Raw genomic sequence first — 144179 nt, forward strand, 5'->3', positions numbered from 1 at the left:
TGCTGTACGTGGGCCTCTCACTGCTGTGGCCTCTCCCGTTGCGGAGCACAGGCTCCGGATGCGCAGGCTCAGCGGCCATGGCTCACCGGCCCAGCCGCTCCGCGGCATGTGGGATCTTCCCAGACCAGAGCACAAACCCGTGTCCCCTGCATCAGCAGGCAGACTCTCAACCACTGCGCCACCAGGGAAGCCCCCAAAGATTTTTAAATGCTTCTTTCTGACCCAGACCATCCTGGCAAAAATCAAACTCATGGTCAACCAGCCCACAGCTAAGCAAAAGAACAAACAGGCGACGGAACTGCACTGGCATTTACACTGATGCAACATGAAAACACTTGGGCATTTCATGACTTCCCAAAATCCCCGCTTCACATTAGGCTGGGTCTAATATGATGTGAGCTAACACATCTCATTCAACTCTGCATGAGTTCTCTTAATAGCCTAGAAGCTTTAAAGTTCTAATTCTGAAAAAGGGTCTTACCACAGCAACTCCGGGACACACACCATTATAATAAACACTATTACACTAAAAACCAGATTTCCAGTTCCCAGGTACCTGTAACAAGCCTCATCTGCCACCATAGAATCCCAATGTGGATTAAAACAAAAGCAGCCCCCACAAAATTCGTCCTAACGAGACTTCTCTCTGTCCCCAATGAAACAAGTTTAAGAGGTGACTATCTAAAAGCACCTCCTTAAGATACTTCCTTAAAAGAAAAATCCCCACTCTCCACCCTCTCAGGTGGCCATCACAACAAAAAATTCAACATAAAATCCTCTACAGAAAACAACTTTCTCCCCACAAGGATGAGGAAGTTTAAGGTGATCTGATTTAGAAGCAGCTCTTTGGTATTCAAATGTTTTGATATGGAGAATGCCAAGGCTGTCTAACTTCAGCTAATCAAAGCAAAGGGTTAAAGGGCAGGAGAGGGATATGGTTTGTTCAGCACTGGAACAGATCATTAAGAGTTATGAAATCACTTTCCTTGTGACATGCACCTGGCCTTTACAGGTTGGATTCTTTTCTTCTTAGGCCCTATTTTCAATCTGTTAATTGACAAAATACCAGTCTTAACAGTTTTAGACATATTACCCAAGGCTCACAGGTTTATGCGTACACAGACAGCCACGAGGAAATCAGAGACGGCAATTTAAGAGCAAGCCCAGCCCGCACAGGGGTCACAGCAGACTCTGGTCTACGACACTGCTCCCCACTTGTCTTGACGTGGTTCTGACCCCTGAGTTTCCCAGGTGACAGCCCTCACACAGTCCAACAATGCTAGAGCAGGTTCTGAAACATGGGTATGATGAACTGAACTGTGTCCTCCCCTGTCCTAAAACTCATATGTTTAAACCCTGACTCCCAGTACCTCAGAATGTGACAGTATGTGGAGAGCAGGCCTTTACAGAGATAATTATGTTAAAAATGGGGGTCACTGGAGTGGGCCCTAGTCCAATATGGCTGGTGTCCTTTTAAGAAGAGATCAGGGCTTCCCTGGTGGTGCAGTGGTTGAGAGTCCGCCTGCCGATGCAGGGGACACAGGTTCGTGCCCCGGTCCGGGAAGATCCCACATGCCATGGAGCACCTGGGCCCGTGAGCCATGGTGGCTGAGCCTGCGCGTCTGGAGCCTGTGCTCCGCAACGGGAGAGGCCACAGCAGGGAGAGGCCCGCGTACCGCAAAAAAAAAAAAAGAAGAGATCAGGACACAGACAACACAGAGAAAAGACCACGTGAGGACATAGTGAGAAGGAGGACTGCAAGCGAAAGAGAGAGGCTTCAGAAGAGACCAAACCAGCCACCCTGATCTTGGTCTTCTAGCCTCCAGAACTGTGAGAAAATAAATTTCTGTGTAAGCCACCCAGTCGGTGGTATTTTGTTATGGTAGCCTCAGCAAACTGATAGAAGGGGGAGCACACTTTGCTACAAAACCCCACAATTAAGGAGAGATGCTGCATCAAAATCCACCCTTAGGAAATTTTCGATGGCTTAACGGGACATCTCAAGTCATCTCAATTATTGAAAAAAATACCACATTCATTATAAGCATCTCTGTAGTTTTATCTAACCTCATAGAAGTCTTCCACAACATCAACAATAAAGCACTGCGGGGAGTTTTTCCTTGGCTACAGCAATCACCAAATTTGACTTCCATTCTCTGCCTTCTCCATAATGATGCATTTACAACCGCTCACTAGAGTGGTCATCTCCCACAGCTCCACCTAAAACAGAAGCCGAACTTGCACACCAAGGTTTCCCTCAAAATTTCTTCCCAAAGTGATATCTTTGGCATTCTTACACATCTTAATCAATCTAAAATCAAAGCATCACTAATGCAGGTCTCTGAAGATACCATGCTGCTTCACATCTCCACACTTGTACTTGACCACCTGGAAAAATTTTAATCCTCTGACAATCAGAAGACATTTCACCTCCTCTAGAAAATCTTTCAAAAACCATTTTCATCCATAAAAGTTGACCAATTCTTCACTTTAATTATGTGTATTATGTCTAATTATGTATGTGTCTATCTCCTTCATTAGACTGAAAGTCCTTGATGGCAGGAACTTCTTCATCTTTAATCCCAAGCCCTTGCAAAGCTCCTGGTGTATGGCACTTGTAAATGGGTACTGAATAAACAAATGCCACCAATAAATTCATACCAACTCTCAGTGGCATAAATCACATTCTGGGTGTCTTCCTAACAGTCTGACAGGTTATCAGTGCTCTCCAGCAATTTGTATGAATCTCACAATTACAAAGCTGAGTAAGAGAAACCAGATATAAAACAGTACATTCTGTATGATTCCATTTAAATAAAGTTCATGAACAGGCAAAGCTAATTTTTGGTGACAAAGTCAGAATAGTGCTCAGGGGAGATTGTGGGGGAGCAATGGGCATTACCAGAGAAGGGGCACAAGAGAACCTCCTGGGGTGCTGGAAATGTTCTCCATCTTGATTTGAATGTGGGTGGTTACAAAGGTATACACACATGTAAAAACCCATCGAGCAGTATATTTGAGATCTGTACACTTCACTGAATGCATGTTATACTTCAAAAACCCAATTTCTGTGTATGGCTCTCACCTACCCTCCATACAAAAAAGTCAGTGCTCAACAAACTTTCGTGGCTGAATGCTTAATACCTTCTCAGTAACAGCAATCAATCAACTATTTACATATAAGAGAAGAAAAATCTCACCGAGCAATTGCAATCAGTCTTGGGTTGGAGCTAGGCTGCAGGGAATACCATCATCTTCTCACACAAGTAGAAAACTCTGCTCAGAGTTGCAGTGTACCTGTAGGTGCTACATGGGTAGCAATTTTGTCCCTCCTATAACCGGCCCAAAGTATAATCCCTAGCTGTCCAACCCTACCATTGAGGCATAGGATCCCAATGGCATTTCAGGACATTAGTGAAAAGGGGGAGATTTTACAACTGGAAACTCCTTCTACTCCATCATTAAGAATCTAAACACACTGGCAATAATATCAGAAGGAAGCCTCTGTTCATCTCTCTAGCAATTTTCACTTAATTATTCTGCAACTACTTACCTACCAGGCAAACTCCTATTCATCCTTCAAAACAGAACTCAAATGTTAACTCTTCTGGGAAGTTCTTCCTAATCTCCCATACTCCTTAATGTTCCTTTTACTGTTCTACTTATATTGTTTCACTGCAATTTAAACATTGGTTGTGTCTATTTCCCCTACCAGATTGTGATAACATTTGTCACCCTGGCACCGGGTACATCACAGGGCACTTAGGAAGCATGCAAATGTCTGTAGAACTAACTTGAAATATGACTACCACTTAACAAGTCCTACCATTTAAGTGTCCAACTCTAGAGTCCTAAAATAAGTGGTTATTTCCCAGATAGGCACAGTCTGTACTCAAGAAGAGGGAGTGAAAAAACTATAAATATTCTCTAGGACAATGTTATTTTTAGTATTGTGGTCACCAGCCTCTAAGAGTGAACTTCAGGGTAGCAACCTGGAGACTAAGCAACTTAAATGAAGACCATAGGATCTGCCAGGTAGGCTATACTCCTCAGAAGTCTGGTGCAGCAGACATGGTCCCAGAGGCAGTGGGTTTACCACTTCAAGGCAGGGTCTCCAGTGCCCTGCATTTACATTACATGTAAGAACAAGTAACTGTGTGACTCTGAACAAGTTTCTTTACCTCCCTGTATCTCAGTTTCTTCAACATGAAATGGGGTGTTGGGGAGCACTAACATAACCTACAGCCTCACAGTTTTAAAAGATTAAATCTGAGAATATAAAATGTTTAGTTTCTAGCATGCAGTAAACACTCAATGAATATTTGCTCTTATCATTCCGCTGCTCTGGGATGGGATGCCTCAGTTTTATTTGGTCCTACCATATTCCTGCCCTGCCTGGCACTGGGGTCAAAAGTAAGCAGAGGCAGGGACTTCCCTGGTGGTCCAATGGTTAAGACTCCACACTCCACTGCAGGGGGAACAGGTTTGATTCCTGGTCGGGGAACTAAGATCCTGCATGCCTCAAGGCGCGACCAAAAAAAAAAAATAGTAAGCAGGGGCAAAATCTCCTCTCTGGACCTTTCGACCACTCACTTCCATGTCTTCACTGCTGATTCCCTCTAGCTATAGGCAAGGCCTCCCTTTGACCATGTATAGACCCCAACAAAGCACAGCTACATCTCATTCTTTAGACCCTCTCTTCTTCCATTCTCCTAATGAAAACTTAGTAGTTTCCTACTTCACTTCCTCAGTGCTCTATCCCATTTTAACAGATTAATGACAGCAAATTAATCAAATATACAGATCCCACTCTCTCCAATATTCTTATGGATAAACCCAATCTTCCCTCCCTCCATCTCCCCACTCACCTTCTTTCGGTGGGGAGAGGGTTATGTGTGCTGGCATCACAAAACACAGAATGAAGATGCCCATTTCACCTTCCTTGGGAGGCAAGCCCTTTGGCTGCCACCAAAGCAGTTTTTACCTGTGGGCTTAAAACGCTCACTGCAGCCCTCCCCTGCCATGAGCTCTCCAGCCTTCACCCCTACCAAGGAGTAAAACAGCCAGTTTGTTCAAGTTCAAGGGCATTTATTAAAACAAAATCCAATGACTACAGGGCTTCAAAGGTTAGGACTCTGCCACATCTTCCTTCTCACCTCTCTGGTAGACTGTGGGTAGTCTCTAGACCAGCTATGCCTTGGCATTGCTCTGCTGGCTGGCTGTCATGCTTTTGCAAGTCAGTGGGTCACAACCAGCATTTCGTTTTACAACAAAAAATATATAAAATAAAAACAGCTGAATTTTACAGTATGCAAATTATCTCAATAAAACTACTTTTTAAAGAATACAGAATAAAAATAGAGTACATCACAAGCAGTACGAATAAATATTGAGTATTAAAACACTTGAATTACATATACGAGTATATACTGTGCACAATATTATGTTGTTATTGCTGTGAGTAAAAATCACAACCAGACGACAAAACCCTGGCTTCAGCACTCAGATGTGAGCCTAAGGTAAATTTTCTGTGGGTAGGCAAGACAGCAAGCAGACGTTTTGGTCTCGGTTGTTTCTAGACTTTAGACTGCCTCCAGCTTAGCTTAAAACATGCATTCTCAATGGGGCAATATCGCCCCAAGGGGGCAAAAACTGGTTCTCAGGGGTTAAAATACCTTACTTGTTCTTAAGCAAACATATATGCAGTACATAAACAGATACACTGTGTATTTGTGGTATTAAACCTTCATGGGTAGGAGGGTGACAATACTAAAAAAAAAAAAGTCTAAAAAGCCTCCTTAAAGAAGATGTACAGATTGCCAACAAACACATGAAAGGATGCTCAACATCACAATTCATTAGAGAAATGCAAATCAAAACTACAATGAGGTATCACCTCACACCGGTCAGAATGGCTATCATCAAAAAAATCTAGGGCTTTCCTGGTGGTGCACTGGTTAAGAATCTGCCTGCTGGGAGACTGGTTCAAGACGGCGGAGTAGAAGGACATGCTCTCACTCCATCTTGCGAGAGCACCAGAATCACAACTAACCACTGAACAATCATCGACAGGAAGACACTGGAACTCACCAAAAAACACACCCCATGTCTAAACACAAAGGAGAAGCCACAATGAGACGGCAGGAGGGGCGCAATCACAATAAAATCAAATCCCGTAACTGCTGGGTGGGTGACTCACAAACTGGAGAACACTTATACCACCGAAGTCCATCCAGTGGAGTGAAGGTTCTGAGCCCCACGTCAGGCTTCCCAACCTGGGGGTCTGGCAATGGGAGGAGGAATTCCTAGAGAATCAGACTTTGAAGGCTAGCGGGATTTGACTGCAGGACTTCAACAGGGCTGGGGGAAACAGACTCCACTCTTGGAGGGCACACACAAAGTAATGTGTGCATCGGGACCCAGGGGAAGGAGCAGTGACCCCATAGGAGACTGAACCAGATCTACCTGCTAGTGTTGGAGGGTCTCCTGCAGAGGAGGGGGGTGGCTGTGTCTCACCGTGAGGACAAGGACACTGGCAGCAGAAGTTCCGGGAAGTACTCCTTGGCGTGAGCCCTCCCAGAGTCTCCCATTAGCCCCACCAAGGGGCCCCCGGGGAAGGCGCCACTGCTGGGTTGCCTCAGGCTAAACAACCAACAGGGAGGGAACCCAGCCCCACCCATCAGCAAACAAGCTGATTAAAGTTTTACTGAGCTCTGCCCACCACCAGTCCCTCCCATCAGGAAACCTGCAAAAGCCTCTTACATAGCCTCATCCACCAGACGGCAGACAGCAGAAGCAAGAAGAACTACAATCCTGCAGCCTGTGGAACAAAAACCACATTCACAGAAAGAGAGACAAGATGAAAAGGCAGAGGGCTATGTACCAGATGAAGGAACAAGATAAAACCCCAGAAAAACAACTAAATGAAGAGGAGATAGGCAACCTTCCAGAAAAAGAATTCAGAATAATGATAGTGAAGATTATCCAGGACCTCGGAAAAGCAATGGAGACAAAGATGGAGAAGATGCAAGAAATGTTTAACAAAGACCTAGAAGAATTAAGGAACAAACAGAGATGAACAATACAATAACTGAAATGAACAATACACTAGAAGGAATCAATAGCAGAATAACTGAGGCAGAAGAACAGATAAGTGACCTGGAAGACAGAATAGTGGAATTCACTGCTGCAGAACAGATTAAAGAAAAAAGAATGAAAAGGAATGAAGACAGCCTAAGAGACCTCTGGGAAAACATTAATCACAACAACATTCGCATTATAGGGGTCCCAGAAGGAGAAGAGAGAGAGAAAGGATCCAAGAAAACATTTGAAGAGACTATAGACAAAAACTTCCCTAACATGGAAAAGGAAATAGCCACCCAAGCCCAGGAAGTGCAGAGAGTCCCATACAGGATAAACCCAAGGAGAAACACGCCGAGACACATAGTAATCAAATTGGCAAAAATTAAAGACAAAAAAAAAATTATTGAAAGCAGCAAGGGAAAAATGAAAAATAACATATAAGGGAACTCCCATAAGGTTAACAGCTGATTTCTCAGCAGAAACTCTACAAGCCAGAAGGGAATGGCACAATATATTTAAAGTGATGCAAGGGAAGAACCTACAACCAAGATTACTCTACCCAGCAAGGATCTCATTCAGACTTGATGGAGAAGTCAAAAGCTTTACAGACAAGCAAAAGCTAAGAGAATTCAGCACCACCAAACCAGCTCTACAACAAATGCTAAAAGAACTTCTCTAAGTGGGAAACACAAGAGAAGAAAAGGACCTACAAAAACAAATCCAAAACAATTAAGAAAATGGTCATAGGAACATACATATCAATAATTACCTTAAACGTGAATGAATTAAATGCTCCAACCAAAAGACACAGGCTTGCTGAATGGATACAAAAACAAGACCCATATATATGCTGTCTACAAGAGACCCACTTCAGACCTAGGGACACATACAGACTGAAAGTGAGGGAATGGAAAAAGATATTCCATGCAAATGGAAATCAAAAGTAAGCTGGAGTAGCAATACTCACATCAGATAAAATAGACTTTAAAATAAAGAATGTTACAAGAGACAAGGAAGGACACCACATAATGATCAAGGAAGCAATCCAAGAAGAAGATATAACAATTATAAATATATATGCACCCAACATAGGAGCACCTCAATACATAAGGCAACTGCTAACAGCTATAAAAGAGGAAATCGACAGTAACACAATAATAGTGGGGGACTTCAACACTTCACTTACACCAATGGACAGATCATCCAGACAGAAAATTAATAAGGAAACACAAGCTTCAAATGACACAACAGACCAGATAGATTTAATTGATATTTAAGGACATTCCATCCAAAAACAGCAGATTACACTTTCTTCTCAAGTGCACACGGAACATTCTCCAAGATAGATCACATCTTGGGTTGCAAATCAAGCCTCAGTAAATTTAAGAAAATTGAAATCATATCAAGCATCTTTTCTGACCACAACGCTATGAGATTAGAAATCAATTACAGGGAAAAACACGTAAAAAACACAAACACATGGAGGCTAAACAATATGATACTACATAACCAAGAGATCACTGAAGAAATCAAACAGGAAATCAAAAAATACCTAGAGACAAATGACAACGAAAACAAGACAATCCAAAACCTACGGGATGCAGCAAAAGTGGTTCTAAGAGGCAAGTTTATAGCAATACAAGCCTACCTCAAGAAACAAGAAAAATCTCAAATAAACTATCTAACTTTACAAGTAAAGGAACTAGAGAAAGAAGAACAAACAAAACCCAGAATTAGTACGAGGAAAGAAATCATAAAGATCAGAACAGAAATAAATGAAATAGAAACAAATAAAACAATAGCAAAGATCAGTAAAACTAAAAGCTGGTTCTTTGAGAAGATAAACAAAATTGATAAACCATTAGCCAGGCTCATCAAGAAAAGGGGGAGAGGACTCAAATCAATAAAATTATAAAAGAAAAAGGAGAAGTTACAACAGACACCACAGAAATACAAAGCATCCTAAGAGACTACTACAAGCAACTCTATGCCAACCTGGAAGAAATGGACAAATTCTTAGAAAGGTATAACCTTCCAAGACTGAACCAGGAAGAAATAGAAAATATGAACAGACCACTCACAAGTAATGAAATTGAAACTGTGATTTAAAATCTTCCAACAAACAGAAGTCCAGAACCAGATGGCTTCACAGGTGAATTCTATCAAACACTTAGGGAAGAGCTAACACCCTTCCTTCTCAAACTCTTCCAAAAAATTGCAGAGGAACACTCCCAAACTCATTCTATGAGTCCACCATCACCCTGATACCAAAACCAGACAAAGATACTACAAATAAAGAAAATTACAGACCAATGTCACTCATGAATATAGATGTAAAAATCCTCAACAAAATACTAGCAAACAGAATCCAAGAACACATTAAAAGGATCATACAACATGATCAAGTGAGATTTATCCCAGGGATGCAAGGATTCTTCAATATACGCAAATCAATCAATGTGACACACCATATTAACAAATTGAAGAAGAAAAACCACACGATCATCTCAATAGATGCAGAAAAAGCTTCTGACAACATTCAACACCCATTTTTGATAAAAATTCTCCAGAAAGTGGGCATAGAGGGAACCTACCTCAACACATAATAAAGGCCATATATGACAAACCCACAGCAAACATCATTCTCAATGGTGAAAAACTGAAAGCATTTCCTCTAAGATCAGGAACAAGACAAGAATGTCCACTCTCACCACTATTATTCAACAGAGTTTTGGAAGTCCTAGCCATGGCAATCAGAAAAGAAAAAGAAATAAAAGGAATACAAATTGGAAAAGAAGTAAAACTGTCACTGTTTGCAGATGACATGATACTATACATAGAGAATCCTAAAGATGCCACCAGAAAACTACTAGAGCTAATCAATGAATGTGGTAAAGTTGCAGGATACAAAACTAATGCACAGAAATCTCTTGCGTTCCTATACACTAATGATGAAAAATGTGAAAGAGAAATTAAGGAAACACTCCCATTTACCATTGCAACAAAAAGAATAAAATACCTAGGAATAAACCTACCTAGGGAGACAAAAGACCTGTATGCAGAAAACTGTAAGCCACTGATGAAAAAAATTAAAGATGATACAAACAGATGGAGAGATATACCATGTTCTTGGATTGGAAAAATCAATACTGTGAAAATGACTCTACTACCCAAAGCAATCTACAGATTCAATGCAAACCCTATCAAATTACCAATGCCATTTTTTACAGAACTAGAACAAAAAAATCTTAAAATTTGTATGGAGACACAAAAGACCCCGCATAGCCAAAGAGGTCTTGAGGGAAAAAAAACGGAGCTGGAGGAATCAGACTCCCTGACTTCAGACTATACCACAAAGCTACAGTAATCAAGTCAATATGGTACTGGCACAAAAACATAAATATAGATCAATGGAACAGGACAGAAAGCCCAGAGATAAACCCATGCACCTATGGTCAACTAATCTGTGACAAAGGAGGCAAGGATATACAATGGAGAAAAGACAGTCTCTTCAATGAGTGGTGCTGGGAAAACTGGACAGCTACATGTAAAAGAATGAAATTAGAACACTCCCTAACACCATACACAAAAATAAACTCAAAATGGATTAGAGGGCTTCCCTGGTGGCGCAGGGGTTGAGAGTCCGACTGCCGATGCAGGGGACATGGGTTCGTTCCCCGGTCCGGGAAGATCCCACATGCCGTGGAGCGGCTAGGCCCGTGAGCCATGGCCGCTGAGCCTGCGCGTCCGGAGCCTGTGCTCCGCAGCAGGAGAGGCCACAACAGTGAGAGGCCCGCGTACCACAAAAAAAAAAAAAAAAAAAGGATTAGAGACCTAAATGGAAGTCCGGACACTATAAAACTCTTAGAGGAAAACATAGGAAGAACGCTCTTTGACATAAATCACAGCAAGATTAAAACAAAATTACCATATGACCCAGCAATATCACTACTGGGCATATACCCAGACAAAACCATAATTCAAAAAGAGTCATGTACCACAATGTTCACTGCAGCACTATTTACAATAGCCAGGACATGGAATCCACCTAAGTGTCTATCGACAGATGAATGGATAGAGAAGATGTGGCACATATATACAATGGAATATTACTCAGCCATAAAAAGACATGAAATTTCTTATTTGTAGTTATTTGTAGTGATGTGGATGGACCTATATAGTTTGTCATACAGAGTGACCTAAGTCAGAAAGAGAAAAACAAATACGGTATGCTAACACATATATATGGAATCTTAAAAAAAAAAAGATTCTAATGAACCTAGAGGCAGGACAGGAATAAAGAGGCAGATGTAAAGAATGGACCTGAGGACACGGGGAGGGGGAAGGGTAAGCTGGGACGAAGTGAGAGAGTGGCATGGACATATACACACTACCAAATGTAAAATAGATAGCTAGTGGGAAGCAGCCACATAGCCCAGGGAGATCAGCTCAGTACTCTGTGACCACCTAGAGGGGTGGGATAGGGAGGGTGGGAGGGAGAGGCAAGAGGGAGGGGATACGGGGATATATATAGCTGATTCATTTTGTTATATAGCAGATACTAACACAACATTGTAAAGCAACTATACTCCAATAAATGTTAAAAAAAATGGACATAAAAAATTTTTTTATAAAAAGGCTCCTTAAAGGGAGTGATAATGAAAAAAACCATGTTGAGAAACATTTCATAAAACCTAACTTCCAAGACTCCACATTCAGACGGAAATGGTCTTGTTAGCAAAGCCTTGCCTTTGGTTGGCCTATTTCCCAGTAAGTGTGGGGGGGGGGTGGGGGGGGGAGGAGGGAGGGGTAAGCGTTACGGAGGGCAGGAGCTGGTAAAGGACATGAGCCTAGTGTTTCTAGTCCCTTGGTCAAATACCATCTCATTCTCACCCCCCACCCAATTATTCAAACCAGGGCTCAGGTTTACACAGAAAGATACCGAGTTCAGTTCTGCATGTGGAACAGAAAGGTGAAGCTGCAAAGTATGTGGTCTGAAATGAGGGTTTGGAGCTCAGAAGAGAATGGGGGCGGAAACAAAAGATCTTAGGGTCATCAAGAGCTGAAGCAAGAAAAAAGTCTGCCCAGGACGGAGTGTAAAGCAAGAAGGGTAAAGGAGCAAAAGGACACGACCAGTAGATTATTTAAAGGTGGGGTGGGGTAGGGAAGTTCTTAATAGTTAAAAAAAAATTAAAGCCCCATGAAATATGCAGAGACAATATCATAACGATCAGTGGTCCTCAAGAAATGTCCTCAGAAGACAATTCCTAACTCCTAATGTTTCAGGTGATTTAGAGATAACTATGAAAATCTTTTCCCAAAGTCTCATCAACGCTACCACATTCTCTTTATTTTCTTAACCATTTTTTAAATTGAAGTATAATTTACAATTTTGTGTTAGTTTCAGGTGTACAGCAAAGTGATTCAGTTATGTATATGTGTGTGTGTGTGTATATATATATTCTTTTTCAGATTCTTTTCCATTATAGGTTATTCCAAGATACTGAATATTGTTCCCTGTGCTACACAGTAGGTCAAACGCTACCACATTCTCTTAATCAGGTACCTAGGCAACCTGAATGGCTTTAATCCTAAAATGGACAGTAACTCTTTGCTTAGGACAAAGCCTCTCCAAGCATCAGGAAGATGTGTACAAGCAGGTCTGCACTGGGTGCTAGGTTCTACTTTAGAACTTTGCTATCAGTCTAAGAAGGCCAACTCCCAGACAGTGGTGGGGGGCATGGAAGGAGATAAACATGGAAGCTGGGCCACAGCATGCTTTAAAGGGGGTTTTCATTCCTATTCCTGAAACCCTGTGACTACCAGAGCACACTAATCCATACTGAAAGGAAAGGACACATGACAACTTAATACAACGCACGATCCTTGACTGAATACTAGATCAGGAAAAATAAAAAAGCTAGAGAACAAGTGAATGGTAAGATTTAAACATGCACTACACGTTGGTTTTATGTCAAGTATCCCGAGTGACGCGACTTTATTATAGTTATGTACCCTTTCTCTCAGAATAAAGAAGCAAAAGTATTTAGGGGTGAAGTGTCACAGTGTCTGCAAGGAACTCTCAAAGGATATGGCTTTAAAAAGAACTATATATATAAACAGGAAAAAAGACATAAAGCAAATTTGGCAAAACATTAATCGTTGGTGAATCTAGGTAAAGGCGAGATGGTGTTATGGTACAATTCTCAGTAACTTTCTGTAGATTTGACATTTTTAAAAATACAAAATGGCAGGGGGGTATAAATGCTGTCAAATATTTTAAAAGTTCTTAATTTCTGTTACGTTCTAACTCCCCTCCATTAGAATACAGAATGAAAAGTTGACACAAAAATGCTTCACAGCATTTTAAAATACTATCCCCATGCATAAAGAAATTTGGCAAAAAGAAATTATTTCAAGTGCACAAACCAAGTCAGTTTCTATACCACATCCTGAGTTACTACATAGATTAACAGAATCTGGGTATTATTTTTGAGGTTTACCTTTCACATGTTGTGGAAGGTAAACCTTAAGAATACTTTAAGAATCTAGGTACTCTATCTAGATTCTTTATTTTAAAGGGTATATTAACACTACTGGGTTTTACACAAATGTCAAGAGTTAAAGGCCAACTTAATTATCTGGGCTAATGAGAGACAGTACAGATAAACCAAGTCCATATGAAGACACTGTTTTAGTCACTGGATTTTAACTTCCTAAATCTTTAATCAGAATTACAAGGAAGTAAAACTGACCAAAAAGTCTCATCTCCATCCACTCTCATCCCTAAAGGACTTTCTATTTAATAGCAAAAAGGAAAGAAACAAATGAAATAAAAATGCCCTAAGAGCTCAACTATGGGTACTTGAACAAAAGAAAACTGACTTTAATCAAGGCAAATATTTATTGAGAACTTACTACCCACAGATCTCTATGAAGAATTCAAAGTACAAAGACTGGACCTTGCACCCAAGGGGCCACCACTTTATTGGAGAAGACATACAGCAAACTGAAGAACAATAATAATGGTTGACTCTGTCTTCCCTTATCCCTGCTCCCAATGCTTCAATTCAAAAACTTATCTCCTAGTCAGGCCACTGCAATGGCCTCCTCATTCATTAACTGGCTGTCAAGCCTCTCCAAACCACTGGTACTTAAACTTGGATGCACACTGGAATCACCTGAGAAGTTAATAAAAATCCAATGCCTGGGTGTCTCTTCTAGAGAATCTGATTTTCCTGTATGCAGCCTGGGCACTGGCATTTACTTCAAGCTTTCCAAGTGATTCTAATATGCAGCAAAGTTTGAGCACCACTGTTCTAAACCAATCGCTGCTACGAAGGGTAGAATACAACCTACTCTCCTGTATTAAAACCTCTGACGATTCCTCATTGCCAACACAAATCTAAACTGCTTACCACGATCTCCAAAGTCTTTCGACATCTCCAACCTGCTCCTCCAGTCCTACTACCCACCCAACTCCACCCACAGTGAACTAACCATTTGCCTCTGTTCCCTTGCAGGACACTTCCTATGCATAAAGGGCTTTTCACATCAGACACCAATCCCAGTCTCTGATCATTCAACTCCAAATCAATTTTCAAGAACCAATTTAAAAGTTCCTTCCTTTCAAAAGCCTTCATCAACTCCCCTGGGTAGACGGTTGCTTCCTCTTCTTGCCTTCTAACAAAACTTTGGACATGGCTCTAACTTGACATTTATTATGATGTTTGTAGTAGCAGTTTACATTTCTTTTTTTTTTTTTTTTTTAATTTTTGGCCACGTTGGGTCTTCGTTGTGGTGTGGGGCTTTCCCTAGTTGTAGAGAGCGGGAGCTACTCTTCATTGCGGTGCGCAGGCTTCTAATTTCAGTGGCTTCTCTTGTTGAGGAGCACAGGCTCTAGGTGCACAGGCAGCACGCAGGCTCAATAGTTGCAGCACACAGGCTTTAGAGCGTGTGGGCTTCAGTAGTTGCAGCGCATGGGCTCTAGGGCAGTGGTCCCCAACATTTTTGGCACCAGGGACCGGTTTCATGGAAGACAAAACTGGTGGGGGGGTGCAGGGGGATGGTTCAGGCAGTAATGCGAGTGATGGGGAGCAGCAGATGAAACTTCGCTTGCTTGCCCGTCGCTCACCTCCTGCTGTGCGGCCCAGTTCCTAACAGGCCTTGAGGACCCCTGCTCTAGGGCACGCAGGCTTCAATAGTTGTGGCACACGGGCTCAGCAATTATGGCTGTGGGCTCTAAAGCACAGGCTCTCAGTAGTTGCGGCACACGGGCTTAGTTGCTCTGCGACATGTGGGATCTTCTGGGACCAGGGCTTGAACCCGTGTCCCCTGCATTGGCAGGTGGATTCTTAACCACTGCGCCACCAGGGAAGTCCCTGTCTCTTCTAATAGACTGTGCATTCCTCGAGGGCAGAGACCAAGTGCATTTATCTTCAAGTTCTAGTGCCCAGTAATGGCTGAAACAAAATGAAAGTTCAATAATTGTTTCCTAAATGAATGGGCATCACATACTTGTGGAATAAACGAGTAACAGTATGAGAAAAGACAAAGGCAGTTCAATATGAAATGCCAAGTCAGTTACATAGGCAAAACCTGACTCCAGAAGTGTAGAGGGGAAAGAGGGTGCTTCTGGCACATACCGAGGGGGAAGGCCCCATGAAGACACTGGGACTTATTCTCAATCTCAAAGGAAGGAAAGTATTTAGACAGGCCAGAAAACAAGGGGCAGAGAACTAGGAGCATGGGAAACCGCAGAGATATGGCCCATTGCACAAGAAAAGCCATTCGGCTCTGCCTTGGGTTTCTTCAAGAGATAACGTTAAAAAAAATTTTTTTTAATTTAAAAAAGTTTTAGAAATTAATCATGCTTTTCTTAGTTATTTAAATCTATTTTCTGTCTTCTTATCCTGCTTTATTTTTGTTCCGAGTCCTTACCACCACTTGATACATTACAGTTCGGCATATTCAAATAACCACTAGAACATAAGGTCCCTAAGAGCAGGAACTTGGTTTTGTTTACTGCTGCATCCCCAGGGTTTACACCAGCGCTGGGCACAAAGTAAATGTTCAACACATATTTGCTGAATGGATGAAAGAACATATTTATTATGGCCTCTGATCTGATCTTTCCTTTCACGCAGAGATTGGCTCCCTACCTCACCCAGTCTGCACATATCCAAATCCTGTGTATCCTTCCGACCCAAATAAATGCCCAGTCTGACTCAAAGCCTTCTCTGACTCCCCATCCCTCCCCTTTCTGAACTTCCAAAGGCCTTTATCTTTCTCATCTTGGACACTTTTTATGGGCTACCTCATAATGGCACAATTCTCTGTGCACAGGTATTTATTTATATATATCTTATCGCCCCTGTAAATTCTTCAAGGGTAAGCTCTAGGTCATTTCCCCCCCAAGAGCATCGTGCCTTATAGAGCTGCTCAGTAATTCCTACTGAATAAAATGAAAAATTAAAGGTGGTATTAAACCTCTGATATCTTTTTTATTTTTTCAGTTGCCCCAGGTCTTAGTTGCGGCTCACGGACTCCTTAGTTGCGGCTCGCCGGCTCCTCAGCTGCAGCAGGTGGGCTCCTTAGTTGCGGCAGGTGGGCTCCTTAGTTGTGGCATGCAAACTCTTAGTTGCGGCATGCATGTGGGATCTAGCTTCCTGACCAGGGAGCCTGCAGGGAACCCGGGCCCCCTGCATTGGGAGCACAGAGTCTTAACCACTGCGCCACCAGGGAAGTCCCAAACCTTTGACATCTTAATATTAACCTCAGAAAGATTAAAATCAGTAATGATTTACCTCCATTCATCTTGGCCCAGTGATGCCCGATTCTTTAAAATTGTAGTATCTAACACTTAAATCATGCTTTCAATGTGTGAGGTATTGTTCCAAGGCATAACATAAATTAACTCATTTAATCCTCAACAAAACCATATGGGACAGGTATAATCTCCATTTTACAAATGAGGAAACTGAGGCATGGAGAGGGTCACACAGCCAGTGAGTGGCAGAGCTAGGATTCAAACCCAGTGGTCTGGTTAGAGAATCCATGCACTTAACCACTATGCTGGAGTGTCTTACGACTGCTGGGCAGCCTCCTATTCATAAAGCTAAATGTGACCTTCTGAGAAATTTACTTTGAAAATATTAGAGATGCGAGGATATTGATGGCAAGGAACTGTCCTCATCACGTGAAAGATGGTATTCCAGAAGGCAGTAAAAGTAGAGAACAGATGACAGAAGAGGAATGGAGGATGTGCAGCACAACACTGGGAAGGATAAATGCTGTTAAGAGATAGACAGCCTTGGACCTAAAACTGCAGGAGCATCTGTAAGAAGGAATGGAACAGAGAGGTAAACAGAAGCTCTGGCATGAAGTTATCATGGACAGAGCCCATATTCTAGATACAGTTGGTACTAAGATGGCACAACATAGAGAACGGCAGCAAACCGTACTGCTTAAGAATGTAGGGCTCAAACTGCCTAGGTTACTAGCTCTGAAATTACAGACAAGTAACTCCTTTGCCTGTTTCCTCAACTGTAAAATGGGCTAATATCAGCACTTAGCCACGAGGATCAAGGAGAATAATCCATGTATATTCATCAGGATGGGATTGGTTATGCTGCAGTTAAAATTCCTGTTTAAAAAACTCAGTGGTTTACACCGCCCCTCCCGGGAGCCTGTGCAGCCCGCCACTGCCAGGGTCCCATGATCCAGGGACAACTTCCCCGGGAGAACACAAGGCGCGCCTCAGGCTGCTGCAACGTCACGCTGGCCTCTGCCGCCACCGGCTCGCCCCGCATCCGTACCCCTCCCACCCCCATCCCCCAGCCTGAGTGAGCCAGAGCCCCCAAAGCAGCTGCTCCTTTAACCCCGTCCTGTCTGAGTGAAGAACAGACGCCCTCAGGAGACCTACACGCAGAGGCGGGGCCAAATCCAAAGCTGAACCCCCGGGAGCTGTGCGAACAAAGAAGAGAAAGGGAAATTTCTCCCAGCAGCCTCAGGAGCAGCGGATTAAATCTCCACAATCAACTTGATGTACCCTGCATCTGTGGAATACCTGAATAGACAAGGAATCATCCCAAATGGAGGAGGTGGACGTTGGGAGCAAGATATATTATTTTTTCCCCTCTTCCTCTTTTTGTGAGTGTGTATGTGTATGCTTCTGTGTGAGATTTTGTCTGTATAGCTTTGCTTTCACCATTTGTCCTAGGGTTCTGTCCGTCCATTTTTTTGTTTGTTTGTTTTGCTTAAAAAATTTTTTTTCTTAATAATTTTTTATTTTAATAACTTTATTTTATTTTATCCTCTTTCTTTCTATTTTTTTCTCCCTTTTATTCTGAGCCGTGTGGATGAAAGGCTCTTGGTGCTCCAGCCAGGAGTCAGTGCTGTGCCTCTGAGGTGGGAGAGCCAACTTCAGGACACTGGTCCACAAGAGACCTCCCAGCTCCACGTAATATCAAATGGCGAAAATCTCCCAGAGATTTCCATCTCAACGCCAAGACCCAGCTTCACTCAACGACCAGCAAGCTACAGTGCTAGACACCCTATGCCAAACAACTAGCAAGACAGGAACACAGCCCCATCCATTAGCAGAGAGGCTGCCTAAAATCATAATAAGGCCACAGACACCCCAAAACACACCACCAGACGTGGACCTGCCCACCAGAAAGACAAGATCCAGCCTCATCCACCAGAACACAGGCACTAGTCTCCTCCAACAGGAAGCCTACACAACCCACTGAACCAACCTTAGCCACTGGGGACAGACACCAAAAACAACAGGAACCACGAACCTGCAGCCTGCAAAAAGGAGACTCCAAACACAGTAAGATAAGCAAAATGAGAAGACAGAAAAACACACAGCAGATGAAGGAGCAAGATAAAAACCCACCAGACCTAACAAATGAAGAGGAAATAGGCAGTCTACCTGAAAAAGAATTCAGAATACCGATAGTAAAGATAATCCAAAATCTCGGAAATAGAATAGAGAAAATGCAAGAAACATTTAACAAAAACCTAGAAGAACTAAAGAGGAAACAAGCAATGATGAACAACACAATAAATGAAATTAAAAATACTCTAGAAGGGATCAATAGCAGAATAACTGAGGCAGAAGAACGGATAAGTGACCTGGAAGATAAAATAGTGGAAATAACTACTGCAGAGCAGAATAAAGAAAAAAGAATGAAAAGAACTGAGGACAGGGCTTCCCTGGTGGCGCAGTGGTTGAGAGTCCACCTGCCGATGCAGGGGACACGGGTTCGTGCCCCGGTCCGGGAAGATCCCACAGGCCACGGAGCAGCTGGGCCCGTGAGCCATGGCTGCTGAGCCTGTGTGTCCGGAGCCTGTGCTCCACAACGGGAGAGGCCACAACAGTGAGAGGCCCACGTACCACAAAAAAAAAAAAAAAAAAAAACTAAAAATAGAACTACCATACTACCCAGCAATCCCACTACTGGGCATATACCCTGAGAAAACCATAATTCAAAAAGTCATGTACCAAAATGTTCACTGCAGCTCTATTTACAATAGCCAGGACATGTAAGCTACCTAAGTGTCCATCATTGGATGAATGGATAAAGAAGATGTGGCACATATATACAATGGAATATTACTCAGCCATAAAAGGAAACGAAACTGAGATATTTGTAGTGAGGTGGATGGACCTAGAGTCTGTCATACAGAGTGAAGTAAGTCAGAAAGAGAAAAACAAATACCGTATGCTAACACATATATATGGAATCTAAGAAAAAAAAAAAAGATCATGAAGAACCTAGGGGTAAGACAGGAATAAAGACACAGACCTACTAGAGAATGGACTTGAGGACACGGGGAGGGGGAAGGGTAAGCTGTGACAAAGTGAGAAAGTGGCATGGACATATATACACTACCAAACGTAAAATACATAGCTAGTGGGAAGCAGCCGCATAGCACAGGGAGATCAGCTCGGTGGTTTGTGACCACCTAGAGGGGTGGGATAGGGAGGGTGGGAGGGAGGGAGACGCAAGAGGGAAGAGATATGGGAACATATGTATATGTATAACTGATTTACTTTGTTATAAAGCAGAAACTAACACACCATTGTAAAGCAATTATATTCCAATAAAGATGTTAAAAAAAAAAAAAGCTCAGTGGTTTAAAGCATGGGCTTGCTTACAACATGTAACTACCGCAGATTTTTTTCAGGAAAAAAAAAAGGTATCTGCCTAGAAGTGTCTCACATGACTTCCAGTCAAATTTCAGTATCCAAAGCAAGTCACAGAGCCATGCTCAACTTCAAGGCAATGGAGAAGTGCAAGCCTACCATGTACCCAAAAGAAAGAGAATATCGACGCACATCCCTAACCACCACCACACCACAAAAGAAGCTCAGACCACACGTGGCACACAGTAAGCACCCAATGACTGGTAGCTACTGTTATTATTATCATGACTATTGAGGGCTCTGGGAAAAACTTATTCTAATAACCCTAAGGCATAAAGCTGAATGAACATGCAGATGTGAAAACATCCTCTCATGCACGTTATTTGCAATAAAGCAAAGGTGAATTTCTAAGTATCTCACCGTGATATGATGGAGGGACATGCCAAAAAGTTTCTAGTAAGCAAAAAGTAGTAAACAAGAGTTACCAAAATAGTACCACTTATTCTGACTCCTTTAAGACATGTAAAATTTCAGTGACAATGTATTTCATTTTGCAGAATATATGAAAAAATTATGCAGCCTTTCACAAATTCACTTCTAATCTCAGAGCACTGCTTCCCCTACTCTCCCTGTAAGTTCTTAAGTGAAATCCTCCTGTGTGGGTTTTTAGGGCCCTAAGCATCAGAGTTAGGGAAAGAGTCTTATTTAGTGAAATGAGAGTTGAATTCTAATCCTAACTTGACCATAAACCAGTTCTATGACCTACCAAAATTTTTGGCTAGGACACAACTAGTTACTCTGTTCCATCATCCATAAGATGACAATATTGACTAGATGGCCTCTGAAACCCCTTCCAACTCTACTCTTTTGCAATCCTGAGAAACCAAAAAGAAGCTCTGCTTTAGCAGAATCTAGTTAAGACACTGAATCATGTAAGACTTGACAACACTTAAATCTTAAACTAGAAGTAACTGCCACAACCACAGCTATGATGGTAGCAACAGAGCTTAGTTCAAGAGTGAACAACGGAAGAAAAGTCAGGAGCACCCGGGGAGAGCCCTGATAGCATGAAATGTTGCAGGGAGAGCAGATAAGGGTGGACAGAGCATGACTATATGTGTAAATAAGGAGTCTGGTATTTGAGCATGGTTTATGAAATCAGTCTTTTAGTAACATCTCATACCACATTCCAGCCGTAGCTCTGCAAATCAGTGAAGGTGATAGGAACAAACCTGAAGCAAAGAGCCTCCAAAACTTCAAGACTTGGGATCTGTCAACTACCAGATCTCAATTCCAACAGACTGGGTTTTCCAATTCCTTAAGACGCCAAAGCAGTAGTCCAAATATGTGCCTAGGGATCAAGAACTTGAAATCCTTCGGAGAAAGTCAAACAAAAGAGCTCAAAGCTGCATGTTACAAAATGTTAAGCTCTCCCAATCAGTGATACTTGTGTCTCAGTTAAACAGTAGCCCCTGCCCATACAACCTACCATATACATTAACTCACTCTGAGAGTATAAGACTGTCCCCTACAACAGAATTTAAGGGAAAACAGTGCTGCTTTTTAATGAACACCAATGGAAAACAATACAACATTAATTCATGCCATAAACAAGAGACACTGCTGCATCAGTAATTTGCTCTTCCTGCAGCCCTATTTATGATCTTTAAGAAGCCTTCTGATTCTAACATCTGTGAGTGTATAAAGCATATGGGAACCCTCCTCACTGTCTCTCATGCTTCAAGAGTCACTGCTAAATGACTAAAAATCTCCTGCTTGAAAACTTAAAACCTGGCAAATAAATTTAATAAAATTACAATATGTTTAGAAAGATCCATTTTATTATGTCTAGACAGCATTCTAAAAAGCTATAATTCTACATGTGGATCTTCATTTACTTCTATAGCCATACTTCCTTCCACTTGTCAATCACAAAATAATTTCCAGTTCTACAATGAATATTAATCAATATATTAGAATCAATGCTATTCTTGATTTTAATGAGTTTAAAATCTGAAGTACAAGTAGATGGGGCTGGAGGCAGGGAAGCATATACAGCCCTGAATGAGTAAAAGAAATCCTTTCTTTTAACAAATCAATTTTTAAGTATATTGGAAGAGGACAGAGGATAAGGCTCAATCCTTCAAGGAAGCTTTGATGAAAATTATTTAAAAAAAAGATTATACCTTTATAAACTGAAAAACCAACCTCTAAGTAAGCTGGTAAACCAAAAATACTTTACATAGGAAAAATCTCCATTAACTAGTCTAAAGTAATGAGAACCCTCAATAACCAGCGTTTTATATTGAGAATTGAGTATTACACTTAAAAGCTGCCTGTGTTAAATCTTTATATGAAAGAAAAAAGCTTCAGCAGTCATGCTGAAAGACATGCATGTTAGTCACAGCCATGAAGGGTCATAAGGCCTCGCTGGAACAGCTACCTTGGTATTTGCAAAACCTTACAGGACACAGATCTAAATTTATTTTCTGATCCTATTATTTTCTTAACATCAAATCAACTTTTAGATAAAAATAAATAGGTAAGCACAAATGGAAAAAATAGTGCTAAACTTTATTATATGATTTGTTTAGTCTCATTTTAGCCTAAAGGACAGTCTTGTCCCATATTGTATTTTCCTTTCTAAGTGAAAAGAAAAAAAAAGTCCTCTATTTTCCCCAAAAAGCGGGGGGTGGGTGGGTGGCAGGGGTGTTAAAGGGTCTAGAGTTGTGCTGTCAAATGCCAGAGCCACTAGCCATATGTGGCTATTTAAACTAAAATTCACGGATATTAAATAAAAATTTAAATTCTGTTCCTCAGTCATACCAGCTACCTTTTAGGAGCTTCAAAAGCCACATGTGACTTGAAGTCCTGCATAGATATAGGACATGTTACATCGTAGTACAGAGTTCTACTGGACAATGATGATCTAGAACAATGTTTCTCAAATTTAAAGGTACACAAAGTCATCAGGATAGTTTGTTATAACACATACTACTGGGTCTCCACCCCGGGTAGTTTATTTCAGTTGTCTGGAACGGAGCCTAAAACCTGCATTTCTAACAAGCTCCAAGATGATACTGATACTGCCTATCATCTTGAGTAGTACTCTCTATGGTAAAGGACTAGCTTTTGTTTTTTCCTAATCCACCACTAACCAATACTTTTATAAAATACTAGAAAAGTTAATTATCAGGAAAAAATACTTTAAACAAGGACTATACCATAAACTTATACTCTTTAAATGATCAGATTCAACAGACAAATCGTTTTTCTAAAAAATGTAGTAAAAGCAGCTAAATACCTTCTCTCAAGTTCTGAACTTACCTCCTCACAGACAGGTAACAAACAGTTCACAGACCTGCACAGATCCAGACTAAGTGTGAGTAGCCCTTAGATCTAGAAGAACTTTTTTTTTACGATTATCTTTTTGGAGCTGATCATTAATGATCTCTTTCATATCCTCTACCATTTCCTCAAGGTATTTTTACAACTCCAGGCAAAAATGTTATTTCCATTAAGCAGAAACCTCCCCCCTGCCCAGTCCCTTAAAACAATAATACACAGGGTCTGCTCAAAGAAACAACCTGACAGGTCATCATTTATGTGATCCAAATCTGTCACATGATCAACAAAGATGATGGCTTGACTTTTTCATGCTAACCCAAGGTTGAATTTAGACCGCTAACACTGCAAAAGTTGGTAAGCCAAGATACACAATGATCATTAATAGAGTCTCTGCGTTAAATCACAGAAAATTTCTTTCGGTAAATAAAATCAACGATCTGGACCTACCTTTCCAGACACAATCCTTAAAAGGATTTCTTATGAATACTGATGATTTCCCCAAACCCAAAATGAACAGTCCAGGTACGTTTCTTTACTCTTGTATACTTAGAGAAGGAACATATCAAACAGAATCCCCTTTTAGGACTCAATGCCCTTCAGCAAACTACCTAAAGCTTAGGTGTTTTCCTCAATCCATATACCAAACCAAATAAACTGATTTTTCTTCTACTCAACTTCTGGTCTGGCCCAACAGATGGACTTCTATGAGAAAATCTCCAGGATAACTTCAGGTCGGCCACTTGCTAGAGACTACTCTTAAGAATTTTCTTATTGCTCTATAATTTTGTTTTACCAGTTTGTTTGACTATTACTTAAATAAATTATAAAATATGGCTCTGAGAACTTTAATATGTGATCCTTTTTCCTATAACAATATCTGGTTTAACAGAACTTCACATATATGCATGTTCTATATAAAATAAGGTTACATGCTCAATTAGACATTATTTTAAGAAAAATACCACTTAAAATTAACAACATTAACAGGAAAGTTACAAGGTATATATCTCATATAACATCTGAGGAATATAAAAACGGGGGGAGATTTTTTTTAAATGTACCATTTTAACCATTTTTTAAAATAAATTTATTTATTTATTTATTTTTGGCTGCGTTGGGTCCTCGCCGCTGCACAGCTGGCCCTCCCCAGCTGTAGCGAGTGGGGGCCACTCCTCATTCCGGTGGTGAGGCGTGGGCTTCTCATTGCAGTGGCCTCTCCTGCTGCGGAGCACGGGCGCGCGGGCTTCAGTAGCTGTGGCTCACAGGCTCCAGAGCACAGGCTTAGACCCACGTCCCCCGCACTGGCAGGCGGATTCCCAACCCCTGTGCCACCAGGGAAGCCCCATCTTTTTAATTGTTCTGCTTACAGTGTCAGAAAGAAAACCCTTTTCCTCCTAACATATCGAATGAAGCACTAACAGAATGAGTAAGAAGTAGAATCCAAAGCAAGATAACATCAGGAGCTTCTGCCACGGCCACCCCCTCCAGTCCCATCTGCAGAGGCAGATGGCTGGGATCGAGAGGCCCAGGACCCTCTAACACTGTCTTGTCACCTGCTCCAACCTTCACTCTATCAGGCTGCATGGGCAAAGGCATGGAACAGCTTCCTATGTATAACAATAAGGTAGGGAAGAATTTGGGGGTAACCCTTGCCTGGATGTCACCCTGAAGGATGCAGAAGGACTTCCCCAAGCCTAGGACAACTGATCCAGACTGAGACTGCAGGAACTGCTATAGGGCAAAAAAGATCCAAAGAAGTCAGCCTCTGGGCAAAAAACTTTTGCTCAAACAAAACAACTGTTTTGTAAGGACCTAAATCAATGACCCTTAATATTATTTTTGCATGCAGGTGGGAAGAGATGGGGGAGAGGAGAAGGTGGGAGCGGGGCGGCGGGGGGGGGGGGGGACCACAAATCCCTTTAAGAATCATAAGAAACGATGGATTGGCTTCCCATAAACATGCACACACAAACAATATTTTGCATACTATTTTGGGCAGTTCACAGATGAGCTAAAGACTCCCTTTGTGTCCATGAATCCCAAGATAAAAAGCATCAACCTAAATAGGTAGGAACCAAAGGTCAGTGCTACAATAGCTAGACCTTCATTTAACCTGAAGCTTGACCTTTTACAGAAAGACAATTTTAGAATTTAAAAATATAGATATTCCAAAAATAAAATGCCTTGATCACATAGCTGTACAAGAAAATCCAAAATATATTAAAAATTTTACTGATAATATATTTGATCCATAAAATTACATCAGTGAAAACGCCCTACAAGAATCTTTAATAGAGGAGTAAAAAAGTAGACAAACAGAAATCTCCCTTGGGAATTCCCTGGTGGTCCAGTTGTTAAGACTCCACGCTTCTGCTGCAGGGGGCACGGGTTCGATTCCTGGTGGGGAATAAGCACCAGCATGCCGCCCCACCAAAAAAAAAAAAAAGAGAGAAAAAGAAATCTCCCTTTACTCTTTCACAAAATTCAAACATGCACCCATCACTTTGTAAGTGTTGGGATTCATGTCCTGAAGTTATCTTAAAATTCTGCTTCCCAATTTTCCTGAAATTTTCAAACACTGTCTCAATATGTTGTTCTTCTGAAATAGCTAGTGGATAAAAGCACCATGGAAGTCTATTGAAAAATCAGGTTTTTTTCTTTGCTAAAAATTGTTAAGTCCTTCATTATTACTATAAAGAAAAAGGTTCATCAACTTTTAAAAACTCCTCAAAATATGAGCTATTTATGTCATATATTATCAAAGATCCTAACAGTCTCGATGGCAAATGACACAAAGAATAAAAGTAGGAGAATGTAACGAATCACTATTACAAACTAGAAAAACCAACTAATACAGGTAGCACAAGCAAAACTAAACATTTTTCTCTGGATTTTATGCAAATAATCTGGTTCAGAAATTGGAAAAGAGGTGGATATTTTAAAGTAACTCCGGTTTACTACCTTCAAGACTTTTATGGAAGTAACAGAATTTCTCATGAGCCTCCACAAAAGCCTCCACAAAATGAACTAAAGAGAAGAACATTTTGGCAAGGAAAAACTGACTGCATTCTCTCTCTGCACTTCATGGTTATTACTGTACTAGGCTAACTGTGAACTCCTAAGTGCCCTAGAAAGACCTCTCCTACACCATGGAGACAAGGGGGGGCCGGGTGCCCTCACTGTATTCCAACTTGCCTCTTCAGTGACAAATTCTCGAAATGGAGAAGTAAAAATGGACGGCTGTAGAGAACTCACGCAAAGTGTGCTAGTTAATCTACTACCATACCACGAAAGCATGACAGCACACCCCAGCTTTTTAAGAAATCTTTAGAGAGTGCTGGTGGTGAAAAGAATATGTGCTTTGGATCGAGATGATGTGGGTTCAAATTCTGACTCTAACCTGAACCAGCTTTGTGGCCTTGAACAAGTTATTTCGTTTCTTTGAGCTGCAGACCATGGAGCTCACGGAGTGGCTAAGAAAACGGGGATATTTTTTCTCATCTCTGTAGTCCCAGCACCTGGCTAAGTGCTGGACACAGACCAGGTATTCATTCATTCAATGCTAGTTTTTTTGCTTCCCTCACAAGTGTGTTATATTCTACTGCAAACAAAAATGTTCTCTAGGGAACAGAAATCTAAGCTGTAGCTATTTTCTATGTATTTTGAAGAGTTTTCAATATAGTAATAACCTGGTACAGGGGAATGCAGGCAGTCCCGTGGAATCCACTGTAGCTTTTCGCCTGAATTAGACTAAAGCTTTGTATGAGAGATGGAAGTATAAAGAGAAATACTAAATAATTTTTAAAAATAAAACGATTTCGGGGGAGAGGGATAAATTAGGAGTTTGGGATTAACAGACACACACTACTATATATAAAATAAACAAGGACCTACTGCATAGCACATGGAACGATATTCAATATCTTGTAATAACCTATAATGAATAAGAATCTCAAATATATGTATATATAACTGAATAATTTTGCTGTACACCTGAAACTAACACATCATAGCAAATCAACTATACTTCAATTAAAAGAAAATTTTCAAGAAACTCACTAATGGAGGTATGTTTTCTCTTAAAGGTAGTTGTTATCAGTTATTACCCAAAGTTTTATTTATTTATTTTTTCATCCTGCTGGCACCTGAGCTTATGTACATGAAATAAAATGGTATTGTTGGACAACTTAAAAAAAAAAATTTCAGGGCTTCCCTGGTGGCACAGTGGTTGAGAGTCCGACTGCTGATGCAGGGGACACGGGTTCGCGCCCCGGTACGGGAAGATCCCACATGCCGCGGAGCGGCTGGGCCTGTGAGCCATGGCCCCTGAGCCTGCGCGTCCAGAGGCTGTGCTCCGCAACGGGAGAGGCCACAACAGTGAGAGGCCCGCGTACCGCAAAAAAAAAAAAAAAAAATTCAAACCTTTCTATACTGGAGGGACAGAGAATAGGGTGAGAACATACTCTCCTCAGTTGATTTAGATACTGTCATTGTCCTAGATACTGTCATTGTCATATACCAAAGATATTTATGCAGGTAGAATCCTTAAATCCTAAAACCGGTTGAAAAGGGTTCAGAACATGAATCCACGTATGACTCCACTTGGTTATTACAAAGTCTTCCCATGAAAGTTGAAAAACATAGGCACCTGCAGTGAGAATCAAGCCTGAGATTGTGGAACCCTTTTTCCTCATGGTTTAACACAGGAAGACAGAACCACAAACTCTGCTTGGGGCATTTTCCTGACCCCCAGGGCAGCATTTAGGAGAACTGGAAGAAAAGCTGGTGAGGTCAGGGAAGGCCAAGGTCAAGAAGGGGGGACAGTGGTCACAGGGCTGGATGAGGAAGGGGGGGCGGTCGTCACAGGGCTGGATGAGGGGCAGACAGGGCTGGGGTCTCAGAAGGAAGAGGAGGAGGAGGCCAGAGCTCTGATTCTGAGGAGTTTAAGCTACACTCTTCCCCCACTGGTCACCACGTGGCCGCCTCTGGGGACAGTAACTTGGGAGGCAGCATTTGTGGTGATGTCCCATCAGCACCTCACACACAGCACGTCCTTCTGCCGGCCCTGCTCCTCTCCAGGGCCCCCCAAGCCAGGACACCCCCAGTCTGCCCATTTCTCCCCACTGCGGCCCCTCCCGTCCTGGCCACCAACATCTTGCCCGACCACTGGTCACTCTCCCTCGGCTCCCTCCTGCCCTCTGGCCACCATAGTCCACCCCTCCCCAGCAGCCAAAGGATCTTTCTAGAAAGCCAGTTGGACAAGCCCTTCCTTGCTTGGCCTCTGCAGCACTCTGAATGAAGTCCCGGCCTCTTATCACATCTCCAGCTGCTCTCTGGCTCCACCCTCTCGACACCCGCCCTGCCCTGCCCCCGCTGGACTCAGAGTCTCTGCCCCCAGCCATACATCCATCCAAGAAAACTGAAAAACGTCTTCGAAACTTCTCTAAATCAGAGATCCCCAAGACACAGTAGCCCAAGGGCCTGTTGTTTCTGATAGATTTTCTGTAATATAATAGCAAAACTCACAAATGAGATGTAGTTTCTAAAGAGGTCGGATTCTGCTTCAGATTTTCTTTGGTATTTGAAATAGTTATGAGAAAAGTAAATCAATAAATACAAAAAACGAACTGCCAAAGGATCTTCCAGAAATGTAGTAACGTCACTTGTGGCCTCCCACTTCACTTTCAACTGGCCATTCAATTTCTCCCGTGATTTGCCTGAAGTAATATACTGATGAGTTCAGAGAACTTCGGACTATACTAACAATAAATTATAAAAATATTTAGAAAGCTATAGAACATTAAAAAGTTGTGGGGAAAGTGATCATATTCCAAGACTTTGCAGTGCTATAACAGAAGAGCTAAATGTAAAAAGCAAAAATATAACTGCAGTATAAAAGATGAGACTCCAGGCAGACTGTAATACTGCGATGAGACACAGCTAATTTCACAACAGATCTAGATTTACTTTGCCCATGGCCACACTACAGCAAGAACAGTATCATAGTCTGGTTACTATATGGGAGAGTCCAAAGTTAGCAAAAAAAAAAAAAAAAAAAAAAAAAAAGGGCAGGGGGGGATTGTAAAGGTTAGCTTTTAATAGTCCATTAATCAAGAAAAAAACTTAAATAATTCATCTAGGAAATCTGCCCTGGGACAGAAAAGAAATCCAAAATTAACCTTTTTACAACTCCACATTTTCCCAGGCCTTTTGTTACAGTCATGCATTGCTTATATGAAACCACCTGTTCTGGTCGGCATAAACCCTTTTACTTGACATTTCATGCCTAATCATTTTATCACACATGGATCTCAAACCTTCTCTCTATTCCCAGAGAGCCACAAAGTTTAGAAAAACTATCTCCCTGAGGTTGCCAACCTGATCTTCCAATTTGGAATAGCAACAGATTCTCCTGTGCCATGCACAGTCGACGGGTACAAATCCCCAATAAGAAAGAGAGCTCATAATTAGCCCTGGGAACACAACACTGTGGCCCTTGTCTGGACTCTTCTAGGGGTCACAAGCATATCCCCTTAAAGTACGTCGAAATTTGGAGCCTACTGGGATGGTATTCCTACAAGCCATTTGCGAAACAATAGTCGAATCTCAGGCAATACTGCAGACACTCTAAAAATTGTAAAAAATGTTAAATGGGTATTTTCTCCGTTCATGGATCTGCTACACCAGAAATGAGCAGTGTGGAGAATAACGTGCACACACAGTCCCAAAGATGCCTGGAGATGCCAAGGATTCACTAGAAACCTTGGCCGGACTACTAATGGTCCATAAACCCTAATTTGGAGATCACGGGCCTACAGGTTCAAAATTGAATTATACTGCCTTATTAGATCACACACTACCGAAACCACAGTCACATCAATCATAACTGGAACTAGGAACACTTTAGGTACACAAATATGAGTCTGCTTATGCATTTTTAATTGGATCAAATAAAACAAGCTGCAAACAAACTCAAATTTCAATTATCTCACTAGTGAGGGGATTTCCTAACAGCGTCTTTTTAAAAACCAAGTAGCTGCCAACCCTCTACACATCTGACAGGCATAGCTCTGGAAATTTGGGAACAGTCTCCGTTACTTCTCAACAGCGAAGGAAATAAATACCCTGAAGGGGACAGATTCCGTTTTTGTTTTTGTTTTTTAAAGCTCAAACATGCAATCTAATAATGCACAAAACTTGGCTGCGGGGTTGCTGGACATCTCCAGGGTTCCAATTCTCGGGGCGAGTGCGCGCTAGTGCGTAAGAAGGGGGCGGAGGGGGTGCGCGCTCGGAGGACGCGCCGGGGCCCCCGCCCCCTCCCGGAGCAGCAGCCTGGCACCAGCCCACCCTCCTCCACCCCTGCAAAGAGACGCAGGACGCCAATAGAGCAACTTCTCCGCGGGGGCGGCGGCGCGAATAGCGGTCACCCCCGCCCCGCCGCTGCACGGCCGGGGGTCTCTCCTCGGCCGGGCCCCGGGGAGGCGGGAGGGAAGGGGGAGCCCTCCGCACGCCCCGCCCCCGCACGCCTGGCCCGGGGCCGGGGGCTGCCCGGACCCCCAACCCTCCGCGCGGCCCGCAGCGGCGCACTCCCAAGGACGGCCGCCTGGCCTGAGCGCGAGGCGGAGCGGAGCGCGGCGGAGGCCGGCCCCTCGCTTCAGGCCTCAGGCCGCCGCCTGCCCTCCGCCAGGCCGCCCGCCGCCGGCCCCGCTCGGACCCCGGCCCGGCCGGGCCTCGGCACCGCCGCATCCCCTCATCCTGGCTTCATTCATAGGGGCATCGCAGCCCGGCCGGCGGTGCGGGACCGGAGACCCGCGGACAAGACCGACCCGCCGAGGCCGGGAAGGAAAATAAAAAGTTAAGAGAAGAACTTACCTAAAATGGCTCCTGCAGCAGCCAAAATACAAACAGCTATTATTTGGTGAAGTTTAGCTCAGACACCCTGCAAGGACACCCTAACCCGTCTCGGGCCCGCCTTCCCTGCCATGCTATTGGGCTTCGCCGGCCCAAAACACAGAGTCATTGGTCAGCCTGGCTGCCGCTCAGACAGAAGCCCATTTCAAGCTTGCTTGCAGGGGCGAGTGATGGGCTCGCTCCATTGTGCTCGTATTTGCATGGATGTGATAGCGGCGCTGATTGGCCGGCGCCGGGGCCGCCCCGCCCCCTGCCTCGCGCCCCCCGCCTTAGAGACGCCGCTGCGCGCGGCCCCGCCCCCCGGGACAGAGCGGCGGGGCCACGGGGGCGGGGCGGGGCCGGGGTCCTGCGGGCCGAGGGGGCGGGGCGGGGTCCTGCAGCTGCAGACAGCGGGCAGGGGGCGGGGACCTGGAGCACGCGCGCGCGGGGCGGGGCGGGGGTTCAGCCAGCAGGTGGAGGTCTCGTAGGTAGCGGGCTAGCCATATGGAACACCCTGGGCTGGCGTCTCCGGGGCTGGGAGAGGTTGTGACTGGGGTGCCGCGACAGACAGATTCCGCTGGGGCCGAGGTCCCGTTGGTCAGGAAAAGAAGATTCCGAGAAGCCAGGCGAAGAGCCAAGGAGCCCCGAGCTCTGTCTCCAGCCGCATCCCTGCCGCTCCTCCTGGCTCCCGGGCACTCCTGGCACACGGGCTTCTTCCCAAGGACCCCCCGCACACCCGGGGAGTTTTTAGCCCCGGGGGTCTTGCGGCGCCTTGGATATACCTCCGTAAAATCAGGTGTCGAGCTATGGTGTGTTTATGTTCAGGCCTGTCTCCCTCACCATCCTTGTAGCATCCTCAAGGACAGGGCCCAGCATATGGCAGTGATTCAACTAATTGTTTAATATTCTTTAATTCGTTCGTTAGTAGCTAATTTTTGAATACCCACTAAATGCCAGGCATTGATCTAAGACAGGAGATACAGCGGTCAATAAGACAAAGACCTTGCTCTCGTGGAATGGACCTGCTAAGGAGAAAGAAAGACAATAAACAAATACAGGGGGAGAGGTAGTGATAAATGTTATAAAGAAAATAGATGCAGGCAGAAATGAATGGGGAGTTGGGCCTGTCTGGCTGAATACTCTGTATGGCATCCATTACTGCCCCCCTCCCAGATGTGGCAGTCACCTCACCACCTTACCCCCTGCTTGCCTCCATCACAGGTGTTTCCTTAACACCCACAAAAAATAAAATGGTTGGCTTCTGACTGTGGAGGCTCATTTTACCTTAATTAAAGTAGGAATGATCTGAGTCCTGATGATTCCAAGAGCTGTTTGTCTGATACTTTTAAGATGAACATGGTTTGACTTTGTCAGAGGTAGCTGTAATGATTTAGCAGAGCCTTACTGCACCCCCAGAGAGAGGATATTTTTAGTGTCTTTGAAACCCCAGCATTCCTATGATTTTCATCCCATGGCCCAACTCTCTTCCGAGGACCACTTCTTCACTTCTAGGCAGACACCAGAGATTTCTCCAGTTTGAAAATACAAAGATAGCAGCCCCCGCCCCCTGCCACCTGTCTACCTCACCTGTGCACATTTCTTTCATTTGACTCAAGATTGGCCAAGATGTATCACGGTCCTTCCCTCCTCCCTCCTCTTTCTTCCTTCCTTACACTAATATTTATTAAGCACCACCTATGTTCCAGGTCTGTTCTAGATATTAAACAAGGCAGACGACATCTCTGACCTCAGGGAGCTTATAGTCTAGCTGAGGACAAGGCAGAGTTTGACACATGGATCCTGAAGAACTCCAGTCCTGCCGAGCTGCTGGTGAGTGAGTATGCAGAGAGCTGCTTGTCCCCGCTGACTCTCCCAATGCAGAGCGGACTTGCTCTCCTGAACCAGCGGCTGCAGGAGCTGAAGCAGGACCAGACAGCTGGTAGCTACAGCCTCCTCAGTCTGACACCAGGATCAAGGGTCTAAAACTGCTCATGGGACTTGGGTTTGTGAACATTAGCTTCTGGAAAGGGGCTGGGAGCTGAGTTATATCAGAGGCAGACTTGGTGAGTCCAACATGGGAGTCGAGTGGCCCTCCTTTCACACAATCAAATCCTGTGCCCACAAAAGATGACATAGCACAAATGAGGTGGGGGAGGAATGGGACTCCAGGCAGAGGGAGGAGAGTGTGCGTGCCAAAGCATAAAAGCAAGGACACTGTTGTGAGGTGTGGGAGGGGGAGGGGGGAGGGAGGTAGATTTGTCAGTAATTCCTGTTCTTAAACTTGAGAAAAGTCAGTAGCACATAAGAAATTAAACACACGCAAAGACACAAATGTTATATCACTAAACAAGAAATCAATAGGAATGCATGATTGATTCACAAATGAATGGTACAGGTACAAGCAAAGGAAAGATTTGGTAGCTATACTCAGGAGAGGTAGCAGGCTTGACCTTCAAAGAGGTCGGTCTGTAGAACCGACCAAGGTTAGTGGAATCTGACCCTTAAAACACTTCCGTGGTATCCAGGGGCTGGAGGGGAAACACAGACAGCTAAGTGTCTTTTAGCTGTACCCATCCATGGAGACGTATTAGCCTGGGTTCTCCACAATGCAGAGGCTGATTCTGTAGGGCAGGAGTGAGAGGCAAAAGGAGTAAGGTAGGGGACTTTCTCCTTCTGCCAGTCCAGTGGGTAAGACTCTGTGCTCCCAATGCAGGAGCCTGGGTTTGATCCCTGGTCAGGGAACTAGATCCCACATGCTGCAACTAAAAAGAGCCCTATGCCACAACATAGATCTCATACATGGCAACGAAGATCCCACGTGCCACAACTAAGACCTGGTGCAGCCAAATAAATAAATAATTTTTTTTTTAAAGGAGTAAAGTAGGGAAGAGGGAAGAGCCATTACCAGGATGATTATTCATGTGGCCTCCACTAAGTGTGGCTGATTGCTCCCACTCAAGGGATTATCCTCTGAGAAGCCACATAAAATGAGTCTCAGTACAGCCTGTGGGAGAGGGAAGGGAAGGAAATTTATCCACCAGCTCATCTTGACTGAATTCTTATTCATTCCAGTTTTTCACGCATAGACGCCAAGTGGGGTTCTGTGGTGTCCCAAACTACAGTGTTAAGGAGTGTGCAGCAGGGCCATGGGGCAAAGGATTATCAGGATGCAGCTTTGTGGAACTGGAGCCCATGCAGAGCTGGATGCCACAGCAGCGGCTGGGACAGAGATGGCTGACACTAAGAGGCCCTGAAGTTCTGACGTGGGGGTGACATCAGTGATGCATGACTTTCTGTACCACATAGTACATCCATGTTTACAAAGGGCCCCAGAAGAGTAATCCTTAGGCGCTCTGAAGGGGAGACATGAGAGGGCTGCCAACAGTTCTGGAACTTTGTGACAGTAACTCTAAAAACACAAGTTGCATCCTGCCTGACCATGTTCTCTCTTGCCTTCCTGCCTCTGTTCACTTGTCTGTTTCCTCCATTTGACTGTGAGCTTCTATATTGTTCTTGTTTATATATCTCTGGCAGAGGAAAGGCTACTTTCCCCCGCCTATTTCATTTTCCTCCTAGGCTCATAGCAAAACTACATTTCTCAGTAATCAGATAGGTCCTTGTGACTGAACTCTAACGGAATCTGGACAGAAGTGACACAAATATATCCCATGTCTAAGCATCCCCTAAAACTTCCTGTGTGATCCTCCAAACTCTTCTCCTACCCTCATCTGCTGGCCAGATGCAGAACTATCCAGTGGAGGAATCAAGAGGCCCCAGAAAATGGCAATGGCATGAGTCTGCGTCACTAACTGACCGCATGGAGCAGAACCCGTGTGCTTCCCTGCACTGGGCTGTGCTATGAGGGAGAAATAAACTGTCAAAATGTCAAGTCACTGAAGTGTGAAGGTTGTTTGTTACGGCCATTAGTACACTCTGACTAATGCAGTTCTTATCTACATTCATTTGATTCTTTGTCCCTCCAGGGCAAGGACTATTTATTTGGCTTTGTAACTCAAGTACTAGTACAATGTCTGGCTACATAGTAGGAATTGCTCAAAGTATGAATGGATATGAATGAGCTGATACCTGAGCCTGGTCTAAAGCATCAAAGGTAGAATGGCAGGTAAGGTGGCAGGTGGAAAGTGTTCCACTCAGGAGACACAGCATGTGCTGCAGAGGCAGAGAGACTGGGGTGAACATATGCAATTCTCAGCAGTACAAATAGTTCATGATTTGAGAGTAAGATGGCTAGGGTGAGGCTAGAGAGAAGACAGGGGCCAGATTACAAAAGGTCTTATTCATTACATGAAGGGGTCTGAACTTTTTCCTACAAGAATCATTCAAACAGGGATGTGATACCATCAAGTTTATGTTTTAGAAAGATCTCTAAAGCAGCCTAGAAGAAGGATGGATTAGAAAGGAAGAGGCCAAAATGTGGATTTCTTTAAAGTAACATTTCCCTTTGCTCTAAATCATTCTTCTCATGAGATGCTCCACTAAAAAGAGTTTGGGGGTCAGGTTGGTTTGGACATTGTGTATACTTGAGCCCCTCTTGGAAGCTCCCATTGTTCATTAAAAACTCTGAGAAGTCCTGCATTAACGAAATCTGTTAAACTTTAACATAATATTTCTCAAAATTATTTGGCCCTTTTCATTTAATACCTATTTAAACTAGTATTAGGATTAGATTTGCCTACATATCACACACACACAAAAGGACAAAGGGCATTAGTAACACTGAAGTTTATTTTTGTCTTGCATAAAAGAAATCTGGGAAGCAGGCAGTGCAAGGGAGGCATGGAGCTCTGTGGTATTGCCAGTAACCCAGGCTTCAGTATTTTTGCTCCACCATCATTGACTTTCATTCCCAAGGTCACTTCATGGTCCAAAGTGGCTGCTGGAACACCAGTCCCTATTTTTTTGGATGGAAAAAAGGAAAGACAGGAAAAAGTGGAGTTGAGTCATGTCCCTTAAACAGCCTTCCTGGAAATACTACACATCACTTCTGCTTACATCTCATTGGCCAGAACTCGGTCACATGGCCACACCAAGCTGCAGAGGAGGCTGGGAAATATGGTACTTTAAAAAAGTTTTGCTTGGCTATGTGTCAAGTTAAAAATTGAGGTTCTTGGGACTTCCCTGGTGGTCCAGTGGTTAAGACTCTGCGCTCCCAATGCAGAGTGCCCAGGTTTGATCCCTGGTCAGGGAACTAGATCCTGCCTGCCACAACTAAGATCCGGCGCAGCCAAATAAATAAATAAATAAATATTTTAAAAAATTGATGTTCTTAAGTTTCCATCAACAGATGAATGGATAAAGAAGATGTGCTCTCTCTCTCTCTCTCTCTCTCTCTCTCTATATATATATATATATATATGATGGAATATTACTCAGTCATAAAAAAGAATGAAATATTGTCATTTGTAACAACATGGATGGACCTAGAGATTATCACGCTAAGTGAAGTCAGTCAGACAAAGACAATTATATATTACTTATATGTGTAATCTAAAAAATAATACAAATGAACTTATTTACAAAATAGAAACAGATTCACAGACATAGAAAACAAACTTATGGTTACCAAAGGGGGGAGCAGGGGAAGGGATAAATTAGGAGTACGGGACTAACAGATACACACTACTATCTATAAAATAGATAAACAGCAAGGACCTACTGTATAGCCCAAGGAACTATATTCAATATCTTGTAATAACCTATAATGGAAAAGAATCTGAAAAAGTATATATAGATCTACCTACATCTATCTATATATATATCTGAATCACTTTGCTGTGCACCTGAAACCAGCACAATATTGTAAATCAACTATACTTCAATTTTAAAAATTGAGATTCTGTCACTAAAGAGTTGAGAGACTCACTTAGCAGTCTCTGGCACAATGTCCCACAGAAATAGTATTCCCAGAACGTAAGATGGGATAAAATGACTAAGTAAGGAGACTGATTCTTTTAAACATTTTTAACAGCTTTATCGAAGACCGTTTGCATACCGTACCCCACACCTACCGCAAGTGCACAGTTTAATGATTTTTAGTAAATTTATACAGTGGTGCGACCTTTACCACAATCCAGTTTTAGAAAATTTCCACCTCCCCCAGGAGCTCCCTTCTTCCTGTCTGCAGTCACTCCCCACTCCCACTCCCAGGCCCAGGCAACCATTGATCTGCTTTCTTCTCTATAGTTTTGCCTTTTCTAGAAATTTCATCCTTACAGAACAGTGCAATATGCAGTCATTTGTGTCTGGCTTATTTCACTTAATGCAACATCTTTGTGGTTCATCCGCGTTGTAGAATATATTATCTGTTTATTCCTTTTTATCACTGCGGAGTCCTCCACTGTATGGATAATGCCGTCTTTTACAATACTTATCCACTCGCCAACTAATGGACATTTGGATTGTTTCCACTTTGGGGCTATTATGAATAACGGTGCTATGAACATTTACATGCAAGTCTTTGTGTGGACATATGTTTTCATTTATCTTGGGTGGATACCTAAGGAGATTGATGCTTACAATCGAACACATACGTTGAAAGGACATTCACTGATTACCTGCAACTGGCAAGCACTGTACTGGGTGCTGGGGATACAACGGTGAATAAAATGCAGCACAAACTCAGCCTTCCTGGAGCTTGCAATCTGTGAAGAAGACAGACGTTTAGTCAAATAATCGTGCAAACAAATGTAAAACATAACAGCAGTGGTAAGTGCCATAAAGGAAGGTCACTTGGTGCCATGAGAGCCTGTGCTGAAAGGATCTGCCTTGATCAAGGAGGTCAAGGAAAGCTCCCCATTAGCTGAGATCTGAAGTATACCAGGATGATCACCCCAATGAATTTTGTCCTTCAAAGTAGTATCTTATGAGGCCATACACTTATTTCCAATAATGCTGCCCTTGCAAACAATTCTGAGCCAATTTATAAGCATGTTGGTCCCAGACCTCTTTGTCCTCAGATAAAGTCCTCGTTTTTTAACCTCTCAGAATGTTTTGTTTTCTGATTAGATCGTGACGAATCCAACAAACCACATAAGGAAATCAACTGCATCCCTTTAGAGTCACTCTCACCAATTGCCAAAAATGGAATTCCCTGCTATATCATGGACCTTATCCTCCAAGAGCTGGTGGAGAGGGGTTCATGGCAGTTTGCAAAAATAAACTCACAGAGGGACTTCCCTGGTGGTCCAGAGGCTAAGACGCTGTGTTCCCAATGCAGGGGGCCTGGGTTCGATCCCTGCTCAGGGAACTAGATCCCACATGCCGCAACTAAAAGATCATGCACGTGGCAATGAAGATCCCAGGTGCCGTAACTAAGACCCGGTGCAGCCAAATAAATAAATGTATAAATATTTTTTAAAATAAAAATAAAAAATGAACTCACAGATATCATCTGTAACAGGAGGGTGGGCAGTATCAGCTCTATTCTCCCTTCCAGCTCGAAATCATGTGCCTGTGAATTTGCCACTGAGAAAACGCCAGTGACCCATGGTGTGTGGAGGTAACTCCCAAAAAAGAAATAAAAAAAATATGTATAGCCAGTGGCACTGCCCTGACCTGCCAAAAGCACTTTCCCCAGGACAAAACTGGATAAGAATAGTTAAGCCCACAGGCTTTGGAGACAAAGAGATCTGGTTTCAATTCCAGCTCTACCGCTGGTGACTTTAGGAAAGTCACTTAACTTAAAGTTTTTTGATTTCGATAATAGGGTTGTTGTGTGGATTAAATTATTTGTACAAATTTAGCACATGGTAACTGCTGAACAAATTGTTAATTACATCCTTTCCTCTGGCCCCTATTTTCCCAAGTTCTGTGTAGACCTTCCCCCTTCTGTTGACTGGCTTTTTGTTTTTGTTTTTGTTTTTTGCGGTACGCGGGCCTCTCACTGTTGTGGCCTCTCCCGTCGCGGAGCACAGGCTCCGGATGCGCAGGCCCAGCAGCCACGGCCCATGGGCCCAGCCTCTCCGCGGCATGTGGGATCTTCCCGGACCGGGGCACGAACCCGTGTCCCCTGCATCGGCAGGTGGACTCTCAACCACTGCGCCACCAGGGAAGCCCCTGGCTTTTTTTTTGAAACATATTAATTCCATTGATTCGACCCAAGTCCATCTCTGTCCTTCTTGCCTTTGGCCTGAGGGACCTTCTGTCTTTTCAAGTGCCTTCTGCTGATATGTGACCTCCATCCCTTGTGTATTAATTGGGCTGATTTAACTCTTAAAGTGCTGTAGGGCTCTCTCAGCCATGTATGGCACAAGCACTATTCTGATTTTTTAAATGAGTTTATATGTATAAATGACTGTGCTCACTTTTGGTAACTATGATTCATGGAAAGTCACACCTCAAATGTTCTTGGACAGGATTTTTTGAAAACACTGGTCACCCTACCCTGAAATAGCTCCATAAATCCTTCATTCTCACTCAGAAGTGTACTTTCCTGCAGCCACAGGCCATTTTAGCCATAACAACTTGCTGAAGCTGAAGCTTTTTACCAAGCCTCAAGTTGCTGTGGAATTCTTTTCCTTATGTACACAATTCTGCCATCAACATTACTGACCAATTTAGACACATGATTATCTGCAAATTGACTATTAAAAAAAAAAAGCAATGCTGTTTTCACTGTAGGAATAAAGCACTACAGTTTCTTTTTAATTAATTAATTAGTTTCCATGTTTTTGCCAGGGCAAAGTGTGGTAGCCATCCTCCAGGATGGCCCTCAATGGTCTCCACATGCTGGGATTCAAACTCTTATACTGTCCCCACCTATATGGGGTAAGACCAACTAGGAAGGGCTTGCAGTGTAAAACCTATTTGCCATCTCCAGACATTAACTTTGACAGTGACCACAATGATGTAGCCATTTCACCTGTAAAATGGGGATAATGCCGTCTAGGCAACTTATTAGGGTGCCATCAGGGTCAAATGAGATGCAGCATGTAAAAGAGCTTTGGCATAAACCCAAGAATTATTATTGAGGATTTCAGGTGTAGTATTTTATACATGAGACATCAGAGTATAAACCCATTCTGTATAATTTGCATGTGTCTTAGTGATGACCAGAGGCCATATTCATAAACCAGTGTCCTCACATGGTTGAAATGTCAGTGCCTCCAAAATCTTTTGACTCAGGGCTGTAGAATCTTCCAACTGCTAAGGTGTGACATCTTTCCAGACCAGACTACTGATCGGTCATAGAGAATTGCCAGGGCACTGTCCCTCTTCATGCATTTCTGAAATATTCTTTTGGATAACAGCACACTTTTCATTAAATTTTTCTTGAATGGTTTTGAAGAAGTGTAAACAACGCCCTCAAAGGACTGGCCAGTGTTGAGCTCCATGAAGTACCTTCTGCCTTCTGCTTACCCAACAAGTGAATGGCATTTGCAGGAGAAGAGCTGGGCTACCAAGACTTGCTCAGACAATTTCATTCCAATTTAAACATGTGCCTGTGATGGATTCTTGACCTTAAAACTATACAGGAATCTAGCAGTCATTTAGCCATGGTTCTCAGTGTTAGGTCTTGACATGGCCAGTTATGAAGTATACGGTAATTTGTCACTGATCATATACAAAGGAGCACAGTCTAAATGATTTACCTTTTTTTTTTTTTTTTTTGCGGTACACAGGCCCCTCACTATTGTGGCCTCTCCCGTTGCAGAGTACAGGCTCCAGATGCGCAGGCTCAGCGGCCATGGCTCACAGGCCCAGCCGCTCCGCGGCACGTGGGATCTTCCCGGACCGGGGCACAAACCCGCGTCCCCTGCATCGGCAGGCGGACCCTCAACCACTGCGCCACCAGGGAAGGGAAGCCCTAAATGATTTACCTTTTAAAAAAATAAATAAATGGGAGCAGATATTCTTATAATAATGTCACTCCTATTCATTTGTATTCTGATGTGCTCTCCTGAGCAACAGAGCAGGGGGTGGCATTTAGCTGAGCACTGGCAATGTCACATAGCCCATGGTGTACCGTCTATGGCTCAGCCTGTGGCGAGAGACCATTACCAGTTCTGACAACTATAAATCATGACGGTGTTGGTGAGGGAGTGGTGATTCTATAGTTGTTGCCACTATTAATGCTTTTGCTTCAGTAGTAGATGCTTTCCCAACTTATTACTAGTATTTGTTGGGCAAAAGTCTGGGAGAGGAACAAAACTTGTTAAAAATAAAGTTAGCCATATTTTATTAGTTTTTCCTTATATAATGGCAATTTTGGAGATTTTTTGTAATTTTCAAAATGGCTTTATGACCATCACACCATAAATATTTTCACTACTATTTGTCTTAATTCCCTGGGGGAAAAAATCAACCTAGATGGTGAGAAGTATAGTTTTCATCCAAACCTCCTCACTGGAAACGGAAATAAAAACAAAAATAAATAAATGGGACTTAATGAAATTTAAGTTTTTGCACAGCAAAGGAAAACATAAAGGAGACGAAAAGACAAGCCTCAGAATGGGAGAAAATATTTGCAAATGAAGCAACTGACAAAGGATTAATCTCCAAAATTTACAAGCAGCTCATGCAGCTCAATATTAAAAAAACCCAAACAACCCAATCCAAAAACGGGCAGAAGACCTAAATCGACATTTCTCCAAAGAAGATATACAGATTGCCAACAAACACTTGAAAGGATGCTCAACATCACTAATCATTAGAGAAATGCAAATGAAAACTATAACGAAGTATCACCTCACACCAGTCAAAATTGCCATCATCAAAAAATCTACAAACAATAAATGCTGGAGAGGATGTGGAGAAAAGGGAACCCTCTTGCACTGTTGGTGGGAATGTAAATTGATACAGCCACCATGCAGAACAGTATGGAGGTTCCTTAAAAAATGAAAAATAGAACTACCATATGACCCAGCAATCCCACCACTGGGCATGTACCCTGAGAAAACCGTAATTCAAAAAGAGTCATGTACCACAATGTTCTTTGCATCACTATTTACAATAGCCAGGACACGGAAGAAACTTAAGTGTCCATCAACAGATGAATGGATAAAGAAGATGTGTCACATATATACAATGGAATATTACTCAGCCATAAAAAGAAACAAAATTGAGTTATTTGTAGTGAGATGGATGGACCTAGAGTCTGTCATACAGAGTGAAGTAAGTCAGAAAGAGAAAAACAAATACCGTATGTTAACACGTATATATGGAATCTAAAAAAAAAAAGGTTCTGAAGAACCTAGGGGTAGGACAGGAATAAAGACACAGACGTAGAGAATGGACTTGAGGAAACAGGGAGGGGGAAAGGTAAGCTGGGACAAAGTGAGAGAGAGGCATGGACATATATACACTACCAAATGTAAAATAGATGGCTAGTGGGAAGCAGCCGCATAGCACAGGTAGATCAGCTCCGTGCTTTGTGACCACCTATAGGGGTGGGATAGGGAGGATGGGAGGGAGACGCAAGAGGGAGGAGATATGGGGATATATGTATATGTATAGCTGATTCACTTTGTTATAAAGCAGAAACTAACACACCATTGTAAAGCAATTATACTCCAATAAAGATGTTAAAAAAAAACAACAAAAAACACAAACCTCCTCATTGGGGTCACAGGGGGTATAGCAGAGAAAACATTGAGACACAGCTCTGATCCAATACCTCCCCTGCACAAATACTCACATATTGCAAGTTTGCTTATTCTCCTTACTCCTGGGCATTAACAAGGGCAAGGGCAAATCAGGGTCACCACAGGCAGAGCTCTGTAAACGAAGTAAAATTCCTGGAAGACCCATTGACATCGAGCAAGTACAAAGTACCACAGGCAAAATGGAGTCAGGATTAGGAGCCAGGAGCTCCAAGTCATTTGGAGTTAGGATCAAAAAAATAGGTGGTTGAAAACAAATGGCAAAGATCCAGGTAGGATGATCTGTTTTGGTAAGTAGGTCCAAATGGTGATGTGTGTGTATGTGTGTGTGTGTGTGTGTGTGTGTGTGTGTGTGTGTGTAGTCTTGGAAGCGTATTGTTTAGTTAATTAAAAGAGACAAGGTAGATAAGGGTAGCTCATGAATGATTAGATGGACGGTTGGATAGTTAAAATGATGCATGGAAAATAATGAAATATCTGTGAAGCGCAGGAAAGCAAACCACAATAAAGTGAAGAAAAAATGATGCATGAATGATTGGTGGAGGAATGGATGATTGAATGGATAAATGGGAATAATGAAATTAGGATGGATGGCTAATATGACAGATGAATGGGTGGTGGGCAAGTGAATGATTAGTTGGATGAATGGATAAATAAGTGGACAATGGATGGATGAATAGATACATACATACATACATACATACATACATACATACGTACATGGGTACATAGGTACTAGATAAGTGAATGGATGACCAAACTGATGGATTGGTAGATGAACACAAAGATAGACTAATGAACAGATGGATGAATGAATGCATAAATGGACAGATGGTGTGGTAGAATAATGGCTCTCAAAGATGTCTTAATCCCTGAAATTTGTGAATATTTTAGTTTACATGGCAAAGGGGAATTAAGTTTACTAATCAACTGACCTTGAGATGGGGAGATAATCCTGGATTATCTGGGTTGGCCCAATGTAATCACAAGTACCCTTATAAGAGGAAGGCAGAAGGGACAGATTTAGAGATTTAAAGATGGTAGGCTGCTGGTTTTAAAGTTCAGGGAAGGAGACATGAGATCAGGAATGCAGGTGGGCTCTAGAAGCTGGAAAAGGCAAGGAAACAGATTCTCCCCTAGGACCTCCAAAAGTACTGCTGCTCTACCCACATTTTAATTTTAACCCCTTAAGACCCATTTTGGACTGCTGAACTCTAGAACTGTAAGATAATAAATCTGTGCTGTTTTAAGACACTAAGTATGTGGTAATTTGTCACAGAAGCAATAGAAATGGATGAATGTATCAATGAGTCAATAAGTGGGTGGAAAATGGATGAATACTTACTTGGATGATTAAATGGATGAATGATAAATGGATGAATACAATGATAGTTGGGTGGACGCATGGATGGATGGAGGGATGGGTGAATGCATACATGAATAAATTGTTGGTTGGTAGGAGGGGTGGGTAAAAGAAAACTTGTTTCTCCATTCATAACACTTCTGACACCAAATGTGTGGGGTTTTCCCTCACATTACTCAATTCTGATACTAACTACCTGGAGTTAGCACAGACCCCCACAGGTTAAGGGCTCATCCCCACAAGACTGCTCCCCCCACTTTGAACACCAGTCACAAGTAGAGTGTTCCCAGGTTACTCACACTTCTATCCAACTTGGCTACAAATCAGGGCTGCCCATGACTCTCTCCTCAGGTTTGATAATTGGCTATAACAGATCACAGAACTCAGGGAAATGCTTTAGTTATGTTTACCAGTTTATTATAAAGAATATTGTAAAGGATACAAATGAACAGGCAGATGAAGAGGTATATAAGGCAAGGTCTGGAAGGGTCCTAAGCACAGGATTTTCTGTCCAGGTGGAGTTTGGGGTGTTCTACCCTCCCACTATCTGGATACATTCACCAACCTGGAACATCTCTGAACCCCATAGCTGGAATTTTTATGGAAATTTCATCACTGTAGGTGTGATTAACTCAATCTCCAGTCCCTCCCCCCCTCCCCAGAGGATGAAGGGGTGGGGCTGAAAGTTCAAAACTTCTAATCATGGCTTGATCTTTCTGGTGACCAGCCCCATTCTGAAGCTATACAGGAGCCCACCAAGAGTTGCCTTATGAGAACAAAACATTTTTCTATCCCCCAGGAAATTCCAAGGGATTTAGGAACTCTGTGTCAGGAACCAGGGGTAGAGACCAAACATATTTATTACATCACAGAGGAGTAAATGAATATATGGATACATCAATGGATAAATGAATTGATGGACACATGGATAAACGAATGGATGGATAGGTAGGTGGGTGGACAGATAATGGATATATAAACAAATGGTGAGATAGAATGTGAGTTGGTGTATAGATGCATGGATAGATGGATGGTTGTCTGGTGAAGGGGTAGATGACACATGGATTGATGATTGGTATGATGGATGATTAAATGGATATATGAATGGGTGATGAATGAATAGATAAATGAATAGACACTTGGTTGGAGACCTGATTGGATGGATAGGTACTTGCATGTATGTATGTATGTATGCATGAATAAATAAAAACCATCTTACGCTTAAAGACAAAAGCACTATCTTTGACCTGAAATGTGGACTTTTTGTCCATTAGGGAAGTTTCCAGTTAGGAAAGGAGAAATCCAGATGGACTGTAAAATGTGTGCAAAGTCCTGAACTTGCACTAAGCCTCCATCCTCCAGAATGAACAATTTAAAACAAAAGACTTAGGGAGGGCGGGAGGGAGGGAGACGCAAGAGGGAAGAGATATGGGGATATATGTATATGTATAACTGATTCACTTTGTTATAAAGCAGAAACTAACACACCATTGTAAAGCAATTATACTCCAATAAAGATGTTAAAAAAAAAAAGAAAAAAAATAAAACAAAAGACTTTTGCACTTGATGGTTTCTCCATTTGGAATGTAATATTCTTCCTTCAAATAATTAACTTCTACTCATTCCCTGCATCATAGCACAAGCATTGCTTTCTCAAGGATGCCTTATTTATTATGCTCTTACAGTATTGCAAAGCCTTCCTTTGGAGCACTTTTAAAATTTCAATTTTACATTTATTTGTATGATCATGTGATTAGTATCTGTCTCCTCCACTAAACTGTAGTTGCAAAGGGCAAGGATCAAAGTATTGAGGCATGCCATTTAATCCCCATCTCTTAAGTCATAACTGGCACATAGAAAAAAAAATGTGGGGTTTTTTGGTAAATACCTTTTTGAATGGATTGAAAGCTTCCTGTGGCATTCCTACTCATATCATCAGAAAAGATCTTGATGGGTTGCTGGAACATTATTGATAACATGGTGGCTAAGTCTGGCTTTCCTGATGGAAGATTTTGACAAAGAATCTAACCCTCCAAAAGGGAGGAGCCATGCACTGAGTTCAAGCCTTCTTCTGTGCTAGAGAGGACCAGGGCCCTTGTCTCTGCACCAGGCCAACCATGTCTTTACCTTAACTCAGGTCCTCCTCACTCAGCTGTCCTGGAAACAACAGCCTCTCTGACTTGCTGAGGCCCTCTAGCCATCTTCCATCCTGACCTCCATCAGCACCAGCTCCAGCCACTTGCCCCTGCCCTGCTCCAAGCCGGCAGATTCAGAGGCCACACCTCTTCCTAGTGACTAGTAGAACCTCTCCGGTCACTCTGATCATCCTTCTTTTCTTCATCTCCGGTTAGTTTCATTTTGACCTTTTCAGGTCTCTGCTAGGCTTCAGTTTGAATTTTGTGATATTTTCTTCCTTCCTGTGTCCAGGGCACTGAGGGTCTAAGAGAACTGTACTCAAATCACCTCGCGGTATGAACTGGGCAATTTACTTAACCTTTCTGAGCCTGTTTCCTAATCCACGAAATGGATGCAATAAATCTATGTCCCAGGGTGGTTGCAGAGGTTAAACAAGATGATGTAAATGAAGTATCTAGCACAGTGACTGGCAACGGTAAGTGATAATCAATTATTAATTTTCCTGCTTTTCCCACGGTTTTTCTCTCTTGTTTCTTCCTGCGGCACAACGTACTCTCCTTTTCTATTTCCCAGTTTTCTGTCTACAGAACGTTTTCTAGCCTTCATAAAAATAGCACTTCATAAAACAAAATTGCAAAGTATTTTTATATTTTTCAAATAATTGATTCAATTATAGACTGGTCAATGTTAGTTATTTGAGCATTACTAAAACCATCTGAAGCTGATAAATAAATAAAGTTCTATATTCACATTCAGAAAATAAAGAGCTAAAGCAATACTTTGGAAAACGGTAAGGAAAAGACATATTCCTTGAGGCCTAAGATCTCATATGGAACATGTCAGCCTATTGCTGCTTCTTCTGGCTCGGAGACAACGCACAAGGAACTCTTTATATTTTAAATTTCACTTCACACAGCAGCCATGAAGCCAGTGGAAGAATGGAAGCCCACATTTTCCGGGAAGAAGAATTTGGCAGGTGGTACCTGTGAGTTACCCACAAGGTGCCCACGTGTGTGATTTCGTGCTGGAGATTTGAAAATTCACAAGGAAATTAAGAAATTAGTGAGAAAGAGGTTATCAACTTATTTTTGGAATAGTGGAATAATTATGGTGAAGATCTCGAAGCTAAAGGGAGAATTCAAGGCAGGGTCATAATTAACTATTACCAACATAAGCACAGAGGAAAACAGATGGTTCAGGGTTAAATACTGACAGCACCACTTTCTGACTTAGTAACTTTAGTCAAGTTACTTACTCCATTTCTCTGGGCCCCATTTTCTTCATCTGTAAATTAGAAACTAATATTGTTGACATCATAGAAATGTTGTGGTTATTAACTAGTGCATTAAACGTGCTAAAAACAGTGCCAGGCACCTAAAAAGTGCTTATTTAGGGGGTAAGTGTGATTATTAATTATTATTAGTTATGGGGTTTCTGGCACATTCTCCTTCACCACCTATTATTGAGAAAGGTACTTGCATAGCACTGGAAATGTTGGGGATTATCTCCAAGAAAAGGTGGTAAGACTGACCTGTCTCAAAAAGGTCTGGATGAATTAACTCAACTCAGACCCTGATTCTCAGACTTACAGCTCAGAAACCTGATTTTGTCAGTACTGAGAACAGCTTCATCTCTAGGGCAGACTCACAGTTACCAAACTCTTTAGACCTATACACCAGATCGTAGTCAATTAATTTTCAATGAGAAACACAGCTTTTGAGAGGACTAGCATACTGAGGTCTGTGTGATCAGAGCATTTTCTCCCTGGGCTCACACCTATGTGGGAAGCCAAGTCTTCATAAGAAGACTTCATCGTGGGCTTCCCTGGTGGCGCAGTGGTTGAGAGTCTGCCTGCCGATGCAGGGGACACGGGTTCGTGCCCCGGTCCAGGAGGATCCCATATGCCACGGAGCGGCTGAGCCCATGAACAATGGCCGTTGAGCCTGCACGTCCGGAGCCTGTGCTCCGCAATGGGAGAGGCCACAACAGTGAGAGGCCCACATACCGCAAAAAAAAAAAAAAAAAAAAAAAAAAAAAGAAGACTTCATCGTAAGAAACTTAGAGTCAGAGACTAGGAGTGAGACTAGGAAGATCTATATAAAGTAGTCTCAGTCCATGCTACCCCAAGCCAGCAATCTCATGTTAGGGATAGCCTTTCCTCTGCTGTGTATTGTGAAACTTTATCCTTTTTGCCAAGCCAAAAAGGAAAACATTCACTGGTGATTTGGACTGCATAAAAAAATTCAAACTTCTGTACAACCAAAATACCAGAAATGAAGGCAAAAGACAAATGATAAACTGGAAAAATATTTGTAACACATATGGCCATCAAAAGGTTAAAATCTAATCTATATAAAGAGCTCTTATGAACCAATAAGAAAAGAGCAACACTCCATCACAAAAATTGGCAAAAGATACAAATAGGTAGTTCACAGAAAAAGAGTACTAATGCTTTATAAATTGTGAAAGGGATCACACTGTGCTTATGACTAAATGCTTTATAAACTTTGTCAAGCTGTTATTTTATTATTGCTATAACTTACCTTTTTTGTTAATGAAATATATATATCAATATATATGGCTGTATATTTGTATGTATCTGGTATTATATTTATATATGATTAATAGCCATTAAAATGTATTCTTCTACTAATTACTTCTATATTTTGCCTATTTTTCTTTTGAGGTATTATTTCTCTCATTGATTTAAACAGCTATGTAGCCAGCTATTACCCTTTATACACACTGAATAAAGTCATGGGGGAGAAGCAGAAGAGAATCCCCTTTAACCAAATATCCACTGTGTGCCAGATTCTTTCACATAAATTATCTCATTTATCCTCAAAACAACCCTAGGAAACAGGTGCTCTAATCTCCATTTCACAGCTGAGGACCCCGTGGCTCAGAGACTGGGTACTTGCTCAAGGACACACAGCTAGCAAGGACTATCTGAACTCTGAAGTGAAAGCTGTGCTCTTCTCTCTCAGTCATGCAAGTGCCCTCCCAGAAGGCTCCCAGCTCTCCTAACCATCACGTAATCTCTACCCTGCTATAACATCTGGTAGTCTAACATTAATCATACTGTCCTTGTTCCAGCACCTTGTGAGTTTGGGGTTGAGTCCTGGACACCTGAGTACCCACTGAGTTGCAATTTCCCCTCCTCACCCTGAGGCCAGGCCAAGTCAGATGCCTACACTTAAAAGAAAAAAGGAACTCATACTTAAGAGGAGTAAGCTATCACTCATCTTCTCTCCTTAAGAGGAAGAGTTGTAATTTGATCAGGTCAGATGCAAGGGCAAGGGGTCAGGACCACTAAAGTCGTAACCAGGAGTACAGCCCTTTCTTCTGCCTCCCATCCACATCTGCTACATTTGCTGCTACATTTTCACATGCACCCAGTGCCTCAGTTCCATCTGATTACCTGCAGTGCCCCAAGCAGGCTTTGCTGTAACGTACCTCCATGTCAGTACACCCACAGGCTTCTCTCTTCCACCTAGTAAGTGCTTTTACATCCTTCCATTACCAATTCGCCTCTACTGTGAAGGACCCTCAGTCCTTCCCCTCCACTATAAAGGACTCCCAGAGCCCCCCTCCATTAGGAAGGACCTCTAGACCCTCTTTCCGAAAAAGCAGAGGCAGAGCCTCATTCTCTATGCTCCGCAGCCCCTGTGCTGACTTCTGCCATAGCCTTAACCGAGTTTTGCTGTGTCTGGGTTCGCCACCCAGCTCAAACAGGGATTTTCTCCAGGGCTTCAGTCACCTCAGCGCCTCCAGCGCCCAGCAAAGAGTGATGAATGGATGACGGTCCTTCTGAGCCTAAGGTCTCTCCTCCCCACCCAGCGCGTGCCCAGACTCACGGGGCTGATTTCTGTTTCAGATCTCACTCTAATTTGTTTCTTTAATTTGCTTCCTTCCCCAGCTTTCATGAAGACTGGTTCCTGTCTCAATCTTGATATAAGGGCCTGATATACCTCTTGCTTTGTATCACCTGCCAGCTGGACTCCCACCACTAATTCTGGCTGCTTGCTGGGAGAGTCCTAGAGCCTGGGCTTTAGTGTGAACCCTGCAACTTTTAAAATCCTTCCTGAGCCAGCAGAGTTTCCCCAGCTCCTGCCACACTCCTGGGGTAAATTCAGGACCAGGCCCTAACCCTTCTGGCCCTCTCCATGGTCTTATGGGCGTGAGAAGAGGCCTCCTCATGACCATAAGACTCACACTTTGGTTGCAACTTGATCCCCTACCATTCTGCCCCCCTCCTACACCACTTCAAGCATGTCAAAAGGCAAATCAGCTGAGTCACTCCTGAGCCCAGCAACATCACAAGCTAAATCAACAGAGCAAAAGGAAATTAGCTCATTGCACAGAGGGGCACTTAGACCAGGCAGGCAGTCCCAAAGCCCCAGGCAGGCCGGGAAAAGGACCACCTAGATTGTCACTGTGTTGTCCTCTCAGCTGTTGCCACTCCATGGAGAGACTTGCTCTCAGGACTTAGCCTGCAGACCCTGAGCAGTCTCTGGCACAGGGAAAGGACCATGGGACCCTACTCAGCTGTCTCCAGGACCCTCATTTTTACACACCTCTTCAAGATGGGCTGCTGGACCAGGGGATGGAGGGGGTGATGTATCCTAAACTCTAGGGGAAGGATCTTTGAGGATCATTGCCAAGTTGGTCTTTAGATACTGATATCCACTCTGGACCAGGCCCAAAGATTAATAAATCATCATTTCTGCCCTGGAGGTTCATGGTGCAGCAGGTGAAGATGTTCAAGCACTCCAGGCTGGGCTCTCGTAGGGAAAAGGAAATACAAGTTGAGACAGAAGTCCAAACAAAGCCCCCTTGTGTGGAGTGTGGTTGAAAGGAGAGAGCACTGGCTAGAGGGTGGGGAGAGCTGATTTCATTTTAAGAAGTATGTATTGAGAAGTTCAGATGGTTGTGATACAGAGGGAGCAAAGAGAGATGAAGCTGGAGAGGTAAGGTATAGGAGAGGACTTCCTTTTGAAGACCAGATCTCTACGGCAGAATGTTCACTGTGCTCAGGAGAAGGAACAGACCTGAAGTGAAGATGACAGGCTTAGGTTGGTACACGTTGAGTCTGAAATGCTGGATTGGAATGGAATCCATTTGCTCTGTGTGTTTGACACTTCTTTAGCCTTTCTGAGCAAAGTGGCCATAAACCATAGGCCTTGTGCAGGACTCTCTGGATGAGCAGTGATCACAGACTAATCACACTATCTTTTGGGAAGTTTGGATCTACAGGATCAACTTACGTAGCAGAGTGGCCTGCAGAAGCAGTGAGGCAGAAAAGTCACCGGGCAGAAGAGGCTGTGGGGTTGACAGAAGGAGCCTGGCGAGAAGCTATGACCCAGTGAGAGCAAATAGTTGGTAGGGGTAAGAGAAATCAATACACCCACCAGAGGGAGAAGCCAGGAGATGGAAGTAGAGATAGAAAGGCGATAAATCATGAGCATGGTGAAGTAACAAAGGCAGGGAGCAATGGTGCCCATTTATCAGGGAACAACGGAATGTCTGGAAAAACAACAAACATTTTCTATTCATCCACGACTACTGGACTCCAGGGAGAGGTCCAGCTCCTCTCTCCCTGGCTTTGCCTCCAAGCAGGAGGCATGCCAATATGCATGGGCCACAGGCCAGGATACTAACTGGGCCACAGGGCCAAGGGTGAATCTCCCTCCTTTACAATTAGCTCTTTTTTGAAATACAACCTCTGGTCCTCCCATGTGGCTGAGAAGATAAATGGCCTGGATTTGTTCCCATTTAAGATCTGTGTTTCCAACCCATCAATGAAAGCCTGAGGTGGGTGGGTAAGTCAAGACCTGCTGTGGAACTATCCTGCTCAAGGATGAATATATCATCCTTGGGGTTGACATTTCGTGCCATTGGAGTGTGGACTGGGGATCGGCCCCATGGTGGGGATAAGACAGAAAGGATACTGTACCATTCAGGTTGTCTGGTTTCCAACAATAGAAACCACATCCAGTTGATGGAAGAAATTTTCACATGCTGAGGTATGGGGAAGTCATTCTGGTTCATACACGATTTGGCTTGAACTTTACGCTAACTAGAACAGCCTGTCCTATGTCCTGTCAGATATGCATTTTACATCTGCTTTAAGCATTGAAGAATGCATTTAAAAATAAAAATGGAGTGGCTCTGGTTCAGGCATCCAAAATGGAGCTGGGTGGCCATTGTGGATGTGGTCTCAGACACGTTTCCTGCATCACTGAGAACTTGAGTTTTCTGAACTGTATCAAACTCAAGGACACCACCAGCCATTCTCAAAACAATGCCTACTAGCAGCTGCCAGCTCCAACTCCTGGTCTCAAAGTCTCCCCCTTGTAACTGTGTGACCATTTTGACTCCCAACCAATCCTTGCTTAATAAGCATCCTTACTTCTTGCCAGCTCCAGTCCTAATTCTTGACAAACAACTGTATGTAATTTTTCAATTTTTGCCTATACTGTATAAGCCACTTCCATTCTGGAGTCTGGAGGAACACAATTCAAGCAATTCTTGAGTCTGTGTCTCCCGGGCTATAGTCTTCAGTTTGGCTCAAATAAAACTTTTCTATTCCTACTTGTTTATTATTTCTGTTGACATAGTGGTCCTAAATAGAGACAGTGACTCATTGGAAGAATATCAAGTAGCTCGTAGAACTGACAAAAGGGCTGGAAAACTGGCGTCAGAAAAGCCAGCTAAGATTCTATTGCAGGTACAGTCCAGTTAGGTCATTCCCGCCAGTGCTGCTGCCACTAGACAAACACCTCCAACGTGCTGGGCTCTGGCCTCCTCCAAATAGAATGGGTACTCAGGTGCTCAAATGTTGAATGTCCTTTTCTGAGGTCAGTTAGGTCTCCCTCCAGCCCAGGTCAAAAAAATCCACATTGTTCAATCCAGTGCAAGAGGCCAGAACCTCAGAAAAATGCACACAAAAGTGTGCATTTATCTGGCCTTGTTCTCTAGTCACATATTTCTTTCAAAGACTTGGGGAGAAGGAATGAGCAGAAGTGGTTGGGACAGGATGGGTTTCAGGTCTCAGAGAATCCTGCACCTCCTCCAAATTCCATTATCCCCAACATGACTTAACACAGTTGGCAATCCTGGCCAAGAGAGCTCTAAGCCGAGACCTGAAGGGTGAGTAGCAATTAGCAAGGCAAAGTGATGAGGGGAGGGATCTTCCAAGATATGCAAAGGCTTGGTGCATTTAAGCCACTGAAATTGAGGGACTTCCCTGGTGGTGCGGTGTTAAGAATCCCCCTGCCAATGCAGGGGACACGGGTTTGAACCCTGGCCTGGGAAGATCCCACGTGCCGTGGAGCAACTAAGCCCATGAGCCACAACTGCTGAGCCTGCGTGCCACAACTACTGAAGTCCACACGCCTGGAGCCCGTGCTCCACAACAAGAGAAGCCACGGCATTGAGAAACCTGTGCACTGCAATGAAGAGTAGTAGGTCCCGCTCGCCACAACTTGAGAAAGCCTGCGTGCAGCAACGAAGACCCAACGCAGCCAAAAATAAATAAATAAGTAAATAAATTTATAGGTCACTGAAATTGTTTCCATGTGATTGGGTAGATAAGCAAAAGGGATAGTGGGATGAGATGAGCTAGAGAGGAAGAATATAGTAGAGAGTTTGGATTTTATGCTGATGGTAATGGGATGCCATTGATATAAGTTGGGGACAGACATGATGATATTTGTGCTTTAGGAAAGACAACTGACTCCTGTAAGGATGTTAGTTCCACGAGGACAAGGACTTTGTTTTGCTTTCCACTGTATCACGAGCACCTAACACACAGCAGGAGCTCGATTCATTTCACAATTGTGAAATGAATGAATGAATAAATGACCACTCTATGAAAAATGTAGCCAGATCATCAGTTAAGAGGTGACACGGAGTCCAAATATTAAATAACAGGTGTTCTGAACTATAGTGATGGAGAGAAGTGGCCAGATTCATGCCATGTTTGGGAGACAGAATAAATTAGATGTTGGTAGGGGTGTAATGATGCTGGTAGGGGGAATAAGGTAGCCAGGATGATACCCTGATTTCTAACTTAGATAAAGGAATGGCCAGGGTACCATTACCTAAGATATGAAAGACTGGGGTAGAGATGAACAAATTCATGTGTCAGAACATTGTTTTAGGTGTCTATGAGACAGCCAGGTGGCAACTTCCCTTGGGGAGTTTATTACAAGAGAGGTCCCTGGGAAAGCACACCTACACCCAGATAGACTACAGGTGGAGATGTAGCAGTTCGTTTGGAGAGCAATGCTAGGGTTTGTGGCAGCTGGGACACATGAGCCCAGGATACTGAGACCCTGGGAAGTTCCACAACCCAGACTCCAGTGCTGTCTCTGCCCTTGACTCCGCCATTAAAGATTTATGTAATAAATGTTTAAATAAACATCGAGGGCTTATTCTGTGCCGGGTCCTGATGTCTTCTCTTCCCTCTCTCGTTCCCAGGCTCACCATTCTGTTACAACTGCAGGAGGAGAGCCAGCCCTGATTTTTTTGGGAGAATGAGCCTAAACACTGCACCAGAACCTCTTTCTCAGAATTATGTAAGCTAGGACAGAATGCTGGAGCCTCGATTTAATACAACACAGACTGATAAAATTGAGTGCTCAAATCACATACTTGCATTACTTTTAGAGTTAAAATTGCAAAATGAAACTAAAACAAATTGTCTAACAAAATGTTTGTTTATACACATTTTAATGACTCCTTATGTAAGAAAGAGAACCCTGTTTTGTCACTGTGCTGTGGTCACGTCACTCCCATTTCTCTGCGCTCTCTTGTGAGGCCAGCCTGTCTTGTAGTTGGCAGCTGGGAAATAAGCCAGGAGAAGGCAGGAGGGTAGGGGAGGAATTGAGTAATTTGCGTTACTAAGTTGCCAAATAGTAACTGCCCTGTTGTTTGGCTTCTGCAGGGTCTGGAGGTGTGGGGATACTGGGGCACTACTTCTGCTTCCAAAACTGCTCTTGGTCACGGTGGTGGGGATTACTGCATCCCTTCACTCTACAAAAGTATGAGTCAAAGAGAACAGTAAAGACAGGAACAGGTTTGTCAATTATGTTGAGACCATGGTCAAGAGACAGCTGTTGCCAGTAGAGAACACTTTTCTATTTTGCATGGTGTGATAATGTCTGTACTTAAGAAGGAATGAAAATAATGCATGCATTTTGAACCTTGACATACACTTATTAAGTGCTATTTAAATGCTAAATTCATTTAGTTTGAAAATGAAATCATACTCTCACAAAAGTCACTGAAATAACGAAGCATGTGCTGTACAAGGTCTTTCTGCTCTCAGATCCCTTCCTTGTCTTCTCCCTGTTTTGCTCTGTCACAGCAGGGCTGACCCCGTAGCCTTCTTTCCCAGCCTCCTCTGTCAGTTGGGTGACAGTTGGGTTGAGCATGGGAGGCACTGGTAGAAGACTGGAGAGCAGGAGGAAAGGAGAACCAGGGTGTTTATCCCCAGCTCTACCACGGGCGGCATCCCCAGCAGTAGTTGTGCCTTCTCTGTCCCTCCAGCCTAGGTGTGGTAGTGGCTTCGTGTCATTGTTAAGCTCTGAGTTGCTTTGCAGTCCTCCGTTTGGCTTATCAGTTCTTCCATCATTTATGTAACCAATTCTTTGCCTTGAATTCTCTCTCCTTTAAATATTCGGAGTGGTTCTGTTTTCCTGGTTGAGCCCTGTCTGATATGGGTAATATCGATGGAGAGGGATCACGGATGGGAAGCTTTTTGTTTTTTAAACTGAGGATGGCCACTTTCTGAAAGAAGGTAACAAAGAATCAAAAGCTGTAGTTTGCCTGGGAGTTGTGGGCATGTGGCAGGGGGATGAGCCTGAACTTTCCTGCCTCTGAAATGAACCCAGGCGACAGAGCGTGGTGGAGAAAGGGCTATCCCTATGGAATCGGGTAGGGCTCTTAGTGGCAAGCAACAGATACAGACTTGGGCTAACTTAAGGTTAAAAAGGATTTATTGGAAGACTATAGGAAAAGTCACAGAATTGTCAAGAAAGCAGAACAGTCAGCTTTCGGAAAGATCGGGAACAAGGGTTGCTCCAGAATCTAGGGAGCAGGAATTAGTAGCCTCCTTAGGAAGCTTGGTTGGAGTAGCTCTACTACACAGGAATCACTTTCGTCCTTGGATCATTCTGCTCCAGATTCAAAATCCAGGGAGGAAGGGAGAGGGTCCAATTAGCATGAATTGAGTGCCTATGATGGTCCAGGGAGAGGAGTACCCCAAGGCCAAGTGCAATGTAGGCAAGGAGTTTCCCCCCAAAGAGAGCAGGTGGAGAGCTGTGTTGTTAGCACCGTGGGCCCACAGTAAAAATAAAGAGTATGGCAGGAAGAAGTGGCCCCAGAAGGAAAGAGGAGTGTTCGCTTCTCTAGCCAAGAAACTGAGCAAGAACCAAAGTGAAGGCCAATCTGAGGGTGACATGGCTGTAGCTGGAGATGCTGGCTGGGGATCAGATGATCCATAAGGACTTGCTTCCACCTTTGAGCCAAAGACAGCTGCCTGCTTCCGTGTAACTTGGGGCCTGACAGGGGAATCCTCAAACCAATCAATTATGGGGGTGGATGAGATTGGGGGGGATGGGGGATAGAGTCCCAGACCGGCAGCCAAAGCACAGGGCAGGAATAAGTCTTACTTACTTTGTTTCTCCAATATATTAGTACAGCTCTTGTTTGTACTCAGAGCTCATTAGGACAGAGTTATTCAGCACATTGTATCATTGTTCCTGGAAGCCAAGCTCCAAAAAAGCACTCAAGGGCTCTGGTTAATAGAAGGATCATATTTTCACTCTTTAAGGTGGAATTGGTAGGTGAAGGCAGAGGCTCATGAAAGAGACTGGAAGAGATTTACAGGGATCAAGAGGGTAGCAGGGTTGCCAGCCTAGTCTAAGCTGTGTCCACGTGTGGGGTGTAGAAGTGTCTGGTTATATCTCCATAGAAATAATGGGCTTGTCAACCAGATGTCTATTGGCATGAGGCTATAAGGGGCTTCATGGGAGAAAAATCACCCTAAACAAAGAGGGAACCAGAGAACAAGATGACCCAGTGAGTAAGGCCTTCATCCTGGGCAATTCTGAGTTCAGAGAGGGGGCTCCCACTTAGATTTGTGTCCAATGGACATCATACCTGAATCTTAAGGTGGAGTGGACAGACAGAGAGACTGAACTCGAAGAACTGAAAACAGACTGTAATATGAATTACAAATAATCTGAATAATCTGTTCTGAGATTCTCCCCTGGAAGTGGAAGTTTTATGTTTGAAGCTGGGGGCGAGAGCCATCAAAATACAGGTTATTGGTTGAAGAACATTCCAAACAGGGCATGGTGACAATGATAACATGAATAGCTGCATCTTCCAGGACTAGCTCAGTTGCTATCTTTTAAAAAATGTCTAGTCATCTTCAGCTTGGTAGTGCATCTGCAGTGGAAAAACCTTGCCTGGTACATGCATTTATGATAAAGAAGCCTTGTTTCTTAAAGGCTGAGTGCAGGGTTCAGCCTGGGGGCTTGGGGTGAGGGGGTACCCTCCCTCCCTCCCTCCCTCCCTCTTTCCCTCACCCCTTCTTTTTCTCCCTCCCTTCCTCTATAGCTCCTTCTCTCCCTCTCTCCAGGCTTATCTCCCTCCCTCTGTCTCTATCTTTCTCTTTCTTTCCCACTTCAGTCTTTTCCTCAACAATTTCAAGACCCTGCAGCAGTTGCTTTCACAAAACCTGGCGGCTTATGCCTTCCAAGAGGGGAAGTTTGCAAATTGCAACAGAGTGTTGTTTTGTTTTGTTTTTCTTTGTTTTAAAGCTGAGCAGCACGATCACAGAACCTGCCGGTTTGCTGCCTACTCAGCAGGACAAATAGAGCAGAGCTTGGAAGATGAAAGCCAAGCCTACCAAAGGAAAGGAAACATGAAGGAAGCTCATTGAAAGGGGGAGAAGACTTTGCTTAAGCCGTTGGAATGGGAGAGGGACACTGCCCCAAGCATGTGCTGTTTCCCTCATCCAGATGGTGTCATTTGCCCTGCAAAACAAGTAAGAGACAACATGATTTGGATGCTCAGAAATAAATGTGTGAGTAAGTCATTTGGGAAATGGTGCCCACAGCCATTGTACTTAAACAGAAGAGATTCAACCATATTTGAAAACAACTGCCCTGCATTGCTAGCCTCCAGTTCATTTGAATACTCTGTGTACATTGTATGTTTACCAGCCATATTTGCACAACGAGAACTTCCACCTGCTTGTTGTTTACTTAGGGCACATACTGTATTTACATGGTATAGACCAGAGTGGGAAAACTAGTCATACCAGTTTGGGACTGGAAAGAGTAGAAGCTCACATGATATGTTCATCTTGGTTTCCCCAGACTCATTCCCCCGGCCACAGGTGTTAGCACACGGTAAACACTACATCTTCATCATGATCATCGCCATCCTCTCCTCTCATCTCATCATCTCAGGTAGAATGGTCTGCTATGTGCTAGGCACTATTCTTAGAGCTCACAACGTTCAAGGGAAGTATATACTGTTACCAACCAGGGTTCTCGGCCTTCCCCAATCAATAGAAATGGACTAGAGGACAGATAAGAAATTCAGGCAAGGCTTTACTGGGGCTCTGGTGACTGCAGGAGGGAGTGAAAACAAGTAACAGGTTCCCTTGCGCACTCTCTGAGTAGGGGGCAAGCTGATTCGTTATATGGGGTGAGGGTGGCGGGTGTGTCCAGGGGTTGGGCTGAAGGGCTGGCTTATGTGTTTTGCTTACCCCTTTGGTGGTGTTGAGTGCAGGAAGCATGCACAGTACCCTGCTTTTGCTCCCGACGCCATTTTTGCTCTCTGCTCTTCAGAAGTGGCTGTTGGGTTTTTTTGGTCTTTTTGTATCTTTTTGTCCATAATTTGCCCCAACTGCAGCATGCACACAGTTATTTTTAGTCCCTTATAGTTTCTTTGTATTTTGTAGCTCAAGAAGACATTTGTCCAGGTGCAAGCATGGCAGCACTGCAGCAAAGGGTCCCAGGTCCCAGGCCTGTCTCAGTACCACTATTATCTCCATTATACAGATGAGAAAACTGAGGCAGAGTTTCTGAAACTTGCCTATGGTTAAGTAGCCAGTACATGCTACAGCCAGGATGCTAAAGCCAGCATTCAAATCCAGGCAGTCTGGGGCTTCACTGGTGGTGCAGTGGTTGGGAGTCCGCCTGCCGATGCGGGGGATGCGGGTTCGTGCCCCGGTCCGGGAGGATCCCGCATGCCGCGGAGCGGCTGGGCCCGTGAGCCATGGCCACTGGGCCTGCGCGTCCGGAGCCTGTGCTCCGCGGCGGGAGAGGCCGCAGCAGTGAGAGGCCCGCGTACCGCAAAAAAAAAAAGAAAGAAAACAAAAACAAAACAAACAAATCCAGGCAGTCTGGACGCATGTGTTTAGTGCTGGTTGTTATTCAAGACTTTCTATTCAAGATGGCAAATTGAACAAGTGTAACTGATTACTAACCTTCCTCCCCCAAATCCTATTAAATAATCCTACTAAAGTAATAACAGTGCAGGAGTTTTTTAAAGGTTTAAATCTACAAAGGTGAAGAGGGTGGGAGAGGGGATAATGTCCCCAAGCAGGAATAAAATTTTAGAAGCTGGAGAGCAGGTGAACGAATGCGGGCTGACTTAGGAGACCCAAAAAGCTATCTTAAACTGGCTGTGGGAAAAGCCAAGAATCAGAGACCTGTTTTCACAACAGAATCCACCCCCCTCCAAAAAAAAAAGCTCGGTGATTGGTAGCACCGCCAGATGGGGCTAGAACAGGAAGATTGGCTTAAAGTCTAAAATGTGGACCCCCAGTTCTCCTCCACAGCCCCAGCAGACTATTCAGAGAAGGTAAAATTGGGCTTCTATATTTGGGGATGCCAGTTACAACTGAGGCCAGGGGTGTCCCCTGCTGAAAACAATGTTTTCAGACTGAATGTTGAAACTCCCACTCATTTCTTCTTTCAAAGCTGCTAGGATGCCAGGATCATACCCTCTAGGCAGGATTGTGGCCAACCCTCCTCTCTGAGGAATCTGCCCAGCCTAAGAAGGGTCTAACAAATGGATCCTGGGGGTCACCTCACAGTGAAGTTCTCAAACCACATGCCCAAGCCAAGTGCAAAGAGCTTCTGATTCGTTTTCTCGTGTTTTCCTCTTATGTATTATCAGGTAACCTAGACTTCTAAACCTAAATCTAATCTAATCATCCAAACAACCACTAAACATCCCCAAACATTTGAGAAAAGCTCCAGTGTGAAAGACAGAGATCCAAACTAACAGGTGCAATTTGAAGGAATTCAAGATGATAGACAGGAGATAAGATTAGACACTGCACCCATGAAAGAAGAACAGGGTGTTATAAAAGGGGGATGCATCACATCAGGAAAGAAGTCTTGGAAATAAAAGCAGCTATAATGGAAAGGATGGAATCATTTTCCTTGGATGTTTAGTGAATGTTGCTGCATGGTCTTCCGTCTTCTACTTGCGAAGTCTGATGCCATTATGATTTTGATATTTTCTATGAAAATCGTTTGAACTCCCTAGAAGCTTTTGGGATCTTCTGTCACCAGTGATCTGATATTCCTCAAAGGTGTGATTTGGGGGTAGAAATATTTTCAGTGTTGGTTTTGGCTATTCTTTAGAATCTTTGTATCTGAAAACTCACATTTTCTGGGATATTTCAAGTATTTTCAATATTTTTCTACTACTTATTGGATAATTTCCTTCCATCTGTTCTCTCTGTTCTTTATTTTTAGAACTTCTATTACTCAATTGTTGTACCTCCTCATTGGTGCCCAAATTCTCTCATATTTCCTTTCTTATTGCCCATCTCTTTATCATTTTGTCTTTCAGAGAGATTTCCTCATTTCCACCTCATTTCTGGGCCAGTCCCATCTAGGGAACCCCAGGAAGTCTGGATTGGAGAATCCAGGGAGGCAAGCCCGCCAGGGAGACTGTGACATCCTCTGATGTGGCATCCATCTTCCTATAGTGTTTGAGCTGTAGGTGTATGGGATGGTATTGGGAGCAAACCCCTGTCTGGCTCTCTTGGTGCTGTAGTACTGAGACCTCGCTATGACCCTCTTGTCCATAGCCCCTCCTCAGCTTTCCCAGTCTCCAATCCAAATCATTTTCATTCTGCCCCTAGAGCGGAAGCTATAGATAGAAGTGGAGGAATTGGGAATGTAAGATTGTCTTCTGAGTCCTGGTATATTAAAACATCCCTTTAAAGCCACTCTTACTACTGACCATCCCAAAGAACTGGATTCTATGAATACCCAAGGAATGACCAAGACTCCAGTTTAGGTACTCCCTTCAAAGAGCCAATGCCTGGGTAAAAGGCAGGGGTCAATCTGATAGTCTCCTGTAGCAGTGTAGGGACTCACAACTCGTCAGGAACATGGGACAGGAAGATTTTTGTTAGACCTCAGGTAACACACCGTTGCCTAGGCCTTGCTGCGTCCTGGGATGCCAGAGGACTTGTTTCCTTAGCAATGATAATCATGTGACAGGAACACACAGAGATCCAGAGATGTTGCTTAGCAACTAGGCTGCACCTGCTGGGGCTCTAGGCCGGCAGCTTGGGCTGGGGAGCTTGGCTTTGAACTTGGAAACTCCCATCAGGGCTGGCAAAAGGGGGAAGACCTAATTTTGGCACATCCAGTTTTGGCCCTGGGCTTTTGCAGGGATGGCTGTGGTACAAATGGGGAAATGGAGGCAGAGGGGACTGGCTTTCCCATAGTAATGGGATGTGGGAAGTAGTGGCAGATGTGGGAAGGGCAGGGCTAGACAGGAGAAGTGACTGTTGGGCTGATGTGGGGAGCAGTTCTCTGTCTGACTCACCCTGGAGAAAACTCTGACATCTCAGAGGATGGGTCTCCAGAACCCTGAGGACGGATGTGTCTGGCTCAGGACTCAACTCCACAGGGCTTTTCAGGAAGTCTAATCAAGCCAGAGCATTTGGGCCCTCAGTATCAGTCCAAGGAGAACTTCCCTCTGCAAGAAATCAGAGCTCTTCACAATGGGCAGATATTGGTGGTGGTCAGGAGGTACAAGCAACCAGCCTCAGGAACCTGGCTCTTTAAGCACAGGGCCACAGGGAGCTGTCCATGGTTTGGGTGTCCTCCCCACCTGCTCTCCCTCTGACCTCTGCCAGGGCACAGTTGGCTGGAGGGAGGCTGTGGAGTTAAACTGCTCGGATTTTGAATTCAGCTTCTTTTCCCAAGGGCAAGGGATTAAATTTTGTGTTTCTGTTTCTCTATCTGTACACGGCAATGATAAGAATGACCACCTCCTGGATCATCGTTAGGATTAAATGAGTTAAAGCATGAAAAAGTGATTATCACACTTCTTGGCATATAGTATAAGTACTCAGCATACTCCCACCCCAACCCTCTGCCCCCAGCAACTGGCCCAAGAGACAGATTCACCAGGTTTTCTCTCATCTCTCTTGATGCTCCCAAAGCCCCCTTCCCCTGAGGAGCTCACTGAAGGTCTGAACATCCTTGATCAGGACTTTGTTTAGTGAGCCAATGCTTCTCCAAACCTTGTTGCCCCAAACACCCCCATTCTTTACGCTGGTGGTGCTAGAAAATTGCATGCGTAGCATGTTGCTTTAAGAGCTCATTATTAAAGAAATGCAATTCAAAACTATAAGGAGGGGGTTTCCCTGCTGGTCCAGTGGTTAAGACTCCACGCTTCCACTGCAGGGGGCACGGGTTCAATCCCTGGTCAGTGAACTAAGATCCCTCATGCCATGTGGCGTGGCCAAAAAATTAAACAAACAAACAAAAACACTACAATGAGATACCACCTCACACCAGTCAAAATGGCCATCATCAAAAAATCTACAAACAATAAATGCTGGAGAAAGTGTGGAGAAAAGGGAACGCTCCTACACTGCTGGTGAGAATGTAAATTGTTTCAGCCACTATGGAAAAGAGTAGGAGGTTCCTCAAAAAATCAAAAATAGAACTATCATATGATCCAACAATCCCACTCCTGGGCATATATCCGGACAAAACCACAATTCGAAAAGACACATGCACCTCAATGTTCACTGCAGCACTATTTACAACAGCCAGGACACGGAAGCAACCTAAATGTCCATAGACAGACGAATGGATAAAGAAGATGTGGTATATATACACAATGGAATATTACTCAGCCATAAGAAGGAATGAAATAATGCCATTTGCAGCAACATGGATGGACACAGAGATTATCATACTAAGTGAAGTAAGCCAGACAGAGAAAGACAAATGTCATGTAATATCACTTATATGTGGAATCTAAAAAAAAATGATACAAATGAACTTATATACAAAACAGAAATAGACCCACAGACATAGAAAACAAACTTATGGTTCCCAAAGGGGAAAGCAGGGGAGGGATACATTAGGAGTTTGCAATTAACATATACACACTACTATTTGTAAAATAGATAACCAACAAGGACCTACTGTATAGCACAGGGAACCATACTCAGTACTTTGTAATAATCTATAATGGAAAAGAATCTGAAAAAAAATAGATACATAGTACATCCCTTCTCCGAGCCTCAGCATTCTCATCTGTAGTTCAGGAAGTGACAGCACCTAACCTCCTCCGTATGCGACAGGACCGACTTCTGATAAATGTTAGCAATGCTGACTTGTGTTGATAGAGGCAGGACCTAAGATTTCTCTCCTTCTGTGGATGACACCTTTGTGAGCTGGCTCCAAATGAGACCGTGAGGCCGAAGGGGATGACTGATTCCCGCGCGTCCCTCAAAGTGAGAGAGGAAACAGTTAAAACAGCTAGTGACTGAAGTGCCCCCATCCCTCCCCTGAGCGGATGCTGGCAGCTGCAATGGCAGCTCTGCCCTCCCGGACCCAAGACCCTGATTTTGCTGCTCTCTGGTACCGAGGGAATCCCGGCCAGCCTGCCTCAGGTCTTCTCCCTGCCCTTCACTCCAGCCGGCCCTGGGGCCCCTCAGCTTGCCCCCTCTCCCTCCAAGCGGAGGCTGGTGCCTGCTCTTCCTTCTTTCTCAGCTGGGCTTGTTCCCCAGATGACCCTACAGCTGCATCTTTCCAAAATTAGCTGGATCCTGCATTTGACTCTGGTAATAAATTACCCAAATGGAGAAAATTGAGTAGTTAACTGGTTCACAGGAAGATAATTAGATTTGCTGAGTCCCTGTTATAGGCAAATAAAGAGGAGGATTGTTTCTCAATTGCCTTCATTAAAGGGAGTTGCTCTCATCCAGGGGCCCTGCCCTGGAGGCCATCAGGGCCCTGTAGGGTTCCCTAGCGCTCCTGGTGCTTCATTCCCAAATAGAGAGTCAGGTGATACAGCGTAGCCAGTGCAGGCTTCCAACTCTAAAAGCCTGGAGTTGAAGCCCCAGCTCCACCACTTACCACCTTTGTGACCTTGGGCATCTGATACAACCTCTCTGAGCCTAACTTTCCTCATCTGAAAATGGGAATAGTGTTGGGTGCCTCACAGGGGTATTAGAAGAATTGAATGACATAATGTAAAAAAGAATACATGGTTCTTCACTCATTGATAAATTTTTCATTGATAAAGTTCATGAAGTTCATTGTTCGTTGATGAAGTGTTCATTGGTTGGGAGCTAGTTTACCATAGTATCATCATTACTGTTGCCACCACAGCACCATGCCTCCCTATCATGGAAACAGATCAGATTCTCTCAGCCAGTGAAACATACATGGAACCAGGGGAACGTTAAGTCAACATTAAATCAAGCATTATATGCTGATTGATGCAGAGCTTACACAGGATGGGGAAGACGTGAGGGTCTCTTCCAGCCTATTCAGCTCGTCCCTGTCTTCCTGATATTGGCTGTGCCTTTTGGTCCTAGGCTCTCTGGGTCACCATGTGGCCACCCATCTCTCAGCAGCAAGTTCCCAGAAAGCCCCTCCTAAACACAGCATCTCATACCCACCCATGAGCCCCAGCCCCTTGACCTTTTAAAATTTCATTTACTCCTCTCAAGCCCAGCACCCTCTAGGGTTTATCACTCTGACACTTCTGGTAGGTATAGATCTACATGTAGAAGTCAAGGGAGTTCTCTGGTGGCCTAGTGGTTAGGATTCCAGGCTTTCACTGCCATAGCCCAGGTTCAATCCCTGGTCGGGGAACTGAGGTCCCTCAAGCCCCTCGGCATGGAAAAAAAAAAGAAAAAGGAAGTCAAAAGCCAGACCTTTGACTGGCAGTTCTGGAGCCAGACTACTTGAGTTTGAATTCAGTGTGGGCATCTGTTGTGCCTTTATAAAACGGGGTTGATAACAGTAGTACCCACGTCATAGAGTTATTATGACTAAATACATGTGTGGTGATTAGAGCAGTGCTTGGAATTTGTAAGTGCTCAAAAAGTGCTATCTATTATTACCATCTAGTTCTGATGTTGGATTAGGGCAAGGAGAGGTCTATAGATAGAATGGAGAAAGGCAGGGCCAGAGGGCTTCACCTGGGTGTGGACTCAGAGTGGAATATCTTAGAGACACTTGGACCATCTCCACTGGGAAGATTAACTTCTGGGTATAACTTCTCATATCCTCTTAGGTAACTATGTTGTATTGTCTCGTTTCTGCTCGAACCCTTGACAGTTAATCCTCCAGACTCACTCCCAGCGGACAACTGTGCTTTTTGTTTCACTGAGAATATACAAGTGATTGGAAAAGAACTTCGACAGCACACATTTACTCCCCACCTGGACTCTGTCCATATATCCTGCTCTCCTTTCTGTCACTACAGATGAACTGCCTGTGTTCTTTCCCAAGGCCAACCTTTGCCTTATCACTAGATCCCATCCTTTCTTTCTTACTCAAGGACATCATTCCAGCAATTTACTCTCTCTTTCCTGAAGCATCATTTTTTTTTTTCTACTGGAACATCCTATCAGCATAAAAATATGCTTTATTTCTTCATTATAAAAAACAAAGCAAGGGAGTTCCCTGGTGGTATAGTGGTTAGGATTCAGCGCTGTCACTGTTGTGGCCCAGGTTCAATCCCTGGTCGGGGAACTGAGATCCTGCAAGCTGAGTGGTAAGGCCAAAAAAAAAAAAGAAGCAAAACCCTCTTGATCTCACAACCTTTCCAGCTATTACCTCACTGCTTGGCTTCCCTGTACAGCAAAACTTGTTGAAAGTAGTTGTTAATAATTGCTGTGTCCAAATTTTTCTCCTCCCGCTCTCTCTTGAATCCACTCCACTTAGGTTTTCACAGCCACCACTCTACCAAGACTGGATTATTGTAATCACTAATGGCCTCCATATTGCTAAATCCAGTGGTCAATGCACAGTTATTATCTTGCTTGACCATGAGTTGGAGAGGGGTTATCTGGCCACCAAATCTCTTTCTTCCTATCTGGACCGTATCTCCTAAACTTATCTGTAGTTACATATGGCCACATGACTGGGTTCTGGCCAATGGAATGTGGGTGGAAGGGAGTTATGCAACTTCCAAGCCTGACTCATAGAAACGTCTTGTACTGGATACTTGCTCCTCCAGATCCACTCCTCACCTTCCTCACGCTGTTATGTGCCTCGGGAGCCTAACCGCTGGGGACTTTTATCAATGAGCCTTCTGGTTTCTGGTTGGGTTGAGTCAATGGGAGGTACCTGCAGGAGACTGAAGGGAGGGAACAGAGTGGTCAGGGTATTTGTTCCCCTGGCTCTCTCCTGTGGGGTTGAGTTGGCTGTTTTCCTCTGATTCAAATCAAAGCTTCAGTCCAGCATCTCTCCTCATGTAGTTCTTTCTCTCCCCCATTTCCACTACCATTTACTTTCTCTTGTCTCTTCAGACCTGGGGTGGTAATAGCTCCCACTATCAACCATATCAGAGTTACAGGAATCCTGTAATAGTTTTCCTGCCCCTGCTCACAGCTTTTTTTTTTTTCTTTCTTTTTTTTTTACTTTTTGGCCGTACTGCACAGCATGTGGGACCTTTGTCCCCTGACCAGGGATGGAACCCGCGTTCCGTGCATTGGGAGTGCAGAGTCTTAACCACTGGACCATCAGGGAAGTCCTACTCACACCTTTATAGGTAGTCTCTTTGTTAAACCTTTCTCAAATTACCCAACTTGAATGTGTCCTGTTTCTTGCCAGACTCTTACCAATACACTTCCCGTGCACCATCCTCAACTGCCAGCCCCATTTACTGGCTGACATAGGCACCCTTAGTGACCTTGAAAACCACAAGTTGAGGGACTTCCTTGGTGGCGCAGTGGTTAAGAATCTGCCTGCTAATGCAGGGGAAAAGGGTTTGAACCCTGGTCTGGGAAGATCCCACATGCCGCGGAGCAACTAAGCCCGTGCGCCACTACTGAGCCGGTGCTCTAGAGCCTGCGAGCCACAACTACTGAGCCTATATGACACAACTACTGAAGCCTGCATGCCTAGAGCCCATGCTCCACAACGAGAAGCCTCCACAATGAGAAGCCCACACACCGCAATGACGAGTAGTCCCCACTCGCTGCAACTAGAGAAAGCCTGCACACAGCAGCAAAGACCCAATGCAGCCAAAAATAAATAAATGAATAAAATTGAAAAAGAAAACCACAAGCTGAAGATGACTCAGCCTCTGGCATCATGGGACCCTGATTATCACCATGGAGCAGAGAACCGCTTCTCCTTTCCTTTTATCCTTCCCCTCTGCTGCTGAATATACTTTATACGAGTGAGAAATAAACATATTGCCTATGCCACTGAGACACGGGGATGTCTCTATCACGGCAGCTTCGTTCTGCTGGGACTAATACAACCTACCTGCAGTATTTGGCACAGTTGATGATTCTCTGTTCTTGGAAACACTTCCTGTGCTTACCTTCCATGATGGTGCATTCTTCTAGTTTTCCTTCTACTTCAATAACTACTCTTTCCTAGTCTTCTCTGTTGCTTCTTCCTCATCTCTCCAACTAAGCTGGATTTCCCCAGACTCAGTCCTTGATGCTCTTCTTTATCTCCACTTACTTCCTGGTGACCTCATCCAGTCTCATGGCTCTAAACACCCCCAAATTTATATCTCCAACCCTGACTTCTCTCAAGAACTCTTGGCTTGCATATCCAACTACTTGCTTGATATCCTTCTTTAGATGTCTAATAGCATCTCAGACATAACATGTCCAAAATTAAAATTTCAGACCTGTTCAAAACTTGCTCATCCTATAGCATCACCATGTCAGGAAACAGCAACTCCATGCTTCCAATTGCTTAGCCCCAAAACCTTGGTCTATCTCTTTTTCTCTTATCCTATGTTCAATTTGTCAGCAAATCCTATCAGCTCTATCTTCAAAATATATTCAGAATCTAACCGTTTTACCACCTGTGCTATCTTGGCCTCAGGAGGTACCAGGATTTGAGAAGGGAAACAGTCCTGCCACAGCAGTGTCAGCATCATCTATTACTGAATCCTAGCCTTGAACTGGTTTGATTGTGGATTCTTCCAAGAACTCTTTCCTAAACCCCATCAAATCTTCCTGGTTCTCTCCTCAGACACAGACCTATAGACCGGACTGTTTCCAGAGAACTCATTCTCCCATCCCAGCAGACACGGGGCATCAAGACCTCCTATAAGGAACATTCAGCAGAGGAATGGGATAAGCACCATTAACAGCTTTTAGCACAATTTGAACTGGCTCTGGGGTGGCAGAATAAATAGTTTTGAGGAGATCTTCACCCCCAAAACCTCAAAGAATGGTCACTGGATCCTCATTGAGCTCTGTTTCCCTAGCGTAGAAACTGACCTTCTCCTTAGGATTCCAAAGATATTTATCTGGGTCATTTCCCAGATAAATATAGGTAAGTATAAAAGCTAGCTCATTCCTATCAACCAAAGGATGGATGTTGACACAGTCAGAAGCTCACCTGGGAAGTCTGGATCCCATAGAAGCCAGAGTGATGCTTTACTGACTCCCAATAATGTATTTTTTTTTTTTTGTAGGTACGTTGGCCTCCCACTGCCGTGCTACCCCCCGCCCCCCCCACCCCCCCGCCGCGAAGCACAGGCTCCGGACGCGCAGGGCCAGTGGCCATGGCTCACGGGCCCAGCCGCTCCGCAGCACGCGGGAGCCTCCCGGACCAGGGCACGAACCCGCGTCCCCAGCATCGGCAGGCGGACCCCCAACCACTGCGCCACCAGGGAAGCCCCCAATAATGTATTTTAAGCAGAAGAATGGCATGACTAGATTTGTAACCTAGAAAAAGTTACTCTGAAAAACAAAACAACAAAAACAAAATAAAGGGATTACCTTGGAGGCTGATGTGAAAAATGAAATGACAAGGGACAAGAACGTATGGAGAGAGACCAGGAAGGTGTAGCAGCAATCCATATGTTGAGAGGAGATGAGCGGGGTGATCTGAGGAAAGGCGATGCAAATAAGGATGGAGGGAAATGGCTGAATTCAAGAAACAGTATTCTCTTTTCTTTAGAAGGAGTGATCTTTCTAAAAAGCACCTCGAATAGCATGACTCTCTAAAGTTCTTCCATAGCTGCCCAGGGCCTCCAAGCTGGAGCTCAAAGTCCTCAGCATGGCTCATCTCAGCTCTGTGTACACCACAGGCTCTGCCATCCTGAGATGCTGTCAGTGCCCCATAAGCACGAGGGGAGCTCAGGCACCCAAAGGTTTGCACAAAAAGTTCTTTCATGCCTCATGTGCCTTATTCCCAAAATTTCCGTCCTGTGGCTTCTGTCCCAACCACTAAAATACTAACACCAAGTTCATCAATGACTTTCTTCTTGTTAAATCTAAAATGCATTTTGAATTCTTATCTTATTTGATCTCAGTGAACTCAACATTTGGCTACTTCTGCTTCTTCAAATATATATATATTTCCCATTTTTATAGTATGTGCTCAGCCCTATTCCGGGTGCAAGGGATAGAGTGTTGGGAAAAGCAGACATTATTCTCGGCCTCGAATAAGATGTGAAGTGGTCCAACCAAGGATAGAAGTGAAGGGGGCACTTCCCTGGTGGCGCAGTGGATGAGACTCCATGCTCCCAATGCAAGGGGCCCAGGTTCGATTCCTGGTCAGGGAACTAGATCCCACATGCATGCTGCAACTAAGAGTTTGCATGCCACAACTAAGGAGCCTGCCTGCTGCAACTAAGACCCAGTGCAACCAAATAAATAAATAAATATTTAAAAAAAAAAAGGATAGGAGTGGAGGAACACTAGCAATTGAAGGAGAGGAATAAAAACCCAAGCAACTTGGCCTGTTATTATTTATCATGGTTTTGGAGGTTCTAGAAAATGGCAAAAGAGAAAATGAAATAACTAACATAAGCATTGGAAATAAAAAGCTAAAAAAATCTTATTTTCCTTTTTTAAAAAATTATTTATTTATTTATTTATGTTTGCATTGGGTCTTTGTTGCTGCGCACAGGCTTTTCTCTAGTTGCAGCAAGCAGGGGCTACTCTTCGTTGCGGTGCATGGGCTTATCATTGCAGTGGCTTCTCTTGTTACAGAGCACAGGCTCTAGGTGCGCAGGCTTCAGTAGTTGTGGCTCGTGGGCTCTGGAGCGCAGGCTCAGTAGTTGGTGGCACATGGGCTTAGTTGCTCTGTGGCATGTGGGATCTTCCTGGACTAGGGATCAAACCCATGTCCCCTGCATTGGCAGGTGAATTCTTAACCACTGCACCACCAGGGAAGTCCCTAAAAATATCTTATTTTCTAATGTTATTGTTTAATAACAAAATGCAAGAGGTTCCACTAAAAAATATATATATGAATAAGATAATTTGATAAGGCGGATTCTTACAAGATAAATATATAAAAAATCCATAGCATTTCTCTCATTTTACTAATAAATACCTAGAAATGGAAATGGGGAAATACTCTATTAATAATAACTTCAAAACATCAAGAATATTTAAGAATGCATTTAATAAGAAAGGCATAGGAGGGAACCCCCTATCTGCCCAGTGGTTAGGACTCATTGCTCTCACTGCCGAGGGCCTGGGTTCAATTCCTGGTTGGGGGACTAAGATCCCACAAGCCACTCGGCACGGCCAAAAATAATTACATTAAATTAAAAAGTCCAAAACTTAAGAACTAATTATAAAAAAGGAAAGGCATAGGAAAGGCTGTATAAAAACTGTACAGTTTATTGGAAGACATAAAGAAATCAATAAAAAGTGGAGGGAAAGCTTAATATAAAAATGTTAATTTTCTCCAAATTTATATGTCAATTTATTGGAATTCCATTTAGATTATCATAGGGTTTTGTTTGAATTGGATAAAGTGACCTTGTAGGAAAGAACAAATGCCTGAAAACTATGAAGAGTCTTATATTATCAGATATTAATTAATAGAGAAAAGCAAATTGAGGTAACAAGATTTTACATCCACTAGACTGCTAAAGAATAAAAAGGAACTATTGCTGGTGAAGATGTGGAGAAATGGTGCTCTCATACATTGCTGATGGAAATGTAAATGATGCAGGGAATTCCCTGGCAGTCCAGTGGTTAGTACTCTACGCTTTCACTGCTGAGGGCCCAGTTTCAATCCCTGGCTGGGGAACTAAGATCCGACAAGCCACGGGGCAGAGCCAAAAAAAAAAAAAAAGAAATGTAAATGATGCAGGCTTTCTGGAAATCAATCTAGTAACATCTATTAAAATTTAAAATACATACACCCTAAGAAAAAAAGTACATATACCCTTCATCCTTCATCCAGCTAGCCTACTTTTAGGATTCTATCCCTCAGAAACAACAGCAACAGTACACAAGAAAATATGTTTACTACTTCATTGTGTCAATAATGAGAGAAAAATTGGAAACAAAGCAAATGTCCAATAATGGGAGGATTGGGGAATCAGGTCTGGTACTTGTTTGAAGTCACCAAAAAATATGAATTAGAGCTATACTAATTGACATGGATAGAATTTCACAAGGTTGTATTGACTGAAGAAAACAAGATGAAGAAAGTATTTTTTCCCTCCCTGAAAATAATGAAAAAAACCTATACAGTAAATCCCCTACATATGAACCTTCAAGTTGCGAACTTTCAAAGATGTGAACATGCGTTCACATGTCCAGTCCCATAGGTTAGTTCACGTGTCTGGGGTACATTGTCACGTGCGTGCATCCTCTACAAGTGGTTGTGCTTTTGTGTTCTTTACTGTACAGTACTGTATAGAGTGCAGTAGCACAGTGTCTTTATTTCAAGCCCAGGATGTCCAGAAGCAAGAGTAAAAGCAGCGGTGATACAGCTGGTACTGCTAAAAGCGCAAAGAGAGACAAGAGGAAGAAGGAGTAACTGAAGAACCGAAGAGATTCACGACACAGGCAATAGCAAGGGGATTTTCTTTATCTGAGGAGGCATTGTTAATTTTTGAGGCACAGGATCCGAACGTAGAACAGTACGCGAAGGTCGCAGCAGCCATTCAGAACGCAATCCAGTGCTACCTTTATCTATGACGAGAAAAAAAGAGCTACTACCCAGACATCAGTGGATTATTTTTTCAAGAGGGTAGATAGAATTGAATCCAGCAAGGAACCAGAACCTAAGCCATCAACGTCAGGCGTGAGTGAAATTACAGCTTGCCCTCCGTCTCCTATTGTTGACGATCCTAGCTCTACCATCTCCCACCTCCTCTCCCTCCTCCAATCAGTAACTCTTCTTGCCTGTTCACTCGATGCCAACCTCTGTATGCCATCTGTTGTACTGTATTACTGTACTTTTCAAGGTAATGTACTGTAAGATTAAAAATGTTTTATTTTTGGGTTTTTTAAAAAATGTATTATTTATGTAAAAAGTGTTATAAACCTATTACAGTACAGTTCTATATAGCCGATTGTGTTAGTTGGGTTTGTAAGCTAACTTTGTTGGACTTACGAACAAATCGGACTTATGAATGCACTCTTGGAACGGAACTCGTTCATATGTACGGGACTTACTGTATAATACTTGTGTACGTGTCTTAAATAAGTCTGAATATAATTATATAAGCATGAGGGGAATATGAAAGTTTATTAAGATAGGATTAGATTCACCTGTAAACGAACAAAACCCAAAATAAAAATGGCTTAAATAAGATAGTCCCAGGGGCTTCCCTGGTGGCGTAGTGGTTGAGAGTCCGCCTGCCGATGCAGGGGACACGGGTTCGTGCCCCGGTCCGGGAAGATCCCACATGCCGCGGAGCGGCTGGGCCCGTGAGCCATGGCCACTGAGCCTGCGCGTCCGGAGCCTGTGCTCCGCAAAGGGAGAGGCCACAACAGTGAGAGGCCCGCATACCGCCAAAAAAAAAAAAAAGGTAGTCCCATTTTTCCCTCATGTTAAGGTCCAGATGTAGGCAATCTTGAGCTGATGTGGTTTTTCTCTTTCATAAAAACCTCTGGAACCCAGGCTCCTTCCAGCTTTCTGCTCTGCCGTAACTAGCATGTGAACTTCATCCTCAAAGTCCAGTCTACCCAGACTTATCCTCAGACTTCACGTCCCAAGCAGCAGGAAAGACAAAGTGGTTAGAGAAGGGGAAAGGATGCATGTAAGCAGTCTCTTGAGGAAGATTTCTGGATGTAGCAAAAAAAAACCCCACGCTCATTGGTCAAAACTTAGTCACATGAACACATCTAGCTGCAAGGGAGAATGGGAAATGTAGTCTTGAGAATATCTTTTTTTTGCGGTACGCGGGCCTCTCACTGTATTTCTTATATTGAACCACTTTATTGACTTCTCTTATTAGTTTCAGTAATATTTTCAGTTGGATTTCATGGATTTCCTAAAATGAAAAGAGTATAGTCTGGACGTAAGGATAATTTGCTATTTATTTTAATATCGATCTCGTTTATTTCTTTTTCTTAACTAATGACATTGTTCTGAGACTTCAGAAACATTTTGATTAGCAGCAATAATAGTTAGCACCTCATTTAATGGAAACAATGTTTGATGTTTTACCATTAAGTTTGCTGCTGTGGCTTCTGATTTAAAAAAAAAATGTGTATCCTTGGCCCTCCCGTTCTTTGCTTACTAAGATATTTACCGCCATTGTTGCCATTATTGTCATTATCTGAAATAGATGTCACATCTTAATTAATGCATTTTTGGCATATATTGAGATGACCATAGGCTTTTTTCCTTTCACCATCTAATGTATTACAGAATGCTTGATTCAACATACATTATTTAATGTTGAACCAATCATTCTTCCTGGAATAAACACTATGTGATCCTGATGCACAATTCTTTTAATATACTGCTGCTGGGTATAACTTACTAATATTTTATTTAAGACTTTCATGTCTATAAATGCCTATTTAGACTTTTGTATTATAAAACACACTGCATTTTTGTATTATAAATTACATCTTTTCCTGTGCTAGTTTAAATATCTAGTTAAAATGACATAGAAATGGTATTTTAAAATAAGATTTCCTAGAACTCATTCATAAAACCATCTGGGTGCTGTTGCTTGTGGGCTTAGATTATTTACAACCTTTTCCATTTTATCAAGGGGTTTTGGTTCTTTAGAATCAATTTTAGGAACTTATATTTTCAAGAAAGCCATTTCAGATAAATTTTTAGACATATAACATAAATTTTAACATTTGGCATTGTGGGGTTTTTTTGTGTTTTATCCCCTATTTTTTTGCTCATGCTTGATAGTTCTAAATTTTTCTTCTTCTGTTTTACCCCCTCCTTTTTAAAAGAGCCAGCTCTTAGGTTTATCAATTCTATTTTTTTTGCTTTCTCATTTATTGATTTCCATTTCTATCTTTAATAAGTCCTCTTTCTTAAAATATCTGTGTTCTACTCTCACATTTGTTGATGACTCTGCTGGGAGAATTCCAGTTCAAAAAATATGTTTTTTTCACAAAGACATAAAAATGCCATCATTCCATTATAATAACAATGAAATAAAACTGTTTACATTAGCTATGTGTGTAATACCCAGTGATGTCAAGTATGCGAAGGAAAGATACTTTCAGACATCAGTGATAGGAATGCATGTTGATACAGCCATTCTGGCAGGCAACTTGGCAATATGTATGAAAAGCTTAAGTGAGTATGCATTTCAACAAACTATTCTACTTCTAGCAATTTATGCTTAGACAAATAACTAGTCCAGTAGGTATATATATATATATATATATATATATATATATATATATTTTTTTTTTTTGCAGCACGTGGGCCTCTCACTGTTGTGGCCCCTCCCGCTGCGGAGCACAGGCTCCGGACGCGCAGGCTCAGCGGCCATGGCTCACGGGCCCAGCCGCTCCGCGGCATGTGGGATCCTCCCGGACCGGGACACGAACCCGCGTCCCCTGCATTGGCAGGTGGACTCCCAACCACTGCGCCACCAGGGAAGCCCGTAGATATATATTTAAAAGTATATTTTTCAGAATATCATTTTTAGCAGTGAAAATTAAGAGGCTGAATAAATGATGTTATAGCCATATAATAAAAGACAATGCAGCCATTAAAAAGGATGTGATAGGTTTATGTTTTGAGTTGATATAAAAAAGCTGGTTAAAGATAACAATATATGATTCTAGTTATGTAATTACATTGCATGTAATCTGAAAGGCTATTGATTGAAGTGTGAGGGTGGATATTTCTGCCAACAGGCTATGCATCTTTCCTAGTCACAATTTGTGCCATTCTTTCAATAAGTATGCCTTAATAGAAAAAAGTAATTTTGAAAAAAGAATTCCCAGTTGTTCACATATTCTGGGGTATATATAATAAACATTTACTAGATGCTATGCTGGGCACGGGAGGTGATGAGGAAAAGGAGAATTAATGCAGTTCTTCACTTGGATGGTGAAGAGAAGGTAATATTGGTTGCCTAGAGAGCACAGAGGATTAATGGAAGGATCCCCCCATCCAGGAAGTAGAGACTTCAAAAGACAGAGCAGGAGCCCCTGAAAATCCAAAAGGGAGGGCAGGCATCTTATCTTGCCCCAGTCTATCCAGATCTTTTAGGTTTCCTCCAACCCTGAAATACTGGGTCCTGTCTCCCTCTTTTGACTTAGCTTCCTACACATACTCAACATCTCTCACAAGTGCCCTGGGCTTCTGTCCTTCAAAACACCCACAATTCCCAAAATGTCTCACACATCTTTGTGTCCCCCTGTCTTTCCTGATGTGGTTCCTCTCTAGTCGTTCCTATTACTTTTCCCTAGAACAACATCCCTTGGTTCTATAAGATCCTGCTTGTGGTAGATTAGATGATTATTCAGCAGATATTCATTGCTTCTCACTACACCTCCATGGGAAGAATGTATTTCCTTGCACCTCGATTGTCAGCTTTGCCATATGACCTACTTTGGCCAATGGGATATTAGTACACATGAGGTCCAGAATGCACGGAATAGACCTGAACCAAATCCATGGCTTAGAGCCATGCTCATGTAAGCCCAGACAAGATCAAGGTCAATGCCCAGCAAACCTCCAGTCACCTGAGTGAGAAATTTACTAATACAATATGTATTGTTGCTTGACACTGAGATAATTTCAGTGTTTGTTATGCAGCAGTGGCTGACTGATACACAGTTAATAAGGTCTTTCGCCCTTGCTTGTTGTGTTTTGGACTTATCCTCTGGGTCCCCCCTCAAATCCTACCTCCCATATAGTACAACTTCAGAAAAGCTTTTATCATACTGTATTGTGATTATCTGATTAACATGCACTGTTAAGCTTCTAAGTGCATCTAAACGTTCTGGGAGATCTGTAGTTGAATTCCTCTTTGGAAACCTAAAAACATCCATTGACACTCACTGAATAGCTAAAATTTGTGATTAGTGAGCAAGTTACACCAAAATCTATGAATCTGTGAGCATGTGAGCACAGGTTGCAACAAGTTGAGTATATAATGCTTGATATTTTCATGTACCCGTTGGATAACAGAGAGAGGCCAGCCATTGAACCTACCTCAGAAAAGGGAAAAGAATATGGATGGGGATCATGACCCATGAATTCTACCCTAGGGGAGGAAATAAAGGGGGAAAAACACCTCCCTTCTTTGAAGCAGTGTCTCAGTTTGTTTGGGCTGCCATAACAAATTACCATAGAGGAGGTGGTTTGCAAACAACATATATTTATTTCTCACAGTTCTGGAGACTGGGAAGTCCAAGATCAAGGTACTTGGTAGATTTGGTGTTCGGTGAGGGTCTGTTTCCTGGTTCATAGATAACCTTCTTTTAATTGTGTCCTCACATGGAGGAAGGGGGTGAGGAAACTCTCTGGGGTCTCCTTTATTATTTATTTATGTTATCATTTTAAATTTTGGCCACGACACGTGGTTTGTGGGATCTTAGTTCCCAAACCAGGAATTGAACCCAGGCCCTCAGCAGTTAAAGTGTGGAGTCCTAACCACTGAACCACCAGAGAATTCCCTGGGGTCTCTTTTATAAGGGCACTAATCACATTGGTAAAGGCTCCACCTTCATGACTTAATCACCTCCCAAAGGCCCCACCTCCTCATACCGTCATATTGGGGATTAGGTTTCAACACATGAATTTGGGGAGGGACACAAACATTCGGTCTATAGCAAGCATTGATTAAAAATTATAGGACAGGGCTTCCCTGGTGGCGCAGTGGTTGAGAGTCCGCCTCCCGATGCAGGGGACGCGAGTTCGTGCCCTGGTCCAGGAGGATCCCACATGCCGCAGAGCGGCTAGGCCTGTAAGCCATGGCCGCTGAGTCTGTGCGTTCGGAGCCTGTGCTCCGCAATGGGAGAGGCCACTACAGTGAGAGGCCCGCGTACCGCAAAAAAAAAAAAAAAATTATAGGACATCCAAAGCTGTTTTGATGTTTGAAAAAAGGAGAAGCCTTGACCAATGAAGTCTGAAGGCAGTGTGGGTGAGAACTGAATGTTGTTTATGACTGTCTGGGTAGGAAAATAATGGTTGGTCAAATGATCTTTGATCACGCTCTGTCTCGCATTGTAAGAAAATTCTCATTGTTGATTTAAAAAATACCAAACGCCAGAATTGTGCCTAGTCTGAAGGAAGGAGTCACCCATGATTCTGGCAAAACTCTCAATCACCAAAGTCTAGGGGACTTCCCTGGCGGTCCAGTGGTTAAGACTTTGAGCTTCCACTGCAGGAGGCATGGGTTTGATCCCTTCTCGGGGAACTAAGATCCCACATGCCATGCTGTGTAGCCAAAAAAAATCACCAAAGTCTAGTCCAGGGTCATTACTAGCACATGGCACATGCTTGATATAAGTGTGTGCTGAATAAATCAACAAATGAATATTTAAGTGTGCAGAAAGGGGATTGGGCATGTCCTCTGCAAACCAACCAATCCACAGAGATATTCCAGAACATGAGTGTCTTCAAGGACCCTGGAGAAACATGTGTGACCCCATCTTAAATCTGAAGTTGGTATGAACTTAAAGAAGTCCAGTTACATGTGCAATATTCCTGAAAAAGCAATTTTCCAATTATATCACAAGCCTTAAAAATGCCTGTACCCTTTGACCTAAAAATACTCTTCCTAGGGAGCGCTCTTGAAGGAATTAATCAGAGACATAGATAAAGATCTAAAATCACATTTGTTACACGGTTATTCCTAATAACAACAACAACAAAAATAAGGACTTGTTACCACAAACTGCTTTGTGACTTGTCAGTTACTGTGGGCACTGTCAAATTTGCTGTGTCATCTGTCTTCAGAGATTCAGGACAATTTAATTCAAAGGGGCCAGGACTGGGAGAAGGGATAGAGAGAGAGGGAAGGGGAGAAAGGTGGAGAGAGAAAGAGAGGAAAGGAGGAAAAAAAGAGTCAGGAATGGAGTCAGGGAGAGAGAGTAAAAAAGAAACAGGAACAGGGATGGAGACAGAACAAAGACAGCAGTTCCTGGTGAGTTGCATGTGGTGAATAAATGTTTGTGGAATAAAGACTTAAAAGGGGAAAGAGTCAGAGATGGGAGTGGATTGAGAGGCGGGCTCCCAGCTCCCGACCACATTAGACCTCATTCACCCTGGAACACCCGCCGCTGAGACCCTGGCACACAGGGAGAGGAAGCTGGCAGCAGGGTGGAGAAGAGGGAGGCAGGGAAGGGGCAGGGCTCTGGGCACTGGCTGCTGAGACCCTAGGTGAGCAGGGCAGAGGGAGGAGGGCTGCCTGACTCTGTCATGGGCTGGGCTTGCAGGGAAAGAGCTCAGGTCACGTGGGGTGGTGGTGCCATGTTGTAAGACCCTTGTGGTGGGTTTGGATGACACTGCCTCCCCCACCTTCCATGAACTCCTGTTTGCTGTGGGAGTCACCTTATCGATTTTCACTGGGAACTGCTGTTGCAATGCTGTAGCTGCCTTTGGATATTCTTGCAATGACTTTAGAACTTATCCTTCAGCTATTTCAAGTTTGTCCTTTTCATGCATAACTCAGATCTCAGAGGAGGAATCTTATCCCTTTCCCCTCTTGGTAGACTGGTGCATATGTGTGTGTGTGTGTGTGTGTGTGTGCAGTGCACGTGTGGTGGATTATATTTTCTCTGGCTCAGAATCCCTGCTTCCACTGAATGAGTTCAGTTTCAGGACCGTCTTGCCTTCTCATCCTGCCCTTCTGGTGCGCACTGCAGCATCGCATCCCAAGCAGCCTTACCCCAAACATCACGCCCACACAGTGTCTGTATGAGTAGCAGTCCTTACTGAAGGTCTGGTGCAACAGAGACATTTTATACTGCCCTGTGGCTCATCCCCTTCTCCACCTCAAACTCCCAGCTTTTGCCTCTTCTTACCCCTCCAGGTTTCCTTCAGAAGCCCAATTCTCTCCCTTTGATTTGAAACAATTTAAGTCTCCACCCTTTCCTCATCTCAGGGTCTACCTTTCACATCTGCAGCATGCTCACAGTGCTTTATAAACAAAGGGCTGCCCACTCTGTCCCACTTTGCAGTGGCCAAGAACCAGCAAGGACTCTGAAAGATGAGGCTGTCTTAGATTGAGTTTCCAGAAGCAGAGACTTGAAGAAGAGGATTCATGTAAAAATTATTTATTTAAGAAGTGTTCCCAGAGGGCTTCCCTGGTGGTGCAGTGGTTAAGAATCTGCCTTCCAGTGCACGGGACACGGGTTCAATCCCTGGTCCGGGAAGATCCCACATGCCGCGGAGCAATTAAGCCCATGCGCCACAACTACTGAAGTCTGCATGCCCTAGAGCCTGTGCTCCGCAACATGAGAAGCCACCGCAGTGAGAAGCCTACGCACTGCAATGAAGAGTAGCCCCTGCGCACAGCAACAAAGACCCAATGCAGCCAAAAACAAATATAAATAAAATAAAATAAAATTTAAAAAAAAGAAGTGTTCCCAGAAAAAAAACTGGTTGGGCGGTGAGTGGGGAAGTGAGACCTGGGAAGAAAGGAGGCTAAGGAAACATAGAGAGCAAGCAGAGTCCCAAGGCGGGGCAGGCCTGGAGCAATCTCTCATGGGAACTCTGGAGACATTTTAAAATTAACCCCACAGAGACTTCCCTGGTGGTCCAGTGGTTAAGACTGCGCTCCCAATGCAGGGGGCCCGGGTTCAATCCCTAGGTCAGGGAACTAGATCCCGCATATACGCCGCAAATAAAGATCCTGCAAGTGGCAACTAAGATCCCGGGGCAGCCAAATAAATAAATAAATAAATAAATAAGTAAATAACAAAGGAGCAAGAAAGCTGGAGGGCTATACCCCCATGTTTTCAGTCATTTGTTAAGGGCTAATCCTGAAACCGGGCAAGACCCTGTGGGGCTTCTGGGCACAAAAGCCTTTCTGTGTCCCCTTCTCTGAGTTCCAAAGGGCAGGTTCAAACAGTTGCTAATCAGGGAAAGGAGGGGATGTGGAGATTAGGGAGGAGCAGTCAAGAAACAATACTGCAGCCTTGGGGTAGGGTTCTGCTTCCTCCTCAAGGGATATACATAATATCTTTGAGCTCTTCTGCAGAACTAAACCCCCCACCAAACGGAAGATGTTCCAGAGAGAAGGTCACAGTTCAATAACCTCGAGAACCACAGATCACGAGACCACCTCATGCCAGAAGATCTCTAGACTGAAGGAATGCAGGTCCTGCATGCACCCGGATCCTTATCAGCAACCCCTCCCCTTGACTAAAACTCCTCACAACCCTCCCCCCACCCCAACCCCCGGGTTGGGACACACAGCTTTGAGGGCATTAGCCCACTGTGAGCCCCTCTGCCTGGCAAAGCAATAAAGCTATTCTTTTCTAGTTCACCCAAATCTCTGTCTCTGAGATTTAATTTGGTGTTGGGGTACACAGGCCAGATTCGGCGTCAGCCCTGGCGGGGGGTGGGTGGGGCACACATTCCTAGGTTCTCTACCAAGAGATCAGGTGCAGGCTTCTGGGAGCAACATCACAAGGAGACCTAGTGTGCATAAAAACAGTCCAGGAGTCCTGGGGGCTCTGGGCACAGCACCAATAGTATCTGCTTCGGGGCCTTTCCCCTCCCCTCCCTTCCCCATCTCTGCGAGGGAAAGGTTGCCGTGTAGAGGATGATTTCCTCACTGATGGGAGTCATGCCACCCCTTAGCAGAAGCAGCTGTCACTGAGGATATGGTGTTGGCATGTGTGGTATAATGAGAAATATACTTGGTTTCCATCCCTGGTACCGGGAGCCGAGCTCCTAAAATCCCTGTACTTTCCTAAGGGATAGGAGTATCTTTTGTTATTCACAACAAGCCCTCTCTATGACATCTGAGTTTATGCTAATGAGATGACCTGGGGGAGGGGGCCCTGCATAGCCTCAGGAAGGGGCTGGTCACTAGAAAGACTGAGTGATTCACAAGATTGGAACTTTCAGTCCCACCCCTGATCTAAGGGAAGGGGTTGGGGGCTGCAGATCAAGTTCCATAAAAACTCTTGCACAAGGAGATTTGATGAGCTTCTGGGTTGGTGAACACACCCACTTGCTGGGAGGGCAGAGCACCCTAGACCCACAAACAGAAGCTCCTGAGCTCAGGATGCTTCTTGACTTCACCTCCGTGGACCTCTTCCGTGGGCTGCTCGTCTGTATCCTTTGTGATATCCTTTTTAATAAACTGGTAAATGTAAGTAAATGTTTCCCTGAGCTTTGTGAGCAGTTCTAACCAATCTATAGCCGGTCGGTCAGAAGCAGAGGTGACAACCTGGACTTACACCTGAAACCGAAAGGGACCCTGTGGGGCTCCTGGGCACAAAAGCAGAATTTGACAAAAGACAATACCCATTCATGATAAAAACTCATAGCCAACTAAGAATAAAAGGGACCTTCCTTTTCCTGATAAAGAATATCTACAAGTGAAAAACACTACAGCATACATTATGCTTACTGGTAAGTTATTGAACACATTCTCTGTGGAATCAGGAAAGGGACAAGGATGCGCTGTATCAACACTTCCAATTTATCACTGCATTGAAGGCTTGCCAGTAAAAATAAAATAAAATAAAGATACGAAGATTGAAGAAGAAGAAGAAAAAAAAAGCCTTTCTGTGTCCCCCGAGTTTTGTTTGTATGAAATAGGCTTCATTCGGCCTCCATTACCTTCCCTGAGCTCTAAAGGACAGGTTCAAACAGTCCCTAATCAGGGAAGGGAAGGGATGTGGAGACAAGGGAGGAGCAGTCAAAAAACATAGTGCAGCCTTGGGGCAGGGTCCTGGTTCCCCCTCAAGGGATACACATAACAATATTTTTGAGCTGTTTTGCAGAGACTAAAAGCCCCACCAGGTGAAAGAAGTTAACAGTATGCTGCCCACAAGCACGTAGACTCCAGACCAGCTGGAGCCAGAAGGTTGATGATGCTGACTCCCAATTACCTCACCACCAACCAATGAGAAGAACGTCCGTGAGCTGATCACGCCCTCCTCTTTGAACCATTAGGATAAAACTCCTCACTACCCTCTCCAGGTCAGAGCACACAGTTTTGAGGATATTAGCCCACTGTGGCCCCCTTTGCCTGACAAAGCAATAAAGCTATTCTTTTCTACTTCACTCAAAACTGTCTCCGAGATTGAACTCAGTACTGGTGTACAGAGGCCGAATTTTGGCATCACTTCTGAATTTGGGGCAGTCTCGCAGGACTGAGCCCTTAACCTGTGGCCTCTGGTGCTAACTCTAGGTAGACAGTCAGAATTGAGTTCAACTGTCGGACACCCAGTCAGTATCTGCTAAGAGCTGGAAGACTTGCTTGGTGGTATTGAAAATACCCCAGAGCATACTTCTTCCTTCTCCCACTTTCCAGCCTCTCTCAGGCATGGGTTAGCATCTCAGGAGGGCTGCAGGGTGCTCACGGTCGGAAAGGAAGGGTGAGCACTCACACCAAGTCCTGGGATCAGCCCCTCAGAACCTGCACGTGGAACTACTCAGCTCCCCTCCTAGAGGGGAAAATAAAGTCCCCACCGCAGGTCATGGAGCCCTGGCTCCTTTCAGAACCTGCCCCACCTGACTTTGGTTTGCTAGATGCCAAGGGCAAGTTAGCATTATGTTTGAGATACAGCTCTCCTGTCTGTGGCTATCTACCCCATGCTGGAAGCAAGGTAGCCGGTGTTGTTGTTGCCCATGTCCTGGCTTTTGGGGATGGCCCTCTGGCAGAGGATGAGAAATCTGCTGTTTTCCCCACTTCATGAAGTTACCCTCAGGGACTGGAGTCATAGCCACATGGACCCCTTGAGTCTGAGGGGCTGCTGGTGACCTCTGCGACCCTGGGCTGTCCCTCAAGAGTGTGCAACGGTGCCTCCCCTGGGATTAACTCTCCTAACAGGGGGAATGGGGTGGGTGAGATACAGCTGGATCTTGGCCATCAATGCTTTTCCGGTAGACTTGCGCTTGCTCCAGCCGAGCCTGACTCTCTTTCCTCATTTCAGCAGCGCCCTCCTCTGCTGCTCTCCGCACAAGTGTCACCGTTTTGAACACACGCGCAGAGAACTCCTCTCTGCTCACCACAGAAGTGGATACCGTGTCAGGCATCTGGCCAGCCATGGCAAGGCTCTGGGAACCGGAGGCTGCTGCAGACTTCCTGCAGTTTCCTCTGCTCCTCCTCTCGGGTATTTTCCACATTCCAACGCCTGTGCATTGTGGAGGCAGTGACACTGAAAACACGTGCATTTCTTTCCACCTTGTCCCCAAAGCCTCAGAATGAGAGTAGAGAAATTAACAGGGAAAAAGCATGTATCCACAAGGACCAAGAGGGTTAGAGAGGATGCAGGAACAGAAGACAGATGACAAGAAAAGCTGAAAAGTCAGTGGTAACTGATTTAGGAGAGCAGAGAAGGCTGAAATCTAAACCTGAGAAGGAAGGTTGTGCACAGTAAGAGGCATCAGGTGGACTCCTTGCCACAGGACTCCAACTGGAACAGCCCTGAAGATGGGGATGAGGGGTAGGACTGAAAATAGGAAGTGAGTCTTGGCTGTGCAGCTGTTTGAGGCACAGGGAGACCCCCAGACCTCCACTCCCGCCCCACACAACCAGACGACTGCCCTCCCCTGCGGTGGAAGACGATGGGCAAGTCAAACTAAGAGGTTCAGGACTCGGAGACACGAGGCACAGTTGAGAACAGGGCTAAAAACGGGCATTCAGTGAAAGCCTACCTGGAGGTGGGTGGCGAACACCTCACTCACTTTCCCTGCCCAGCAGCCAGAATGATGGTAGATCAACTTACATCCTCTGGGAGGAAGAATGGAAGATTCCTCTCTTGGAAATCGACTAGGCCAAGAGAAAAGACCTATTAGCATCTGGTGTTTCCCTGGTGAAATAGCCGAGTGCCCAACTGATCAGCCTACTGTAAAGCCCACGTGCAGACAAGCCCCACCCATGCACCCAGGACTCAGAATCAGCATTGTGGTGCCTTTACTCATGTCAGAGACAACAGCTAAGCATCCCTTGACATGAGAGGGGAGTTTCTAACATGAAAGATAGAGACCTAAATACATTAATCACCCAACCAACCACCCTAGGAGGAAACAGGGAATGCAGAAAGCAAAAGAAAATTGCAAGAAAATTCTAAACCTTGTTTGTTTTGGGACCCAGGGCAGGCTGCCTCAAAATATGTCTCCATGGCATATTGATTATTTTCAATTAAGGTTACTTGAGAAACAGCTGGTAAAAAAATGATTTATATAGAAAACCCCACTCTAACTCCCTGAAAAGTGGGAAATAATTCTCCCATATGAAAGTACTCTTCCAAACCAGGAGGAAAGCAACCTTATCACCAGAATTAGGGAACTCAAGGCTAAGAAAGCTATAAACAAACTTCATTACTTATTCTTTAGTCTGTTACCTTAAGCACAAGCCCCGCTGATTTATGAAATCCTCACAAATAATTATGTATTTCTTTGTCTAAAAGTGATATATAAACAGCCTGCTTTGGTCACTTAGAGGGTCCTATTTCTATGAGACCTCTGTGATCACAAATTAATTTTTTTTCTCCTGTTAATCTGTCTTGTGTCAATTTAACTATTAGAGCAGCCAAAAGAACTCAAGAGGGGAAAGGGGGAAATTTCCCCTTCCATGATATTTGTATCTACGAAAACTACAAACAGGAGTAACAGAAGAAAAGGAACTTAGAATAAGAGCTTTAAAAAATTCAAAACATCTTAGCAGAAATTTAAAAAAGCCAATAGATGATTTAGAGCATAATTTGAGAAATTCTGAGAGTAGAAAAAAACTACAAAGAAAGAGCAAACGGGACAGAAGAGCTAATAAAATTCAAGGCTTAGCCCAGAAGATTCAACAATTGACTGATGTTAAGTTTCAGAGAAAAGAGAAAATGAGGGAAGGAAATGACCGGACTAGTAGACATGATAGGGAAAAAAAAAGGAAATAACTTAATTCTCCTTTGGAGAATAGTTAAATAAATTGTACTATCTCCATACAATGGAATGCTACACTGCAATGAAGTGATACTAAACTATAGGTATGTGCATAGATGACTCTTAGGAACAATGTGGAAGGAGATGCAAGCCACAGAAGAGTGCTGTTTCTGTGTGTGATGCCATTTCTACGATGTTCAGGAGCAAGCAACAGTCAGCAAGGTACAGTTTAGCGACACATACGTGAATAGTAAAACAATAAAGAAAAGCAAGTGAATTAGGAGAAAAGTCATGAGAGTGGTTATGTGGCTGGTGGAGTGTTAGGGCATGAGGGGTGGCCCTGGAAGGCAGGGCATGGGATCAGAAAAGAGCACATGGGGGACTTCCCTGGTGATCCAGTGGTTAAGAATCGCCTTCCAATGCAGGGGATGCGGGTTCGAGCCCTGGTTAGGGAACTAAGATCTCACATGATGCAGGTCAACTAAGCCCGTGCGCCACAACTCCTGAGCACGCGGGCCACAACCAGAGAGTCCACACGCCACAACTACAGAGCCCACACGCTCTGGAGCCCACTCGCCACAACTAGAGAGAAGTCTGTGCACCACAACGAGGAGCCCGCGTGCCACAGCAGAAGATCCCACTTGCCGCAACGAAGATCCTGCATGCCACAACTAAGACCCAACGCAGCCATAAATATTTAAAAAAAAAAAAAAAAGAGCACATAGAGAAGTTCCAGGTATTGATAATATCCTGCTTCCTAAGTTGGGTGGTGGGTTCATGGGTGTTTATTTTACTATGATGCTTCATAACTAATATTATTCGTATTCTTATATATTGGGTTGGCTAAAAAGTTCATTCGGGTTTTCTGTAAGATTAACAGGAAACCTGAACGAACTTTTTTTTTTTTTTTTTGCAGTACGTGGGCCTCTCACTGTTTTGGTCTCTCCCATTGCAGAGCACAGGCTCTGGACGCGCAGGCTCAGCGGCCATGGCTCACGGGCCCAGCCGCTCTGCAGCCTGTGGGATCTTCCCAGACTGGGGCACGAACCCATGTCCCCTGCACCGGCAGGCGGACTCTCAACCACTGCGCCACCAGGGAAGCCCCTGAACGAACTTTTGGTCAACCCAGTATATGCCAAATGTTTCCCTTTCTCTCTCTTTCTCTGTCTCTCTCTCCCTCACACAAACACTATAAGAAAATTTCTCTGAATTGAGGATATGAGTTTCTAGATTAATAGAGCCTTAGAGTCCAATGCAATGAGGGGGAAAAAACCCTACACCAAAGTACATCTTTACAAAATTTCAGAACATCAGAGATATCATACAAGCAATAAGAGAGGAAAGACAACTCATATTAAAAAACTGAGACTCAAAACAGTTGGTCCTCTGTAAGACTGAAATTAGAAGACAACAAACCTAGATTCTGAAGGAACAAGATTCCTATCTAGAATTCTAGGCCCATGAAAGTAGCAAATGAGAGAACAGAATTAAGATAAACTCAAACAAGTAAGGCCTTAAAATTTTTATTTTCTGTGTATCCCTTCTCAAAATGAGAGAATTGTGCTCCACCAAAAATGAGCCCGTAAATCAAGAAAGAGGAAATCATGGAAACCAGGACATGGGGATTCCAAGACAGAAAAGAGGCAAAAGGAATAAAAAGGATGCTAGTTGAGGGAAATTTCCCCAAAACAGCAGGAAGCAGGCACAGCACAATCCAGTTTGGAGCAAGGGAACAAGAAAACTCCAGGAGAGATTTCTCCATGAAAAACATACAACTGACCGTTGCCTAATATTTAAATGAATGGAGAGGAGATTTACAGTTTTGTGCAACAGCTTCAGGAAGAATTACTGATCGGCACATAGAAAACTAAGCCAAAACCAACCAACCAAGATTCCACTTATATACTCCAAGGAAAACCAAAAGTTGTATAGGAAAGGGTATGTAAATGTAATATACAATGTGGCTCATGAGTATATAATATTTACATAATCCTGAATATTGATGGAACCAAAAATTACAAAACAACTACATAGGAAGAATGAAGGCATTGAAAGTATGTTTGTGGGTAAGAGTGCGTGGAATTTAAGAGAATCAAATCTGTATCTTCTGTAGTTGTAAGTAAATGCTTAAGTTCTAAAATGAAAAGAATCAACCAAAATAGTAGGATAGGGAACACTCCCCAACTCAATTTGTGAGGCTATCAAACCCTGAACCAAAACACGAGTAGGACAGCCGAAGATAGGAATTTATAGCCCAGTTGACTCATAAACATAGATGTGAAATTTTGAATTAATATTTAGCAAGGTGAATACAAAAGAAGCAAGCTGTTCTTACCTCATTAATGCAAAGTTTGTCCAACTTAAAAAAAAAGTATTACTATAAATCATCACAACAATAGCTTAAAGGAGAAAATCTACATGATTATCTTGATAGGCACAGGAAAGGCATTTGATTAAATTCAGCACTCATTTATGCTAAAAATAATCTTAGCCAACTAGGAGAAGAAAGAAATTTCTTTAACTTGATGAAAATTTTCTACCAATAATTTATACATATAAAATACTTAAATGGTGAAGTATTAGACACATTCCCTTTAAAATCAGGAAGGTGACTTATCAAATCAACACATTGTACATCTTAAACTTATACAATATTATATGTCAAATACATTTTAATTAAAAAATCAGGATATAATCTTAAAAAAAATCAGGAAGATAACAAGGGTGTCCTATAAAATCTTTCTATTCAACATTGCATTTGGACAGTCTGGCCAGTACAGTAAGACAAGAAAAAGAAATGATATAAAGATCATAAAGGGAGAAAAAAGCCCTATCTTGTTCTGAGGGAACAAGATTCCAGCCTAGAATTCTAGAGCCAAACTCAAAAATTAGAGAGAAGAATTAAGACAAGTTCAGACAAGACAAGTATCAAAAAGTGTATCTTCCATGCATCCTGTGTTAGTTTCTTATTGCTGCTATAACAAATTATCACAAATTTAGTGGTTTAAAATGACACAAATTTATTCTCTTACACTTCTGGAGGTCTGAAATTAGTCTTATGGGACTGAGGTGTCAGCTGGGCTTGTTCCTTCTAGAGGCTCTTGGGAAGGATCTGTTTTCTTGTATTTTCTGGCTTCTAAAGATGGCTTGTGTTCCTTGGCTTGTGGCCTCTTCTGCCATCACCAAAGCACATCACCCCAACCCTTGCTTCCATCATCACATCATCTCTCCCTGCCTCTGTCATCACATAGCCTTCACTGTCTATGACAAATTCTGTCTGCCTCTTAAAAGGAACTTTGTGATAATCCAGAAAAATCTCCCCATCTCAAGACCCTTAATTTCATCACATCTACAGAGTCCATTTTGTCACGTAAGATAATATAGTCACAGGTTTAGGAGACTGTGATGCAGGCATCTAGGATGTGGGTACTCAGTCTACTGCACATCATTCTCATGAAATCATTCACAGGTTACATGATTGTCTACATAGAAAAAGCCAAGATAATTTACAAACAGATTATTAGAAAAACTATGAGAGTTTAGCAAGGTGATTCAATTGTTTTCCTATAATTCAGACACAAAGATTTGGAAAATATAATTTAAAAAAAGATGTTATTTACAGCATTAAAAAATTGTAAAGTACTTTTCGATAAATCTAACAAAAGATGTTTAAAACCTTTATTAAGAATTATTTTTAAAAAGACAGAAAAATCTTAAAGATGACCTAAATAAAGAGAAAAACATATTGTGAACCTGGACAGAAACAGTATCATAAAGATTCCCCAAGGGAACATATAGATTTTATTGCAATTACAATAAAAATCCTGACATGTTCCTTTGGCAACTCAACAAGCCAATTCTAAAATGTAAATGGCAATGTACAAAAACAGGTAAGACACACATGAGAAAGAAGCAGAGGATTATGGACTCACTCTAGCACACAACAAGACTTATTTTATAATAAATATTTTATAATAAGTAATTACCATAAAGTATGGTAATTAAGACATTGTGACAATGGATCAGCGGTAGATATCTACACCACTGGAACAGAATACAGAGCCCAGAAACACAGCCATAGAGGGACATCTGACATCTTTAACAAAGTGGCTTTGCAGATCAGTGGAGAAGGGACAGAGTTTTCCAAAAATGAAGATGAGTAATTGGTTATTCATATAGGAAAGAATAAAACTGAAACACTTTCTTGGACCAAATACAAAAATCCAAGTGGAATTTAAGAACCCAGGAAGAAGAGAAAACTTTTAGAAGAAAATAGGAGAGCATGTATTATGATCTTTGTTTAGAGCAAAGATTTAATAAATTACAAAAAGCACAACCCATAAAGAAAAAAGCTGATAGTCAACATCATTAAAATAAAAAAATGCCTGAGTATCAAACGACCTCACTAAAAATACGAAAGGACAAACTGCAGACTGTGAAAAAATATTTGCAACATACATCATTGACCAAAGATTCAAATCCAGAATATATAAATAACTTATAAATCAAAAATTAAGAACACTCAATAAAAAAATGAATAAAAGGGCATCCCTGGTGGCGCAGTGGTTGAGAGTCCACCTGCCGATGCAGGGGACACGGGTTCGTGCCCCGGTCCGGGAGAATCCCACATGCCGTGGAGCGGCTGGGCACGTGAGCCATGGCCGCTGGCCGCGGAGCCTGCGCGTCTGGAGCCTGTGCTCCGCAACGGGCGAGGCCACAACAATGAGAGGCCCGCGTACCGCAAAAAAAAAAGAGAAAAGAATAAAAGATAAAGAGGTAAATCATAGAAAAAGAAGCCAGAATGGCTAATAAATGTATGAAAAGATGCTCAACCTCATTATTAACTATGGAAATGCAAACTAAACCATATGAAGTACTATTTCATATCCAGCAGGTTGGGATAATTAAAAAGTCTGACAATTTTAAATGTTTGTGATCAAACGAAGACTTGGGAACTCTTCCACACTGCTGAAGTAAACGTAAATTGGTACAAGCACTTTGGAGACCAAGTAGGCAATATCTAAAAGTGAAAATGCATACGTCGTTCAACCCAGCAATTTCACTCATGGGTATATGAATCACATAGGATAACATGAGTTTATACCCTAGGTTCTTGCACTTGTGCCTGAGGAGGCATTTACAAAAATATTCATTCCAACATTGTTTGTAATAATAAAAAATGGGAAACAATTCAAATGTCTGTCAACAGGACAATGGGTAAATAAATTGTGGTATATTCATATACTGACAATAAAAGTCAGTCTTATAAAAATATGGAAGTTTGAGCCAAAGAATGATATGCTTTTGAAAGATCTCCATTTTTAGATGCTTTATCTTAGTGCTATATAAAATATAGTCCTTGGACAAGGGGGGTTGATTATCTGGTCTTCCATGAATTAAATATAGAATTGAGACTGTTTCAAAACTTTTAGAGCAATTTTTTTCTTTCTTTCTCTCTTTTTTTTTTTTTGGCTGCACCACATGGCTTGTGGGACGTGGGATCTTAGATCCCCGACCAGGGATTGAACCCAGGCCCTTGGCCGTGACAGCGTGGAGTCCTAACCACTGGACCGCCAGGGAATTCCTTTATAGCAACTTTAGAGTGATTTTATGTATGTTGACTCTAATCATTAAAAAATGGGGTCACTATTTTGTATTTTATAATTATTATAATTTCATTTTTTCTAGAAATAAACTCTTACTTACAAAAGTATTGGTGTGCAAAGAATTGAAACCAACCAACCAAACTGGTCCTGAACAATCTGAGATGAATTGCTCTACCTTAAGCAAAATTGATATCTATGTGATTTCTTTTTCTACAACGTGTAGGTTTTCTTGTTTATTGAAGATCTTGTGCTCTACTCCTAAAATATTAATGTCCAGCTTGGGATTCCAGAATTGTTTTCTTTGGTTTCGGATATTTGCTTTGCATATAAAGATGTGGTTATTCTCTGCAGGCATTTCCCCCACAGACATATGTAAATGTAGCTGTAATTTCCTGTTGGTAAACAGCAAGTATTTATTTACTTATTTTTAAAAAATTTTATTTATTATTTTGGCTGCACCGGGTCTCAGTTGCGGCATGCAGGATCTTTAGTTGTGGCACGTGGACTTCTTAGTTGCGGCATGTGGACTCTTAGTTGAGGCATGCAACTAAGGGATCTAGTTCCCCCACCACACGGATCGAACCCAGGTCCCCTGCACTGGGAGCGTGGAGCCTTACCCACTGGACCACCAGGGAAGTCCTTAACAGAAGTATTTAAATTTAGAATCGGGTGGCAAGGTTGATATACAGATGTGTAATAAATTGGATTGTTTTCAAAGCAATAACCTTTCCAGTTAACTGTTAACAGACAAGTTTGCTGCTTTTCTTTATCAAATACAATGTGGTATGTGAAAACACTAGATAGGGTTTAAGGTACTTCATGGATTTTTTACACAACAAATGGACCCTATGCTATAGAGGAACAGAAAGATATAAATTAATAACACATAATCATTGTAAGAGAACAAAATCAAACTAAATCTCCTCTCCAGTGCTTGACAACACACTTCCTGAGAAGTTTCAGGCCATGTGTGGTCTCCCCCTGGGGCTCCAAAGCCTGCTTAATGGCCTTTGTGACAGCAGGAGCCCAGCCTACTTGGGATTCTGCTCCTAAGATACAACACAGTAGGGGCCTCTGATATGTCCAGACATATCTGTTTTGGATCTCCTTTTCCCCTCATGAAAAACCTCCTTTTTCAAAATTATATTTTTGAAGCCAGGTTACTTACTGATTTCCAGGATCCTCTTACACCTGCCACTTCTCAAAGGAATTTTTGGGTATAATCTTTTAATCTTTCTGGAAGGCTGGCCATCAGAAGCACGCAATCCCTTTCCATCATAATGCTTTTTAAAGGACTTTATCTTGCTCTCTGAGTTTATTTAAAACTTTTAACGATACCAATTTAGCATCTTTGCATGCTTTCTTGCTATTTCTCATTTCATTCTTCATGTTACTTAACATTTGTCTGAGTCTCTACAGGATCTTCTATTGATACTTTCTCACCAACGTGCCATTCTAGAATACTCTCATCACTAATATTTTGCTTTGCTCTACATTTCATTCTCAGGCTCTAATAGGACAAACATGAGGTGGGATGCGACAAAAATAGCCCTTGCAAAGCCTTGTACTCCCACCAGAGGTCTCCGCAGCAAACTCTCCGCCTCTATTTTTTTGGCCTCCCAGTGCTGTCCCAATCCCACGGAGCTTAGAGTTTAGCTGACAGCTGAGATCTTGATCCCAGTGGCACCAATCTGTTAAGTTGGTGTTGTATCTTTCCCCCTCCAGAAGCACCTAGCGAACCCAAAGCAGGCGATTGTATTAATCGACGGTCTGGGGTTGTTACAGAAGCACATGAGGCAGGACAGGATTCTGAGCATTTAGCCTGGGTAGGGAAAGAAATGAAACTAGAGGCGGCCGATAACGAGAAATAGACGGGTCCCAGGACTTAAATTTCGGAGGCGACAAGGTCATGGGTGAAGACACAGTGGCCGAATGAGAACACACAGTAGAAAAGGTCCCCAAAGATGAGGCGAACCCAACAGGTGATGAATGGTTTTATCCAATAAAGCTTTGAAGCAACTCCAGTGCCTCAGTTTGGCTGCTGCACAGGCCAAGGCAGGAGATGAGCACTGCAAGGTCCTCCAGCGCTAAGTTCCAATATATGCACATATGCGGTCAGCGCTGTGATTGGCCAGCGGGGACGGCTCAGGGGCTGAGGAGGCCAGACCAGGCGGCGGCAGTAGCTTTGCCCACAGCTCTGGACGCCCCCTCCCGCAGCCAAGCCAAGGCCCCAAAGCAGCTGACCGCGCGAGTCACGTGACAAGCCCCGAGCCCGGCTCTTAATTGGCTGGCAAACCTCGCTGCCTCCCTCCGTTTCCCAGAAGTATTTTTGGAAACTACCTTTCCTAGAGTGTCTTGCTGCGCTTATTTCTTCCCGGCTGATTAGATGGGGGCTGTTCCGGGTGCGTGGGGACCTTGGCGAGCGCCAGGAAGGCGACACCTCTGTGATTAAAACATCCCGCACTGTGGAGGCGGGGGAAGCGAGCCGCTGCCCGGCCCCTCTCTTTGCGCAGAGGCCTCTGGGAAGTGTAGTAACTTGAAGGTCTCCGGGCCCTGCCGGGGCTGGCTTCTCTCCTGGGCCCTGGGGGTCGCGGGTGAGGAGGGAACTAGTGGATACACTGTAGTCCTGAGAGTTCTCCAAGCTTAGATTTCTATTAAGAAAATTTTTGTGAGATCTTCTGAGAAATGAGGGGCTCTACTTCAAAAGAAACAGATGGTAACGGCCCTAAATTAGCCCCCGCTCTTGCTGCTCACCGGACACTTTACAAGGGTGCAAAGAATCATGGCGCTGCGCATGTAGGAGGATCTATTTTATGTTGGGACTTGCATCTGGCAGTGACCTTCGCCCTCAGGGAGCTCCGCTGTTCTTCCCGCTTTTCTCAGCGGTAGCTGGTTCTTGTTTGGGCCACCAGGACTCTCCCCTAGGCTTACTGTTTCTGCCCTTGAGGATATTCATTCTGCCCAGCTGCAGGGCTATTTGCAATTTACGGAGGGGAAATCTGAGGGTGTGGTGGATAAAGGTTGTTGACCTGCCCAGACTATACAGCTAGTAGTGTAGTCAGAACTCAGTACAATTGGAACTACAATAAATCTACTACATACGAACCTTCAAGTTACAAACTTTCAGAGATGTGAACCTGCATTCGCATGTCCAATCACATAAGTTAGTCACGTCACGTGTCTGGCGTACGTTGTCACATGCGTGCATCCTCTACAAGTGGTTATGCTTTTGTGTACTTCACTGTACAGTACTGTATAGAGTACAGTAGTACAATATCTTTATTTCAAGCCCAGGATGTCCGGAAGCAAGCGTAAAAGCAGCGGTGATGTAGCTGGTACTGTACTGTACTTTTCAAGATACTGTACTGTAAGATTAAAAATGTTTTCTTTATTTTTCTTTGTTTTTTATGTATTATTTGTGTGAAAAATATTATAAACCTATTACAGTACAGTACTATATAGCCGATTGTGTTAGATGGGTACCTAGGCTAACTTTGTTGGACTTACAAACAAATTGGACTTACGAACGCCCTCTCAGAATGGAACTCGTTCGTATGTATGGGACTTACTGTAATTCTAATTCTTGTCTCAAACCTGAGAGGATAGGAACCTAGGTCTTTCTGACCTAAAAATTGAGACCCCTAATACTCCCTCTACTCCCCAGCACCTATTTTGGCATCTTTTATGGGCATAGAAGTCTGAAAAGTTTAAAGAGCTGACCTCCAAGTGCCCTCTGTCTCAGATGGGTCATTTGTACCTCTGAGGATATCAGATCTGGAACAGCCATGGAGCTCTGCCCCTTCCAGAAACCAGTGACTCATATCACTCTCTTGCTTATGTCAGTATCTGAAGGGCCTGGAAGAACTGGTAAGATGCAGAAAATCCAGGAAAGGATTTCTGGATTGGCCAGTGCTGTCCAGTAGAACTCTCTGAGATGATGAAACATCTATATCTACACTGTCTGAATGTCTCAAGTTCTGCTTAGATAGTAGCTCCCGTCCTCCCAGTGGTCCCCTGACTCTAGGCTGTTTCCAAGACAGCTCAGCCTCAGACTACGGACCCCTGGGCTAAGTCTTCAGGGGCCCTCCAGATCCAAGCTATCCCTTAGCTGCAGCTCAAGCCGTGCCCAGGAACACACATCGGGGTACAGACAAATGGAATGTGTATGGCTCCTGGATATGGTCAGTGCCTTGCTGATTTTGCCACCTCAGCATCCTGCCTGGAGCCTGGCGCAGAGAAGATGCTAGGTTAACACTGTGGCTGAATGGACTTATCTTCTCTTCCCCAGGCTGGAGCTCTCTCAGCTACCGCGACTGGCTTCTAGAATCCCTCCCCATCATTGTGGACTAGTGGCATGAGCCATCTAGTGAAGGTTGGTGAAGCCAGTGTTTCATAACCACCTTCGCCCTGACCCTCTGTGGGTGTGCCACGGGGCAGCTGCAAAACAAGTGAGTAATAATTCCTTGGAAACCTGCTGGATCCAGCAATTTCTGGTGACAGTCCAATTTTTTATTTTAAAATCCTGTGTGCAAAATGAAAGCCCAAATGAACACCTGTTACATATGATTAAAAGCAGTGTGGTACTGGGAAAAGAGGACTGGTCTCAGGGTCATCCTGGACCTGTGAGTAACAGGCTGTATGACCTTGGACAAGGTGTTCCGTGCCTCTGGGTCCCAGTTTTCTCCTGAGTAAAACGAAATTAGACTCTAAGCTTCTTCCTATGGTTAACATGAATGCTTAAAAAATGGCTGGTCACATCTGCAGTCAACCCACATTAAGTACCTTTCAAGTGATCTTCTGGCTGCATCAGGTCTATTTTCATTGTTCAGTTTTTCTAACACCTTTCACTTAACACTTCCACTGCCATTGCCTTCCTCATTTGCTGGATCTTCGCTATTTTTTGGCTTCTTTAGATTCCAATAAATCATGTCAGATTCTAGCCATTGAATCACCTGCTCCTTTGCCCTGCCTGTAGTCTCTTTAATCCCCCGCACAGTCTCAATTCCCTGACAAAGCACAGAGAGCGGTTCTGGTCTCCCTCCTCTTTCACACTCCCACACCACCACTTCCCAGAAAAAACAAATCTGAAAAATCAGGGAGGTTTCTATTCTGGCAGTTATCACTGTCACCACTAGATGGCACACGTGTGCAAGTCATCAGCGTTTGGACACAAACTTTATCAGTGTATTTATACTCCAATCCACAAAAGCTTTGAGAGGAATTATAAAAGTACAAAACATACAAAAGGATAAAATGAAAAGTTGAAGGGATTGGAAGGAACTCCTTGGTGGTCCAGTGGTTAGGACTCAGCGCTTTCACTGCCAGGGCCATGTTCAATCCCTGGTCAGGGAACTAAGATCCTGCAAGCCACGTGGCATGGCAAAAAAAAAAAAAAAAAAAAAAAAAAAAAGAAGGGATTGGAGGGGATATAGAACAAGTAGAAGAGATAATTCCAGGGTGACATTAGCTCAAGGAGATGGACACCAGCAGAGGCTTACACGGTTGGCTCCAAGCTTCCCAATAGCCAAAGTAAAGAGGGAGACGTGAGTGGTAACAAAATTCCACATTTTACATGAGAAAAACAAAGTAGTTATTCAGGAGAAGCACAACTTTTCCTGACCCTGAGACCAGAGAGGTATTTTTTCTGTGGGTCCTCAGAGGGAGGACAATAACAGTGAAACAGACACCGATGACTTAATTGGAGCTGCTTCTATGATGTCTTTCTATGCAGGCCTATGGTGTGGTGCTAAAGTAGGATTGAGGAAAGGCAGTTCTCTGGGGTTCAAATACTGGGTTTCCAGGACAGAGTGAATTTACTGCTGTGTGCCTTTGTGTTTTCACACAGTGGAATTTGCACGCACACCCTCTCCCCCACTGGAGTTTGGGTGGAGTTTGGGGAGAGGAAGCTCTCCTTGAAGGCTGTGGTAATTAGTCTCCAAGAGGGCCTCCAGTGACCCCTGCTCCTTGTTTCCAGACCCTGTGGAGTCCCTGCCAACATTGTACCAGAGGGGTGGTCTATGTGCCCAACAGAGTACAGGAAAAGTGATGGTTTGTCACTTCTGAGATTAGGTTATAAAAGACATTGCAGCTTCTTTCTTGGTCTCTCTGTGTCTGTCTTTCTATCAGATCATTTGCTCTGGGGAAAGCTAGCTGCCGTGTCAGGAGGAGCCCTATGTAAAGACCCGTGTAGCAAAGAACTGAGGTCCCCTGGCAACAGTCAGCATCAGCTTGTTAGCCTTGTGTGTGAGCCACCTTGGAAACAGATTCTCCAGCCCCAGTCAAGCCTTCAGATGATGGTAGCCCCAACTGACACTTTGACCAAAACCTTATGGAAGACCCTGAGCTGGACCACTGAGCTAAGTCAATCCTTATCTCTCTGAGATAATGAATGTTTGTTATTTTAAGCTGCTAATTTGTGGGTTAATTTGTTACACAGCAATAGATAACTAATACAAAGTTATTTAACAGAAATCCAAGGTGGCATCATGGATCATTTTACATGGGTGTGTCAACTTGGTTTCAAAGACAAAGAAAATATTTTAGAAGAAATGTATAGGCTTTGGGGACTTCCCTGGTGGTCCAGTGGTTAAGACTCCATGCTCCCAATGCAGGGGACCTGGGTTAGATCCCTGTTCAGGGAACTAGATCCTGCATGCCACAACTAAGAGCCTGCATACTGCAACTAAAAGATCCCCCATGCCACAACAAAGAGTCCTGCATGCTGCAACTAAGACCTGGAGCAGGTAAATAAATAAATAAATATTTTAAAAAATGTATAGGCTTTAATCTGTTAGACATGGTCACCAATTCAGGCAGTGTTCATGGAAAGACAGAGGTAGAGGGACCCACATAAAGTGTCTGCAAAGGAGATTTCTCTGCAGAAGGATGGTAAGGACACGGATCTCAACTGTCTTGTTCACTGTGGCACCCTCAGGGCCTAGCACAGGGCCTGGCACATAGTAGGCTTTCTACAAATCTTTCTTCAACGTGTGAATGAATGACGAGCTATAACCTTGAGTGAGCCATTCAGTTACCTGGGCGACCATCATTCACTGAGCTTCTACCATGTAGTGAGTACATGATGTCGATTAGGTTCCCAGGAACTTTTTTTTTTTTTTTTTTTTTCGGTACGCGGGCCTCTCACTGTTGTGGCCTCTCCCATTGCGGAGCACAGGCTCCGGACGCGCAGGCTCAGCGGCCATGGCTCACGGGCCCAGCCGCTCTGCGGCATGTGGGATCTTCCCGGAGCGGGGCACGAACCCGCGTCCCCTGCATCGGCAGGCGGACTCTCAACCACTGCACCACCAGGGAAGCCCCTCCCAGGAACTTTTGTGTCCTATACAGATTACATCCACATTTCTCCCCATTGCGCCTTCCCTCACTGTCTTATCTCCTTGAATTCTTCATTATTTTTGTAGAGACTTGCATGTGCTGTAACTTTTATGCTGAAAACTTTCTTATGGGAATAGTGTTATTAGGTCATTACAACAAGTAATTTCTGGTCACCATTTTTCCATATGAGGACCAGAGTTGTTCAGGACATTGGGTTTATTTTGTGCAGTTTTGTCTTGGGGCATGCCCTACTTCTTTCTTCTTTTTTCCCCGTTCTTTTCTGTTGAAAAATGACTTGAAATGGCTGATGCAAAGTAATAACAGTTCAGTCTCCCCAAGATGACAACTATTTAGGGTCTATTTTGCCCCTTTCCTACTGACTTTGGTATTGATTTTAACCAGATTTTACTGTAATAGAAATATTGTGGGGGTGGAAGAGAATCAAACAGCGTGATTTGCTTCAGACTCTTGTCCCACCAATCTATAAACACTCCTTTCTCCATGGCTGGCTCTGTACTTCCCCTTTCTCCCCCCTCTCCTCCCCTTCTCCCTTGTCTCCCTCCTCCTCCACTACTACCAGCATTATCACACAGCCATTATTTATTGAGTGCCTGCTACATGCTCATCCCTGACTTATGCAGCTTCTATATGCATTATTTAAATAAATCTATGCTAGAGACTGTGAATTGCCTTGCCAATTTTGTCAGTCCAGGTCCTTCAAGAAGCAGACACCAAGCTGGGATTAACCGTGCAAGGATTTTACTAGGGGGAAATGCCTGTGTGAAAGGAAATAGGGTGGGATCTAGAGAAGGCCAGGAAGGCCATCAGACCCCAAGCGAAGGGGAGAGGGAGAGAAGGTGGGAGCAAGTGTCCCAGACTGCCCTGCAGTTTAAGGAAGATTCAGTCTAACGAAGGTTTGGCAAAGCTCTCAGGGAGTCCTTGAGCCAAAGTTAGCCAATAAAGGAATCCCTTGTCTCTCAGGACTGGGTCTGACTTCGTATGCCATCAAACTCAGCCATGGGTAGGGTGCATCTCCTGGGAGCCATGGCCAATAGATTTCAAAGCATAGCAGCAGGTGTCCTCAGCTCCCAGCAGTAGGAAGTTTGTGGAAGAATATCTTTGTGGCTGCCATTTTTTTTTGGCTGCACCACACTGCTTGTGAATCTTAGTTTCCTGACTAGGGATCGAACTCAGGCCCACAGCAGTGAAAACACCTAGTCCTAACCACTGAACTGCCAGGGAATTCCCTTGTGGCTGCCAATTTTTATTAAACTTCTTCTTCTTTTTTTTTTAACGTAACAGAAGGCTGATTTATTTGGGGGTGGCAAAGACCTGATTCTGAACTAAAAGATTTTAGTTCCCAGGCTTCCATGCGACTAGGTGTGGCTCTGTGACTATATTGCATGACTTCTGGTCATGCAACATAAACAGGAGTGTTATGAAGACCTGCCAGAAATACTCCTTAAGGGGATCTTGAGTAGAAGGTACATCCCTTCTTCCCTTCCCTCTTGCTGGGACTATGGAAAAAATGGCTGCAGCCTCAGCAGCCATTTTGTGCCAAGAGGCAATATGCTACTAATGAATGAGGATTGAATGAAATCCTCATTGAAATCCTGTTCAATGACAGGGCAGATGGAAAGACAGACAGCAAGAGTCTGTGTCCCTAATGATTAGAGACCTCATATCAGTTCTGGATTGCCTAGCTCCAACTTTTACCTGAGAGAAAAATAAACCCTTTTGTTTAAGCCATTATTACTTTATGTTATACACAGGTAAATCTAATCCTAATTGGTATAGTATCTCATTGTCACCCCAGCTCTACCAGGTGGGCATACTTATGCCCACTTTATAGACAAGGAAAATGAATCTTGGAATAATTAAGTGTTAGAACCTAAATTAGGGTCTGGGGTAGTGCTTACAATACTTTCAGCTGAAAATAACAGAACAATGTTTCTCAGTCTTCTCTGAAGATACAGATTACCTGGGGAACTTGCTAAATACACAGACAGCCAGTCCTCTCCCCTGGAAATCCTCATTCAATAGGCCCAAGTTAAAGCCTGAGAAATTATTTTATCTCAAACAAGCAGTCCAGGCTGTCTTTAACCCCAGGGAAGAGTGTAAATCCCAATGTGGATGACAACCAATGACAGGCAGCTCGAACAGTAAGGAGGTAAAACTCTTCACATAAGAAGACTTCTGTGAGCATGAGAATCATGTGAGGAGCCGGATAGAAGCTCTGATTCTGGGCTCCACTTTCACAGATTGGGAGTCAGTAGATCTTTTGTGGAACCTGGGGGTTTGCATGTTTCCAATGCCCCGCAGGTGACGCTGATGCCTGTGATTCATAGAGTCCAGATTGAGGGACCCCACCTTCACGTTTAGGAGCACTGTTGGGAGAGAACGAACCTGGGTTTGAATCCTGATGCTGCGGTTTCTTGGCTGGATGGCCTGGAGCAGGCTGGTGAAGCTCTCGGCATCTCAGGTTTCATCATTTTCAAATTGGAGGAAATGATAAGGCCTACCTCACAGAGTTGTGAGGATTAAATGAGGTAATTTGCATAAAGTTCTTAGCTCTGCATGAATAAGCTCTCGATAAACGGTGACTGTTGTGCTTACATACCCCGTGCATAGGTCTTGCAAACAGGCTGGACACTGAGTTCTGTTACTATGGATAATTTATACCAATCCCCAGGGAACCATGATTCCGCTGAGGCTGGTACGGGAAGCTGGGGCCCCCGCTTTCTCTCTCCAGCTACTTATGGCCTTGGGCGTGAGTAAACTGCCCGCGTAGATGCGGAAGTGGAGCGAAGGTCCTCTAGGACGTGCTCCTTGGTTCCCACAGCTGCCTCCTCCCCCCACCCCTCCCACCTTCCCAATCAGTCATCGGTACATCTATACTCAATGGCCCCATTTCCTCACTTCCCATTCCCTCCTGAAGCCACTGCAATCTGGATTCTGCTGTCACTGCTTTACTGAAGTGACTCTCAGCCAGGTCATCAGTGGCTTCCATGTTGCCAAATCCAATGTTATTTGAAAGTTTTCATCTCACTTGAACCCCTGCAGCTTTTGACACAGCTGTCTCCTTATTCCTTCTGGGAACTTGGCTCTTTCGGCTTCCAAGACTCCATGGCTCTTTTCCTTTTTCTAAATCTGTGATGACTCCCTCTAGCCTTTGCTGAAACTCTCCCTCTGTCATAATCTTACACAGCTTTGTTTTCTGCCCTTTTAATCTTTCATTTGTCTCGAATTCCTTTTCACTCTTCCATTTCTTCCTCTGACCACAACCCACTATCACAGGTGAATTATCTGCCTTCATAGGATATCCTGGGCTGATGTAACCTCTTCCTTCCTCCCTCCACGAGATGGATTCAATCAGGCCCAAGCAGTGTGCTCCAAAGTCTTCCTAAGAGGCCTAGCAACACCTGTGAAAACAGGACCTGGATATCCTGCCAATCAGGCCCCAGCGTGACCCTGAGACACCCTTAATTGTCCCATGTTATACTGATATCAGAGACAGTCACTCTGTCCCTGGATGTGTCCCTGGGACTGTTCCCCAGTCCCCTTAGCTCAGACTCTAAGGCCTCATGTCCAGTTTGTTGCTCCACTGATACCCAGTGCCTTTCAGAGGAGTTGGGCCATTCCTACTTCTGCCACTGACTTGTTTGACTTTGGAGCTTGCTTTTATCTTTCCGGCTTCAGTTTCCTCCCCAGTGAAATGTGAGAGTTGGACTAGTTCTCTCTGGGGTCACTTCTAACCTCTGCCACCATCCTGATCAGCATTCTCATCCACTGCACAACCCTTGATGCCATTCCTAGGAACCTCTCCCGTAGAAATATTCTCTCAGGTGCATAAGACGTATGCTCGCTTGTATGAATCTCAGTGCCGATCACGAGGGGATTGGTCAAATAACTTGCAGTGTACATACCCTAGGGCTGTTCTGGGGCTGCTTGAAGTAGACGTTCTCTCGTGTGTTGCTGGTCTGCTAGGAGATAAGGAACTGGAGCCAGAATGTAAAGCAGCGACTCTAACAACAAAATCTCGCTGACAAAAATATACGTCTGTCTCACCTGAAGGAAAGCGTGTATTTAGAGATGGAGTTGATTTGCATTCGGGTGCAAGCTCTCCATTAGGTTTTCTCAGAGTGGAACACACATTTCCTGGCCTAACACCGGTGCCCAGACCACACTTTGAGTAGCATTGCTAAAGCTTAAGAAAAGTGAGATAGCTGTGTGTGTGCAGATGTAGAATGATGTCTAAGATACATGATTAAAAGAAAAAGGCATGTTATAGAACAGAATAGTGTCTTCAAAAACAGGGATCTCTCCAAAAAGGGGTGCATAGGCACATAGATATGCTGGTAGAGGCACAAAACATTTCTGGAACAAGTCCTAAGAAATGGACAGTGGTTCCCCGTGGGGAGTGCAAGTGGGATTCTGGGGTGCTGGATATCCAGACCCTTGGGTTGTACATAGAGACTGCTCTTCAGTGGGTCCTACTCCGTACAATGGCTGGAATCTATTCTGATGGGTCTGTGCCTTTCTTGCTGTTGTAAAATATTTTGAATGTAATTCCTGTTATATCCTTTTGCTGATTGAACTTAAAAAAAAAATACTATGGGCATGTATCACTTTCATATTTAGGCGCTGGGATCAAGGAGAAGTTCCCCAGGATCGAACCCGGACCCTTAGCAGTGAGAGCGTGGAGCTGTAACCACTGGACCGCCAGGGAATTCCCTCACTTTCATATTTAAAAACAAACTAGTTACAGAGAGAATACTGATGCTTCTAGAGCCTCTATTTGCTGGATAACAAGCCTCCTCTTTTCATTTTTCATGAACATTTCTTCCCTCTATTCTCTGAACAAGGCAGTTCCCTCTGTCCTGTACCTTGAAGCCTTCTCCTGCAGATACATTCACCCTAAGTCATTTTGGTTCACAGCCTAGTGATGAGGACAGTCCAGGGGCCACAGGGCTGATGACAGTTCCAATTTACAATGACGCAGTGATTTTTCACAGGCTCGTGGAAACCTGACTTCCTCCCTGATTGAATTGGAGAGTTAGAATGTTCTGATTTGGCTGAAGTAGTATAGGCTGTGCTTATCATAAGAACTTGGCATATTAAATTGAATTGGGAAGTATTGGACAACAAATGTAAATGACTTTCTTCCATTCCTTTACTCCTACACAGCTGTGTATTTCCTGTTTGCAGCTGACCCTGTGCAGAAAAGTGAAATGACTTATCCTGATGCCTTTAAATTGAGAACTGTGTGACATCTAAGTGGCCTCTTTAAACTTAAGATGCAAACAGACTGTGCTGTTAGAGGCTGCATGAACCTGAGACAGGGTTGCTGGAGTCTGGTAGTTTTTTATTCAAATGCTCTAGGTCCACTTGTGTTTTTTTGTTTGTTTTGTTTTGTTTTTTGAAGTACAGTTCATTTACAAGGTTGGGTTAGTTTCAGGTATACAGCACAGTGAATCTATTTTTTAAGTGTGTGTGTGTGTGTGTGTGTGTGTGTGTGTATATATATATATATATATATATATATATATTCTTTTTCAGATTCTTTTCCCTCATAGGTTATTACAAAATACTGAGCATAGTTCCCTGTACTATACAGTAGGTCTTTGTTGGTTATCTGTTTTATGTATAGTAGTGTGTATATGTTAATCCCAACCTCCTAATTTATCCCTTCCCCCAACCCCTTTCCCCTTTGGTAACCATAAGTTTGTTTTCTATGTCTATGGGTCTATTTCTGTTTTGTAAATAATTTCATTTGTATCTCTTTTTTTTTTTTTGCGGTACGCCGGCCTCTCATTGTTGTGGCCTCTCCCGTTGCGGAGCACAGGCTCCGGACGCGCAGGCTCAGCGGCCATGGCTCACGGGCCTAGCTGCTCCACGGCATGTGAGATCTTCCCGGACCGGGGCACGAACCCGCGTCCCCTGCATCGGCAGGCGGACTCTCAACCACTGCGCCACCAGGGAAGCCCTTTTTTTAAATTCCACATGTAAGTGACATCATATGATATTTGTCTTTGGCTTACTTCACTTAGTGTGATAATCTCTAGGTCCATCCATGTTGCTGCAAATGGCATTATTTCATTCTTTTTTATGGCTAATATTCCCATTTATAGATATGCCATATCTTCTTTATCCATTCACCTGTCAATGGACATTTAGGTTGCTTCCATGTCTTGGCTATTGCAAATGGTGCTGCAGTGAACATTGAGGTGCATGTATCTTTTCAAATTATAGTTTTTTCCATATATATGCCCAGGAGTGGGGTTGCAGAATCATATGGTAACTCTATTTTTGGTTTTTTAAGGAACCTCCATACTGTTCTCCATAGTGGCTGTACCAATTTACATTCCCATCATCAGTGTAGGAGGGTTCCCTTTTCTCCACACCCTCTCCAGCATTTATTATTTGTAGACTTTTTGATGATGGTCATTCTGACTGGAGTAAGGTGATATCTCATCGTAGTTTTGATTTGCATTTCTCTAATAATTAGAGATATTGAACATCTTTTCATGTGCTTGTTGGCCATCTGTATGTCTTCTTTGGAGAAATGTCTATTTAGGTCTTCTGCCCACCACTTCTGTTTTGATGCAAGTTTTTTTTTTTTAAATTTTTGTTGTGAAATATATTTTGTCTTATTTCTGTGTAATAAAGAGGTTGGCTGGCCCTAGTCCCTGTTTCGTGGGGATAACCTCTAAATCCTCGGAATTTCCTGAGTGACAGGAATGTCTTTGTTACTCATGGTGGGCCATGAAGAGTTTATATAATGAGATGACCTAGGATGGAGACAGGCCATGCCAGAAAGACCAATGGTGTGTTTAGAGGATTGGGGCTTTGAGCCATATGTTATCAGCTTGAGCTCTTGGGAGGGGAGAGGGGCATAGCCAAGGACTCAATCAATCATGGTTATGTAATGAAACCCCAATAAAACTCTGGACGCCAAAGTTTGGGTGAACTTCCCTGGTTGGCCGTACTCTGTGTACTGTCACACATCGAGAGTGTAGCATGTCTTGACTCCAGAGGCAGAGAACAACGAAAATTCTGCTTTTAGGACACTCCCAGACCTTGCCGTGTTTGGCTAGTTCAGCTTATTCTTTTGCTGTATAAAACTAATCGTAAGTATAGCACTTTCTTGAGTTGTGTCTGGTGAATTACCAAATCTGAGGGGGTAGTGGACACTCCCAAATTCACAGCCAGCTGATCAGACATGAAGGTGGCCTGAGGACCCCCAAACTTGTGGCTACTGTCTGAAGTGAAAGCAGTCTTCTGTGGGGTTGGACCTTTAACTTGTGAAGTTTGCCCTAACTCTGGGTGATTGGTCTCAGAAGTCATTGCAATTTCCCTGTTTAAGAAATTTAAGACTTAAAAAAAATTTCCAAGAATAGTGCAATAAATATTTATGTACCTTCACTTAAAGTCTCCAATTTGTTAACATATTCCAGCGTTTGCTTTATTTCTCTCTCTTTCTTTCTCTTTCTTTTTTCTTGAACTAGTTGAAAGTTGCCGACATATCATCCCTAAACACTTCAGCATATACTTCCTGAGAACCAGGACATTCTCCTACATAACACCAATATCATGATCACATCCAAGGCATTTAGCATTGATACAATAAATATTCTCTAATATACCATATTTAAGTTTCCCCTATTGTCCCTATAGGGAAGCAAAATTTGCCACCCCAAAATGTATCTCTTTGGTTTGAGGATTAATTTAGACAAGTTATTTTTAAGAAATGGAAGACTCAGGAGATTTCTCTTTTTACCTCCCCCTTAGCTGCCCAGAGAATTTAGGTGAAGGGTCTGTTCCCCAATAGAGCTACCACCAGAGGTATCTGCAAAGAATATGGCCTAGGTGTGGTGGTGGGAAACATGGCAGGGCTTGGAGATCAGAGTCCATTCTGTGTCCCGTTGTCTCTGCAACACCCAGAGACGTTTGCTTTTCTATCTCCAAGTGCATTGCCTCCCTCCCCTTTGAAGTCCCAAACCACTACCCCCAACATCCTCTTTTGTCTTTAGCTGAAGATGGTATTTAAGGTGAGGGCTTTGGCCGTTTCGGCGAGTTACTCTGTTTCCCTGGGTCTCTCCCAAGTATACATGTTATTAAACTTTGATTTTCTCCTGTTAATCTGTCTCATGTCAATTTAATTCTTAGTTCAGCCAGAAGAACCTAGAAGGGTAGAGGAAAATTTCTTCCTCCCCAACATCCCCCAAATATCCTTTACGATTTTTTTCCTTTTGACTTATGATCTAATCCAGGAGCACAGATTGCATTTGATTGTCATGTTTTTCTCATCATCTTTAATCTAGATTCTAGAACTGTCCCCTTGATTTATTTTATCTGATTTTTTTTTTTTTTTTGTCTTTCATGACATTGACACTTTTGAAGGGGCCAGGCTGCTTGTCTTGTATATTGTCCCATGATCTGCATTTGTCTGTTTCCTCATGATTAGATTCAGGTCACACATCCTTGGCAAGCATACAAACTGCAGAGGTGATGTTTTGATTGGAAAAGGGAAAAAGTACACTGGGAGTGAGGTACAAATATGCTACCCATGGCACATGGAAGAAGTTCCTGGGCCAAGGGCCAAAGCACATAGAAGAGACAGTTTTACAGAGCAGGAATGTTGGAGTTGTCTAAAGCTTCTCTTATCTTCTCACTCTTGTGACATCATTTCGTCCAAGCCCAACCCAAGGCTTAGTGGGCTCTCCCATGTCCATCTCCAGCACAGACTGCTTCCCCAGTCTTTATTTCATCTCAAAGCTGTCTCAAGTGTCCCTCATATTCAACATGTTCAACACTGAATTCGTGAGTCCCCACACCAGCCCCTCCCCAAGTGTGGTCCTTCTCTGGTGTCCCCTGTCTCCATGAATGGTACCACCACCCATTCAGTTACATGAGCCAGGAACTTGGACATCATACTTCATACCGGCTTCTCTTTCCCCTCCTCCTATAGCCAGCCCATCACCAACTCCTGTTGTTTTGATCTCCTAAGTATCTGTCAAACCCATCTGTTTTCTCTATCCCCAGCTTAATTCAAGCTGCTATTGTATTATAGCCTCATAGCTGGTCTTCAGGATTCCATACAAGCTCCCTTCTGAATCTGCTCTCCGCAGAGCAGCCATGTATCTTTTTTTTTTTTCTCGGTACGCGGGCCTCTCATGGTTGTGGCCTCTCCCATTGCGGAGCACAGGCTCCGGACGCGCAGGCTCAGCGGCCATGGCTCACGGGCCCAGTTGCTCCACGGCATGTGGGGTCTTCCCGGACCGGGGCACGAACCCGTGTCGCCTGCATCGGCAGGCGGACTCTCAACCACTGTGCCACCAGGGAAGCCCCCAACGTATCTTTAAACATTTAAATTTGATCACACCATCCTCCCACTTAGAAACTTTCAATGGATATTCATTGCTCTTCCAAAAAAGACCAAAATCTCTACAAAGTCCCCTGGCCTCTATCCACCTCATTTTTATGCACCATTCTTCCCCTTGGTCTCAGCTCTGCAGCCACACTCTCCCCCTTTCAGTCTCTTAAACTTCAAACAACTCCTCTCCTATTCCCCAAGATGCATGCACATGTGTTCTCCTTATGTGTGTTTTTTCTTTACATCTTTGCTTGTTAGTCCCTTCCCTCAAGGGAAGCCCCGCTGTTACAAGATCTTAGAGAACTCTATTTTTAATTCTTAGCCCTCATTACAGATTATATTTCTGCAGTTGTTCGATGTTTCCTTAAGATTTATTTCCCAGACTGCCAAGCTCCGAAGGACAATGACCATATCTGTTTTCTTCTCCTTGGTAGCACATGTAGCACAGTGCCTGGGGTGGGGGAGGAAGAAGCTTTTCTACCCTTCTAGGTTCTTCTGGCTGGTCTAAGAATTAAATTGACATGAGACAGGAGAGAATCAAATAAAGTTTAATAACATGTATACATAGGAGAGACCTAGGAAAACAGAGTAACTCACCAAAGTGACCAAAGCCCTCACCCTAAATACCATCTCCAGCTAAAGACAAAAGAGGATGTTGGGGGCAGTGGTTTGGGACCTCAAAGGGGAGGAAGGCAATTCACATGGAGATAGAAAAACAAATATTTGGTAGACATCTGTTTGCTGGGCCCTGCAGATACAGTGGGATACAGAGTGAACTCTGATCTATAGGTGCTGCCCAGTTTCCCCCCACCACACCTAGCCATTATTTTTTACAGGTGTCTCTGGTCTATTCCAGGAACAGGCCCTCTATCTGAATCCTTTTAGGCAATTAGAGGGAAGGTCAAAAGTTCTTCCTGAGTCTTTTGGGCCTGCCTTATCTACAGGCCAAAGAGACATTTTGCAGAGGCAAATTTTGCTCCTCTACAAAATCAGTTTAATCTTGCTTTTAAAACTGCTCCAAGAAGTTTCACAGTCTAGAAGTTGAGTTTATAGATTGCCTTATATCTCATTGAACCCACGTCTTAGTCCTGACAATAGGTCAGTTCGGTTACTTGTTTTAGGAGGTGGTGATGCGGGTGAGCTCTCAAAGTTGGGCCTATAAGGTGCAAGCAATCAGGTATTGAATAAGAGACATTGCAATAAAGACAAAAGGAAAAAAAAGGTTAATTGTTGGAGCAAACTATAAACCCAGTGTCTTAAGACCTGAGAGCTGCAGTTGAGAAGATTTTTAGATGTCAGGGTCAAAGCATCTTTTGCAGTTTGCAGGGTCTCTGATGATGTCATCAGGTGATTAGGTAAACTTTTTGAGCGGCTTACACAGCAACAGGCATGAAGTTGGTCTAAACATGGGCTGTTGTGGTGATCCCTCTTAAGTTTATATCAAGTTGTTCAGCTTCAGTTTGCAGGACTTCAGGAAAAGGGCAGCTTTAGTTCTCAATGATTCTGAATCAGAAGTGGGAGAAAAATTGGAAATGTTAGTTTGGAGAGTTGTAGCCAAACATTTGAGGAAAAAAGAATTCAGGATCCAGTCCAGTTTATAGGGGGAAGAACAAAAGCAACTAAGCAAGATACCAGGCAGTTTTTCCAAGGGGCTTAATGCTCTGTAAAGTCAATCTTAGTTCCTTAAAGCTGTCTGCTCATATCTGATTCTATGCACATTCTCAAATATGACATTCCATTCAAAGCCTTGGTAATATAATCCATGTTTCCAATTGTATCCTGTTACAAGGAGAGCAGATTCTTAGTGAACTTATGTAAATAACTATATTGCCGTGAAAATAAGAATCCTCACTAAGAGTTTCTGAATTCTGGAGGGATTAGGTAGGGAGAAAAAAGATAAATGTTTCAATTCTGCTTACAAAGGCATTATTTACCAAATTGCTGTAAGTAATAGTTAGCATAAGAGAAAAGGTTTCCTTATAACTGGAAAACAAAGATCAAAAAGCCAGTAATATTTCACACAAAAAGTCATAAAAATTATAATCATATTCATTAGTTCACTCAGTCCCATGTAATTTATTCTTATTAATCTTGATCTTTCGTTAGCAGTGTTATGAAGCCGTCAGATTTTCCATTAGAGTTCTATAATTTCTTACCCAGTTCAGTGGTATGATCTGAAGGTTATCAGAAATCTGTACTTGTCAAAAAGTCCTTTCTATGAATCTTCTTGAATATGAAGCATTTTTGTAAAAGCATCAGAGTAAAACAATAACTGTCTAAAAGTGACAAGACTTAAAATGACATGGTTAAAAATCTGATTCATAATAATGCAATTGACAGGGAAACTTGGTTATTTCTGTGATGCATAACATTTTAAGGTAATAACTAGAATTATGACTGATAACATTATACCAAGACATCAGATTTTTAGGAATTTCATTTAGTTTTTAGAACAAATATTAATAACATTCCTCCATGCAATAACCTAAGAAGGTTTATCAACACTTATTTGACAATGCTTCCCATGTAATTTAATAGCTAAATAAGCCTAATTAGTTTAATATCTCTCTTTGAGATATTTCAGGGGGCCTCTGAAAAATCCACAACTAAGCTAGAGGTCAAAAGGACTTCATTTGATTTGGGGAAGTTTGTCAAAGATATAAAAGGTTTTAAAACACTTGGTCAAGGAGGATCATAGGTCACTGTGAAGTAATACTTAGCTATCCACTTAACCAAAGTGACAATAAAAGATTTCAAAGGCAAATACAGAATGTTACAACAGATTACTTGAAAGATAAAGAAAATTTTAAAGTATGTTATCAAAAGCAGATCAATAGTGCATGAAAACTTTGTCTTATTAAGAGAGAGAGCTTACTTCTGATTGTAAAATTCATTCACTCAATTAAATTCATTCTTTACTTAAATTTTATTTTTTAAATTGAAGTAGAGTTGATTTACAGTGCTGTGCCAATCTCTGCTGTACAGCAAAATGACTCAGTTATACACATAGAGACATTTTTTTAAAATATTCTTTTCCACTATGGTTTATCACAGGATATTGAATATAGTTCCTTGTGCCATACACTAGGACCTTGTTGTTTATCCATCCCATATATAATCGTTTACATCTGCTAATCCCAAACTCCCAGTCCTTCCTTCCCCCACCCCCTCCCCCTGTCAACCACAAGTCTGTTCTCCATGTCTGTGAATCTGTTTCTGTTTTGTAGATAAGTTCATTTGTACCATATTTTAGATTCCACAAATATATGGTATTTGTCTTTCTCTTTCTGACTTACTTCACTTAGTATGAAAATTTCTAGTTGCATCCATGTTGCTGCAAATGGTATTATTTCATTCTTTTTTATGGCCGAGTAGTATTCCATTGTGTATATGTACCACATCTTTATGGACACTTAGGTCATTTCCATGTTTCGGCTATTGTGAATAGTGCTGCTGTGAACATAGTGGTGCATGTATCTCTTTGAATTATAGTTTTGTCTCGGTATATGCCCAGGAGTGGGATTGCTGGATCATATGGTAATTCTATTTTTAGTTTTCTGAGGAAATTCCACACTGTTTTCCATAGTGACTGCACCAATTTACATTCCCACCAACAGTGTAGGAGGGTTTCCTTTTCTCCACACCCTCTCCAGCATTTATTATTTGTAGACTTTTTAATGATGGCCATTCTGACTGGTGTGAGATGTAAGTTCATTCTAATTTTAGTCCATCCTGACTGTGCACAATACTGTTTTCTCAGGATTCCTTTCCATAAACCTTCTATAACTCCCTCTTTTACATTCGGATTTTGTCCTATGCTTTCTCTTTTTTTTAAAAGCCCCCTTTTTTAGGACAAAATTCCTGTTTTTCCTTTAACAAAATGCTTTTCCATTTTTTATATACATTAAAAAATTTTCCTTACATATGAAGATGTTTTCCTTATTAAGTTTAGTAGTTTTAATTATATATATTAATTAGAATTCTTAACCCTCAGAAACCTTGATTTCTAGTGAAAACTAAGAAGAAGTTGTGAACTGTTTGTTCTACCAGTACTTTTTGATAGGCAAACTTATAGATACATTTCATAATTTCTAGAAACATACATTTCCTCATAGCATAAATTTTTTCCAGTGTGGTACAAAGTAATGTTTACTAATAAATCCAACATCCTTAGATTTTCTGTAATAGGACAAAAGTAGGTAAACTTAGACTTTTTTAGCAATTAATGTTTCATTATTTTATCTTAATCGGAAATGATCTAGACATCCAATGAATTCCCATCACTGAGCTTAACTTAGCAAAACTCTAAAGTTTCAAGTTACCAAAAAGATTTGGAGAAGCTATTTTTAAGTATGTGTACCATAATTATTGCTAAGGTGTTCACCTTTAAACTTTTGGCCCATTTACATCATTTAAATCATTTGTTCTCAACAATTATGTTTAGATTACCCATGAAAACTTCATGAGACTAAAGGCAGCCCTCCAAGCTGTTTTTCTTGCTGACAAGTTTTGTAACAGAGGTAATATAAACTTATTTGAACTTTGGTACACCCAAGTAGAATAAAAGTTTTATTTTTAACGCTGATAACTCTACAGACATGACTATTTTATGTAAACCAATAACTTAAATTTTGCTTCTATTTACTAAAGATTAATCCTAGATCATGTGAATTTGAAAACATTTGGGTTAGTTTCTACTATATTTTTGAGAGTTTTTCATAAGCACTTGTTTGTTTTAAAACCAATTAAATAGAGCTCTTTTTATAAATTAATTTTGACAGTAACATCCAGAGGTAGAAAAATACTATATCTATAATGTACATACATCGACATCTGTACACACAGATACAGACAGAGATCTCATAGTTTTCATTTTAAAACTTTTGTCATGAATTAGGTACAATATAAAACTCGCTAGTTTATTAATAGTTTGTAGTTTCTAAACAGTTGGAATAAAGTAAGTTTATCTGCTCAGATGGCTAAGGCTTTTTATTATTTTTGAAAAGACTTTTAAGATTTGTGTAGTTGACCCTTGAACAACATGGGTTTGAACTTCATGGATCCACTTATATGTGGATTTTTTCAATAAGTATATTGGAAAATATTTTGGAGATTTGCGGCACTTTGAGAAAACTTGTAGATGAACTGCATAGTTTAGAAATATTAAAAAAAAACTAGGAAAAAGGTATGTCACCAATGCTTAAAATATATCTAGATACTAGTCCATTTTATTATTTACTACCATAAAAATACACAAATCTATTATAAAAAGTTAAAATTTATCAAAACATGCACACAATCACTTATAGACTATACATGGTGCCATTCACAGTTCAGAGAAATGGAAACAAACATAAAGATGCAGTATTAAATCATAACTGCATAAAAGTAACTGTAGGGCTTCCCTGGTGGCACAGTGGTTGAGAGTCCGCCTGCCAATGCAGGGGACACGGGTTCGTGCCCCGGTCCGGGAAGATCCCACATGCCGCGGAGCGGCTGGGCCCGTGAGCCATGGCCACTGAGCCTGCGCGTCCAGAGCCTGTGCTCCGTAGCGGGAGAGGCCACAACAGTGAGAGGCCCGCGTACCGCCAAAAAAAAAAAAAAAAGTAACTGTAGTACATACTGTGCTATTGGAATTTTGTAGTCACCTCCTGTTGCTATTGCAGTGAGCATAAGTTTTGTGAGTGTCCACTTAAAATGCTGTGTGATGATAATCATCTCCACGTGAGCAGTTTGTCTCTGTAGTAAATGGCATATCACAGTAAAAAGTGATTTCTCATGGTTCTCACATATTTTTTATTGTATTTAGTGTAATACCATTAACTTTGAATAACTTCAGGGGACCCATAGAAAGTACCACTAGTGAGGCTAAAAGTGCCTCCACAATGCAGAGAAAAGTCATGACATTACAAGAAAAAATTCTTGATACGTACCATAGACTGAGGTCTGCAGCTGTAGTTGCCTGCCATCTCAAGATAAATGAATCCAGTGTAAGGACCATTTGCAGCTCTATTTACAATAGCCAGGACATGGAAGCAACCTAAGTGTCCATCAGCAGATGAATGGATAAAGATGTGATACATATATACAACGGAATATTGCTCAGCCATAAATAGAAACGAAATTGAGTTATTTGTAGTGAGGTGGATGGACCTAGAGTCTGTCATACAGAGTGACGTAAGTCAGAAAGAGAAAAACAAATACCGTATGCTAACATATATATGGAATCTAAAAAAAAAAAAAAAGGTCATGAAGAACCCAGGGGCAAGACAGGAATAAAGATGCAGACCTACTAGAGAATGGACTTGAGGATATGGGGAGGGGGAAGGGTAAGCTGGGACAAAGTGAGAAAGTGGCATGGACATATATACACTACCAAACGTAAAATAGATAGCTAGTGGGAAGCAGCCGCATAGCACAGGGAGATCAGCTCTGTGCTTTGTGACCACCTAGAGGGGTGGGATAGGGAGGGTGGGAGGGAGGGAGACGCAAGACGGAAGAGATATGAGGACATATGTATATGTATAACTGATTTACTTTGTTATAAAGCAGAAACTAACACACCATTGTAAAGCAATTATACTCTAATAAAGATGTTAAAAAAAAAAGCAAAGGGAATTTGTAAATCTGTCACTACAGCTACTCTATCAGGCATGAAAACCTTGCACTTTTTGCAAAATACCTTTTAATCTTGCATCAAAAACGCAGTTTTTATGTGGATGTAGGATTGCTATAAGAAAGGCATACCTATAGATTCTAACAATTCAAGAAAAGCAAAGTCATTGTATGACAACTTAAAGCAAAAGGGAGGTGAAGGATCTAAAGCTGGAGAATTTAATGCCAGCAAAGGATGGTTTGATAGTTTTAGAAAGAGGTTTGGCTTAAAAAAATATCAAGATAACAGGAGAAGCAGCTTCTGCCAACCAAGAGGCAGCAGACAAGTTCCCAGAAGCCATTAAGAAAATCATTGAGGATAAAGGATGTCTGCCTGAACAGGTTTTTAATGCAGCTGAAAGTGCCTAATTCTGGAAAAAAAATGCCTGGAAAAAAGGACATTTATTAATAAGGGAGAAGTGAGTACAGGATTTAAGGCAGGAAGGGGTAGTCAAAGTCTACTGGTTTGGGACTTCCTTGGTGGCGCAGTGGTTAAGAATCCGCCTGCCAATGCAGGGGACATGGGTTCGAGCCCTGGTCTGGGAAGATCCCACATGCTGCAGAGCAGCTAAGCCCGTGCGCCACAACTACTGAGCCTGTGCTCTAGAGCCTGTGCTCCACAACAAGAGAAGCCACCACAATGAGAAGCCCGCGCACCGCAACGAATAGTAGCCCCCACTCAATGCAACTAGAGAAAGCCTGCGTGCAACAACGAAGACACAATGCAGCCAAAAATAAATAAAAATAAAAATTAAAAAATAGGCAATGGGGAGTTTTCCCCATTCGTCTTAAAAAAACCAAAAACCCACCAACCAACCAACGAACAAAAAAACAAAGTCTACTGGTTTGTACAAATGCAGTTGAGTTTATGATCAGGACTGCCCTTACCTATAAAGCTGCTAACTTCTGAGCCTTGAAAGGAAAAGATAAACACTAGCTGCCAGTCTTTTGGTTGTACAACAAGAAGCCCTGGATAACGAGAATGATTTTTCTGGATTTCTTTGTCCCTGAAGTTAGGAAGTACCTTGCCGGTAAGAAACTGCCTTTTAAAGTTCTTCTGATACTGGACAATGCCCCTGGTCACCCAGAACCCCATGAATTCAACACGGAAGGCATCAAAGTGGTCTACTTGCCCCCAAACACAAGGCCTCTAGTTCAGTCTCTAGATCAGGGGATCCTAAGGACCTTTCAGGCTCATTACACACAGTACTCTGTGGAAAGGATTTGTCAGTGCTGTGGACGAGAGCCCTGATAGAACATCATGAAAGTCTGGAAGGACTACACCATTGATGATGCCATCATTGTTACAGAAGAAGCCATGAAAGCCATACAACCTGAAATAATAAAATCTTGCTGAAGAAAGCTGTGTTCAGATGTTGTGCATGACTTCACAGGATCTACGACAGAGCCAATCAAGGAAGACATGAAAGAGATTGTGGATATGGCATAAAAGGTGGGGACTGAACAGTTTCAAGATACTGATCTTGAATTCAAGAGCTAATAGAGGAATTAACAGGAGACAACTTGATGGAGCTGAGTGCTTCTGTACAGTGCCGGATGATGGAGGAAGAAGAGGAATAAGCAGCGCCAGAAAACAAATTGATATTAGAGAATCAGGCAGAAGGGTTCCGACTATTCAGGACTGCTTTTGACTTGTTTTACAGCATGGACCCTTCTATGATACAGGCCCTGAAACTAAAGCAGATGGTGGAAGATGGATTGGTACCCTATAGAAACATCTGTTACACCGGGTGTGCCTGCCCCTCCTGCCTCCCATTCCACCAATCCCTCCTCTTCCTCCTACTCAATGGGAAGACGATGAGGATAAGGACATTTATGATGATCCACTTCCACTTAACGAATAGTAAATGACCATCGTGCCGTACAGTTAACAAACTTAACTGTTGTGTATGAGTATGTGAAAATTTCTTTGTGTGAAAATCTAATAACCATACATCAAGAAATGTATGAGACGTTTTTGTAGCATCTTCATCACCATCCTCCTCTTCATCATCAACACCTAAGTATTCGTCGTGTAGAACATCATCTACAAGACTTGTATTGAAGTGGACAGCCTATCCTTACATAGGCATAAGCTGAGTGATATGTAATATGAAGTTAATAATGTGTTAGTTTTCTTACTGTTTTAGAACTTTGCTTTTGGCCTTACATTTAGGTCTTTAATCCATTTTGAGTTTATTTTTGTGTATGGTGCTAGGGAGTGTTCTAATTCCATTCTTTTACATGCAGCTGTCCAGTTTTCCCAGCACCACTTATTGAAGAGGCTGTCTTTTCTCCATTGTATACTCTTGCCTCCCTTATCAAAGATAAGGTGACCATATGTGTGTGGGTTTATCTCTGGGCTTTCTATCCTGTTCCATTGATCTATATTTCTGTTTTTGTGCCAGTACCATACTGTCTTGATTACTGTAGTTTTGTAGTATAATCTGAAGTCAGGGAGCCTGATCCCTCCAGCTCCATTTTTCTTTCTCAAGATTGCTTTGGCTGGCTGGGGTCTTTTGTGTTTCCATACAGATTGTGAAATTTTTTGTTCTAGTTCTGTGAAAAATGCCATTGGTAATTTGATAGGGATTGCATTGAATCTGTAGATTGCTTTGGGTAATATAGTCATTTTCACAATATTGATTCTTCCAATCCAAGAACATGGTATATCTCTCCATCTGTTTGTATCATCTTTAATTTGTTTCATCAATGTCTTATAGTTTTCTGCATACGGGTCTTTTGTCTCCTTAGGTGGGTTTATTCCTAGGTGTTTTATTCTTTTTGTTGCAATGGTAAATGGGAGTGTTTCCATAATTTTTCTTTCAGATTTTTCATCATTAATATATGGGAATGCAAGAGATTTCTGTGCATTAATTTTTTATTCTGCTACTCTACCAAATTCATTGAATAGCTCTAGTAGTTTTCTGGCAGCATCTTTAGGATTCTCTAGGTATAGTATCATGTCACATGCAAACAGTTACAGTTTTACTTCTTTTCCAATTTGGATTCCTTTTATTTCTTTTTCTTCTCTGATTGCTGTGGCTAAAACTTCCAAAATGATGTTGAATAATAGTTGTGAGAGTGGGCAACCTTATCTTGTTCGTGATCTTAGAGGAAACAGAAAGCTTTTCACTGTTGAGAACAATGTTGGCTGTGGGTTTGTCATATATGGCCTTTATTATGTTGTGGTAGGTTCCCTCTATGCCTACTTTCTGGAGGGTTTTTATCATAAAGCGGTGTTGGATTTTGTCAAAAGCTTTTTCTGCATCTATTGAGATTATCATGTGGTTTTTATCCTTCAATTTGTTAATATGGTGTATCACATTGATTGATTTGCATATATTGAAGAATCCTTGCATTCCTGGGATAAATCCCACTTGATCATGGTGTATGATCCTTTTAATCTGCTGTTGGATTCTGTTTGCTAGTATTTTGTTGAGGATTTTTGCATCTATGTTCATCATTGATATTGGCCTGTAGTTTTCTCTTTTTGTGACATCTTTGTCTGGTTTTGGTATCAGGGTGATGGTGGCCTCATAGAATGAGTTTGGGAGTGTTCCTCCCTCTGCTATATTTTGGAAGAGTTTGAGAAGGATGGGTGTTAGCTCTTCCCTAAATGTTTGATAGAATTTGCCTGTGAAGTCATCTGGTCCTGGGCTGTTGTTTGCTGGAAGGTTTTTTTTTTTTTTTTTGCGGTACACGGGCCTCTCACTGTTGTGGCCTCTCCCGTTGCGGAGCACAGGCTCTGGACACACAAGCTCAGCGGCCATGGCTCACGGGCCTAGCCACTCCGTGGCATGTGGGATCCTCCCGGACCGGGGCATGAACCCGTGTCCCCTGCATTGGCAGGCGGACTCTCAACCACTGCGCCACCAGGGAAGCTCTGCTGGAAGGTTTTTAATCATAGTTTCAATTTCAGTGCTTGTGATTGGTCTGTTTATATTTTCTATTTCTTCCTGGTTCAGTCTTGGAAGTTTGTGCTTTTCTAAGAATTTGTCCATTTCTTCCAGGTTGTCCATTTGATTGGCATATAGCTGCTTGTAGTAATCTCTCATGATCCTTTGTATTAAAATGAACTCTGCTGAGCACTGTGGAGACTGCAAAGGGTATTGAAACCTGAATCTCCTAGGGACTCTAGACTTCTTGATATTAGAAAGGATTCCAGTTTCTTTGCTTAGGAGCCTTTGCGAATCTGCACCTACAGCTGTATTAATCATGATAGGCTAGGTTATGCTGCTATAACAAATCAGTCCTCAAATCTGAGTGTTTTAACAAGACAAAAGGCTTGAGGATGGCAGATGGGTGGATTCCAGGAGCTTAGGTTCTTGAGACTGTTGAGTTGCCCCTCCCCCAATCTACCTTTGACCTTCTTGTTAAGTACAACGAATGTTCTTATGGTTTAAGCCATTGTTAGTAGAGGTTTCTGTTACCTGCAGCTGAAAACAGTATAGTGCTGTGCCCTGTGCTGGATGCCAGGGTGTGGAGCTGAATCGGATACATCTCCTGCCCTCTGTGAGCTCATAGTCAGGTGGAGGAGCTTCTCTTTGGAGCCACAACTGGGCATGAACCAAGTGCATTGATAATACTGAGCTGAGAGGGAGTGGTGGTGCAGAAGGATCAGGTGCCTGGCCCCCAGGACACCTATGGTCCCATGTGTCCTGTGTCCCATCATTCTTAGTCCCATCACACTCTCAGGACATGAGCCGTGATTGCCAGCTGTCGTGGGTAGCTCTCTCTCTCTTTGAAGAGAGACGCTGACTTTTCTGAGAAGCATTCAGATTACACTGGGGCTACAAATTAACACATTATTGTAGGCCATTTCTGGGCCATCATTTTATCCTCCCCTTAGCTATTTACTGCATGCAAATTTTCCACTCCATGCAAATAGCTCACTTTATGTAAATCATCTACGGTTTGTTCCTAAGCCCCAGCACCTGTGCCACGCAGAATCGGATGATTCAGGCCTTGGAGCATTAAAGTGCAAACACTTAACTCAAGAAGTCTCTCGGGGGGTTGGGGGGTGGGGGGTGGGGGTGGGGGGGTGGGGGGTGGGGTGGGTGCGGCGGTGGGGTGGGTGGGGGGGTGGGGGGGTGGGGGGGTGGGAGGGATAGTTGAGCAATGGATGACAGGGGACAGCAGCCTCTGCAAACAGCTTGCTTCCCTTCAGGGTATGCTGAACTCTGCTGCCTCCCCCACCCCCTCTTGCCTCACTACCTGCAAGCCCCTTCCAGGTGGTAATGACTATTTGTAGTAAATATATATATATATATATATATATATATTTTACATCTTTATTGGAGTATAATTGCTTTACAATGGTGTGTTAGTTTCTGCTTTATAACAAAGTGAATCAGTTATACATATACATATGTCCTCATATCTCTTCCGTCTTGCGTCTCCCTCCCTCCCACCCTCCCTATCCCACCCCTCTAGGTGGACACAAAGCACCGAGCTGATCTCCCTGTGCTATGCGGCTGCTTCCCACTAGCTATCTATTTTACGTTTGGTAGTGTATATATGTCCATGCCACTCTCTCCCTTTGTCCCAGCTTACCCTTCCCCCTACCCATAGTAAATATTTTGATGTGAGTGAAGTGATCAAGTCCCTGCCGGCTCTGCACAGAACCTTAAGGCAGTTAGATTTCCCAATCAGTGCAGGTGAGTGCATCGTTTTGCCTGGTTGGGCTCAGCTAGGTGCTCTAAGGAGCCTGCTTTTCTAAGGTAGGCCTCCTGGGGGAGGGTGTTCAGCGGGCAGCTTAACCTTGGATGCGTATTGCAGTTACCTAGGGAGCTTTAAAAAATACTTATGCCTGGGTGCCACCCTCAAGTATTTTGATTTAATTGATCTAAGTTGTTATTATACCTTAAGTGTGGGTATCTGTGATCACACAATTGACCTATGATTCAAGGACACATCTTCATACGAGACACAGGGGAACCTCACCCAGCACACTGACCACTGAGTTTTTCTGCGTCCCCGTGCCAACCAGTGGCCCCAGCATAGGGCGTCACAACATTGACCCCTTCTGTGGACACCATGTAGGAAGACCCCCCAAAACTCTTCTGTACAACCTATTATTTAATCATTCCAACCCTCGTGGAAGAGAGCCTTGGTCTCATTTTATTGACAAGGAAATCCTGGCTCAGAAAAGTGGTTCACCCAAAGCCTCCCAGCTAGACAGTAGCAAAGATGTCTCTAGAAGCTGAGATTCCTGCCTCCAGTTGTATAGCTGGCCGTTCAGTCCTAGGACATCACTTATTTTCTTTTAGGATTTAAACCCTGTCACAGTCACCCCACTCCCGGCCCCAAATTGAGGACCCTGCACGTTAAAATTCTGCTTCTCAGGCTAATTCCCTGACCCTCTGTAGACAGGAGATCTGGGCCTCCCCCTCCCATCCCAAGGGCTATTCAGGAAGTCCTGAGGGGCGCAGCCAGGTAGATGTGAAGATCTTTCCCATCAGCTCCATGAGCCATGCCTGGAAACAGGGTAGCTTCCTGGCAGAGGAAGGTCCTTGGTACCAAGTTGTCCTATTATTGGATGAGGGGCTCAAGTGGAAGAAATTAACAAAGAGAGCAGTGGAGGAGGATGGGTTTGGAATCCAACAGACTGGAGAGTTCTAAACCAGGCTCTGCTCTTTTGTATGACCCTGGAGAAGTCTCTTTTCCTCTCTGAGCTTCAGATTCCTAATTTATCCAATGAGGATTACAGCCACAAGTTCCTTTTGAGTTTGTGGGGAGGCCGACCTAAGACGATGGATTTAATGTCACTGGAACAGTGCCTGGCACATAGTAGGTATTTGTCCTATGATAGTCTTTTCTCTTCCTCTTTCCCTCTTCCCTTGACTATCTTTGGTACAGATGACATAGATTGTGATTTTTAGAAACCTTGTTACGAAATAACAAACAGGACACAAAGGACATAATCACAGAGAAGCCAAATGGGGACATTATTGATTTAATTCTTTAATGTTAAAAAAATTAAGCTTCTAAAAGAGCCTTTCAATCAAACATATTGTGTGGTTCTAAAAACCCCAGCAGGGTGAGCACAATGCCTGCTTTTTCATTCCACACTGCAAATCTGCACCTGCTGGGTTGTTCCCAGGACAATAGTGAATGAAGAGCCACAGCTGGGTATCACCACACCCCCAATGGGCTCCATGGTTCTTTCCTCCTTGCCTTTCTTGGAGTGTGGCATCTGAACTCTCTAGGACCATTCTGAGGCCCCCACCCCCCCGCCCCCGCATCCAACAAAAGGTCTCTGTATGGCTGACCTAAAAATATCAGACCAAGGGAAGAATGAAGGAAGGAATGAGTTCTTCCCAGGTCCTGGAGCCCGAGGGGAGTTTCTTCGCTTTCCAGAATGACTAGGGTCCCATAGCTTCTGTGCACTGGGGTTTGCTGAGGGTTCACGTGTTCTGTGTGAGGTAGAAAGGCTTGTTCCTCTTGGCCAGCCTGTGCTGGGGCTGGATAAACAGCAGCTGCTCTCAATTCACGTCACCTCCACATTTCTCCGGGCTGCACCCCTTTGCCTGATCCTCTGGTCCTCAGTTTTAGGTGCCCTCAGTCCCCTACATTAACATTTTGGCTCCACACCTGGTTCCTATCCCTAACTGCAGCCAGTTTCTTGAAGCTGGGCTTGATCTCACCCAGCTTGTCTCCAGGACACGACTTCTAGCCTCTGTGCCGGCCACATACACCACTTCCACCTGGGGCTCCCCATCCCCCTTTCTCCCCAGACCACAGGATTCAAGAGTCAGGTCTTCTCCAGCTGGAGAAGTTGGGCCCTGATTCCAGCATTTACTATTTACATGCACTTAGGCATTATTCTGTCTCCCTGAATCTCAGTGGAAGAAACTGAGTCTCAGAAGGGGATGGCCATCACTCATGGTCACACGTTGGATACCGTTGAGTGAGAACCAGAATCCTAGGCCCTGAACCTAAAGCCAACACATTCCCTCAATGAGAATGTTTCTTTCCATCTTAAATCCCAATGTCCCTCTTCTCCTCTCCTCCCTCCCCTTCCTCCTTTTTCAGATAAGGATGGGTCATTTCCAGGGCCGACTCTCAGTAAATGAAGTTGCTAGCTATATAACCTTGAGCAAGCCAGTTACTCTCCGTATTTCAGTTTCACCTTGTATAAAATGAGGAATATGGTGGTATTCAGTGCGGTATATATAGTGTGGTAGGATCTGCCTAAGCAGGATCCTATCTGGGCACCTGACTGGTCTGTTACGTGGCCCACTGAGGCCAAGGGTCCTGCTTTACTCTCCAGGTCCTGCCACCCTTTCCCATCAGCTGGCTGTCCGATAGTTGACTCATCTTACCAAAGCTTACTTGTATCTGCTTGAATAGACAGAGGTCGCTTGTGGTTCTGCTTCTTCCCAGATGGCCCTCGTTTCAGGATGGGAACTCTTTAAATGACACTCTCCAGGGGCCCAGGAAACATACGTCCCAATCTGCCTTAGCTTGTGAGGCTGGCCCTGTCCCCTTCAGAGCTATGCTTTCCCTCGTAGAGCTGGCTGCCACTTTGGCTGCTTCTTTGAGGCTTTGGCACTACTGAATGACTTGGAATCATCCTCTGGGTTCATGGTGTGGATGTGTAGTTAGGAATTGCTCAGCCATTTGCCCCTGGTAGAGCAGCATCCCCAGGGGATTCGGGGGGCTGGAGCTGGAGTACTACATCAAGCTGACTCTAGAGCCCATCTTACCTTCCTTTTACACAAGCCTATACCTTTCCTTATTGAATAGGCAAACCAGAATTAGTTTTTCTGGTACATGCAGCTGAAAGCATTCTAAACGATAAAATGTGAAGAGACTTCTGGTTAAGATGGTGGATTCATGATATATATTTATCTCTTCTCCTTCCTGAGACCCCACTACAGAAATGAAAAAGGAAGCAAGTCACAGTGACTCAAAGAACAGGAGAAAGATCATTAGTGGGTAAAAGATTTCAAGAAAGTTCTAGAAGTCAGGAATGAGATGACAGATGATGCCTGAAGGAAATTTTGCTGGCGTGTGTGAGCCCTGAAGATGTCGGCTACAGCAGAGGCTAAGCCGAAGGCGTGTGGCTGAAAAATGGGAATTAAACAGAGTTTTGTTTACAGAAAAGTCAGCTTCCCTCCCCCGACGCAGAGTGGCCAAGCAGCAAAATGGGGTAGTCTTTTCTTGAGAAACTGAATGGTCTCAAAGAGGTGGCCTCTGGCCTTTGGCATCTGGGGTGGGTGGATTTATCCACTAGGCACAGTGACTAGAGCTCACAGTACTTTTAGGGGATGGATGGAGAGACTGTTGGGATTAATGGCTCTGGACATAGTTATTAAGAACGAAACAAAGACAGGGACAGAGGCCACTCCATTTTCCAGGAAAAGTGTCCTGGGGGGAGTAGGGAGCTTGGCTGGAGGCAAGACCAAGGCTCTAACCTAGGCTCTGGCTGGCAGCTAGGGCGAGGAATCATTTTGAATAAGACTCAGAATGGTGTCTATCTAAAACATTCTGACTCCTTCCTTGGAAATCTACCTAAGTTCTTTGGCATGGAGGACTAAGCAGAAAGATCCTGGTCACTCTTTGGGAAGAGGAGAAATATTTGCTAACACAGCTGGAGGGAGATATCCCCATGCCTTTGAAGGTGGCTGTCCTGTGGGAAAGCTGCAATTCCCAACTCTGGCCACCAGATGGCAGAGTGGAGAGCAGCGCTGGTAGTTACAGCCTGGGTGGAACTTGACCTGTGGGAGGGAAGCAGGAGGCGCTTGGGCTTCCAAGGATGCTCCAGTGAGGCCCCAAGCTGCTCTGCCTTGGCAGAGTGTGGGCTGCTCAAGGGGAGAGGAGCAGTTAGTCATTCCTGTATCCCTAGCTCAGTCCACTGGGCTGGATGCTTGGGGACCAGCATCCTTGGGGTTTTCATGGTTCCTGGCTTCCCTCTGTCCACACCCACTACCACTGGGCTCAGTCCATTTGCTGGGAACATCCGTCAGATGAGAAAGGAGGAGCAATTTATCTTTTGTATGTGTGTCCACATTGTTTGGAAACGAAGGTGTGTTTACTGTACTGGCATCTACACTTCTACACTAAGGCCAGGCTCTCCCTCCTCAGTCCTCCACACTACACTAGCCCATCACTGGCCAGGGTCCCCAGCAGCCACTCCCTGGTCACTCAGAGAGGAGTTTGACAGCTCTCCGAAGACCAGAGCAAGTGGACCGTTTGCTTTTGTAATTTCATCACATAAAAGGGCAGAGAACACATTGCAACGAAGTTCCCTCCCCGCTTCATTCTCAAAATGATGTGTCTGGAAATGAATTAGAAGCTGATTTGACCCGGAGTTTAAATGACAAGGTCAAAGGCATTGCAACTCAAAACATTCCTCTCTGTTTAGTTGCGTCTGACAGCCTGTGACAAGGGCCTCGCAACGAGAGAGCTGAACCGACACGAGTGCTGTGGGCCAGGCAGGTGGCGGTTGCTTTCAGCTACTTTCTGTCTGTGAAGTGGGCTTTATATTATGATCATAGCTATGATTCATAGCTTACAGATGAGGAAGGTGAGGCCCAGAGAGTGTATTAGTTATCTATAGCTGCATAACAAATGACTCCAGAACTTAGAGGCTTAAAATAACAAACATTTATTGTCTCACGTGGTTTCTGAGCACTGGAATCTGGGAGTGGCTTAGCTGGGTAGTTCTAATTTAGGGTTTTTCATGAGGTTGCAATCAAGATGTTGGCCTGGGCTGCAATCATCTGTACATGTAACTGGGGCTGGGTAAACTGCTTTTAAGATGGCACACTCACATGGCTGTTGGCAGGAGGCCTCGGTTTCTCGTTGTGCGATACTGATGAGTCCCCCTCCATAGGGGGCCTGAGGGTCAATTGAACATGGCAGTTGGTTTCCACCAGGGCTGTGACCCAAGGGAGAGCAAAGGGAAGCCACATGCCTTTTTATGAACTGGCCTCAGAAACCACGTACCATCACTTCTGCCTTATGCTATTGGGCACACGGACCCACCATGATACAGTGAGGGAGGGGAATCCACATGCATACCAGAAGACAGGGATCACTGGGGGCCTTCTGGAGACTGGCTACTGCAGAGCCTAGTAACTTGGCCATCAAGCAGAGAGATGGAACTTCACTCAAGGCACCCACATCTCCCTTGCAGTATGGGCAGAGGCCTTGGAGTGACATTCAGATAGGCTAAATAATTCATTTTTTGCCCATTCTATTGAAAAACTGGAAAAATATTGATAATTATTATTTGTGAGGGTATGAGAAAATGGTCACTTTCATTCACTGTTGGTGGAAGTATGCTCCAAATTTAAACTTTTTTTACATTTTGACTCAAGTTCTCTCATTCTGACTCTATTATATATATAAAATACATACTTATATAATACAGTATATATAATATCGATATATAATTATCTATAGTCTATATATATTCACACACACTGAAACACATACAACACATACACAAGCTTTTATAGCAGTATCATTCATAATAGGGAAAAATTGGAGACAAATCTGAGATTGGTTAAATACATATTTATCATTATAATGGAATATTATACAGTCATGAAAACAAGACAGAGATATAATCTAAGATATATAGCATGTCATAGAACCATATATATGTATGTATATATATTAGAATTCCATTTAAGTATATGTACATAAAACATGTAAATATATATATTTGTTTTATTTATTTTTTAATATCACCTTTGTTTTTTTTAACTTTTATTTTATATTGAAATAGAGTTGATTTACAATGTTGTGTTAGTTTTAGGTGTACAGTAAAGTGATTCGGATATATATATTATATATATATATATTTTTTCAGATTATTGTCCATTTTAGGTTATTATAAGATATTGAATATAGTTCCCTGTGTGCTATACAATAAATCCTTGTTGCTTATCTATTTTATGTATATTAGTTTGTATCTGTTAATCCCATACTCCTAATTTATTTCTCCCCCCTGCCCCACTTTCCCCTTTGTTTTCTGTGCCTGTAAGTCTGTCTCTGTTTTGTATATAGATTCATTTGTACCCTGTTTTTAAGATTCCACATATAAGCGATATTATACGATATTTGTCTTTCTCTGTGTGACTTACTTCACTTACTATGATAATCTCTAGCCCATGTTGCTGCAAATGGCACTATTTCATTTTTTCATGGCTGACTAATATTCCATTGTATAGATATAGCACATCTTCTTTATCCACTCATCTGTTGATGGGCACTTGTGTTGTTTCTGTGTCTTTACTATTGTAAATAGTGCTGCTGTGAACATTGGGGTGCATGTATCTTTTCAGATTAGAGTTTTTATCTTTTTGGGATTTATGCCTAGGGGAGGGATTGCTGGGTCATATGGTAACTCTATTTTTAGTTTTCTAAGGAACCTCCATACTTTTTTCCATAGTGGCTGCACCAATTTACATTCCCACTGACAATGTAGGAGGGTTTCCTTTTCTCCACACCCTCTCCAGCATTTATTACTTATAGACTTTTTGATGATGACCATTCTGACCGGCATGAGGTGATACTCATTGTAGTTCTGATTTGTATTTCTCTAATAATTAGTGATGTTGAGCAATCAATATAATATTATTAACTATTCTATAGACTTTATTCGAATTTCACCAGTTTTTCCACTAATGTCCTTTTTTGGGTGCGGAATCCGATCTGGGACTTCACATTGCATCTAGTTGTAGTGTTTTCTTAATTTTCTCTAATCTGTGAGAGTTTCTCAGGGTTTTTTTTTTGCGGGGGTGGGTGGGAGGAGTCTTTCATAACCTTGATTATTTTTGAAGAGTACTGGCCAATTCTTTTGTAAATGACTCTCAATTTGGGTTTGTCTGGTGTTTTCTCATGATTCAACTGAGGTTATGCATTTTTGGCAAGAATATCACAGAGGTCATGTTATGCCCTTCTCAGGACATCATATCACAGATGTTGAAATGTCTTATTACTTGTGTCTGCTAGCTTTCTTCACTATGAAGTTACTATTTTCCTGTTTGTATTTAATAAGTATCTTAGGGGAGATACTTTGAAGTTATGCAAATATCCCATTTCTCATTTTACTTTCCACGGTATTTGCTTGTGACAGTTATTACCATGGAGTTTGCTTACTGGTGATTTTCTATTTCCATCATTCCTTCTACATTTATTAACTGATATTCTTCTGCAAGGGAGAGCTGTATATTTCTACTAGCTTATTTATTCAATGATTTATATATATCAGTATGGAAAACATGTTCTAAAAATCTACTCTTTACAACATTGATACAAATTAAAAATCTTGAATTTTGAGGGTTTCTTTTTCCAGAAAAAAAAAGAACCAATAATATTTAGTGAAACAATTCCATATCATGCAGGGCAAGGGAAAGCAGGGGCTTTCAGGGGAAGGAGACCAGCCTTGGGGACGAGAACAGAGAGCGTGTCTCCGTTGCAGCATAGAGATCCTTAATTTCATTTTTCAAATGATGAGATGCCTCAGAGAATTTAGTTTGTCAAATCATGCAGGAGCCAAAGGGTTAGAACCCACGTCTGATTCTAAGACTCACATGCATTCCACTATCTGTCAAGTAACAGAAGGGGCTGAGTTTGAAGGTCCCTGAATTTCTGCACCTCTGAAGTACCCAACTGTGTTGAGCTGTAACACATCTCCCCTTCCTCAGGGGACTCAGGCTGGAGACTCACTGCCCTGGGGCTGTCTCAGCCTCTGTTCTACACACTTACCTTGTCTGAGCCTCGGAGATAAAGTTTCCTTTTAAAGAACCTCTCAGCTCTTCCCTACCTGAGCAGGACTCCATCTGACTGCAGTTCTCATCTGCACGTAATTTAATTCTTCTTCAGCACAAAGAGATGAGAAATCAGTTGTACATGTGCATGTATGTGGACGTGTGTGTATCTCATGGTGGTGGTGGGGTCGTGAAAGGGAACCAGATAAAACACCCCCAAAACTGGGGACCATTTCAAATCCCATTGTTCTCAGCCATCATCTCCCTCAGGCTTGTAGAATAATGCACCAAAAGCTCTTGTCATGTCTGAGTTTCCTGGAAGAGAATTCAGACTTTTACGTTGGGCTTAAGCATCACAGGGGAAGCCTTATACGATCCCCTGGACTACATCACACTTCCTGCCCCATCACATTGGCTCATGGCACCTGTGTCCTCCCTTATAGCACTTTCTCCTGGGCACTGTTATTTCAGGAATTGTTGGACTTATGCCAGACATCCCGACTAGACTATAAGCAGCATGGCAGACAACTGCCATATTTCCTTTTATAAGCAAAAAGGTGTGCCTCCATAGGAAGGAGTGAATACTTGGGAAGTGTCGTCTTTCTCTGGTTGGCCCCTGGGTATCGCATCCCAGTTAGCTCAGCAAAGGCCGATTCACCGTGGGAAGCTGAGTCTTCTGAAAACACAAAGGTCACTGAAGTCACACTGAATTTGGGGATGGATTTTATGGTTTTGATCTTTATAAAGGGTGGATTAGATTGTTAAATAGTAGGGCAGATGTCCTTATTAAGATATCCAAAGTTGTGGATTCTCAGCATGGGCTGTACATACCCAGTTGGGTGAAGGGGCTGAAACAGCCCTCTGATGTTCTCAAAAGAGCCACCAGATGGCGCTGCTGCTGCTTCCCAGGCCTGACCCGGGAAGAGGCCAGGCAAGTAGTGGCTGCAGTAATGACTGTTAAAAGCGCTTTACAAGTTAGAAGTGATTGCCTAACGATAACCCTGCTCGACTGGCCTTGAATTTTACCTAAAGATGGTGGCTTACTCACAATGAAGACTTTTGGAGAAGGCCTCAGTGAAAGGCTTGTCTTGTTGGTTATGTTTGCCTGGGCTCGCTTAAGAGAAGAAGACATGGCCAGATTCTGAAAAGGCAGCCTCTCTCCTCTGAAGCATCAGCAGCTGTCAGCCCTTTAGCAGAAAGGCTCCCAAACCTGTCTCGAATGAGCTTGTCCATCCTGGCCCCTTGCATCTTCTCCCATAATCCAACTCGTGGGTTAGCAGCTGTACCATTGAGCTGGGCCCCGTTGGTGGTCTGAGGATCTGTTGGAAGTCGGCTGTTGAATTGTGATGGCCCAGCATGGCATGCCTGTATCCACTCATGCAATACGCATGGAGCTCTTGGTACGTGCCAGACACTGTGCTAGCAACTGGGGTTACAGCTGCACATAATACAGCCAATGATGCAGACCGGGGTTTCCCCTTTGCCCTGCCCTGCTCCAGCCTTTCCTGGCCAGCCCCTGACCATCATGGGGGCTCCTTTTCCCTCTGCCTCAGTTTCTGGCTGGGTCTTGCTGTGCCTGAATGGATGTCTTACCCAGTTTGATGATCTGAATTGTAGCTTTAATACTGCCTCTGAGCTCATCTCCAGGAGCCCTGCTGATCCCTGGACACCTCATCTGATGGACAAGGAAGTGACCTGAGTGAGGGTGACTAGGTGACCCCACTTGTTTGGGACTGAGGCGGGGGGGGGCGGGGTATTCCCAGGATGCAGAACTTTGAGTTTCAAAACAAGGACTGACATGTTATCTGGGATGTGGGACTTTCAATGCTAAAACTTGGAAAGTCCTAGGCAAATTGTGACATGTTGGTCACCCCAGGCCAGTTTTCCCGGTCATATTCCTGACAGGCCTGTCTAAAGGAAGACCATCACCCAGTGTTTCTGAGGTCCCAGCTATTAGACTGTGAGAAGCCTGTTATGGCCCCTGCTGTCCTGTGCTTACTGTCAGCTTTGGAGCTGACTGGCCGGTGCCCCATGGGAGGAGCATAGCTTAGCATGAGATATCACTTTGGTCTAGTCCCTTAACCTCTCAGCCTCAGTTTCTTTGGTTGTAAAATGGGTATAAATATCCCTGTCTCACAGATTTGTTGAGAGGATTAAATGAGTTTGTGCATGTAAAGTGTCAGGTATGTACCTAAATGTGGGTGTAGCAAGATGTCGATGATGTATTGAATGAAAAAAGCAATGGCAGAACAGTATGAATGTAAGTCTGATACTCAATAGACTGGGATGCAGAGGGCAGGGCAGGCAGGGCCGGCTGGTGGGCTGTGTGGCTGGGTTTAGCCAGAGGTGAGCCTGGAAAGGCAGCTAGGGGCCAGTTCACAGGAGACCCTGTAAGCATCCTTAAGGCATTTAGATTTTTGCTCTGATTACAGTAGGGAGTCATTGAAGGCTTTTAAGCAGGGGGATGTCCCGGCCTGGTTTGCGTTTTGGAAAGACGCTCCCCCTTTCACTCAGCCCTGGCTGCTGGTGTGGGTATAATGCCGATGACACAGTAGCTACTCAAAACTATTCCCATTTTCCTTATGATTGTTGCCTTTTTTTCCCCTTATAGTCTCTCCTGTCCCTTCACCTCATTTATTTATTAAGCAAATATTTATGAGCATGTACTCATTTAGGACTGGGGGCTGGAAACCCCTGGCAGGGGTGCCAGGTTGCTCAGGACCCTCACCTCCCGTAGAGCCAACCCAAGGCGAGTCTCTAAGACCCTGGCTGAGCGCTGGTCCTGGGGGTCTCCAAGGGTGCCCGAAGATCAGACCATGCCTCCCTGTGGAGCGACAGTGGAGGCTGAGCGAGTGACCCAGACTGTGGGCAGGCCCTGCTGCCTCCCTGAACTGCAGTGTCTCTCCCTTAGATGAGCTCCGAGCATGCCTCATTGAGCATTGCTCCTGAGACTCTAGAACCTTCTTTGCTTCTGAGTCCTGCTCTTCCAGCTCCTGGATGCTGATCTGTGCTCCAGGACTTGCTTCTGGACTGAGGTGGCAACCCCAGCTTTGGGGAGGGACATGGGTCCACTGAGACACCATGACACAAGGGGCTGTACCCTGTCCCTGGCACACCCTGATTGTTGGCCCCAAACCTGGCTTTGCCCTTTCTGCTGGCAGGATTCTCGCAAGCATCCTGCACCTGCAGCCCACAAAGCATCGGTGAGATTCCGGGCCTCTGCTCTGCCTCCCCTACCTCCTTCCCTGCTCTGACCTGGCTCTTTCCCTCCCCCTCCTCTTTCTTTCCGTGACCCTGATTTTAGTGCAGACCAGGGATTTATACTTGCTGCCCCCAGCGTTTAAACCCACAGATTCTGACTTCTTTTATTCCTCCTGCTGTCCTGGGTAAAACTGGCTGCCCAAGATCCAGCCCTAAAGATCCCGACTCCTGGTGGCTGGTGGTCACCCAGGACAGCCAGTCTCATAGGAAGTGTGTGCATATATGGGGGGTGGGGAACTTGGGTGGGCACCACAGGACTCAGTAGAAACGGAATGAAGGCTGGGCCAGGTTAGTGTGACGGATCCTGGCATAGAGCCAAGCCATGCCCGACCTCTGAAAGTCATCTCAGGGGTGAGTGTGGGTGGAGGGGTCCTAGCAGGATTTCCCCATTCCTGGGGCCAGCCAGAAACGCCAAGTTTAGGATTAAGTGGAATTGGGAACCAGAGAGGTGGCTGGCTGTCAAAGGTAAGAGTAGGTGACTAGTTAAAATTGACACTGGGGAATTTTGTCAGATGTTTTGTTGGTTCAACACAGCATCTGTTTCCCTTGGAGATGTTGGAGGGGCAAAGAATCCCACCAACTCCAAAGTCCTACCTAACCCACCTGCAAGGAATTAACAATGAAATACCCTTGTGCAAGCCTAGTGGGAGAGTCGTAGCCTCAGTGGAGAGGGGTCCCACTGCAGCCACAAGACTGAGCTATGACCTGCAGCTGAGTGAGGCCCCTGGGAGGGGCAGTGGGGTCAGCATCACTGAGAGATGAGGCCAGGGGTGACCACAGAGGGGAGCATGAGAGCCACTAGCAGGGTCTTATGCTCTACTCTGCCAGGGAAGGGAGGAATCCAGGGGCTGCTTGCTGCTAGAGGAAAGAGAATGAGTAACCACAAAGAGAGGAGACAAGCCTTGCTCTTCCCCCAGAAGCACCGCCTGCTAGTGTGGCCTTCCCCCACCAGGCAGCCCTCGACCCCTGTGTGGGCTGCAGATGGGCAGAGGTGCTGGGGCCATATTTCTGTAGAACCACAGCTCTGCCCTTTCAGACCAAGAGTGTTTATGCATCATTGGAAAAGGACAGAGAAGTCAGCGTGAGCCCTCGGATTCCCACCGATGAGGCTAATTAACCTCTGAAAGCCTCACATTTTCTCATCTTTAATGTCTTTTTTTAAAAAAAATAACAGTTTCCTTGCAAGTTTGCTTCCAGCATTAAATGAGATAAACAGGTACAATAGGTCTGGCGTAGCGTCTAGCTCACAGTGAGTGCCCTGATTCCAGACCCACTGAGCTCACCACTCCCAGACTTGTTTCTTAGACCTTGGCCTTTCTTCTGGGCCCCAAGGTCACACTTGTAATCACCTGCTGGGTAACGTCAACACCTCTGCCTGCCCTGCACAGCACTGCAAACTGTCACTAAACACCCAGGTGTTAAAGAAGGTGTCAATGCTAGTCGTCAATGGTCAGATTTCACATTTGTGGGGGGCTTTTACAGGTTTCCACATCTGTTACCTTGATTTAAGTGGCATTAAATCTTCTCTGGAACAAAGTGGGGTGTAGGTTAACTTTAAAGCAAACCCAATCTATATAATCTTTTTCTTTTTTAACATCTTTATTGGAGTATAATTGCTTTACAATGGTGTGTTAGTTTCTGCGTTATAACAAATTGAATCAGCTATACATATACATATATCCCCATATCTCCTCCTTTTTGCGTCTCCCTCCCATCCTCCCTATCCCACCCGTCTAGGTGGTCACAAAGCACCGAGCTGATCTCCCTGTGCTATGCGGCTGCTTCCCACTAGCTATCTATTTTACGTTTGGTAGTGTATATATGTCCATGCCACTCTCTCACTTCATCCCAGCTTACCCTTCCCCCTCCCCGTGTCCTCAAGTCCATTCTTTACGTCTGAGTCTTTATTCCTGTCCTGCCCCTAGGTTCTTCAGAACCTTTTTTTTTTATATTCCATATATATGCGTTAGCATATGGTATTTGTTTTTCTCTGACTTACTTTACTCTGTATGACAAATTCTATGTCCATCCGCCTCACTACAAATAACTCAATTTCGTTTCTTTTTATGGCTGAGTAATATTCCATTGTATATATGTGCCACATCTTCTTTATCCATTCATCTGTCGATGGACACTTAGGTGGCTTCCATGTCCTGGCTATTGTAAATAGAGCTGCAATGGACATTTTGGTACATGACTCTTTTTGAATCATGGTTTTCTCAGGGTATATGCCCAGTAGTGGGATTGCTGGGTCGTATGGTAGTTCTATTTTTAGTTTTTTAAGGAACCTCCATACTCTTCTTCATAGTGGCTGTATCAATTTACATTCCTACCAACAGTGCAAGAGGGTTCCCTTTTCTCCACACCCTCTCCAGCATTTATTGTTTGTAGATTTTTTGATGATGGCCATTCTGACTGGTGTGAGATGATATCTCATTGTAGTTTTGATTTGCCTTTCTCTAATGATTAATGATGTTGAGCATCCTTTCATGTGTTTGTTGGCAATCTGTATATCTTCTTTGGAGAAATGTCTGTTTAGGTCTTCTGCCCATTTTTGGATTGGGTTTGTTTTTTTGATATTGAGCTGCATGAGCTGCTTGTAAATTTTGGAGGTAGATTTGTCAGTTGCTTTGTCAGTTGCTTCATTTGCAAATATTTTCTCCCATTCTGAGGGTTTTCTTTTTGTCTTGCTTATGGTTTCCTTTGCTGTGCAAAAGCTTTTAAGTTTCATTAAACTTACTCCTCTGTTTAGAAAGGTGCAATTAGTCCCAAAAGCCCCCTGGAGAGAGTCCACATTTTTTTTTTTTTTTCCAGTACCCGGGCCTCTCACTGTTGTGGCCTCTCCCGTTGCGGAGCACAGGCTCCGGACGCGCGCAGGCTCAGCGGCCATGGCTCACAGGCCCAGCCGCTACGCTGCATGTGGGATCTTTCCGGACCGGGACACAAACCCGCGTCTCCTGCGTTGGCAGGCGGACTCTCAACCACTGCGCCACCAGGGAAGCCCGAGTCCACATTCTTTACTGTGATGCCCAGGACTCTCCATGATCTAGCGCCTGCCTACCTTTCCCGTATTATCTCTCATCACACCTTGCCTTGCACCCCCCTGGTATTCCTTCTTCTACACCAACGTAGACTTTGCTCAGCTTGATAGTATACTGGTTTATCTATTTTATTATTAACATTTTTTGAAATTTGAGCTCTTGGAGTTTTAAAAATAAATAGCTCAGTATTTTTTCTGCTTTCAAGTGAATTCCTTCCTGTTATCTTGAGTTATTCCTGTTGTCCCCTCTAGATAGGATTTTTTCTCTGTGTGGGCTCCCTATTTTGCTCCCCACTCCAGGTGGGCTCAGTCTCCCTTGGCAACAGTAAGAGTGGGAACAGCATCCCAGCAGAAGTCTTCCGTGCTTGCTTTGATCTTGGAATTTGCCTCTCCAGTGCAGGGTTACTCCTGTGCAGTCGCGTGGACTGGTAGAATGGGCAAAGCAGCGCGCTTGTGAATTTTTACCTGCATTGACTGCTGACAGTCAGTAGGGAGAAGGCAGTCTGTGGTGCCCCCAAAGCTTTGAAACCTACAACTTTGGTTTCACACATTTAGAAAACTGAAATCTTCCTACTTTTTTCTTCATTTAGGTCTTTATTTGTAGCTGTCTTGGGAGGGGGCAGTCTTTCTTTGCCACCTATCCTGAAACCATTTTAGACATGCAGTTGTGGTTTCTTTTATCATGCTTTTTTTTTTTTTTTGCTGTGCGGCTTGTGGGATCTTAGTTCCCCAATCAGGGACTGAACCCAGGCCCTCTGCAGTGAAAGTGTGGAGTCCTAACCACTGGACTGCCAAGAAATTTCCTATCATGCTATTTTAAAATGGGGTTTGTGGTCCTAGACAACGTTGTTTGTGGTCTTAGGCAATCTTGTTTGGTACCCATGAAATAATAATGAGAAAACTACAAATCTTATAGTATCAACACTTGTACAAGTGTGCAAAGGTGTGTAAGAATGTTCATTGCAGCAGTATTTGTAATATCCAAAAATTGGAAACAACCAAAATATCAATCAATAGCAGGCCTGTTAATGATTGTATTCACATGTTACCATTGAGAGAAGCCTGTATGTACTAATATGGAAAGTTGCCATTTATATGGTTAAGTGAAAATAATTCTATATCAGGTGTGAAAGTATGATTCCATTTCAGTTAAAGAGAGATTATTATTATATACATGTATATTGTAGAACAAATTTGAAGGAATATTCAAATTGTAACATTAGTTAAGGGAGTGGGTGTTGTGGTAGGCGGCAAAATGATAGAAAACAGAGTACTTTCTCATCTAAGTCATACATTATTGAATGTTTACTTTCTTATTTACAAAAAATATTACTTTCATAATCAGGAAAAATGTTTTAAATGTTTGTCTTCTGGGAAGCAACCAAAGCTACCATCAGTGGAAAATTAATTGCCTTTAATACTAGAATTACTGAACAGAAAGAATGAAAATAAATTATAAAAGTAGGTTTCATGATGGTTTAGAAATAAATGGACATATGTAAAAAAGTAATAAAAAGGCACAGTTAAGTGTACAAGGACAGGCCAAAGGGCATAGATTTTTTATTTTGTGTGTTTTTGTTTTTTTTTTTCGGTATATGGTCCTCTCCTGTTGCAGAGCACAGGCTCCGGATGCGCAGGCCCAGTGGCCATGGCTCACGGGCCCAGCCGCTCCGTGGCGTGTGGGATCCTTCCGGACCGGGGCACGAACTCATGTCCCCTGCATCGGCAGGCGGACTCTCAACCACTGCGCCACCAGGGAAGCCCCATTGGTTAGTTTTAACACCAACTGGAGCCAATGACATATAGTGGGATGGAAACCTAGCATCCATCTAGTTATGCTTCTTTGGAAAAGTATGGCTTGCAAAACACTTGACAGGAGTAACCAAGTCTTAGAATTTGTGGAGCATACAGTCTAGGGCAATTTCAGTTTTGATTTCTGTTTGAAACAAAAGTATTTCAAGAGGTAATTTATTTCTTAGTGATATGGTTTTCTTTCTTCTTTTGTTTGTGTCAACTTTTGTGCTAGGTTTTTGTTATTAGGTTTTATGTCTTGTATTTGAAAAATATACTATGTACTCTTTCTACTTTGTTGAATTTACTAAGGTTTTCTTTAGAGTTAACTTCTGTAAGTATTCCATAGGTACTTAAAAAGAATATGCTTTTTTGAGGGTGTAGAGTTTGAAGTTTATCTATTGGTTCTCTCATCAATTTGATTACTTAGGTCCTGTGTAGAGCTGCTTATCTTTAGTATCCTTGATATGTCATGGGATAAGAACTGAGTCCTTTTTTTTTTTCAAGTTCTCCTTGTATTTACAACTGTTTTTGTATTATATATTTTAATGACATGTTATTTGGTACTTAAAGTTTCGAGGTGTCTGTATTTTCATTGTGGAATTAAACTTTCACTATAATTGGCTCCATTCTTCCAGTTTAATATCTTTTTACTTTGAATCAAAATTTGATCCTATTATCAAGAACATTGATTTTTTAAAAATATAACAGCTTTATTGGGACTTCCCTCGTGGCCTGGTGGGTAAGACTCCATGCTCCCAATGCAAGGGGCCCAAGTTCAATCCCTGGTCGGGGAACTAGATCCCACATGCATGCTGCAACTAAGAAGTCCACATGCCTCAACTAAAGATCCTGCATGCTGCAACAAAGATCCCGCATGCCGCAACTAAGACCCAGCACAGACAAAATAAATAAATAAGTATTTCTAAAAATTATAAAAATATAACAGCTTTATTGAGATGTAATTCACATACTATATAATCTACCCATTTAAAGACTACAACTTGATGGGTTTTAGTGTATTCAGAGAATTGTGTAACCATCACCACAATCAATTTTAGAATACTCTCCTGATCCCAAAAAGAAATTCTACACCTCAATTAGCAGTCACTCTCCATTTTCCCCAATCCTCTGAACCTCATGTAATCACTGATCTACTTTCTGTCTCTATTGATTTGCCTATTCTGGACATTTCATATAAATGGAATGATACAAGATGTGGTCTTCTGTGATTGGCTTTTCTATTTTTTTACCTAGGGTGTTTGCAAGGTTCATCCATGTTGTATTCTTGAAGAAACAGAACTTCATTTCATTTTGTTGTTGAACAATATTCCATTGCATGCATGTAGCACATTTTATATATAGACATTTGGGTTGTTTCAACTTTTTGGCTGTTATAAATAATCCTGCTATGAGCATTCATGTACAAGTTTTAGTGTGGACATATGTTTTCACTTCTCTTGGATATATACCTAGGAATGGAATTTCTAGGTCATATGCTAACTCATTTTTCTTTTGGTGATGTTCATTTTTTCCCTTACTTTTTGGTAAATTTCTCTGTCTCTATGAGTAATGGTAACCTTTTGTCTGTAACATATGTTGAAAATATTTTTCCAAGTTTATTTATTGGTCAAACAGAAGGTTTATATTTTTATGTAGTACAATCTGTCAGTCTTTCCTGTTTGGTTTCTATTCTTGACTTGATGTTTAAAAAAATTGTCCTCACCATTCTGGAGCTATAAAACTCTTTGCCTAAATGTCCTTATGGTATTCTTCTGCACATCCTTTTTATGTTTACATCTTTGATTCGTCTGGATTCTATTTTGGTGTCAAGAGTGAGATAGGCATCCAGCTTCATTTTTCCCCTAAAGGACTAGTCAGTTGGGAGAGATCTAGCAAGGCTGTTTTCCTTCATCTTTTCCTGCTTCTTGGTCCTCTGATAGTAGCAGCTTCGGCTCATTTCTGGGTGCTCCTTCTTGCATCCTGGAACCTGAGGACCCACCCCAGATGCAAGTTGGTGTGCAGCAGAAGTCCACACCACCCCAGCTGTCTGTGTGGGTAACCAGCATCATTTTTCAAGGAGGGTGCACCAAGGTTTGGTGAATTCTCTAGGGTACTTGGGTCTAATTGGGCAAGTGGCAGTAGGGTTATCAGCATCCCACTTCCTCTCTACTTCCATGAAGGTAAGGTGAGGCTAAGGTGCACCTGTATTTCATTGGGTACGTTTCAGAGAGGTTTGTCAGCACCCTGCTTTTTAAAAAAATCTCTTTTCATATCAGCATTTTTCTCTGCCTCCCACGATGCCACAGATCTCAGCAACCCCTCGTTTCCCCCACATCCTTCCTGACCTTCAGCAAGGCTCTCATTGCCTGCTAACACCTACTCCCTGCCTCACAATATAGGATGAGTGTTATACTCTTCGATACAATAAGGCAGGATGGGACTAAGAGAGGGGGAGTGACCTACCCATGGTCACACAGCAAGTGTGTGGCAGAACCAGTGATGCAGCTTAGATGCTTTAACCCCTGGTAGAGCTACAGCTAAAGCTTGGGTGCTTTGACTCCTAAATGAAGGGTTTCTTCTATCATGTTATACATCTATGTGGTTGTGAGCACACAGGCTAGAACAAGAGTGCCTGAGTTCATATCCCAACTCTGCTGCTTATTAGCTGTGTGAACTTAAGTTTTTACTTCCCTTCCCTGAGTTCATTTCCTTAACTGTCAAATGAGGATAAAATACCATTTATCTCAGTTTTGTTGTGAGGATTATAGGAGAAACTACATGTAAGACACTTAAAACACTAGAGGTTAGCTTTTTTTTTTTTTTTTGGTGGTTCTGGATACAATGCACACAGCAGTGTGAGATCTTATCTTCCTCCTGCCCATTGTTATAAAGTTTTGATGGTTTGAAGAGTTCCCTAATTAAAAATCAACCATTGTTTGTACAACTTTGAATGTCCTCAAAACAAACAGCAGCAGCAACAATGAGAGGCATTGGCTATTCTGCATGTGCCCATCTGGAAATATTGGGAACCAGAGATGTGGATCTTAACCATTTCTTTGATTACAAATTGCAAAAGGCCAAGAGAACTCATGAGTGGATCCAATAAACGCCACTCCTTGCTCAATCCCAAATGCAAATGGAAAAAGGAACTGAGTTGGAAAACCCTCAAGCATATGCTCAGATAATTTCCAAACTTTTCAGTCTACATTTGAGAGGACAGAGCTTTGGCAAGAGAGCAAGTCCCTTCCTACAGGGCGGGTTGGAGGCCAGGGTTGGGTTAGGGAAGGTGTGTCTTCAGGGATTAGACGCAGCATCTCTGTTTCCTCTTTTGCACACACTTGGCCTATTGATTGTTTAAGTCTCCAACGCACTTCCTGTTGGCTTCCTTTCATTTTGAAGTGTTCCTAGGTCAGTGTATGAACACGTACTCTTACTTAACTGAGGTGAATCTGTCACTATCCTACGTGAGTATCACATTGATGTTCACACAGAGTCCATGCGTCTTACCACAGTGTAAGGTCAGCTCAGGGAGAAAGGGCTGGTCTTCGTAGTATGTTACAGGGTACCTCCAAGGCAGTAGCTGGTTCTCCCCCAGTTGGGGCAGTGATGGGTATCATGCGGTAGAGGCTGCCCCAGCTTGGGACTTGAGGTGGCTGTTGTAAATGAGTGGGGGCTGGCGTCCTCTTGCCAATGTGTGTTGTGACTGTGTAAAGTGTGATATGCACTTTACACAAGTGAAGATGCTATAAAAAGGGGTGATGTGAGCTGGAGGCTGGAAAGAACTGTGGGGTGTGGTTTTGTACAAATAAAGAGAAAAGTTAGTAAGAAGGGATGTGATAAAAGAAGGAATAAAACTAATGGCAGGTATGAAATCATGGTTCTAGGAAATAGCCTAAATGGACAGGTGGGGGCAAGGAGCCTGTGAGAATGGATGCAGGTTCGGGGCAGCCTAGGTCAAGGATGCTGACTTAGAAAGCTCTTCTCTCCTTCCTTTTACAAGGGGGTGATTCAGTCTGGGATTAGAGCAGGGATTTTTTTTTTTTTTTTTTTTGTGGTACGCGGGCCTCTCACTGCTGTGGCCTCTCCCGTTGCGGAGCACAGGCTCCGGACGCGCAGGCTCAGCGGCCATGGCTCACGAGCCCAGCCGCTCCGCGGCATGTGGGATCCTCCCGGACCGGGGCACGAACCCGTGTCCCCTGCATCGGCAGGCGGACTCTCAACCACTGCGCCACCAGGGAAGCCCCCGAGCAGGCATTCTTAACGTGGGGTCCACTGAAGGGTCTTAGATAGAATTCTGGGAGTCTGTGAACTTAGGAAAATATTATATTTTTATTTTGACTAACATCTAATTGAAATTTGCCATTTTCTTCAATTATTAAACATAGATAAACTATATTAGTATTAGCAGTATCTGTGACTTTGTTACCAATGAAAATCACCGATATTTTAATTTTATTTCACATTGTAGTTATTGCAGAGATCTCAAACATAATTCATGTTCATCACTACTTTGAAGTTATGAAAGTTATTAGATCCTCTGATAGATCCTCTGTTTAATGCATTAATATATTCCCATATCACATTTTAAAAAATTAATTAATTTTTAAAAATTTTTGGCTGCGTTGGGTCATCATTGCTGTATGCGGGCTTTCTCTAGCTGCAGCGAGCAGGGGCTACTCTTCGATGCAGTGCGCAGGCTTCTCATTGCAATGGTTTCTCTTGTTGCGGAGCACGGGCTCTAGGATGCACGGGCGTCAGTAGTTGTGGCATGCGGGCTCAGTAGCCATGGTGCACGGGCTTAGTTGCTCCGTGGCATGTGGGATCTTCCTGGTCCAGGGATCAAACCTGTGTCCCCTGCACTGGCAGGTGGATTCTTAACCACTGCGCCACCAGGGAAGTCTCCATATCATGTTTTAAAAAAACAATGATAACTGTATTTTACTATCTTTCATTTCCTTTGTAATCCATTGTGTTTTATTTTACACACTTAAAAATATTCTGAGAAACAATTCATAGATTTCAACAGATTGCCAAAGTAGTCCTTGGATAAAAAAAGTCAAGAAACTCTTGGTAACATGGCATGGAAGGAGGCAGATAGCTGGAGAGACTCTTACCCTCTGAGCCTAGGGGGACGAGGTTTCGGTCAAAGAGAAAACTGAGAAGATGCTCTGGGATGTGCTAGGACCTGTGTCTGGACTTTTGACCACCCACTGCTGCTGCAGTATGTGGCTGGGTGGTCCTCAGGTTTGCTCCAGACCTCAGGGCAGAAGATGGAGCTGGAAGGACCTGGGTGCCAGGAGCTGTTCAAGGTTGGTGGACGTAGGTCTGGGAGGATGAGCTAAGGTGGGGATGCTGGCTGCCTCACTGGTCCCAGATTCTCCATCTGATAATTGAGTTGGCAGATCTGAAATCAAGAGCCAGGCTTTGCCCCAGACTAACAGCGTCAGCTTGGACCGGCTTCTGAGCCTCAGTTTCCTCATGTATGAATCTCCATTTATTCAGTAATATTGATTATCCTTCTAGCACTGAGTAGGAGGATGCCTCTACAGTCACTGAGTGGATTAAGTGAGATGCTGTGTCTGAAAGCACTCTGAAAATGGATGCTCTCTTTGAAGTTTTTTTTTTTAATTATCATCTCTTTTTGCTTTTAATCAAGTTGACCTTTGAAGAGAAGTGACTTGAATCTTTCCAGAAAAGGTCCAGGCTTGGAGATTTGCAGTTCCACTGGGTGAACCCTTCCAATCGTCCTGACAATGCAGTGTAAAGTGTCAGGACCAAATTCCAATGGTTTCTACCAGATGAGACCAGACTGCTGGAGTTAATTAGAGCCGTCAGCCTGGCTAACAGGGTGTGCATAGTTATTTATGCACTGAAGTACCCTGATAATTAAACTCATTCAAAGTCACGATGACTGGTTACTTAAGAGGCCCGAATAATCATAAGTGAGGACTGTAATTTGAATGTACGTCGCACTGTTTGGCTTAGAAGTGCAGCGCAGTTTGTTGCAAGGAGGGCAAAGAAAAAACGTTCATGTATCAGAGACAAAGCAGGGATGTTAGGGCAGGTGGAGCAAGCCCTGCTGTGATCCAGGAGGTACCCCAAGGCTTAAAGATGCCTCATTCTCCTGGTAGAGCAAAGAGGCCACTCTGACTCCTCGGAGCCAACAGAGTTCCACCTCCCCCAGGTGCCTTCCAGAGAAAAGATGGTAGGCCATCACTGAAGATGACGACCTGTGCTGGACCACACCTCTTCTGTGGTCTATGTTTCAGCCTTGACCACCAGCCCTACTAACTGCAGAGACCGCTGAATGAGATGCTGAAAAGTTTAGGCTCTGGTACCAAACTCCTCAAATCCCACCTCTTGTATTAACTGGCTGGGTCTCCTTTGGCTAGTTGCTTAGCCTCTCTGAGCCTCAGTTTCCGTTGTTTTTTTTTTTTTTTTGGCCACACCTTGTGGCATGTGGGATCCTAGTTCCCCGACCAGGGATCGAACCTGTGCCCCCTGCAGTGTAAGCTTGGAGTCCTAACCACTGGACCTCCAGGAAAGTCCCTGAACCTCAGTTTCTTTATCTGCAAAAATGGGAATAACAGTAGCTATCATATTAGGTTTTCTGAAGATTAAATGAAAGAATGATTATAACGCACTTGGCTCAGTGCCCGGCCTACAGGAAATGCTAAATCATTGCCAGTTGTCGTTGTTGTTATTATTATTAGCGGGTTGCTGTGGATGGAAGCAAACTCCCTCTTCTGCTTTAGCATCCTGTCCTCTGCACCTGTTGGCTTCTTCTCTCCACTCAAGGCAAAATCCTAGCACATTCCTTTCTTGACCCTTTAGCTCAAAAACTTGATCTGTATTTGCCCCTGGAACAGGACAAATGAACCTCTGCTTGTAGGGGCTACAGGATTCTGATAAGAAATTTCTTTAGCATCTTAGGGCAAGGTCAAGAAATGTCACCTTCTGACCCCAGTGCTTGGGGTCATAAGTGAGAGCTAAGGGACGGGAGGGACTTGGCCACTTCT

The 144179-nt window shown here is 43.3% G+C and overlaps 1 protein-coding gene and 1 long non-coding RNA gene across 5 annotated transcripts in view; both read right to left on the reverse strand.

The window, feature by feature from the left end:
- The window catches only part of CHD6 (chromodomain helicase DNA binding protein 6), a 211541-nt gene extending 179906 nt beyond the window's left edge, over positions 1-31635 (reverse strand). For 2 of the 4 annotated variants that reach the window (XM_089896896.1, XM_089896897.1), the window contains exon 1: positions 1-7777. This exon is cut by the window's left edge. The gene's annotated coding sequence lies outside the window, so the exon portion shown is untranslated. Of the gene's footprint in view, positions 7778-31459 lie in introns of those variants that run through there. The other 2 variants (XR_016387920.1, XM_022592389.3) reach the window with 2 other exon arrangements.
- A 4579-nt stretch (positions 31636-36214) lies between these two features.
- LOC149747499 (uncharacterized) lies at positions 36215-94506 on the reverse strand. The gene is made up of 3 exons (XR_016387926.1): positions 94314-94506; positions 38053-38139; positions 36215-36389 (listed from the first exon to the last, which is right to left on the reverse strand). It is a non-coding gene; the product is annotated as an uncharacterized LOC149747499 (long non-coding RNA).
- Positions 94507-144179: the final 49673 nt, after the last annotated feature.

The sequence above is a fragment of the Delphinapterus leucas genome, chromosome 15 (genome assembly GCF_059928025.1).
Source record: "Delphinapterus leucas isolate spDelLeu-1000000601 "Yukka" chromosome 15, BTC_Dleu_Yukka2, whole genome shotgun sequence".
Lineage (NCBI taxonomy): Eukaryota > Metazoa > Chordata > Mammalia > Artiodactyla > Monodontidae > Delphinapterus > Delphinapterus leucas.